This window comes from Halichoerus grypus, chromosome 11 (assembly GCF_964656455.1).
Source record: "Halichoerus grypus chromosome 11, mHalGry1.hap1.1, whole genome shotgun sequence".
NCBI lineage: Eukaryota > Metazoa > Chordata > Mammalia > Carnivora > Phocidae > Halichoerus > Halichoerus grypus.
In genome coordinates, this window is record NC_135722.1 from 7,140,732 (window position 1) to 7,248,932 (window position 108,201).

General features: G+C 48.7%; 4 protein-coding genes and 3 long non-coding RNA genes across 12 annotated transcripts; 2 read left to right on the plus strand and 5 right to left on the minus strand.

The window, feature by feature from the left end:
- Nucleotides 1–19,040: 19,040 nt before the first annotated feature.
- LOC118552662 (solute carrier family 22 member 20-like) lies at nucleotides 19,041–30,989 on the minus strand. Of its 2 annotated transcripts, XM_036119246.2 has the most exons (10): nucleotides 30,588–30,989; nucleotides 29,451–29,554; nucleotides 26,475–26,629; nucleotides 25,818–25,986; nucleotides 24,646–24,769; nucleotides 22,997–23,112; nucleotides 22,483–22,697; nucleotides 20,750–20,858; nucleotides 19,934–20,137; nucleotides 19,041–19,176 (listed from the first exon to the last, which is right to left on the minus strand). In XM_036119246.2, the coding sequence occupies exons 1-10, from the start codon at nucleotides 30,969–30,971 to the stop codon at nucleotides 19,071–19,073; spliced, it is 1,686 nt and encodes a 561-aa protein (XP_035975139.2). In that variant the 5' UTR covers nucleotides 30,972–30,989; the 3' UTR covers nucleotides 19,041–19,070. The 2 variants fall into 2 exon arrangements, with proteins under 2 accessions (XP_035975139.2, XP_077913911.1); XM_078057785.1 differs by lacking the exon at nucleotides 19,934–20,137 and having other exon boundaries at nucleotides 19,049–19,176.
- A 16,049-nt stretch (nucleotides 30,990–47,038) lies between these two features.
- Nucleotides 47,039–60,680, plus strand: LOC118549372 (uncharacterized). Of its 2 annotated transcripts, XR_013442279.1 has the most exons (5): nucleotides 47,039–47,524; nucleotides 59,261–59,490; nucleotides 59,593–59,845; nucleotides 60,198–60,388; nucleotides 60,489–60,680. It is a non-coding gene; the product is annotated as an uncharacterized LOC118549372 (long non-coding RNA). The 2 variants fall into 2 exon arrangements; XR_004924058.2 differs by having other exon boundaries at nucleotides 47,043–47,524; nucleotides 60,198–60,680.
- Nucleotides 60,681–63,128: 2,448 nt separating this feature from the next.
- LOC118549371 (uncharacterized) lies at nucleotides 63,129–69,965 on the minus strand. Its single transcript, XR_013442281.1, has 3 exons — nucleotides 69,869–69,965; nucleotides 64,664–68,487; nucleotides 63,129–63,542 (listed from the first exon to the last, which is right to left on the minus strand). It is a non-coding gene; the product is annotated as an uncharacterized LOC118549371 (long non-coding RNA).
- LOC144379404 (uncharacterized) lies at nucleotides 68,343–73,549 on the plus strand. The gene is made up of 3 exons (XR_013442280.1): nucleotides 68,343–68,453; nucleotides 72,877–73,028; nucleotides 73,442–73,549. It is a non-coding gene; the product is annotated as an uncharacterized LOC144379404 (long non-coding RNA).
- Nucleotides 70,072–70,701, minus strand: LOC144379487 (solute carrier family 22 member 20-like; the record flags this gene model as incomplete). The annotated part of the gene is made up of 1 exon (XM_078059103.1): nucleotides 70,072–70,701. A coding segment is annotated over exon 1 (366 nt), but the record flags the coding sequence as incomplete, so codon positions are not given.
- Nucleotides 71,922–99,141, minus strand: CAPN1 (calpain 1). 4 transcript variants are annotated; one of them, XM_078057786.1, is made up of 22 exons: nucleotides 99,120–99,141; nucleotides 97,307–97,574; nucleotides 97,072–97,141; nucleotides 96,672–96,790; nucleotides 95,067–95,200; nucleotides 94,810–94,978; nucleotides 93,867–93,950; nucleotides 93,436–93,521; nucleotides 93,039–93,113; nucleotides 92,744–92,904; nucleotides 78,544–78,722; nucleotides 77,788–77,799; nucleotides 76,883–77,094; nucleotides 76,747–76,786; nucleotides 76,142–76,207; nucleotides 75,995–76,052; nucleotides 75,158–75,222; nucleotides 74,468–74,536; nucleotides 74,154–74,232; nucleotides 73,488–73,604; nucleotides 73,089–73,147; nucleotides 71,922–72,711 (listed from the first exon to the last, which is right to left on the minus strand). In XM_078057786.1, the coding sequence occupies exons 2-22, from the start codon at nucleotides 97,571–97,573 to the stop codon at nucleotides 72,685–72,687; spliced, it is 2,148 nt and encodes a 715-aa protein (XP_077913912.1). In that variant the 5' UTR covers nucleotide 97,574; nucleotides 99,120–99,141; the 3' UTR covers nucleotides 71,922–72,684. The 4 variants fall into 4 exon arrangements, with proteins under 4 accessions (XP_077913912.1, XP_077913914.1, XP_077913915.1 ...); XM_078057788.1 differs by lacking the exon at nucleotides 99,120–99,141 and adding an exon at nucleotides 98,770–98,877; XM_078057789.1 differs by lacking the exon at nucleotides 99,120–99,141 and adding an exon at nucleotides 98,404–98,559.
- Nucleotides 99,142–106,393: 7,252 nt separating this feature from the next.
- Nucleotides 106,394–108,141, minus strand: SPDYC (speedy/RINGO cell cycle regulator family member C). The gene is made up of 6 exons (XM_036101198.2): nucleotides 108,000–108,141; nucleotides 107,670–107,728; nucleotides 107,320–107,405; nucleotides 107,044–107,215; nucleotides 106,621–106,960; nucleotides 106,394–106,428 (listed from the first exon to the last, which is right to left on the minus strand). Exons 1-6 carry the CDS (start codon nucleotides 108,139–108,141, stop codon nucleotides 106,394–106,396), a joined length of 834 nt encoding a protein of 277 aa, XP_035957091.2.
- Between the last annotated feature and the right edge of the window lie 60 nt (nucleotides 108,142–108,201).

Consider the following 108,201-nt stretch of genomic DNA (forward strand, 5'->3'; position numbering starts at 1 on the left):
CCAAGGCAGATGCTTAACCCACTGAGCCACCCAGGCAACCCGAGGTGACTGTTTTCACCGTGTTCTCCCCTGCCCCCCTTCAAAGAAGAGCTACTTCTCCCCGGCTGGTCTCCTTCAAGACTGGTGAGTGGGTGGGGATGGTGGCCAAGGTGGGGTGCCGTTCCCCGTCCGAGGTGCTTCACCCTGAGATCCAGTCAGAGGGGTGCTGTTGGCTCAGACACTCTAGCTTTCTCGGCCTGAACGGACCGGCAAGTTTAATAAATTCAAATATTCGAAATATTCTTCTGGCTTGTCCTGGGAATAGCATACATTTTCAGGAAGACGAGATGGTGTGTCAGGTGGGTCCGGAAGACGTAGCTATCAAGGATGCACGTTTTTTGTTTTATTTTTTAGAATTAGCTGATTTTTTTTATTACTGAACAAAGCAAATACCCTGAATGTATGTAGATAGCTAGCAAGTGGCCACAAAGCCGGAGTGCATTTTCAGCTGCACTTACGTGGAATTAAAGCTGCGGTTGTTGTACATCATCTGTTTTGCTAAACAGCAGATATTCCATCTGTCCCCGTGGTTACAATGAGCTTACTCTAACATCCTATTTTTTATAATTATCAGGCTGACTCTGGCAATCTGTTCTCTCACGATTTTTTATCTTCTTTTCTTCTGACTAATGTATTTCAATAGTTATATCTCCTTTCCTAAACAGACCAAAAACAGTCTAGAATTTTGAGCCCTTTTCAGATAAAAGATGACATTTAGCTATTTCCACTTCTGTGTGTAAGATTTAAGTCTCCTTTTATGTTCTAATGTCATTTGGTCGCTTTTTTTTTTTTTAAAGATTTTGTTTATTTATTTGAGAGAGAGAGAGAATGAGAGACAGAGAGCATGAGAGGGAGGAGGGTCAGAGGGAGAAGCAGACTCCCCGCCAAGCAGGGAGCCCGATGCGGGACTCGATCCTGGGACTCCAGGATCATGACCTGAGCCGAAGACAGTCGCTTAACCAACTGAGCCACCCAGGCGCCCCACTTGGTCGCTTTTTTAAACATCTCTCTCTCTCTCTCTCTCTCTCTCTCTCTCTCTCTATATATATATATATATATATATATATATATATAAGATTTTTATTTATTTATTTGAGAGAAAGGAGAGCACGCACAAGCAGGGGGAGGGTCAGAGGGAGAAGCAGACTCCCCGCCAAGCAGGGAGCCCGATGAGGGACTCGATCCTGGGACTCCAGAATCATGACCTGAGCCAAAGGCAGTCGCTTAACCAACTGAGCCACCCAGGCGCCCCACTTGGTCGCTTTTTTAAACATCTCTCTCTCTCTCTCTCTCTCTCTCTCTATATATATATATATATATATATATATATTAAGATTTTTATTTATTTATTTGAGAGAAAGGAGAGCACGCACAAGCAGGGGGAGGGGAAGAGGGAGAAGCAGACTCCCCGCTGAGCAGGGATCCAAGCAGGTGATCCCAGGACCCTGAGATCATGATCTGAGCCGAAGGCAGATGCTTAACTGAGCCACCCAGGGCGCCCCTAAACATCAAAAATATATTGAACGGCTTGCTGATAAGTAACAGTATCTTGTTTGGCATATTGAACGAAAAATTATCATTGCAAGTTTGCTGATTGAATTTACCTTCAAACATTGAAAATTTTTGCTTCAAATGGACATTAAGGAGTTTTGTCAATTCTTAGTTTTTACTAATTTACATGAAGTTAGGCAAAAGTTGGGGAAGCGAATAAACTGTCCACATTATGGTAAGCAAAGTTATGACACAGAAACCCTTGTCATATGTCTTCAGAGTTTTCTCTGAAGAGTCACATTTTGCAGCAAGCAAGCATTTACCCCTTTAATGCCTGAACTCCAGCCCCCTTACCCGCCAGTGTCCCTTCTCTTGCCTGTTCTGTCTCCTGCTCACAGATTAACACCTTCCATGGAAAAGGCCTGGCTTTATGTGGATTGAAGCCCCCAGCACGAAATGAAAATGCAGGGCTCCTTGTTCAAAAATGATTAAGGATTTCAAGATGGTGACAGCAGAGCATTAAACCAAATGTGGGACCCTCCTGAGTGTGGGGACAGGTTGCACACCCTGGACGTTGGCTTGAAGCTGGTGTTCAGTCATTCTCAGCTAATGCCAGAGGGTCCCTTTGCCTGAAGCCAGCACTGGGCCAGGACCGTGCGGTTGGCTGCCCTTCTCTTGGTTTGGGCTTCTCAGCTGCTCCGTTTCTGCTCAATGGGTCTATATTATAATCCTTACTAAATCTTTCTGAGACCAGCTGCGGCTCTATGAGAGGTGGAGGGTATGCTAGCGACAGCCCTGGCTGAGGAGCCAGGAGACCCAGTGAGGATTATATGACAACTGACCTTGGGTTGTCCTTGAGTGAGTGCTAAAAAGAGAAATGGCCCTAGGGCCTGGGAGCCAATAACAATGGTAGGATTATTTAAGATATTTTGGGGGGTATTTTCTTTAGGCATCCTCTCTTGCACAGAAGTGCTCTGGAAATTTCTATCTAGTAGTAGTAGGAAATGACCCAGAAAAGTCATATTCTTCATATATTACCTTGTCTATTGAAAGTAGTCAGCAGGGCGACTGGGTGGCTCAGTTGGTTAAGCGACTGCCTTCGGCTCAGGTCATGATCCTGGAGTCCCAGGATCGAGTCCCGCATCGGGCTCCCTGCTCGGCAGGGAGTCTGCTTCTCCCTCTGACCCTCCCCCCTCTCGTGCTCTCTCTCCCATTCTCTCTCTCCAATGAATAAATAAAATCTTTAAAAAAAAAAAAAAAAAAGAAAGTAGTCAGCACCCTGGGGCACCTGGGTGGCTCAGTTGGTTGAGCGTGTCTGACTCAGATCTAGATCTCATGGGTCATTAGATCGAGCCCCGCCATGGGCTCCGTGCTCAGGAGGGAGTCTGCTTGAAGATTCTCTTTCTCTGCCCCTCCCTCCCAATAAATAAATAAATCTTCTTATTTTTAATTTTTTTAATTTTTTAAAAAATATTTTATGTATTTATTTGACAGAGAGAGAGACAGCGAGAGAGGGAACACAAGCAGGGGGAGTGGGAGAGGGAGAAGCAGGCTTCCCGCCGAGCAGGGAGCCTGATGTGGGGCTCGATCCCAGGACCCTGGGATCATGACCTGAGCTGAAGGAAGATGCTTAACCGACTGAGCCACCCAGGCGCCCCTAAATAAATCTTTTTAAAAAAAGTAATCAGCACCCATTAGGAAAGGTGCCTGTTTGCAAATGAAGGAGACTTCATGCTCAGGGCCTCTTCAGCCATTGGACTCCAACACCTGTCACGTACTCAGAGACAGCTGGAGAGGAAGTATCTGGAGCAGCACAATGGTGGAAATGTTCTAGATCTGTGCTGTCCCCTACAGTAGCCGCATATGGTTACTGAGCACTTGAATTGTGGCTAGTGAAACCGAGGAAATGAATTTTAAATTTTACTTAATTTTAATTAGTTTTGGTTTCAATCTCAGTAACCACCTGTGGCCGATAGCAACCACATTGGACAGCACGGACTAAAGCCCCAGTCCGGATGCAGACACCGTAACTCCAAACAACTTTGAATCTTCTAGGGCAGGCAAAGCACGGTGCTGGGAACCAGAGGGAGGGCCGCGGAGCATCCCACCGCTCCTGCTGCCAGACGCTTGTCTTGGCGCGGAGACAGGTTGTGGAACAATAAGAATTAGAGAATCTATGAGTTGAGACCTCAGGCTTATTTCGTCCTTGTCTGATGATGCTGTTAGACTCTGTCTCTTGTAGAAATGACCCTAGAACGGGATGATGTGATGCGTGTCGTCCACTGGGAAGTCAGCCAGGACCGTGGCACTTTTGAAATGGTGGAGTGAGGACCTCCGCAAATCTCCGCCCCCCATAAACAATGTGAACACTTAGAAAAGATACAAAAATCAACTTTTTCAGAACTCTGCAAATGAATCAAAAGTAACCAAAAGGCTTGCAACAGATGCTCAACAGATTAGTCATTAGCAAAACGCCAATCAAAACCACAGCGGGGGGCGCCTGGGTGGCTCAGTCCTTAAGCGTCTGCCTTCGGCTCAGGTCATGATCCCAGGGTCCTGGGATCGAGCCTCACATCGGGCTCCCTGCTCAGTGCAGAGCCTGCTTCTCCCTCTGCCTCCACCTGCTGCTTCCCCTGCTTGTGCTCTCTCTCTCTGTCAAAAGTAAATAAAATCTTAAAAAAAAATCTTGGGGTGCCTGGGTGGCTCAGTTGGTTAAGCGTCTGCCTTCGGCTCAGGTCATGATCCCAGGGTCCTGGGATCGAGCCTCACATCGGGCTCCCTGCTTGGCAGGCAGCCTGCTTCTCCCTCTCCCACTCCTCCTGCTTGTGTTTCCTCTCTCACTGTGTCTCTCTCTGTCAAAGAAATAAATAAAATCTTAAAAAAAAAAACCCACAAAACCCCACAGTGGGATGACACTTTACACCCACTGGGATAACTCTAACCAAAAAAAAAAAAAAAAAAAAGGAAAATAACAAGTATTGGCAAGGATGTGGAGAAATTGGAGCCCTCAGACATTGCCTTGCTGGTGGGAATGTAAAATGGTGCCATCTCTGTGGAAAACAGTCTGGCCATCCCTCAAAAATTACCGTATAACCCAATAATTCCTCGGGTAGATATACAACCCAAAGAATTGAAAACAGGTATTCAAACAACTACTTGTACACCGATATTCATAGCAACACAAGTCACAATAGCCCCACAGTGGAAACAACTCAAATGACCAAGGGTTGATGAATGGATAAACAGGTTGGTAGATCCATCATACCATGGAATATTATTTGGGCGGAAAAAGGAATGAAGCTCTGGTACATGCAATGGAGTGGCTGATCCTTGAAAGCATTACGCTAAGTGAAGGAAACCCGACACAAATGACCACATATTATATGATTTCATTCATATGAAATATCCCAAATAGGCAAATCTGTAGAGGCAGAATTTAGTGTCATTATGGTTTTGACTTGTCCATTAAATTTCTTTCGTTTTAAGTACTTTACACATGTAAGAATTTTATTTGCATAAAAAACAAGATCTTCATAAGGTCTTAAGTAATTCCATAAAGCTAACATTTTTAATTTATAGACATGAAAAACCTAAGTTCTATTGTAAGTGTGAATACTGTCTACTACCCAGTTGGTCCCTCTAATTCAGTCACTGTTTGTGTTAATTCTGAACCCCCTTCTCATTCTTCCCACAAGACTGGACCACAACACTGACAGACATAGAAATGACCCCAGTGGGGTTCTGAGTGTTTTTCCTGTCTTTGCCTGATTGTGTTGTCACAGCCGTCAGGGCCCTTCTAAGGACACCTGGATAGAAATGGTACCCGGAAGGATATATACAAAATGTTGTCAACATATGTAAATAATGAGATCACAGATGATTTCTGTTTTCTTCTCTAGACTTTTCTGCATTGTCTGAGTTTTCCAAAACAATCATTAACTGTTCATTCAATAAATATTTATTGAGGGATTGTTCTATGCAAGGTACCAAGCTTTGTGCTGGGGAGAACTAGACAGCCATGTTCTTTGCCCTAATGGAGTTTACAGTCTGGTGAAAAGGCAGATGTTGAATAAGAGGGACAATGATGATGCTAAAGTGTGCAAGGGGCCATGGTTTCATTCTAAGAGTATGTAGCTTAGTCTGGAGGGACCATGGTGGAGGGGGCTTCCTGGGACCAGGGATGCTTACCTGGGACCTGCAGGGTGAGAAACATTAGCAATGGTAAATGTTGGTGAGGGAGGTGGGTGAGCCACGGATTCATCCCCTTCCCACACTGACACATCTGACCCTCCTGGGGGGTGACAGACAGACTTCCCTAAAATGCAAATCTGTGCTCATCACTTAACTCAAAACTCCACTGAGAAATCATAAGGAACTATTAACAGTACTCTCTTTGGGGGAGAGAAATGGACAGAGAAGATCTTTTTTTTTTTCAGTTTGTGCCTTTCTGTCTATAAACTTTTAAAACATTTTAATGAGAGAGTGGAGTTTGCTTTATAACCTAATCTTTTCACATCAGGTTTTATGCTTGAAATGGTTGTGCCCAATTCTTGTTTTTAATGATGGTTCATTTGAATCCAAGAATCCTTCAATTTCTATCAATGCAAAATTTCATTTGTACAGGTAACTGGTAGCCAATGACAGAAGACTAGTGCTTTTTTTTTCTTGGTGGATCTTCCTTTCTTGCCATTGATCAGAATTCGGATAGTTCTATCACTTCAGATGGTTTTCTTCCATGGTATTCTCTTTTAAATCCAATACTTCTGCATCTTCTGTCATTAGTAACTGTAATGTTGAGATTTCTTAGGATATTAATGGATTTTGAATTTGATCAGACTTCTTCATAGCAATGAGGGTTTGGGGACAAGGAGCCAGCCTGGTTTGCTGGCCCTATTGCTTCATCCTATAACTTTTCCAGGCATTTAAGACATTCTGACTGGGGAAGAGCAGAATTAGCAGGATGTGCAAACCTGACTTGGGGTGAATCCCCTTCATATCACCTCATTAGTCATTTAAACATTTTATTTTTTTATTTTTATTATTTAAAGATTTATTTATTTTGAGAGAGAGAGACAGCTAATGGGGAGAGGGGCAAAGAAAGAGAATCTTGAAGCAGATTCTCATGTGGAGCCCAACTTGGGGCTCCATCTCACAAACCATGAGATCATGACCTGAGCCGAAACCAAGAGTCGAACACTTAACCCACTGAGCCACCCAGGTGTCCTAGTCATTTAAACTTTTTTCTTTTTTTAAGATTTTATTTATTTATTTGACACAGAGAGAGAGAGAGAGAGAGAGAGCACAAGCAAGGGGAGTGGCAGGCAGAGGCAGAGGGAGAAGCAGACTCCCCGCAGAGAGCAGAGAGCCTGACACGGGGTTTGATCCCAGGACCCTGAGATCATGACCTGAGCTGAAGGCAGCTGCTTTAACCGACTGAGCCACCCAGGCACCCCTCATTTAAACTTTTAAAAAACTATTTCTCTTAGAAATCTGATGAACTTCTGATTCTAATTGAAGTTATTCATTATGGTAGGAAAAGCAACGTCTGTAAAAATTAACTCTTTGTAAAACCTCTTTAAGGGGATACTAGACTTCCATAACTTCAGAATATCAAAATTGCAATATGCTTTTTAAAAGTCATCTACATTTCTTGGGCGTCTGGGTGGCTCAGTCGGTTAAGCATCTGACTCTTGATTTCGGCTCAGGTCATGAGATGGAGCCCCGCGTCATCAGGCTGCACACTGGGCATGGATCTCTCTCTCCCTTTCCCTCTGCCCCTCCCTCTGCCTCTCTCTCTCTTTCTCTGTCCCTCTCTAAAATAAATAAATAAATGAACAAATGAATAAATAAATAAAATAAAAGTAATCTACATTTCTTAAAATTTATTTAAAACAAACATCAGGGCAAGCCTCTTGGCTCCCTTCCCTCCTCAGGAGCTTTGTACTATCACTTTGTTATTGCTCAATAAACCTTGCTTTGCTGCCCACCACTCTGTCTGGTCTGCCTCTTCACTCTTCAAAGTGACGTGACCAAGAACCGCGGGCAACAACGGAGAAAAAAATCCTTTTAACATTTATGGGGGCTTATCCGGGATCTCCACCATCTTTAAGGAAAGCTAACCGTGAGTAGTGGGCACCAAGTCTCTCTCTCTCTCGCCCTCTCTCCCTTTTGATTGTTGAAACAATGGGCACCCGTCACCAATGTAAGAGTGATTAGCGTGGCTGCCATTCTTAAGCCTTGGGTGATAGGCTCTCTGGGCTCCTTTCCGACTGATCCCCCAACAGAAGTTGGGAGTGTCAGTTTGGTGAAGACCCAGAACTCCTTTTGGGGCAGATCACTGGATGTGAGGGACCTAGGGAAAACCAAGCAGCAGTTGAGGGGCCTGACCAAGACTACCCTTTGGACATCCGAAAACGCTCTCAAAGGGACCTGGTTCCTTACTTGCCCATCCGGGCATCCAGAGAGAACCCCTCTACTACTTTTTTCTCGGCTGATTCCTCCCCTAGGAGAATGAGTGGGAAAGTCCAGGACGGTCCCCTGGACATTCTCTTGTGAGTGGTTTGGGTGGCCTCCGAGGGACCTCGCTCACAGTTCCCTGTTACTGAGGAACCGTCTCCTGTTTCTGACTTCTCTGATTCTGGGCATCACTGGGACACCCTTTGAACTGGCTACACCACTTATGTGAAGGAATGGCCAAGCAGGGCAAAAGAACTAAGATCTAAGGGATCTCCCAACTTTTTGGTTCCATCGGGGCTTATGCCAGGTGGATTTCCCCTCCCTGGGTGCCCCATCTTGTCCCTCCATGTGGCTATGCCAGACAGAATAGTTCTACTAAAAAAAGTCTAGAGTATCCACTGACTTCTAAGAGAGTCTTAAGGGTGGGGAAACGAGGATTGCTCTCTGGAGGTAGGGCCAAGCCTGGGTAAGCGCGACTCCTTCCCAGCACCTCTCAGAGAGGACAGGGGCTCTGGCTGTCAGTCACGTGAGTAGCTAGGGCCACACATCAGGAAAAGATGAGGAGGAACTGAGGTGGGGAATGCCTTTTCCTCTCTTCCCAAGTCTCCCTGATCAACTTTAAGAAACTGAGGTAAGGGATGCCTTTTCCTCTCTTCTTGTGGATAGGCAATTCCCTGACCAACACCCTACTCCTTTAGAGTCCCTTCCTGGCATTGTAGGCTATAGGAAGAGTATCAGACCCGTAAATTGCTCAATATCGTTTACTCGGATGCCTTCCTGGTTTTAACTGGACGAAGGCAACTCATTTTCTTTTGTTCTGGGTATGGCTACAATACAAGTTGGAGGATGAGACATGGCCACCTAGGGACTTTGCCTTCCTGGTTTTTAACTGGGAAAAAGGTGGCTCATTTTCTTTTGTTCTGATCTCAGCAATGTAGGATTGATCCCAGCCTCCTGGCTGCTCTCTTTCAGGACCCCCCTCCACAACGGGGTGGGGGACAAGGAGGAACAAAGAAACATCACATCCACATCAAAAGTTGATAGGCAAGTGGAGTCTGCAGGGGAATCTCCACTCCTGGCTCCATCCTTCCTAAGGTAAGATTGATAAGGAAAATCTGTGTCCTAAGATAGCTCACTGAGCCAGTGAGAGAGTCCCAGTCCTTGCCCTGGGGCTCTTCCATGTTCTTCTCCCTGCCCTGCTTCGCACACGCGCCAAAAATGCCAAGTATGCGGAAGTAGATGTGTTTAATTGCCCCCTTTGTTTGTGCTCGGGGCTCAGACCTTTGAAGACCACTCTCCTCTGAGCCCGCCGGCATTAAATAAACCTGCAATCCTCCAAGATCTCCGGGTGCTGCTTGGTTCTTCCATCGGGTGATCCAGTCCAGGTTCCGTAACAAGATCAGGTCCCCATACCTGTCCCACCCTATCTTGGAAACCCTGCTGGTGCTCAAGGGCTTTACCCTCTGCAAGAACAGGTAGTGCTCCAAGGGAGACCAAGGGGAGGTGCCTCTACAAGACCTGAGATGAAGGGGGACCTCAAAGTTTTCCAAACTTGGATGTAATGCTTCTGTTAAATCAGACCCTCTCTGAAGCAGAAAAATGTGGGGTTCTGGCCACCACTGAAAGATACGGGGATCAAGAGATGTGTGAGCCCATGGGTGGCTTCAGTTTCCAACTGGAGCCCCAGCTGTACCTCCTCAAGACCCCAATTGGGGATCCTCTCAAGACCCCAATTAGGAGCCTAACGATCCCCTTGGAAATTGGTATCGCCGTCCCTTCCAAGCCTGCATCATAGAGGGATTGAGCAGTCCCTGGGGTTTTCTCCCTCATTCATTTCCCAGGTTAATGGCTATAATTGGAGCCAACTGTGGTTAGTCTACCTCAGGATGGAGACTTTAAGGAATATTCCCAAGCAGCTGCCAAAACTCTGTTTATTTCAAAGAAATTCCCTGTCTTCTCTGGCCTGACGTGGACTGCATATTTCCACTTTGGTGGAAAAAAACATGGCGTCTACTCATCTGTCCGAGCTGATGAGGTTTAGCACCGGAAATGATTCTATCTAGGTTTGCTGAAGGTCAAAAAAGCTCCCATTAAAATGGCGGTTAATCTTGTCTGTCTCAAGGTTTTCACGGGTAATTGTTAAGAAAGTTTTGCTTGGATGATAAATGGGATTACATCTAGGTCTTTTCCAAGTAGGATAAAGTGCTAAAGCATTGATTACCAGACATAGGTTTGTGCTTTTAAAGGATATCTGGGTCTGTTGGTAAAAAAAAAAAAAAGGTTAATCTTGTCTGTCTCAAAGTTTTCATGGGCAATTGTTAAGGAGGTGGCTTTCAAAGCCTCTGGTAAAGGATATCTGGGTCTGTTGATTAAATTAACTGTCAACCCAAACTCAGGAAGAAAATCTAACAATTTTCTTAGATTGAGAGAGGCTCTCATTAAATACACAGCTATCTCTCCTGGTTCTCCCGAGGCTGAGATCATTCTTAAAGACCCAGTCAGCTCCAGATATTCAGAAAAAACTGCAAAAGTTGGCTGCTGGCCCCGAGGGGACCCTAGAATGGCTCTAATGAGCTGCCAGCGGGTCTTTTACAGTTGAGACCAAGAGGAGAGTGAGGAAGAGAAGCTAAAGAGGAAGTCTGAGGCTTTGGTTGTGGCCTTGCATGCTGTTGCCAGGTCAGTCTCCCAAGACTCTGGCACCAAAGGCCATCTCTGTGGCCGCCTAGGACATTAGAAGTGAGAATGCCCCCAGTGACAAAAACCAAGGCCCTGTAATCCTTGTCCCACCTGTGGAGGGGGATTCTGGAAATCTGAACGTCCTCGGGGACCTCAATCTGCAAGGGCTCAGGTGACCAGTGCCCCTGATTGGGACTGATTGGGCCTGGGGTTCCCCTGGTGGCTCCTTGAAAACAGCTCACCATAGGGAACCCAGAGCCTCAGGTAATTTTGGAAATACAAGGAAAACCAGTCAATTTCCTTTTTGATACTGGAGCCACCTTTTCTGTTCTATTCTCCGCCCTGGGCCAGCTGTTCAGCTGCAGTGTTGACAACCCTGAGAACAAGAGTCACTCATGGGGCACCTGGATGGCTCAGTTGGTTGGGTGTCCAGCTCTTGACTTTGGCTCAGTCATGATCTCAGGGTCATGAGATCGAGCCCTGCACTGGGCTCATGCTCAGCAGGGAATCTGCTTGAGATTCTCTCTCTCCCTCTCCCTCTACCCCTCCCCACTGTGAGTGTGTGTGTGTGTGTCACGCACACATACGCACGCTTTCTCATGCTCTCTCTCAAATAAATAAATAAATCCTAAAAAAAAAAAAGCACAGCTGGCTCCACTGACTGAGGCAGCCAGGTGCCCCTGATCAAAATCTTTTTTTTTTTAATTTTATTTTATTATGTTATGTTAGTCACCATACGTTACATCATTAGTTTTTGATGTAGTGTTCCATGATTCATTGTTTGCATATAACGCCCAGTGCTCCATGCAGTACGTGCCTTCCTTAATACCCAACACTAGGCTAACCCATCCCCCCACCCCCTCCCCTCTAGAACCTTCAGTTTGTTTTTCAGAGTCCATAGTCTCTTATGGTTTGCCTCCCCCTCTGATCTCCCCCCCTTCATTTTTCCCTTCCTACTATCGTTTTTTTTTTTAAACATATAATGTATTATTTGTTTCAGAGGTACAGATCTGTGATTCAACAGTCTTACACAATTCACAGCACTCACCATAGCACATACCCTCCCCAATGTCTATCACCCAGCCACCCCATCCCTCCCACCCCCCACCACTCCAGCAACCCTCAGTTTGTTTCCTGAGATTAAGAATTCCTCATATCAGTGAGATCATATGATATTTGTCTTTCTCTGATTGACTTATTTTGTTTAGCATAATACCCTCTAGTTCCATCCACCTCATTGCAAATGGCAAGATTTCGTTGTTTTTTTTTTTTGATGGCTGCATAATATTCCATTGTATATATCATATCATCTGCCAAGAGTGAGAGTTTGACTTCTTCTTTGCTGATTTGGATGCATTTTATTTCTTTTTGTTGTCTGATTGCTGTGGCTAGGACTTCTAGTACTATGTTGAAGAGCAGTGGCAATAGTGGACATCCCTGCCGTGTTCCTGACCTTAGGGGAAAAGCTCTCAGTTTTTCCCCATTGAGAATGATATTCGCTGTGGGTTATTCATAGATGGCTTTTATGATATTGAGTTATGTACCCTTTATCCCTACACTCTGAAGAGTTTTAATCAAGAAAGGATGCTGTACTTTGTCAAATGCTTTTTCTGCATCTATTGAGAGGATAATATGGTTCTTGTTCTTTCTCTTATTAATGTATTGTATCACATTGATTGATTTGCAGATGTTGAACCTTTGTTCACCAAGGTGCAGCGCTCAATTGGACAGGTAATGAAGTTCAAGTTGAGATAAGATGAGGTTTTTTTTTTATTTTTTATTGTTATGTTAATCCCCATACATTACATCATTAGTTTTAGATATAGTGTTGCATGATTCATTGTTTGTGCATAACACCCAGTGCTCCATGCAGAACGTGCCCTCCTCAATACCCATCACCAGGCTAACCCATCCTCCCACCCCCCTCCCCTCTAGAACCCTCAGTTTGTTTTTCAGAGTCCATTGTCTCTCATGGTTCGTCTCCCCCTCCGATTTCCCCCCCTTCATTCTTTCCCTCCTGCTATCTTCTTTTTTTTTTTTTCTTAACATATATTGCATTATTTGTTTCAGAGGTACAGATCTGTGATTCAACAGTCTTGCACAATTCACAGCGCTCACCATAGCACATACCCTCCCCAGTGTCTATCACCCAGCCACCCCATCCCTCCCACCCCACCCCCCACTCCAGCAACCCTCAGTTTGTTTCCTGAGATTAAGAATTCCCCATATCAATGAGGTCATATGATACTTGTCTTTCTCTGATTGACTTATTTCACTCAGCATAACACCCTCCAGTTCCATCCACATCGTTGCAAATGGCAAGATCTCATTCCTTTTGATGGCTGCATAATATTCCATTGTATATATATACCACATCTTCTTTATTCATTCATCTGTCGATGGACATCTTGGCTCTTTCCACAATTTGGCTATTGTGGACATTGCTGCTATAAACATCGGGGTGCACGTACCCCTTCGGATCCTTACATTTGTATCTTTGGGGTAAATACCCAGTAGTGCAATTGCTGGATCGTATGGTAGCTCTATTTTCAACTTTTTGAGGAACCTTCCAACTTTCCTCTTGTGATTGAGTTCTAGTTTCAAAGCATTGTGGTCCAAAAATATGCAGGGAATGATCCCAATCTTTTGGTACCAGTTGAGACCTGATTTGTGACCTAGGATGTGATCTATTCTGGAGAATGTTCCATGGGCACTAGAGAAGAATGTGTATTCTGTTGCTTTGGGATGGAATGTTCTGAATATATCTGTGAAGTCCATTTGGTCCAGTGTGTCATTTAAAGCCTTTATTTCTGGGGTGTCTGGGTGGCTCAGATGGGTAAGCATCTGCCTTTGGCTCAGGTCATGATCCTGTGGTCCTGGGATAGCCCCACGTCTGGCTCCCTGCTCTTCAGGAAGCCTGCTTCTCCCTCTCCTGCTCCCCCTGCTTGTGTTCTCTCTCTGGCTGTCTCTCTCTCTCTGTCAAATAAATAAAATCTTTAAAAAAAAAATAAAGCCTTTATTTCCTTGTTGATCTTCTGCTTAGATGATCTGTCCATTTCAGTGAGGGGGGTGTTAAAGTCCCCTACTATTACTGTATTGTTGTCAATGTGTTTCTTTGATTTTGTTGGTAATTGGCTTATATAATTGGCTGCTCCCATGTTAGGGGCATAGATATTTACAATTGTTAGATCTTCTTGTTGCATAGACCCTTTAAGTATGATATAGTGTCATTCCTCATCTCTTATTATAGTCTTTGGTTTAAAATCTAATTTGTCTGATATAAGGATTGCCACCCCAGCTTTCTTTTGGTGTCCATTAGCATGGTAAATTGTTTTCCACACACTCACTTTCAATCTGGAGGTGTCTTTGGGTCTAAAATGAGTCTCTTGCGGACAACATATCGATGGGTCTTGTTTTTTTTATCCAATCTGATACTCTGTGTCTTTTGATTGGGGCATTTAGCCCATTTACATTCAGGGTAACTATTGAAAGATATTAATTCAGTGCCATTGTATTTCCTGTAAGGTGACTGTTACTGTATATTGTCTCTATTCTTTTCTGGTCTATGTTACTTTTAGGCTCTTTCTTTGCTTAGAGGACCCCTTTCAATATTTCTTGTAGGGCTGGTTTGGTGTTTGAAATTCTTTTAGTTTTTGTTTGTCTGGAAGCTTTTTATCTCTACTTCTATTTTCAATGACAGCCTAGGTGGATATAGCATTCTTGGCTGCATATTTTTCTCATTTAGTGCTCTGAATATATCATGCCAGTCCTTTCTGGCCTGCCACGTCTCTGTGGATAAGACAGTCTGCTGCCAATCTAATGTTTCTACCATTGTAGGTTACAGACCTCTTGTCCCAAGCTGCTCTCAGGATTTTCTCTTTGTCTCTGAGACTTGTAAGTTTTAGTATTAGATGTCGGGGTGTTGACCTATTTTTATTGATTTTGAGGGGGGGGTCTCTGTGCCTCCTGGATTTTGATGCCTGTTTCCTTCCCCAAATTAGGGAAGTTCTCTGCTATAATTTGCTCCAATATACCTTCTGTCCCTCTCTCTCTTTCTTCTTCTGGGATCCTAATTATTCTACTATTGTTTCTTCTTATGGTATCACTTATCTCTTGAATTCTGCCCTCGTGATCCAGTAGTTGTTTATCTCTCTTTTTCTCAGCTTCTTTATTCTCCATCATTTGGTCTTCTATATCATTAATTCTCTCTTCTGCCTCATTTATCTTAGCAGTGAGAGCCTCCATTTTTGATTGCACCTCATTAATAGCCTTTTTGATTTCGACTTGGTTAGATTTTAGTTCTTTTATTTCTCCAGAAAGGGTTTCTCTAGTATCTTCCATGTTTTTTTCAAGCCCAGCTAGTATCTTTATAATTGTCATTCTGAACTCTAGTTCCGACATCTTACTAATGTCCATATTGATTAGGTCCCTGGCAGTCGGTATTGCCTCTTGTTCTTTTTTTTTTTTTTTACAGTACCATATTGTATTTATTTTAAAAATTCTGCATGTAAGTGGACAGGTGTACAAACCCATATTTTAAGGGTCAACTATACTACAAATTTAACACCAAATCTACCCAAGTTCTGGTTTTCTATTACTAACTTGAATACATTGCTAAGAATAAGTATTTCTCTTTGGGTCTTAATATCTTCATCTGTTGCCATTCTGACTTCCTGACTTGGGCTCCTGCTGGCCACTGTCTGAAGTCATGTCTGTGCTGACCCCCTGCTGCTGAGAGGCCTGACAGGCCTAACCCGGCAGCTCCTGGTGCTGTGGGCCCAGATGGATTCCAAACCACCACGGGAGCAGCTGGGGACCATGGATGTCACCACTGGGCTCACCTCCTGCTTCCTGTGTTTCTTCTTGTTATCAGGCTGGGTCCTGTCACATCTGGAGACCTTGATTAAATATTTTTCCCATCTGTCTGCTGTAACAGATTTGCCAATCTTCCTCATCAACTTCAAATGGAGCTCCACCAATTCTTTTGGTACTTCTCCACTGCCGACGTCCAGCGGCGGCGCCTGCAGCTCCCGCTCCAGCTCAGGAAGGTTGAGCAGGTTGAGCAGTGGCCCGTAGCGCTCCAAGAAGGAGCAGACTACAGCGAAGTTGGGGCACAAACCGGGGCAGCCCGGAGGAGCCATCGCGGCCGCCGCTGCTGCCGCCGCTGCCATTTTGAACTGGAGGAACTCTTGTTCTTTTTTTTGAGGTGACTTTTTCTGTCTTGTCATTTTGTCCAGAGGAGAAGAGATGAATGAGAGAACAAAATGCTAACAGGGTAACAACGACCCCAGAAAAATATACAGTAAACAAATCAGAAGAGACCCAAAACTGGGGGGAAAAGAGAGGGAAAGAAAGAAAGAAAGAAAAAAGAATATGATCAAAATGATCAGGCTGGCAAATAGATCAGTGCCACACACTAGATTTTGGGTGTATTTTGGTCTGTTAGAAGAAACTGCCTCCCAAAATTTTAAAGAAAGAAAAACTTATATATGTACAAAAATAAGAGTAAATACGATGAAGGGATGGAATATGACTGTAAAGATGAAAATTATAAAAGATTTTATAAAAGGAGTTGATAAGATAAGAAGTTGGTTGAAAAAAGAAAGAAGAGAAATTAAAAAAAAAAAGAAAGGGAGAGAATGTGATCAGGCAGAAGACTAGAACAAAGCCATACACTAGAGATTTAGGGTATATTTTGGTCTGTTAGAAGAAACTGTATCCCAAAATTTTAAAGAGAGAACAACTTATATATATACAAAAAATTAGGTTAACTACAATGAAGGGATAGAATATGACTCTAAAAATGAAAAAAAAAAAGATTTTAAAAAAGGGATTGATAAGATGTTGGTTGAAAAAGGGCAAAAGAAAAATTCAAAGAAAATAGAAAAAGAAAAAAAAGAAAATTAAAAAAATTAACTTTGAAAGACTAAAGGATCATGGGAAAAAAGCCATGAATTCTATGTGCAGTATTCCCCTAGCACTGGAGTTCTGCGGTTCTCATTGATCCCTAAACTTGGTCTTGTCTGGCTGTTCTCGCTGATCTCCTGGGGGAGGGGCCTGTTGCCGTGGTTCCCAAATGTCTTTGCCGGAGGCAGAATTGCCCCGCCCTTGCTGGTCCGGGCTGAGTAATCCGCTCGGATTTGCTCTCGGGAGCTTTTGTTCCCTGTAAGCTTTCTGTTCGGCTTTGGAGGATGAGAGTGAGAATGGCAGCCTCCCAATCTCCACCCTGGAGGAGCTGAGAACTCGGGGCCCCGCTCCTCAGTGAGCCCCCAGAGAAAAGCAGTCAGTCACTCCCGTCTCCCCGGTCTCCGGCCGCACTCCGCGCTCACCCGGCCTGTGACCGCGCCTTTCTATCTGGCACCCGACCCCGGGTGGAGTCTCCAAACCCAGCAGATCCCTGCCGTGCGCTCCTGCGCTGCTCCTCTCGGGGGAAGAAGGTGAGTGTCCCCGGATCTGCCGCTTGTTGGGTCCCTGCTGGAGCAGCAGTGGCCCGACTGTGCCGTGGATCACGGTTTATGACAACCCCGAGCTGAGAGCCCGTGCCTCGGCTCCGTCTCTGCAGCCGGCTTCCCCACTCCCATACCTGGGAGCTCTGCCGCCCTCAGACACCCCCGGTCTTTCTGTGACCCCGAGGGTCCTGAGACCACACTGTCCCACGAGGGTTCCACCCCCCGCTTAGCCACTGGAGCGATGTCCCTCAGAGGAGCCAACTGCTGCAAGTTCCGATTTTGTGCTCCTCTGCTCTATCACTTGCCAGTAGCCAGATGATGGGAGGTTTCCTCCCCCACGGTCTATCTTCCCAAATATCGCCTCGGATTCACTTCTCCGCACATCCTACCTTCCAGAAAATGGTCGCTTTTCTGTTCAGATAGTTGCTGCTATTCTTTTCTTCGACCTCCTGTTGAGTTCGTAGGTATTCAGAATGGTTTGATCCCTATCCAGCTGAATTCCTGGGACCAGACGAAATTTAGGGCTCCTACTCCTCTGCCATCTTGCTCCTCCCAAAATCTTTTTAAACTTAGATTTTCTGAAGCAGTCATGGTTTATATTGCACTTTGATGTACTACTTTAATTCAATTATGTTCAATGATCTGTTTTCAAAAAAGGGATTTTTATTTCTAAAAACAAACCATAATATAATTATAATTCATAATCATAATTCAAACAAGAATCGGATATTGGTTAATTGCTAATACCTAAAGCTGATAAATAAGCAAACAATAAACAAACAAATAACAAAACATGAATTAGCAATTGAGAAACAACGAAATTTATTGTATTCTATTTTAACATCGTTAGATCAGATGCTAGTAACAAAACATGAACACAGCAATAATTCGATATGTCTTCTATGTTAGAGAAATTTAGGTGTAGAAAAAAATATATACATTTACATGTCCATGCTGAACAGAGAACCTCAGTGATAACAAAGGGACTCTGTGACTTTTCAGAAATTCGGGCTCTTCTCCATACAGTAGCCCTGTGGGGGCTTTCTGGTCATGGTCTCAAGCATATGTCCTTATATATCAAAATGGCCATTACCAAATGTAGGAGCAATATCAGTAACTAGCGAGGGGTGCTATGTCAATTGCACTCGGATCCATATCTTGGACACACCTATCCACCACTTGCCATTGGAAGCTCTGCTCGGTTTTTGGCCTTTTGTAGTCTCAGGCATCCAGCCTGTGATCTGGGCAGGTGGCTGCAGCTGGCCCTGGGCTGCACGTCAGTGCTGGTTGGGTTGTCCACAGGCAGTGCAGGACGTGGCCTTGACCTGTGGCTACTAAGGGCTACATGGTCTGACAAGAGCCACCACAGAGGAGACAAAACCCTTGGGGAGGCAGCCTGGGAGATGTTTTTAGCCATCAAGTCATCATTTTACATTAACTGTAGAAAAAATCTGCTGGGCTTGAAAAATACTTCTATCATAAAAATTTCCAAACACATCCAAAGGTAGGAGGTACAACGAACCCCCTGCTTCAAGCCTGGCACTCACTCTGTGCACTTTTCTAGTATTTTAAAGCAAATTCCCAATGTTTCATTTCATTCCTAAATACTTCAACTTAACATCTTTTTTCTTTTTTAAGAAGGGACATTGGCTTATATAACCTAATGCCACTGCCAACTTCACAAAATCAACAGATCCCTTAATATTTATTTAAAGCTCATTCTTCCTATTCAGATGTCCCTGATTATCCAATACATGTCTTTTCTCAGTTGGTCTATAAGTCGAATGACTCATCTGCCTTATAATATTTCCAGATCACAGCACTATCGTTGCTTTTTCCAGTAGACGGTCAAGTGAGGTGCCACAGCATTTCCTTGGCAAGATCCTTCACATTTCAAAATGTGAGAAAGTTGTGAAGAGAGCAAGGGCCATTCAGAATATAGGTGTGGGTCCAAAGAAATCACACTGTGCATTCTACTTTTGTCTTTTCTGGAAGAAGTGCGACCAGTCCATTCTTGGTGGTATTTTCACTGACGTTTCTTTGCTTGTCATGAGCCATCTTTATTCTGGGCAGGGAGAAGCATAGAATAAGCTCTGAGTGGAAAAGTGAGAGCTTCGTGGATGGAAGGGCTCTTGGGTCTCTGTCACTGCCCTGACAAGGAGGGGCCTGCTGGTCCCAGAAGGAGGATGAAATGGAGAGGCAGAGCTGCCCCCAGGGAGTTGCCCCCAGACCAGACCAGCCCATCTGGAGCAGAGCCCCCCCAACCTGCAGGCACACTCAAGCCCAGCCCAGATCAGCCAAGCCACAGACAAGGAACCCACTTGCAAAGAAGTGTTCAGTGGGTAGATTCAGTGGGTAGAATGACCACCTTCATTCTAAAATAGAAAGCATGGCTGAACTTCATCTGGAGGAACAGACTGACCTCCTTGGTCACCACCATGTGGTTTTGCAGCCATAGGTTAGGTGAGAGGAGGGACTTTAGCCATTCAACAGGTCCCCTCCACATACAAAGTGATGATATATTTAATAAAAGGAGAATTTGGCAGCATTGTATATGGCCTCCTGCATGATTTACCTCCAAATGCTTCATCAGGCTCCTGGACAGTCACCACCGAGTTTAATACACCCGAAGCTGTTATTACATATACAGATGGAGGGGCAGGGGCAGCAGGAGCTGCCCCAGAGTCCTGAAATGGGCCCAGGGGGTGCCCCACCCCTGCCAGGGCAGCAAGAACCCCAGCAGACCCATTCCCACTGGTCCGTCCCTACAGTCTACAAGGACTTTCTGAAATGCTGGAGAGATGGAGCAGGAAGGCTCCTACCTCTTCTCTGTCTCCTGGATGGTGTTCAGCAATGGCTGGTTATTCGTCTCCATCAGGAAGGAGCCTGCTGCAGCCGCCAGGATAGGGACCAGGCCAAATATCACAGGCTGTAGCAGTGGGCTATGATTGCCTAGGATGTAGACCAGGGGGGACAAGAGGGAGCCCAGGCGTGTGCTGAAGATTCCGGCACTCATCCCTATCTGCCTGTGGTGAGAGAGACCATAGGAAGGGTTTGGGACCCTGCATGTGCACTGCCCTAATTCAAGCACCTGCAACAAGTCTAATAGGATTTGGTGAATGAATGAATGAACCAGGAGCTGAGCCTCAGGGCCAGTGCACGAGAGATAAGAAGGCTGTGTGGCAAAGGGCCCGATCTTGGTATGAGTCATGTGGGGGCACATCATGGGGAAGCGAACATTCATCTCAGATGTGGTCCCGCAGGATACTTATTGGGGACCATAACAATGATGGAAAAACTGACAGCTAATACTTACTGAGCACGTGTTTTGTGCTAGGCACTGTTCCAGTACTCGACGTCCTCAACTCATCGATTTCCTACCGCTATCTAAGATATTTACACTTTCCTGAAGCTATAGAAATGAGACCATTTATGGAGTGCCTGTCAAGCTCCAGTCACTATCCAAGAGCAATGTCCTATGATAACCAAAATCACGATAAAATAGTGACACAAACCTGCTCCTTTGAGATGTGACACCACAAAACCATTTCCATATGGAAGCTGGTTTCCTTAGTGGCCCAGCCCTGAGGGACAGAGGCTGCCCTCTTGGTCCCAGAGACTCTGATCCATCTTCTTACCTGACTTCTGTTGGGAAGAGCTCCATGGTGTATAGGTAGAGACAACTAAAACAGCCAGCCAGGCTCCCTTTTCCAAGTAAACAGAGGATCATCTGAAAGGTATTCATGTCTGAGAGAAGGTGGTGGGTGGGGTGTAGACAAAAGGGAATTAATTAAATGTCAATGCAATCACCTGTTCTGACATCTCAATGTGTCAAGCACCTCTCTGCCTCAGGGCCTTTGCACTCGCTGTTCTCGCTCCTCGTCGTGCTCCCCTCCCCACTGTTCACCTACTTCTTTCTTTTTTTTTTTTTAAAGATTTTATTTATTTATTTGACAGAGAGAGACACAGCGAGAGAGGGAACACAAGCAGGGGGAGTGGGAGAGGGAGAAGCAGGCTTCCCGCGGAGCAGGGAGCCCGATGCGGGGCTCGATCCCAGGACCCTGGGATCATGACCTGAGCTGAAGGCAGACGCTTAACGACTGAGCCACCCAGGCGCCCCTTCACCTACTTATTTCTCATTCTTCTTCAGATCTCAACTCAAATGCTACTTTGGCAAACCCTGTTCACTGGATCAAGCCCACTGTATATTTCCTGACTCCCTGGACATCTCCTCTGAGGCACTGATCCCAACAGCAATTGACACGAAGTGATTGGTTACCGTCTGTCTCCCTGAAGGCCTCTAGGCTCCATGAGCCTGGGTCTGCTCTGAGCCCAGGGTAGGCAGGTGCTCAAGAAATAGCTGTGAAATAACTAACAACCAAAGTTGATATTTTCAGATGAGGAAGGGGGAGTTGGGGAGTGAGGGATGCTGAGATTAGCCCTGTCTTGGGGAGTCGGGGAAGTGACTGTCCCATGGACACAGTGTTCTCATCAGTGAAATGATAGATGAGGCAGTCTTCAACACACCTCCCACTTGCAGGATTCTAGATTTCTGTGATTCCTACAACCATCTCAAATTAGTATCCCTTGCTATTAGATCTCAGAAGGCTGAATTTATACCTTTATAAACTTACCTATATGATGATAACTAAAATTTATTCAATGTTTACCATGAGCCGGGCACTGGGATAAGAACTTTTACACATGATCTTTTATTATTTTTTAAAAAATTATTTCAGGGGCACCTGGGTGGCTCAGTCGTTAAGCGCCAGCCTTCGGCTCAGGTCATGGTCCCAGGGTCCTGGGATCGAGCCCCGCATCAGGCTCCCTGCTCAGCGGGAAGCCTGCTTCTCCCTCTCCCACTCCCCCTGATTGTGTTCCCTCTCTCGCTGTGTCTCTCTGTCAAATAAATAAAATCTTTAAAAAAAAATTATTTCAAACATATGGAAAACTATAGAGATTGATATGACAAAAACACCCATGAAGCCATCATGTTGTTTTCTCCAATGTTAACACCTATTAGCTGTGTGACCTTGGACAAGTCACTTCACCTCTCTGTGCTTTATTTATTTATGCTTCAGTTATAAAAGCACTTCATGGAGTCCTCATGACGGTCGGATGAGTTGATACATGCGAAGTGCTAGCACAGTGCTTGGCATGCTGTCAACCCCCAATAACGGCCTCTTAATTATTCTTCCTAAGTAACTGTGAGGGTCAGCAGAGGGTAAGTGGGTCAACTTGTCCATGATCACAGGAGACCACTTGAAAACAAGTTCATCTGGTTCTCTAGTCTGCTCTGAATCATTGAACTGGACCATGTTGTCCATCATATCAGAAGAGAATTTTCACGAGACCCAGAAGAAAACCTCACCTTGAGGAAGAAATGCAGTGCTAAGGATCATGCAACCGGCCACCAGCAGCAGGGAGACGGTGGTGATTCGGCGGCCCAAGTAGGCCATACTCAGGCCTGTCAGCAGCTTCGTGGGGATATCCACCACTGTAAACAGCACTTGTGTCCAGTAGATGTTGAACCCAAATTTCTGCACATCTAAACCCAGCCCATAGAAGGAAAAGCCTGCGGAAAACCTGGAAGAGAGAAAGTGCCAGTAATTTATTTCATACCCTAGAGGTGGCCCATGGTTTGCCTTTCTTTCCAATGGAAGGAGTCTTTCCAACCTTTTGGCCATGGATGCGATGTGATCCTATTCTAAAACTAAATCCTCTCAGGTTCCAGACTTTGCCAGCTTTTCCCATCTTCTCAGATTGCTTAGCCATGATCTGTTGCCTGCATCTCTGTCTCAAGCCAGTGGGGCACCAGGGAATGACAACTCAGGAACAGGTGTCAGGTGAATGACCGGGGGGTCACTCTCTGGGGCCCCACTCACCATCCCAGGGCGATACAGCAAGTCACCCTGCAGAGTCCCGGAGTGCGGAAGAGATCTAGGAAGAATGGGGACTCCTTCACAGCAGCTGTGTCCTCCTGCATGTGGATCCTTACAACCTAGCAGGAAAAGACCAGAGTGGGGATGCCAGAAGAAAGGGCTCTGGCCCTTAGTCCTTCCACTTTCTGATGCCATAGAGTTACTTGATTCCTCCCACATTGGCCAATTACTTCACACACACCTCCAAAAAGAAATAGAGGACTTCAAATTTTGGGTGTGTATTCTCTTTTGGAGCAACTTCTCCTTTTCTTTTAACTAGTTTCTCTTGATGGTCAACAATGACCCTCATTTATTGAGCACTTGTTATTTGCCAGATGGGGGTCTAAGTACTTGATGTGAACTAACTTATTTAATGTAAAGGAGATTCTATTATCCTTTTTACAGATGAGGAAACTGAAGCTCAGAAGGTTAAATAACTTGCCTAAGATCACAGAGCTGTAAGTAGAGAGCTGGGAGTCACCCAGGTGAATGGCCCCGAGTCTGGGATCTTAGCCATTGTTATTTTGTTTCTTCATGTTCATAGTTAGAAAGGTCCCTGCCTCTCCTTTCTCTAGTACCACTCCCAATTCCTACTCTCCAGAAGCAACTGCCTTCTACTCTTCTAGGTGTTTCTTCTCATATTTATCTCCTATTTCCAGATAAAATGTTACAATGCTATGGCTTGATTTTCCAACTTTAGATCGATTTATACTAAGAAAGAATGAGGATTTAACCCTCTTACTCTACCACCTCTGACCTATACTTTCCCTTCTGTAATTCTCCCAATGTAAGTCTCATTCAGAGTTGAACCATGTAGTGTACTCTGATTATATTTCTTTCCATGACATGAGTTTTTTATTTTCCTGGAGTTAATAATTGCCTCTTTTGTGTATTTGCTTGCTTATATTCTTGATTTCTTAAGTACTTGGCACTAATTTATCCCCAAATTCTTTGATAGAACCATAAAACTCCTGTTAATAAGATAAAGTATAACATGGGCGCTTGGGTGGCTCAGTTGGTTAAGCAACTGTCTTCAGCTCAGGTCATGATCCCGGGGTCCTGGGATCGAGTCCCACATTGGGCTTCCTGCTCAGCGGGAAGCCTGCTTCTCCCTCTCCCTCCGCCTGCCACTCCCCCTGCTTGTGCTCTCTCTCATTGTCAAATAAATAAATAAAATCTTTTTAAAAAATGACCTTTAAAAAAAAAATAAAGTATAACAAGCAATCTCTCAGCATCATTTTTTTTTCTTCATGAAAGGCCTCCAGTATATGGCTATTCTTTTGCTTCAGTATAAACTGATTGTTCTCTAGGTTTCTGTACAACTCTTTCCCTTCTTCTTTACCTTTCTCCTATTTTGGATCTTCTATTTCCTGGATACCCTGGTTGACATTCTCGTTTTGGTGGAATGTACCCTGTGGTAGCTTCTGAGAAAGGGTGTGACAGGACACTTCTCCCACAGGTCCTCTGGCTATCTGATGGTGGCAGCTACTACTTCTGGATGTAGAAACTTACCTCTTTGTTCACCCTTGGCAGCCAACTTAAGCCCTCACTGAGAATTACCACCAGGTCAGGAGGAAGGGTTCAGGTAGCGTGTGGGTTCCCTTTGTGCGTACCTCTGGAGTGAGTTTCCTTCCCTGCTCCTTTTTGCCATTTAATCTTGCCACAGCCTGCAGATTTTTCACAGCCTTGTCAGGTTTGTTGTGAGTAATGAGCCAGCAAGCGGATTCTGGCAGGCCCCTAGGAGTGAGAGGGAATGGGGTGAGGGAGGGAATGATCTGGAGGCATGATCAGACAAGGCAGAGCCTCCTGCCCACCCCTGACCCCGATCAGCTGGAGGTGCCAAGGGATCTCCACCCACAGTACCCACACAGGCACTGGGCTCGCTGTCCCAGTCACCATATGTCAAGGGCTGGCCCACCTGAAAACAGGGAGATCCAAGGGAAAATCCAAAAAAGCAAAATGGGAGGAATAAGGAGAGCAACTGTGAATGGGCTGGTGGTTGTTTCCCCCATTTTCCTTTTTGTCAGATCGCAAGATACAGACATAGGCACATGTTTGTTTTTGCAAAACGATCTCCAAGTTGTACACATCTTCTGTTACCCGCATTTCTCATTTTTTTTTTTTTTTTTTAAGATTTTATTTATTTGCGAGAGAGAGAATGAGAGACAGAGAGCATGAGAGGGAGGAGGGTCAGAGGGAGAAGCAGACTCCCTGCCGAGCAGGGAGCCCGATGCGGGACTCGATCCCGGGACTCCAGGATCATGACCTGAGCCGAAGGCAGTCGCTTAACCAACTGAGCCACCCAGGCGCCCCCCGCATTTCTCATTTCATGCTGCACTCTCAAAATCTCTCATGGCACTAGTATGGATCTTCACTGTCATTTTTATGAGAGTTCTTACTTTCATTGTGGCTCTGGATTTGTATGGTAAATCTCATCTCATTGGCTGAGTGGAGTGGCCAGAAATCTTCAAGTCTGACCCCATGAGGTATTTCATGGGAGCCTGGGGCTTCTGAGGGGCCTTGTGTGCAGGACTGAATTTGGTATGGGGTCAAGTGTGCAGCCACTTAGAACCCCAAATGGTGCAGGACTACTCACCAAGGACGATATGGAGAAAAAAATCAAATGAAGACACCTCGTCGTATACCAAGGGTCCTCTCTTCTCTCCTTAAGGAGGTCAGATCTCAGCAGACCCAAGCCAAAGTAAGCTCTGAGGTCAGCAAACACTTCCCAGGAAGACAGACCAGACAAGGCAACTCCGCACAGTACGTCTGGGAGACGACGTACCAGGAGTAGAGAAGAATAATCACGTAGGCGACAGAAACGGTGCCCTGTAGCCAGCGCCACTGGTGGATGAGGTAGGCCAGGCCCGTGAGGACCGCCTGGCCCAGCGAGATCATATACATGGTGTAGATATTGACCAGCATCCGCCTCTGCGTCGGGGTCCACTCCATGGCTGGGGATGACAAGTTCGGCATTGCTGGTAATGAGCTCCACAGGGCCTGGGTCGGCCAGTGACAGGGACCCCAGGCGATGCCCCTGCGGAACTTTCCCCTGACGAACCCAGTTGATGGGTGGGCTCTGACCCTGCTCAGTGCCACCCAGGACACACTGTCCCAAGCAACTTCTGCCATCTCATTTGATCTTCGTAACACCCCTATGCAGGGGCATCTGTGATGATTTCCCCTTCACAGGCAAGGACTATGTCACTGGAATCTGAGCCTGGGGTGCTTAAGCCACCACCTTAAAAATAGTTAACATTTCTTGAGGTCTTCGTGGGTGCCAGGTATCATTCTATAAATATGTATGAGATGAGGAAGGTACTATCTTTATCACCCCGTATTACAGATGGGGAAACTGAGGCCCGGACAGGTTACCTGAAGTGCCCCCCCCCAGGTCGCACAGCGGCTAGTGGGGGAGCCAGGGCTCCGCAGGGATACTCACCGAGGCAGAGGCTGGTGATAATGATGCCGGTCATTGCCACCCCACTGAGGAAGCGGAGCACGCAGTAGGCGGGGAAGCTGGGCGCGAAAGCGGCGCCGGTGCCCATGATGATCATCAGCAGGGTCCCGCTCTGCAGCGCCGTCTTGCGCCCACAGCTGCAACCGGGATAGACAGGGAGGCCAGGCTGAGCCCGGGGTCCGGCTGCAAAGGCGACTAGAGGCCACTCTGCCTCTGCTTTCGCTCCAGTCTGCTCCCCTCCACCTGTCAGCCCCCCACTTCACTGCATCCTTAGACAAGGGCTTGGGAAGCCGCCTTCACAATGTGATTGAGGGTCCTGGGAAGGTATCCCTGACCTCCTCTTGACACCCTCCCAATCGAAGAAAAAGGCCTTGGGAAGGGACTCCCTCCTTGCTCCGGCCCCTCCCCACACGAGTTGCCAAGGCCTAGAATTCCCCTATGGGAGGACGGTCAATTCTTTGCCTCTTGGCTCTGTTCCTTGTTAAAGTACAGCTGTCTCCGGATGGGGCTGTAACTGGCATCTGAGTGTGGCTTCTGGTCCCTGCCCCATGGGGGAGGGAGTGTGAGCAATGGCTCGAATGTTCCAAACGACCCTTGACCCCACTCTCATTCTCTTCTACCTTCTCTTAGACCCCTGTGTGCTAGGCAGGTGCCAAGGGCCGAGGACTCCACCAGGAGCTCACTTGCCCCTCCCCACGGGACTCCCCTACCCGTACCCACAGCCCTGGCCTGGGGCACTGTGCGAGAGCTGTGGTCAGGGAGAAATCAGACAATAAGTAAGATAAGTGGGTAAAATACATAGACCGTCAGAGGCCACAGAACAAACCGGAGCAGAGCAGGGGGACATGGAATGTCAGAGGGGCTGCAGTTGTAAATAAGGTGGCCAGAGAAGGTCCTCTGGGCCAGTGACACAACGAAGCACCACAGACATAGCACTGAGGTGTGCTGGGGCTCCTCCCAAGTCATCTCAGGTCAATAGCGTCATTATCCCCATTTTACAGATGAGAAGACAGAGGCTCAAGCTGAAATGACTTGCCCCACACCCACAGCCGGTGAGAAATCCACATCACTGTACTTCGAGGCTGTGAGAAGTGACCTGAAGAGGTGTCCTGGGCATAATGCCCCTGGTGGGGGCAACAGCCAGTGCAAGGGCAGGAGGAAGAAGGGGGGGTGGGGCTGGGTTCACGGCAGTGGATCTGGGGCCAGCCCAGGCAGGGCCAGCAGGCCATGTGCCCATTAGGCTTCACTGGCTAAGAACTGGAGAGCTGGTGGAAGGTTGAGCAGAGGAGGGCCAGGATCTGTTCTGTATCTAACAAGATCACTCTTCCCATCGATTTGAGAGTAACAGAAGGCAAAGGTCAAGGATAGGAAGAAGCAGGGAGGCTCCCTCAAAGGCTGTTTCAGCCAGCCAGGTGCAAGATGAATGAGTGGTAGCCTAGCGGGTGGCGAGAGGAGGAGGTGGGTCCTGGTCTATGTTGATGACAGAGCCAACAGGGTTTGCTGGTATACTGGAGAGGAGGGGAGAGTGGGGGAGGTAGGGGGGAAGGGAGGGGGAGTCAAGGAGATGTCTCAAAAGGGATCAGGCAAACAGTGGAGAAGAGGTGGCGTTTACACACTCTGGAGGTCATTCCACCCCCTACCAGGGCTCTTTCCAGAGGTGGGTGCCTGGAGGTAGACTGGAGCTCTACCTCGGATGCCCCGTGGCTCTCAGCTATCTGAATACAAGATACTATTTGGCCAGGCTGCAGGCCCCTTGTTACTGGGGGACTGGCATTTAAAGCAAGAGCTCCCTGCCGGCCCCATGGAGATGACTTAGTTCCCTCCTTTCACCTCTGGGTTGGGTGGGGGTGAGGACAGAGTCTGGGGCCCTCCAGATGGCCTCCTTTCCGATGAGCAAGGCCTTTGCGTCACCAGTCCCTCCTGCCCAGAGCTCAAGGCTGGGCGTCCCAGCACAGGGGCCAGAGGCTGAGTGTTCCTGGAGCCCAGCCAGGGGAGACAGGGGCAACTGGGGCCACTGGGTGACTGGGAGAGCCCCTCAATTGTACAGAAATGATCCCAAGAGCTAAGTGAATTTTCTAAGGTTTCATAGAGGGGCAGAGCCCAGCTCTGCTGATGTCCACTTGAAATCCTCTTTCTGCTGCACCGGACGGATGCATCCTACAGGCTGGCAAAAACCAAGAGAGGTAAAAGACTAGAAGACACTGTACCCAGGGTTGGCTTTCTCAGAAATGTGCCTTGGCTTGTTTAGCTTTAACTAGGACTATCTGTCTAGATGTGGCATCGAGCACAGAGCTTCTTCCTCACGGGAACATCATCGTCACTTCCAAGAACAGGGACTAAATGTCCATGCTGGAATCAGTTTTCCGTAGGACCAGTGGTGCTAAGCCTCATTTCATCTGTGAAATGGGAGCAGCTACTCAGGGCTATGGGGAGGATGTGGGAGAGCGCTCGGTAGAATTAGCCGTTCACAGCAATAATGACCATCACAGGGGCTCCTTCTCCCTGGGGAAGCGACCTGTGGGGGCAACCCTGCGGGGAAATCATGGTTGGCAGAAATGAGACCACGGACCCAGCTTCATCGCCATTCACATGATGAAGGCGTTCTGCCACGTGACTCAAAATTCATCCCCAAGCAGAAAGTAATTCGAGATTCATGATTGCAGTTCATTGCGGAACAAAAAAGGGAGGCATCATCATCTCAGCCACATCGGATGCATGACCAGGGACTGTTTCCTAGAAAAGTGGGGTGTCCAGGACCTGGGCAGGGAGGGGCGAGCGCTCTACCCTGGCCCCTCCTTTTGAGGTCTCGGGTGCGGCCCTGGCTGTCTGGCAGGGAGAAGGACATGGGGGGGGGTCTTCTCAAGTGGGGTCCTGAGCCTTTGAAGACAGTGTGGGGATAGCATGAACTCTAGCCTCGTAGGAAGCTTCTGGAGACTTCCTCGGGCCTCCTCCCCTCACCTGTCAGAGAAGATGCCAAAGGCAGTAGCTCCAACCAGCTGTCCCGTCATGTATATGGACTGGGCAATGGACTTCAGTGACTTGTGCTCGCACACCAGGTCCCACTGGAGAAAAAGAGACAGAAGTGTCAGCAGGTGGCTCATGCATCCTCACCATGTGGCTTCCATAGAATATTAAGAGCTGCCTCGTCACCTCTTACACGCTAACACGGTCCCACAGCTTGCCCTTAAGCACATAACGCTGCCATCCTCAGCACTGGCCCTTTTATTTTAAATGGCACGAACCTCTATATCAATGTCAAGCACATTATCCCAGATGTTTTATAAAACACATGGTCCTGAGTCTTAGGAAACCTCTACCCTAAAAGAAAGATGACCAACACGAATCTAGACCCAGTTTACTTGAAATGCTTCATTTTTTCCTGCTTTTTGTTCTCATTTCATTCAGCGGTCTGAGAAATTTGGGGGAAAACAAGAAAACAGGGGCACCTGGGTGGCTCAGTCAGTTAAGCATCTGTCTTCAGCTCAGGTCATGATCCCAGGGTCCTGGGATCGAGCCCTGCATCGGGCTCCCTGCTCAGTGGGGAGTCTCCTTCTCCCTCTCCCTCTACCCTTCCCCCCTGCTTGTGCTCTCTCTCTCTCTCTCAAATAAATAAAATATTTTTTAAAAATTACTTAAAAAAAAAAAGAATGGACATATACTCTGTGGCATATTCGTGCAACGGAATGCTCTGAGGAACTGAGAAAGAACCAACTCCCAAAGCATATATCAACATGGATGACTCTTAAAAATCTATATTGAATGAAAAAAATCCCAACACACTAAAGAACACATACTCTATGATTCCATTCATATGAAATTCAAGCATAAGCGGTACCAAGTGATGGTGACAGAGGTCTGATTGGTGGTTATACTGGCAGTGGGCGGGGGGTAGTAGTGATGCAGAAGATTACAAGGGAACCTTCTGGGGTCCTTAGAAATAACCTGTATTTTGACCTGGTGTTTACATATGTAAAATTTATCCAGCTGCACATTTAAATTTTGAGCATTTAATGGAATAAGTTACGTCTCCGTTAAAATAAAACAAACAAAAAAAATCATCTGAAGACCCAGCGTTCAGCCGTAGCTTTACCTCACCTCAGAAACGATTGAGGAGGCAACAGCCTGGTCATACACCCATCCATCCAGGCAGGCCTCGGTGTCCAAGCTCAAAGACGAGGTGCCATTGTGGTTTAAGATCTGCCAGTGGGGCTCAGAGAACCTCAGGCACGGCTCAGGCTTCTGGTCCTTGTCCAGTGGGATGAAGACTTGCAGCAAGTCCCCATCCCCGACACCACCCGGGACATGGGACCCGTTGGTCCAGTTGGCTGGCCGGCAGTGATGCTTTGGGGTTGTGGCAGTGAAGTTCTGCAGGAAGCTGTGACAGGCGATCAGGATGGCAGGGAACATCATGAGAACAGTTTGAAGGATTTGGAAGTTCCCCATACCACCGATGGTGTGGAGCAACTCGGAGAACCCCATGGTGCTCTTTCCACTATAGCTGTTGACAGAAGCGTATCCATACACTTACGCGCGGGCTGTTTTATAGACTCTCTTGCCTCCTTCTAGTGGGTTCTTGGGAAAGAGTTTCTGGGCATTTGTCCAGAGCCATAGTATCATCACATTTTATTTGCTCTCCGTGAGGAAATAAGGTGTTTCTACATAAGAACATTTCTTTAAGGAATAAACTTCTTGTGACCATTTAAATGGAAGCCTTCCAGACAAGTTCCCTGTGTCTTAATTGCATAAGTCCGTTGTCAATATTTACCAAAGACCTGCAGACTGGTTATCCTTCCCAGGCTCATGAGCATCTTTACAACTGTGCGTGTGGCAACAAAAAGTGATACATTCTCGGGCGCCCAGGAGGCTCACTCGGTTAAGCGTCTGCCTTCGGCTCAGGTCATGATCTCTGGGTCCTGGGATTGAGGCCCCATCGGGCTCCCTGCTCAGTGGGGAGCCTGATTCTCTCTCTCCTGCCTGCCACTCCCCTTGCTTGTGCTCTCTCTCTCTGTCGAATGAATAAATAAATAAAATCTTTAAAAAAAAGTGATAAATTCTCTGAGTCAGCCTTGGTTAAGATGAGAGGGGAAACCATAGGCCAGGGTCACACTCCCACACAAGACAGCGCCAGGCCAAGGTCAAGGCCTGACTAATTTGGCTGGTAAAGACACAACGAGCTACCTTCAGATTTAAGGTTTATTACTTACAAAGACAGTGAGAAGGCGAATAAGCCAAAGGTGTCAGCTCCCTGAGGCTCTTGTCCTATGTACTAAGAAGGACGACCTTGAAACCAAAGGGGTCAGGGGACTGCAAGGTGAGTTGTGGGGTGCCCCGCAGCTGAGAAGCCTGCTCCAGACCGCAGCTGAGTGCTTTTATATCCTGCAGCTCTCTCCTGAGGGAGGCGGTCAGAGGCCTCAGACCACATCAGAACACGGAGGTGACAAGAAAGTCTCATGATGCTTCTGGGTACATAGGTGGGTGAGGGGCAGATGGCCTCATGGTGGCTCCCACAGTCCTCCCACCCTCCGGTGTCCTGGAGGACCACAGCTTCTTGCCCAGAATCAGACAAGCTGTGGTTCAAGCCTCTGCCTGGTGGCCTGTGTGGACATGTTCCGCGTCACCAAGGTGCCATGGCCAACGCATTCCCCCAAAATCCACCCCCAACCTTTTCCTTGCAGCTGAGGCCACCCCATCAGACACCAAAATTAATTGTACTGACAGGGGCTTCAACCAAGTATTTTTTCAGTTTTCAAAATTGTGATTTAAAAATTATGATAAATACACATAAAATTTGCCATCTTAACCATGTTTAAATGCACAGTTCAGTGGTATTAAATACACTCACAATGTTGTGCAAACATCACTACCGTCTACCTCTATAACTCTTCATCTTGTCTAACTGAAACTCTGTCCCCATGAAACACTAACTCCCCATCCCCCACTCCCAAGCCCCTGGCAACCACCCTTCTACTTCCCGTCTCTATGATTTTGACCACTCTAAGCACCTCATATAAATGGAGTAATGCAGATTTGGTTTTTTGTGACTGGCTTATTTCACTTAGCATAATGTCCTTGTGGTTCATCCATGCTGTAGTGTGTTCAGGATTTCCTTCCTTTTAAGGCTGAATAATATTCCATTGTCTGTCTATACCACGTTTATCCATTCATCCATCAATGGACATGTGGTTTGCTTCCACATTTTAGCTCTTGTGAATAGTGTTGCCAATAACCGTGGATGTACAAATATCTCTTGGATGTCCTGCTTTTAGTTCTTTGGGGTATACACCCAGAAGTGGAATTGTTGGATCATTATGTAATTCCATTTTTAATGTTTGGAAGAACTGCCATACCGCTTTCCACGGTGGTCACGCCATTTTACGTTCCCAAAAACGGTGTGAAAATGTTGCGATTTCTCCACATCCTCGCCCACACCTGTTATTTTGTTTTGTTGATAGTAGCCATCGAATGCGTGTCCGGTGGTGTCTCCTTGTAGTTTCCATATGCATTTCCCTAATGATCAGTGATGTTGAGCATCTTTTCATGTGCTTATTTATTGGCCATTTGTCTGTCTTTGGAAAATGTCTATTCAAGTCCTTTGCCTATTTTTGAATCGTGTTGTCTTTGTTGGGGAGTTTTAGGTGTCCTCTCTATATTCTGGATATCCATCCCTCCTCAGATATATGAACTGCAAATATTTTCTCCCATTCTGTGGGCTACCATGGACCAACTCCACTTTCCTCGTCTTAGAAACCCTCAGACTAGGACGCCTGGGTGGCTCAGTTGGTTAAGCGACTGCCTTTGGCTCAGGTCATGATCCTGGAGTCCCTGGATCAAGTCCCGCATCGGGCTCCCTGCTCGGCAGGGAGCCTGCTTCTCCCTCTGACCCTCCCCCCTCTCATGTGCTCTCTCTCTCATTCTGTCTCAAATAAATAAATAAAATCTTGAAGAAAAAAAAAAAAAAAAAGAAACCCTCAGACTAGAGTAGGCACAGCTGCCCCTCTGTGGGCTGTCCAGGCCTACACAGCCCAGCCCCCAGCCAAGACAGCAAACAGGTCGTTGAATAAATAACGCAGCAAGAGAGGCTGGCGGCCACACACCTCACCTTGACCAGCCCGCAGGAAGTGCAGGGCAATGTGATTGCCCATTGCCACTGTGCTGGAGAGTTTAGAGCAACCAGTCTCTGAGAAACATAAAAACCCATCCAACAATAACAAGAGGGAACCAAAGGGACCGAGCCATGTCCAGAAAGTTCATCTTGTTCGGTCCTCTTCAGTGGAGGCTGCTCCCTCTTGGATTCAGTAGTTGTGGGCAGGTGTCTGATTAAGACTCTTCATTAGGGACGCCTGGGTGGCTCAGTTGGTTGAGCATCCGATCTTGATTTCGGCTCAGGTCATGATCTCAGGGTCGTGAGATCGAGCCCTGCATCGGGCTCCATGCTGGGCGTGGAGCCTGCTTAAGTTTCTCACTCCCTCTCCCTCTGCCCCTCCCCCGGCTCCCCACAAAAGACTCTTTATCAGTCAGTGGTCGAATTGAGGGTGGCAGCAAATGGCTGGGTTAAACTGGCCAGATGCCCCATGAACAAGAGCCGAGAGAAAGAGATTAGTGTCCCTTTCTGTGCTCTGACCTCCCAGGGGTAAAGTGTTCCCGTCCTCCCACAGCCCTGCCACCTCCATGCCTGGTCCCTCAACAATCACTTCGCCCTTTTCCAGTCTTCTCCATGTCTTACCCGCACCATTTGCACAGGCTTGTCCCCAGGGTGCTCAGTGGTTTCCTCCTTATGTCCCTTGTACCATCCTAAATCATCTCCCACCGCCCGCCTTGTGGGCCATGCCCGGTCACCTTAGGAGTCTCCACCTCTTGTTCACGATCGCTAGCATCAATATCAACACTATTGATTGCCCAAACCAGGGAGCATAGTGGCTGCAAAAGAAACACCAGGTGAGAGTCCCCCATCCCCACCCCCTTTTTGTGCTCCTTGCAAATGCTAGTAGCCCGGGTGCCCAGGGCTGGGCATGCGAAGGGAAAAGTAGAGGGTGACAGGTTCATTATGTGGTTTGGCCTCTTAGAGCCGGTCTGGGCCTCCTCACCCCTCTCTAACTTCATAATCAAGCACTCAATTAAATCTAGGGAACTCTTTGCGGGGGACCACTGAATTTAGACCTCAGACTGGCAGGGTGTGCTGCACTGGGCGCAGGACCCCGGACAACCCGTTGTCTTTTCCAGGGTCTCTTTTAAAGTCCATCTTTTGGTGGCACCTGCTCCCTGGCAGCCCAGGCCAGATCAGCATGTTGATCCTGCTCAGGTTGCATGTGAGTCATGGAGACGGGGTTATGGACCTGGTGACATCTTCCAGTCCTCCCGCTGCCAGGCATCAGGCTGTCTCCCCCTGGGTCAGTGAAAATGTAACCAGGTGCATTGTGGGGGCTGCTTTCTGGGGCGAGCACCACAGCCCACAGCTCTGCCCAGGGAGCCGAGTTCCTCTTCCAGGTACGGTTGTCAGCAGCAGTGGCCAGGACCCCACCAGCCCTTACCTTAGCTGATCTGCCCTCACCTGACCTTTCCTGATCTTGCCCTGCCCAGGCAATCCTTGATGCTCGGATCCTGGGCACCTTGCAAGCCATCCCTCTGCAGCCACAACTTAGAGATGCCCAGAAGACTGTCGTCCAAGGCTCTTGAAAACCTAGTGCCCTGGCTGGTCAGTGCCTTCGGAGGTAAATGCAGAGAAGTCTGGAAGCTATTTGCCAGTTACAGTAAAGGTGATCATAGGGGACCGAAGGCAAATGGAATCCTGTTTAAACAGTTCACTCTTGTATCATCATCGAGAACATCAAGAATTTGTCTTCACTTAGTTTCTGGCCAGTATTTTTGGTTTTTGGTTGTATCCCATGGACTGTGATCTGTCCTCATGATTATTCTTACTTCTCATGGGAAACTTCCTTGTCAGGGTGTTTGTTAGAGGAAATCGGGTTTGTTCACTTAAACATATGTATTACCTTTGTCTTGCCCAATTCATGGTAACTACTCCACCAACTAGGTGTTCAGAGTGTGGCCATAATTAACCCTAGCAACTGGGTTAAGTTCTGTACATTTTCTTGCTGGTTAGGAAAACTATTTCTAGACCAGTCGTTCTCAACCCCAAATAATGACATCAGCATCCCTGGGAGTGGGCCCGACCTAGCACTGGTATTTTTTAAAAGCACACAAGTGATTCCAGGATTGAGAATTGCGATTTTAAATTTTTTTCAAAAATACAAATTACAGGTGTTTATAACAGATTTGTTTTTAAAACTGTTAAAGAAAGAACTTTCCCCAAATAGAGTCACTTGTGCTAAGCCCCACATCAGCAAACCAAGACTTATTACCTAACCGAATTGCCGTTTTAGCCTCTCCTATGACTGGAATTTTATACCAATTAGTGTAGCAGTTCCTGATCCGCACCAGAGAGGTCATCTGCTAGATAGACCCCTGTCCTTCCCCCCAAAGGAAGGTGATTGTAATAATCCCTTCTTTCATCTGTGACTTCCATGTTGCTGCCTAAAAAAAGCTTTTTGCCTTTTGCCTTAAAAAGCTTTCCATTTTGTACAGCTCCTTGGAGCTCCTTTCTTTTTTTTTTTTTTTTTTTAATTTGACAAAGAGAGACACAGCGAGAGAGGGAACACAAGCAAGGGGAGTGGGAGAGGGAGAAGCAGGCTTCCCGCCGAGCAGGGAGCCTGATGCGGGGCTCGATCCCAGGACCCTGGGATCATGACCTGAGCCAAAGGCAGATGCTTAACGACTGAGCCACCCAGGCGCCCCTTGGAGCTCCTTTCTATTTGCTAGGTGGGATGCTGCCCAAGTCATGAATCATTGAATAAAGCCAATTAGATCGTCAAGTTTAACTTGGCAGTAGTGACAGGATCCAAAGCCAAACTCTTTTTTTTTTTTAAGTGGGCTCCATACGCAACATGGGGCTCGAACACAGGATGCTACCAACTGAGCCATCCCGGCAGCCCCAAAGCCAAACTTCTGACAGCATTTGGGGCCAACGAGAAACATAGGTGTGGTACCCTACAACCTCTTTTTTGAGCTCTCTTCTTGCTGTTTCTGAAGCCACGGGTAAGTTCCTCTTGGTCCTGAGCTCCTGGTCTAATTGGCCTTCTGATACAGGACAGGTCAGCCTGAGCTGGCAGACGAGTCTGTCGGGAGCCCAACTGAGCTGCCAGGTGGTTCTGCCCAGAGCCAAGCCTCTGGCCTTTTAGACTGCAATTCCCAGATTTTTGAGGGGAAAACCCCCAACCCTTAATTCTTTCTGAAGAACCACGTGGGAACTATTAGGGGCAGTCCCCGTCCCCAACTGTTGGGGTCTGCTGCTTCAATTCTTTCCCCAGTCCCAGGTTCCAAGGGAATTGTTGGAGCTGTGCATAGGCCATTTGTTGGGCCAGGACATAGTAACATGTCTCGGTTACTGCTGATCTATTAAGGTGCACATGTTTCTTTGTCTTGTCTTATATAGATAAAGGCTAGTTGCTCATGAGAACTCCCGAAGTCAAAAAAGCCCACCGAAATTGGTGGGCATTTAAAGCATTTATTTACTTATTTATTTTCATTTAAAGCATTTAAAAACTTCTAGAACACTTGCTGCTTAACCCAAAGACTCCATGTTAGGATAAAGCCGGTCACGGAAGAGGTTAGATTGACATGAGGTCACCTACCAACCTCAAGAAAATTTCCGGGCACCAAGGTACACTGTGAAACATCATACAGTTCCCGATGCACAGTGGCACGCCCTTTTTGGGTATTGTTTGGCTCCAAGATACCCAAAGCCTTAGCTGAAAAATAAATAAATAATAATAAAATAAGATCTTTGAATTCCAAAGAGTGGAACATACCGCTTCCTGGCACAGCTGGTGGTTTTATATTTAAGAACTGTGGTCTCTGAAATTGCAGACAGCTACAAACATGGCAAAATCGTACCATCACAGCAATGGCCACAATGGCCAAACTATGGAAAGAGCCCAGATGTCCAGCAACAGGTGCATGGATAAAGCAGTTATGGGATATATATATACAATGGGATATTATTACCAAGCCATCAAAAAGAATGAGATCTTGCCATTTGCAATGACGTGGATGGAACTAGAGGGTGTTATGCTAAGCAAAGTAAGTCAGTCGGAGAAAGACAAATACTGTATAATTTCACTCGTATGTGGAATTTAAGAAAAAACAGATGAACATAGGAGAAGGGAAGGAAAAATAAAATAAGATAAAAACAGAGAGGGAGGCAGGGCGCCTGGGTGGCTCAGTTGGTTAAGCAACTGCCTTCGGCTCAGGTCATGATCCTGGAGTTCCGGGATCAAGTCCCGCATCGGGCTCCCTGCTCGGCAGGGAGTCTGCTTCTCCCTCTGACCCTCCTCCCTCTCATGCTCTCTGTCTCTCATTCTCTCTCAAATAAATAAATAAAATCTTTAAAAAAAAAAAAAACAGAGAGGGAGGCAAACTGTAAGAGACTCTTAACGGTAGAAAACAAACTGAGGGTTGCTGGAAGGAGGGGTTGGTGGGGGGGAATGGGGTAATTGGGGGATGGGCATTAAGGAGGACACTTGACGTGGTGAGCACTGGGTGTTATACGCAACTGATGAATCACTAAATTTTACCCCTGAAACTAATACTACACTATAGGTAAGCTAAATTTAATTTAAATTAAAAAAATTTTAGGGGCACCTGGGTGGCTCAGTTGGTTAAACACCTGCCTTCTGCTCCTGTCATGATCCTGGAGTCCCGGGATCGAGCCCTGCATCGAGCTCCCTGCTCATGGGGGGAATTGGCTTCTCCCTCCCCCTGCTCTTGTGCTCTTGCTCTCTCTCAAATAAATAAATAAAATCTTTAAAAAAAAAAATTTTTAAATAAATAAATAAATAAATAAATAAATAAATAAATAAAACAACCGGAAATTACGATGGTCATTACGGGGAACGTTCCGGTAGGTAAGCTTGTTCATTTAAAAAGTGCACTTGAGGGGCGCCTGGGTGGCTCAGTCGTTAAGCGTCTGCCTTCAGCTCAGGTCATGATCCCAGGGTCCTGGGATCGAGCCCCGCATCGGGCTCCCCGCTCTGCGGGAAGCCTGCTTCTCCCTCTCCCACTCCCCCTGCTTGTGTTCCCTCTCTCGCTGTGTCTCTCTCTGTCAAATAAATAAAATCTTTAAAAAAAAAAAAAGTGCACTTGAAAGTAAGGGTTTTCAAATTAAACAAGTAGAACGGTATACCTATTTTAGTTGGCATGCAAAAACCCCCAAAAGTCTAAGATTTTTTTTTTTTAAAGGCTAAGATTTATGGTAAAAGGCTAATGAAAAATTAAAGATATAAAAGGTACCTAGGACAAAAGACTATAAGGCTGAAGTAAGCCTACTGCTCCCCTCAGTCCTCCTTTGAGCACTCTTCAATCCTGTCTGAATTGCCTTTCCCTTAGGGAGAGACTGTTAAGCAGGTGCCTTTTGAAATAAGACCACTCAAGTCTACAGATGCTCCTCCAGGTATCTGGCCCTCCTAGATCAAAGGCCAATCTGAGAACCAGAGCCACGTTGTCCTTTCCTTTCCAAATCCAAGCCAATGGTTATTGATCTCTGTGAGTGACTCTGGATCTTGTGAAGATAATATCTTTTGCACCCTCCCTGAGGATGCCTCTTGGGCCCACGGGCTTGTCTACTACCGCCAGAAATATTTGCTGTTCGTCCTAGCTGAAACTGACAAAATATTTAAAAGAATTTTTATGTAGCTCTGTGGTTAGAAGTTGGCCAGGTTGGTGGCTGATATTCAGAGCCTAATAAGAACTTTTTTTTTTTTTTGGCCTTCACCCCTGTGCTAAATGTACCCAAAGGAACAGAAAAACTTTGCAACATAGATGGATGTGTCAGTCTTTTGATATCTTTTAGGTGGCAATCCAAGTCCCCGAGGAATTAAGAACAGCTGTCCTTGTTCTACAACTTGAGTCTTTACAGGACCACAGGTGCAGCTCCAGAAACTATTCAAAGCCTGCCACTCTTTTTTACCAATCCCTAAACCTCCCCCATTTATCTCCAAAGGCTTGTCTTTGTGCCTCTGAGATGTAAGTGTGCTACCTGGTCTTCCCCAGGAACTTTTTTCTAGGTCATCTCTTTAAAATACCAATGTCAGGGGCACCTGGCTGGCTCAGTCGGTGGAGCGTGTGACTCTTGATCTTGGGGTCGTGAGTTCAAGCTCCATGCTGGGTGTAGAGCTTACTTAAAAATAAATAAAATTAAAAATTTAAAAATAAAGGAAAATATCAACTTCAGTGAAGTAATTCTTACCAGAAGAAAAACAGAAGAAGGAAAGGTTATTCGAAATTTAAGCAAATAGAAAACAATAACAACTTTAAGTGTCTTCTCTACAAATGCCTGTCTTGTGGTGGAAATCTGAGAGTGGAAGCTTTGAGGCCTTTCAGTGTTTGTCATATGTTCACGTGTGTCTATATGTGTGTGTGTGTGTGTATTGTAGATTTGTGGCGTTTTCTACCTCTAGATCGTATTGCCAAAATTAATTTGTTAAAGAGCTCCCCTTAACTGGCTTAAAGAAAATTAAGTGCTTCTAGAAATTAAATTCCCAGGGGCGCCTGGGTGGCTCAGTTGTTAAGCGTCTGCCTTCGGCTCAGGTCATGGTCCCAGGGTCCTGGGATCGAGCCCCACATCGGGCTCCCCGCTCAGCGGGAAGCCTGCTTCTCTCTCTCCCACTCCCCCTGATTGTGTTCCCTCTCTCGCTGTGTCTCTATCAAATAAATAAATAAAATCTTTAAAAAAAAAAAAAAGAAATTAAATTCCCCGAAATATAATAGAAACTTAATCCAGATGGGGTGCCTGGGTGGTGCGGTTGGTGGGGCATCCGACTCTTGGTTTTGGCTCTAGGCTCAACCAACTCTTGGTTGTGATCTCAGGGTCGTGGGATCCAGACCTGTGTTAGGCTCCAAGCTCAGAGGGGAGTCCACTTGAGATTCTCTCTCTCCCTCTGCCCCCCCCTGCCAGATGCGCACGGGCTCTCTCTCTCTCAAAGAAATAAATCAATATTAAAAAAAAAAAAAGAAACTTAATCCTGATGAATTTCAGGGTCATTGGATATGGGGAAATATTTGGTATTAAAGCTAGTTTAAGTTTGTTGATTTAATTAAGGCAGGCATGTCTTTAGAGTTATCAGCATTGAATATAGTATTTTTATTCCACCTAAGCTTACTAAAGGCCTGGCAATTTCATATTATTGCTTACAAAACTTGTCAGCAGGAAAAATACCTTGAGACAATGGCTGACTGTCTAGAATTTTTTTTTTTTAAGATTTTATTTATTTTTAGAGGGAGAGAGCATGCGCAAGTGCACGAGCTGGGGGGAGGGGCAGAGGGAGAGAAAGAGAGAGAATCTCCAGCCGACTCCACACTGATTATGGAGCCTGGCTCGATCCCACCACCCTGAGATCATGACTGGAGCCAAAACCAAGAGTCGGACACTCAGTTGATTGAACTACCCAGGCACCACTGACTTAGTCTAGAATCTAAATGTATTCATTAAGTGGCCAATTTATAGAATGCTAGAGCAATATTTCACAATCGTTTGCTTCTTTTTCTTTGGTTTGCTTCTTTTTCTTTTAGAGGTTAAAAATTCTAATATGTAAGCTAGTAGAAATAATAAAAATATTCCACATACAAAGAAAGTAAAAGGTGTGTTTTCGGTAAGAGAAGGTATGAGAAATGGAGGCATGTTTTTGTGTTGAGGGAAAAGAAAATAATTTTGTCCCAATCTGAGGCTGGTTGTCTAAAGAGGAAAAACACAGGACAAATATGAATGTAAGAAACAAAGTTGAATAAGTTTTGTGGAAAGGAATCTTGGAAAAGGAATTTTAGTCTGGTCAGGCTAAATGAATTTAAAGGTTAAAAAAAGCTTTAACATCAATAGCATACTTATGTGAAACTAAACCTTAATTTTTTCTTTCATCTGCTGAAAGGACACATTTTCTTGGGTTTTCTTTATTTTTTTTTTAAAGTTTATTTATTTAAGTAATTTCTACACCCAGTGTGGGGCTTGAACTCACAACCCCAAGATCAAGAGTCACATGCTCTTCTGACTGAGCCAGCCAGGCCCACCAGGTTTTCTTTACCTTTGATTTTTTTTTTTAAGGTTTTATTTATTTATTTGAGAGAGAGAGCATGAGCAGGGGGAGGGGCAAAGAGAGAAACAGACTCCCTGCTGAGCACGGAGCCCGATGCAGGGCTTGATCCCAGGACCCTGAGATCCTGACCTGAATCTAAATCAGGAGTTGGACACCTAACCAACTGAGCCACCCAGGCGCCCCAAAACCTTTGATATTTCTGACAAACTTCCCCAAAATCAAATTCTTAAACGAAGTCTTTTTTTCTTTCTTTTTTTTTTTTAAAGTAGGCTCCACGCCCAGCCTGGAGCTCAACATGGGGCTTGCACTCACAACGCTGAGATCAAAACCTGAGCTGAGATCAGGGTCCAGGCGCCCCAGTGAAATCTGTTTGATCTCAACTAACTTGGGGATTTTTCAGAAGTCCTTAGAACGTCTCAAAAGGTTTGTTCTCTCTTTTTATAAAAAGGAGATGTGAAACTAATCAGGCTAATTTGACGTGTTAAATTACATAGGAAGCATTGTCAAGTAAGAAGCTATACTAAGGGGCCCCTGGGTGGCTCAGTCGGTTAAGCAGCCAACTATTGATTTTGGCTCAGGTCACGATCTCAGGGTCATGAGATCGAGCCCCATGCTGGGCTCCCTGCTTGGCGGGGAGTCTGCTTGAGATTCTCTCTCTCCCTCTCCCTCTGCCCCTCCCCCCACTAGCACTCTCCCCCCACCAAATAAATAAATTTTTTTTTAAAGATTTTATTATTTATTTGACATAGAGAGAGAGAGTGCAAAAGAGAGCACAAGCAGGAGGAGCGGCAGGCAGAAGGAGAGGGAGAAGCAGGCTCTCTGCTGAGCAAGGAGCCCAATGCGGGGTTCAATCCCAGGACTCTGGGATCATGACCTGAGCTGAAGGCAGCCGCTTAACTGACTGAGCCACCCAGATGCCCCTCAAATAAATAAATCTTTAAAAATAAAATAAAATAAAATAAAATATTGAGTGTCACAGAAATAACCATACTTTCTTGTCAATTCCATGATAATGAACTCTCATCAGATCTTTAACAATGGGCATTTAAAAATCTTTGTCATTAAGCTGTCATCATCAAGACAGTATGGTACTGGCACAAAAACAGACACATAGATCAATGGAACAGAACAGAGAGCCCAGAAATGGACCCTCAACTCTATGGTCAACTAATCCTCGACAAAGCAGGAAAGAATGTCCAATGGAAAAAAGACAGTCTCTTCACCAAATGGTGTTGGGAAAATTGAACAGCCACATGCAGAAGAATGAAACTGGACCATTTCCTTATACCACACACAAAAATAGACTCAAAATGAATGAAAGACCTAAATGTGAGACAGGAATCCATCAAAATCCTAGAGGAGAACACAGGCAGCAACCTCTTCGACCTCAGCCGCAGCAATGTCTTCCTAGAACCATCATCAAAGGCAAGGGAAGCAAGGGCAAAAATGAACTAATGGGACTTCATCAAGATAAAAAGCTTTTGCACAGCAAAGGAAACAGTCAACAAAACCAAAAGACAACCGACAGAATGGGAGAAGATATTTGCAAATGACATATCAGATAAAGGGGTAGTATCCAAAATCTATAAAGAACTTATCAAACTCAACACCCAAAGAACAAATAATCCAATCAAGAAATGGGCAGAAGACATGAACAGACATTTCTGCAAAGAAGACATCCAAATGGGCAACAGACACAGGAAAAAGTGCTCAACATCGCTCGGCATCAGGGAAATCCAAATCAAAACCTCAATGAGATACCACCTCACACCAGTCAGAATGGCTAAAATTAACAAGTCAGGAAATGACAGATGTTGGTGAGGATACGGAGAAAGGGGAACCCACCTACACTGTTGGGAATGCAAGCTGGTACAGCCACTCTGGAAAACAGTATGGAGGTTCCTCAAAAAGTTGAAAATAGAGCTACCCTACGACCCAACAATTGCACTACTGGGTATTTACCCCTAAAGATACAAATGTAGTGATCCAAAGGGGCACGTGCACCCCAATGTTTATAGCAACAGTGTCCACAATAGCCAAACTATGGAAAGAGCCTAGATGTCCATCAACAGATGAATGCATAAAGAAGATGTGGTATATATATACAATGGAATATTATGCAGCCTTCAAAAAATGAAATCTTGCCATTTGCAATGATGTGGATGGAACTAGAGGGTATTATGCTAAGTGAAATAAATCAATCAGAGAAAGACAATTATCATATGATCTCACTGATATGAGGAATTTGAGAAACAAGACAGAGGATCAGAGGGGAAGGGAGGGAAAAATGAAACAAGATGAAACCGGAGAGGGAGACAAACCATAGGAGACTCTTAATCTCAAGAAACAAACTGAGGGTCACTGGAGTGGTGGGGGGTGGGAGGGATGGGGTGGCTGGGTGATGGACACTGGGGAGGGTATGTGCTATGGTGAGTGCTGTGAATTGTGTAAGACTGATGAATCACAGACCTGTACCCCTGAAACAAATAATACATTATATGTTAATTAAAAAAATAAAATAACTTTAAGGTCATAAAACTCAACTGAGTAAGAATTTCCAGAACTAATGGAAAAACTGGATTCAAGCAGAGCAAGAATTAATAACATGGGACCCAATGAACTGACGAGGATGATTATAATTTTTATGACTTTTTGTTTGAAACATGGCTGCTTCCTTAACATTTTGTTTTTCCAGATTTAAGAAAACTTTGTTCTCTTTTCTCTTACTATGGCTTATAGCGACTTGGTGAGGCATACCTTTGTAAACAAAGATGAAACATTAGTTTTCTCTACCTACCTGATCCCGACAGAAACTCTTGAATTTTCTTTTTATGGCAATGTAATCAGTTATGTGCAGAAGTTCCATAAGAATCTATTCTCCTTGTAACAGGACACAGTTGGAGATACGGGCTACATTACGAAAGCTTTGATTGGAACGCCATATTTTTTTTTTTTTAAAGATTTTATTTATTTATTTATTTGAGAGAGAGAGAGAGAGAGAAACAGCATGAGAGGGGATAGGGTCAGAGGGAGAAGCAGGCTCCCCGCTGAGCCGGGAGCCCGATGTGGGACTCGATCCCAGGACTCCGGGATCATGACCTGAGCCGAAGGCAGTTGCTTAACCAACTGAGGCACCCAGGCGCCCCTGGAATGCCATATTTGAGAGAGATATGCAAGGCTCAGATATGACCAGACGATTTTAAGGAACTGCTTTAACCTTGGCTTGGCTTCCTGACTTCAGACTTTTAAGAGTTCAATCTGAGATTCCTTACAAAAAGTTCCAGCAAATCCATCTGAAAAAGAGCTTATATGGTCAATCACTATTCTTGCTACACTTATGTAAATAATCAGGCCAAGTTTAATGCAAATAAATTAGTTTTACTGTGATTATCTTTGGTAAAAAAAAGGGGGCGATGACCATAGATAGAAAAATTATGTTTGCACCTTTTTATAAATATTAGATTCTGATCCTGTTCATTGTCTTTGAGGTTTGGGGACATACCTGTAAACTGGCCTCAATCCTGAATTCTTCTGGTTTCCTCAAATATCTGACCATGACTCCCCAAACTGTTTCTAATTTTCTCCCACCCTTCTGATTTGGAATCGCTAAGAACAAGAACTGCCCTTGAACTCTTTCAAAGGGACTGTCCCAGGTCCGTAGGGTCCTGTGCAGACCGGGAGACCTCCAAATCAAATTGACCAGGAGGAGAAGCAGCTGACATTGATGTTGAGTGCTTCTACTCAAGATGCTGAGTCAAAATTTCAAACTTTAACTAAACATGAAATCCTTTCTTCTTTTCTTTCATTTCCTCTGGCATTGGCCTGGAAAGATAATACCATCATCTCTATCTCCCAGGCCATTACTAAGGGGATAATCTTTCAGACTGCTGGATTTGTCATCAAAAACTCTGACCTATCCATGATGCCAGACACCCTCTGGTCCATTTTGCTGTTGCTGGTTAACAGGCCAAACTTGGGGGACTCTGTGCTGAGGCTGTATGCAAAGAAAGGGACACAAGGCAGAGGTAATCAGAATAAAACTCCGTGTGGTCTATAGCCCTTTCAATATTTACTGGCCTCATGGATGTTACCTTTCCAGTCCAGAATCAAGCAGGAATTACCAGGAGGCCTTTATGAATCATTTACGCTTCCCTTGGCAGGGCCCTACTTCCCCAGTTGGGGAGTAAATGTAAATGAGGCTATAATCAGGAACGTCTTCTTAACTCTTGAAAATACCGCAGAATTTGCTGCTAAAAAAACAATAGCTGCCCAACAAAAAATCCTTAGATTCTCTGGCCCAAGTTGTTCCTGATAACAGGATAACCCTTTACTATCTTTTAGTTGAGCAAGCTGTGCTGTGGCCACCACCACCTGCTACACCTGGATTAACACTTCTGGGGAAGCTGAAACCCAATTACATAAACTCAATTGTACATAATTACGTACAATTACATAATTACATTGAGCGAGTGGCTTGGCTTAAAAAGGTGACTCCTTCAAAGGGGTCTTTGACTCATTTGATTTCGATTGTTTTGGATCCTGGGGACCATGGCTCCGAAGCGTGGTCCAGACATTGTTTATAATAACCTCAGTAATCTCCCTGGCATGTTGTATTCTCTCAAAAGTTTATTTTTTTTAAGGATTTTCTTTATTTGTCAGAGAGAGAGAGAGAGAGCACGAGCAGGGGGAGAGACAATGGGAGAGGGAGAAGCAGGCTCCCCGTGGAGCAGCGAGCCCAATGCGGGACTCGAGCCCAGGACCCTGGGATCCCAACCCGAGCCCAAGGCAGACACTTAACCGACTGAGCCACCTAGGTGCCCCCAAATTCTGTTTTTTTAATAAAACATGTACAAAATCTTGTTTTTCTACCCAGGTCTTCCGTTTTGTTTTTCTGCCTCCTCCCTCAGAGTTCAGCAGTGATAGGTCACGTTTTTTTTGTTGTTGTTGTTGTTTTAATCCTCATGACTATTTCATCCACTCCAGCAACATGAACTGAATACCTACTGTGAGGTGGACCGTGGTAGATACACACAAAGATGACCTACCTGTCTTCAAGGAGCCACTATGATAGATCAGCATGTAATGAACCCATCACAGCACAGCAGGGAGAATGTGAGGAGGGACTCACGAGAGCCCAGAGGCAGGCAGGGAAGGTCAGGGAATGCTGCTGCCTGGAGGAGGTGACTCCCAAGGTGAATCTTAAAGGACGCCTTTCAAATTTACTGATCTGCTGAGGGCTGTGGGTTGAGAACAACTCAAACAAGAAAGGAAACACACAAAGGATCGCGCTCATGAGCGGTTAAATCGATGGGAGGGACTGAGGATTTAGTGCATCAAGGCTCATGCCTTGGGACAGCTTTTTGGAGGATTCGCATTCAAGCTCTGTTCCAAGCGGTAAGCTGCTGAAAGATGACGTTGGCGAAAGGACATGTTGCAGTGGTTCCTGCCCAAACTGTGATATTTTTACTTTTTCCCCAGATTGCGCTTTTTTCTTGAGCTTTAGGGGTGGAGCCCTGATCTCATGGATTCTCTGGCAATTCCAGGAGGAAGGGATCAGACAGGGAAATGTGCTCAAGACTACTCAGAGAGCCAGGATTTGAATCCCTCATGGATCCAATCTGAATTACACTGAAGGGCAAGGCCAGGGGTGCAGGCACCTGTCCAACATCTGGACTGGAAATGGATCTGAGGTCAGAGGGATACCAGGAATTCGTCTCTCTGTGAGACGTTTGGAGAACCACGCCACATCCTGTTTCTGCAAGGTGGTATTGCCAGGAATGCCGGTGAGGGGTAGAGGTCTCTATCCAGTGCCTGAGTCTGGCTCATCACATATTCACCAACTACTCACTAAGCACGTGCCATGTGCAAATGCCGCATTTGCTAGTTGAGAAGGTAAGTCATACACAACCAGGGGAAGAGAGCTTTAATTGTATATACGGCAAGACAGAGTAAATGCCGAAGGTGTGGAGCAGAATGAGTTCTCAAGGACAAGCTGGGTGGGGCTGTCCCAGGGACAACCAAGGGGCACAAATGTCAGCCACTTTAACCTTGCAAAGACACAATGTTTGGAGGTAGAACAAGAATGAACAGAGGTTTTAAGGGGACAGATTTGGGGATGGGAAAGGAAAACAGTTCCTCCTTTGGTCCCTGGACATGGAGGGTCCCTGGTTCCTCTTGACTTTCTCCATGTTTGTGATGCCAATTGGCTGCTGGTGGCCAGTTTCCTTCCAGCAACCACAGCCCTGGCTTGTGAGCAGCTCTTTGGCCTGGACCCCCAGAGCCACCACGGCCCTTGGCCAACCTCACCCCCATCAGTGTCAGGAAAAGCCCCAGGGGTGTCTGGAGACCAGATGAGGGGCTGCCAGCAAGCACCAGGCTTGTGGCAGCTTAGATGGTTTCTTTGAGGGGAGAAGCTCCCAGCTGCTGGAGAGAAATTTCTTCCCTCTTCTCTTCTGCATCCTTCTTGGAAAGACCTCCTTTGACTCTGTTGAAATGAAAAGGCAAATGGAAAAATAAGACGGAAAGGCAGAAAGGACATGGTGAGAAGCAGGTGGTGTGTGCACAGCATTCAACACATGTCTCTACTAGCCCAAAGCCCCCAAGGGTGGTAGAAGCCACAGTGGCCCTTCCTCTAGTTCTCGTGAGGGCACCCCAGGGAAAGACTGCAAGGTCAAAAAGTTTTCCAATGAGGACCTGAGGCCAGACACGCACCCAAGGTCACCCAGCTGGTGAATGGGGCACCAGGTTCACTGAACTTGCTGGGGCTGGGCCTGGCTCCCCTGCGGACCAGGGGCACCTGCAGAGACCCCAGGGGACTAGGCACTGCCAGGGCCCTTCTCGCTCTGCCCCAGGTAGAGAATCAGCCAGGCTGGAGCAGGGAGGAGAGTCAGGGGCTGGGGGATGGCAGGGAAGTCATCTGAAATAGCTTCCCAAACAGCGTGGGGGCTGCCCCGTGGGGCTTTCTGTCCTTTGAACAGGTGCAGTTTTGCCTTTTTCGCTTGTATCCCTCTATCTTTGAAATAATTTGTGTTCTGGTCTCTTTTATTTTATCCTGGAATTGTGCAGACCAAGAATGGTTTGTTCTACGTAATTATGTTAGTTTTCATTTTTTTCTCGTTGTCATCATTTACACCTCTTGTCCATTTCTCTGGTCTACTTTTCACTGGCTCCGGTTTGAGAATGTTTTCCAATGTTCCAAATGTTTTATCAGAGTTTTCATCCTTACCTTGTAACTCTTATTTCTAACCTTTTAGTCCAACGGTTTAAGTCATTTTTGTGTGTGATTATTTCCTCACATAATCACAAAGAAACATTTCTTTCTTCTCGCTCCACTGTCCTCCATGTCTCTTTTTTCTGCACTTGAAGCCTTGTATAGTCTTTCTGACTCTGTCCTTTGGGTCCATTCAGCTTATTGGCTTTACCTGTTGTGTGCCTGAGGGGTGGGGGCTAAGGGACAGGAGCCTGTCCCGCCTGCCTGTTCCTCCCCAGCTCCCGTCCATGGATTCCCCATCCCTTCCAAAGATGATTCCTAAAAACCCAGAGGCAGACATCCTCCAGATTCAACTGCTACAATGGTTAGGCTTGCTCAACACCATTTTTAAAATTCATCATATGAGCAAAGATGACCAGAGGCAGCATGTTGGGTGACCTGAAATCCATGGTCTTCTTTTTTTAATGTCTGAAATATAATACAATAAGCATTAAAAACGTCCTGGGGTCAGCCATGAACTGGGGTTCACCATGGATGAGAGGGCGACAGGAGGTCCCAGCTGACCAATGGCTTGGGCTTTGGCCTTGGTGGAGCGCCAGACCTCTTGCTGAAAGGCTGAACCCCATCCCCCAACCCTCACCTCTCTAAGCCCCCACTACAAGTGGGAAGAACTCCATGGAAGGTCACCGGTTGGAACCTCGCAACTTTGTCCAGGCCCTGCTGCCTCTCATCTGGGTCCTTCCGCCATCTTGGCAGGCTTTTAGGAGCACCAGCATCTTCCCAGACACTTCCCTAGCTTCTGGGCCTTGAGAGGGTCTCCCCTGTGTCTGGGAAATTACGTAATTGAATTCTTATAATTGCTTTCCTTTGTGCCTCTCCTCCTTTGTTACCAAAGAAAGCCTGCTCAATATAGACAATTTGGAGATAATTTTTATATTAAAAATTTTTTTAAGTTTTATTTATTTAACTAATCTCTATCCAGTAAGGGGCTCGAACTCAGGACCCCAAGATCGAGTCACATGTTCTTCTGACTGAGCCAGCCAGGCATCCCTGGAAATAAGTTTTAAAATGCGAAGTAGCCAGGAAAAAAATTAAATGTCACTCCTAACTATGAGGCAACCACTGTCACCATCTTAACATATTTCTTTCTCTCTTTCAAGTCTGTATTTCTTTTTTTTAGTTTATTTTTATTTATTTATTTAAGTAATCTCCACACCCAATGTGAGGCTTGAACTCATGACCTCAAGATCAAGAGTTGCATGCTCCACCGACCGAGCTGGCCAGGCGCCCCTCGAGTCTCCATTTCTTGACATAATTAGGAAATATCATAATTAATTTTAATATACTATTTAACAGTATAGTATAAACATTACCCATGCCCTTAAAAGTCTTCATCAACATAACTTTTTACTATTGCACAGTAATCATAATTTATTCAAATTGTTGAAGATTTGGAGAGTTTACGTTTTTTTCCAGGCATATTAAGCATGGTGATGAATATCCTTGTAAATAAACTTTGTCCACATTTCAGTTTATTTGCTTAGGGCAGATATGGAAATGTCGTTGCTACTTAGAAGAATATGAAAATTTTTCTATCTCATGATCAGTAATGCCAAAGAAACTTCCAGAAAGTTGCAGGAGTTTCCTCCTTCCTGTCCATACTTCGTCATTGACTACGACTATGTTTTAACTGTTTTCCTTATTGGATATTTAACAATGACCTCTTTTCTGTTTTAACTTACATTTCTTTGATTGTGACTGACGTGAATACCTTTCCTCTGTTTATTTTCTATCAGCATTTCCTCTGTGAATGTTATATTCTTACAGGAAAGGATTTTTTGAGCAGGGTTAGTCAACTCTTCTTTTGCTATGTTGCTCCAACAAACTGGGGCATAAGCCCAACTGGGTCATGGCGGCTGACCTGGCCCCCCGCCAGGCATACAGACCATTCTGCAGAAACATTATCTGGTCTTGTGATTAATGAAGGATGGGAGCAATTTACATACAAATAACTTACTAACAACTGGATTTTCGTCAGCCTGTGAAATAAATATGAGGAAGTTCCCTTTTATCTTTATGTAACCTAGGAACCGGTGGTAGGTGTGTTACCCCTAATCCCTCTTGGTTTGTAGCCATCTTGGAGATGGGTAACGTGAACCTTGGAAAGAGCCATTTTCTTCTCATCTTAATCCTTGACACCCAAGGCCTGGGACTAGCACTCATAATTATATGATGAGATTAGAAATGGAGAAAAATGAAATGGGCTGAGCAGTTCTTGAATTCTTATTGTTCAGATACCGAAAACTCCACTTGACTGACTCATGAGAGAGGCCGTTTCTTGCCTCCTGTTCCCCAACATCACCACTGCCTACCAAACCAAAACAAGTTGAGTCTTTTCTGTCTCATATTTGGTTGGAAGGGAATTGTCAAGAAGAACCCCAGACAGGTTATTGAAGAAGCCCATGGACCAGAACACTCGAGAATCATGCAGGAGCATATTAAATGTGTATCTGATTATAAGCCCCTCAGGGCCTCTAAAAATCTTAACTGCAGGAGATGCTATGGCTGTTGGAACAGGTAATCATTGCTGAAGAATACTCATTCTTCACGGGGGTAATATGGCCCTCAGGGGGCTAAAACTGGTTCTTGGAGTTGGGGAGATGAAAAATCTGAGATATTACAATGGTTTGTGGCCATCCAAAGGGCCACAGTACGTGAACAGATACAATTGTTACTGGCAGAGTGGAGGTGTGATTAGGGAAAAAAATGTATATCTAGAAAGGTCCCCACAGTGTGGGTGGGAGGGGTGATAATGAAAAACGGCTGAGAAACTTCTAAAGCAACTGCTCTAAATTCCCAGGCCCAAGGCTCCATTTAGGCTGAGATTTACTAATGCAAAGGAGACAGAAAGGGTCTTTAAAAATCAGACCACATCAATCCCTTCTTCCAAGTCCTGCAGTGGTTTCTCTATTAACTTAAAAGCCTAAGTTCTCAGAGTGGTCTCGAGGGCTGCCCCTGCCTCTCTCTAGGCTCATCTTTCAGGTTCACACCTGGCCATCAGCTCCTCCCAGCTCCCTGGGACTTCAGGGGGCCTTGCATAAGCTGTTCTCTTTTCCAGGGACACACTTGTCCCCTTCTCAGCCTGGCTAATTCCTTCTCCTTCTTTAAGTCTAGAGGCATCCTCAGTCACTCAGTTAGTCTCTCTTAATTGCACATTTATTTCTGTGTCTTTGTTCTCTCTGTGCCTCTGTTCCTCTGTAACCTCCAGGAGGGCAGAGATCACATCTGTCTTGTTCCCTCTGCACCCCACACTTAGCCCTGTGTCTGACCCATCGTAGGAACTCAATGAATAATAATACATAGGTTAGATTTAATACACAGATTAGATTTCAAAAAGGCTAAATTAAACACCAGGTAAAATCCTTGGCCTCCAGAACTCTGCCACAGCTCCCTGACCACTGTCCACTACGTTTAGCAGCTCACTCATGGCGGGCTCCATCTGGACAAGCTCCTCCTGGTGCCTCCCCAAGAGCAGGTTTTGTTTCCCAAGATGTTAGCCCATTCTATTTGCTAAAAAAGCATCATGACCATTTCCTCAATAGGTCACAGGTTTAAATTTCTTATGCAAAAGTTTATTTGAGATGTAAACTGGCTTTGAGTGTGGCTAGTCTACTTTTGGCATGGTTATACTTGCTATAATCTCAAGGGGGAATCTAGAGGAGTGTGAGGTTGGAGGAGTGGGGAGGTCAGCAGGATTGTCCTTTATCTGTTTATGAGAATGACAACCTGTGTCATCAAAAATATATGGAAAACTTTTCTTCCCTTCTCTTCCTGAACAATTCGATCTTAAAGCCATTACGTGGGGCAGAGCAAGGTAGGTGTCGACATGGAGGGCTGTCCCGGCATGGGGTTTTGGAGCCTAGGTGGGGTGTGGAGGGGTCTGTGAAGGAGAGGAATGAGTTACATGCTGGGGGATGGATCAAATAGGCAAATATGTTAAGGCTGAGGGAAGGCAGATTTCTCATTGTCAGAGAAGGGAGTTAAATATGAAAAGGGAGCAAACTGATATAAACCTGGTGGTGGGTGGTGTTGGAGGTAATGGTGTGACTCATGGTTTTCAGTATGATCTACAGATACAGAAAAAAAGATGTACGGGTCTCTGTACCTATATGTATATTCATATATTCCCTACCTCTGTTCGCTGAGAGGCTTGAGAGCAGAAAAACCCCATAATAATGAGCCCCTCACACCTGGATCTTGGCTTTTTTTTTTTTAAGATTTATTTATTTATTTTAGAGAGAGAGAGAGGTGGGGGTAGAGGGAGAGAGAGAATCTCAAGCAGACTCTCTGCTGAGCCCAGTGGGGGGCCAATCTCACAACCCTGAGACCATGACCTGAGCCAAAATCAAGAGGCAGATGCTTAATCGACCGAGCCACCCAGGCGCGCCAAGGATCTTGGCTTCTAAATACCATTCTCTACTAAAATGAGCTAAGACACTCAGAGAAATGGTTGCTGCCAAGACAGTTATGGGGAAACTCATTTCCTAGGCTATCCAGGAAACAAGGACATGCTTAAAGAATTTTGAAAGAACACAGAAGTCAAAAGGTTCATACTGCCCAAATTTAGGACAAATTGAGCATCAAAATAAACAGGGGATAATACATTGAAAAATAAGGATTGGGGCGCCTGGGTGGCTCAGATGGTTAAGCGTCTGCCTTTGGCTCAGGTCATGATCCCAGGGTCCTGGGATCGAGCCCCGCATCGGGCTCCCTGCTCAGCGGGGGGCCTGCTTCTCCCCCTCCCTCTGCTTCTCCCCCTGCTCATGTTCTCTCTCTCTCTCTGTATCTCTGTGTCTCGAATGAATAAATAAATAAAAATAAATAATCTTTAAAAAAATATAAGGATTTATAAATCTATAATGATACAAATACATACATAATAAATTGAAAGTTTGATCAGGAATGGAATACTTACATAGTTTAAAGTACTTCACCACAAAAGGCTTGTTAATTACAAAGGGGAAAAGAATTAACTTTACAGTGCAGAGGGCCTGGCAGGTACCTCCTTAATTAAGGGATCAAGGGGAACATCACCAATCACAGGACAAACCAAAACCGTGCACCAGCTGCTGGGATACAACGAGCAGAATCAGGCCTCACATTTGTGATAACATTGCCAGAGATGCATGAGCTACAACCTGTAGCATCAGAAAACCCCAAACCAGGGAGAAATCTACAGAATAACTGGTCTCCATCTTCAAACAGTCAAGGTCATTGTTAGCTCACAGCTAGTCCGTGGCAGCTCCGCGTTCATCTTCAAAGACATCTGGAGCCAAGACACTGCCCATCAACCACAGCAAGGATGAAATGGACTAGCCAGTAATTTTTCATGGGCTGTCAAAGTGTGACTCTCCCTCTGGGGACAGCCTCTCCCAGCTTGTCTAATATTGTTTGTTGAAAATTATGGATTTATGGTCTGCAATTGGTTTACCTGGCTCTACAAACCGATTTTAGCTGTGACCAACGGGATACCAAAAAAAAAAACCCCTTGGCAGACGTGTGCCTAGGCTTCCCCGAGATTGAGGTATCTCCCTTTCATGCTGACAGCCTGTGAGAGAGACCAAAGAGAGGGCAGAGAGGACCCCCGGGCAGGGCACCTGGGTGCCCTGGGCCTTCCTGATGATTGCCTGCATTTTCTTCCTCCTAACTGTATTGCATCCTTCATCTCCTGAAAGCCTTATATAAGTGTGCTCTGTGGACTCATCCCTGTCCTTGCTGTTATAAAACCTTGTAACTGTTGGAGTCAAGAGAGTCTGAGAACACCCGAGGATCTAGTCCAGCCTGAACGAAATGCAACATCTAAATGCCACTTGTGATTCTGAACCGGATCCTCTTGCTTTATGGGATGTTGGTGGTGGGGCGGGGGTGGGGGTGGGAAAGACTGGCAGAACTTGAATGAGGCCAGAGGATTAAATGGAAATCATATATCAATATTAGCTTTCTAACTGTGATGGTTCTACCGAGGTTGTGTAACAGAACATCCTTGTTGGAGAGAATTACACGTTAGAATATTTGGCAGAGATGTCTCAACAACTTTCTCTCCCAGGGTTCAGATTTTGAAGTTTAAGATTGCCCCAGACCACACCCAATACACAGACGCGGAGGCAGACGCCCTCACACATACATAATTTAAAAAATAAACGATAAAAGCAATGCAAAATCTGGGACTACTCTGCAACATTGTGCAGCTTCAGAGAGCTCCCTGCATTTTGGATATTGGTTGGTTTCCCAGGGTGTGCAAGCTCTTCCACACTCCCTGGGATGAATGGACTCCTGACAGGACCAGCTAGGTCAGATCCAATCAGCAAATTGTTGTGGGAAAGAATGGCTTGTTCCCAACTATTTTATTTTATTTTAAAGATTTTATTTATTTATTTGACAGAGAAGAGAGCACAGCAGGGGGAGCAGCAGGCAGAGGGAGAAGCAGGTTCCCCGCTGAGTAGGGAGCCTGATGTGGGACTTGATCCCAGGACCCTGGGATCACGAACCTGGGCCGAAGGCAGACACTTAACCGACTGAGCCACCCAGGTGCCCCTCAACAATTTAAAAAATAAAATTAATTTTAGGGGCGCCTGGGTGGCTCAGTCGGTTAAGCATTGGACTTTTGATTTTGGCTCAGGTCATGATCTCAAAGTTGTGGGATCGAGCCCCGTGTCTGGCTCCATGCTGGGTGTGGAGTCTGCTTGAGATTCTCTCTCTCCCTCTCCCCATGCACTCTCTCTCTCTCTCTTTCTCAATAAATTAAATTAAATTAAATTAAATTAAATTAAATTATTTTTAGTAAATGGCCTCCATCATGTAATTGGCTCACATCTGTAACAACATACAGTAGCTTTATAATAAATGTTCCTGCCAGGATCAAACGAAGCTCTGTTACCCAAAACTCGAATTTCATTTGGCATTACTGGGTTTTTCTATAGCTAGGGTAAGCAAAATGTGACTTTAAAAATGCCCAGGCCAGGGGCGCCTGGGTGGCTCAGTCATTAAGTGTCTGCCTTCGGCTCAGGTCATGATCCCAGGGACCAGGGATCGAGCCCCACATCGAGCTCCCTGCTCAGCAGGAAGCCTGCTTCTCCCTCTCCCACCCCCCCTGCTTGTGTTCTTACTCTCGCTGTCTCTCTCTCTGTCAAAAAAATAAATAAAATATTTAAATGAATAAATAAATAAAAATGCCCAGGCCAGAACCATTACAGTAATATTGGGGGGCCACTCCTCCAGTTGTCTCTTCATGTACTTGGGTCCCTCAGGCAACATCTCAGAGCACCTGCAAACAGGCTCTGGATTGGGTTATTGACAAATACTAACCCAGCATCTGGGGTGTCTAGACCTATACCTGTGGCATGAATGGGAATTAAACAGGCAGAGAGCAAAGAGAGGAACATTCCAGACAGAAAGAGCAGCCTTGGTGCTGGCAGGGGCCAGATCCTGGGAGCTTGTGAGATTTCATATTTTATCTTCAACATAAAAGGGTGCCAGGGAAGGGTTACAAGGAGGAGTGATGTGATTCCTTACATGGCAAGCCTTTCACACTAGTTGCTGTATAAAGAATAAAGTGGAAGGGACAGGGGAAGATACGAGGCTTTTAGAGCTGTCCAGACACGGAGGGGGATGGTCACAGGGGTGACAGAGAGGGACAGACTCTAAATATATTTTGGAGGCAGAATTGATAGGACTTGCCAAAGGCAAGTGTCCTGTCCTTGATCTATGTGAGTCCAGCCTTAGTCCATGGCTCAGGTTAGATGTAGGATGCTCATGGGGGATTATTTTAAGGATTTCAAACACAGTCCACCTCACAGGTCTCTGGAGAGATGGTTCCAGCTGTGGAATCAAGCTGGACTCAGAGAAAGCTACAGACTTGGGCCCTGTTCCCTTCCCCGGCCCCATTCCCCACAACCAAGGGTCTTCAGTGGCCCCACTGTTGCTGAGAAATGCAACAAGTCCACCTGACACTTTTAGAAACATCATCAAGGACATCACCTTACTCAGTGACCTCCCTAAGGAGATCCATGAGAGAAATTTCTTCTAGTGCTAATTGTTGAGGAAAGTTTCACTTTCCCCAGAGAACTGGTAGCCCCTTTTCTCTTGGACAATATGACGAAAGTCAGTAACAGGGTCTCCCTTTCTGTTGCCAGGAAGCTCTGGGCCAAATTTGAAGGCCACCATGGCAGCCACACGGGCCTGTCTTTGCTTCAGAATAAGGCACCTCTCTTCCCCACAAGCCGTTATCCCCACTTCTCTGCCAGGCTTGACCTCAGCTCATGTTCCTGTTTTGCCTGGTCTCCAGTTTATTCTTCGTTCTATTTCACCATTCATTGTTGGGTCTGTCCTTGATGAAAGCCAAGCCTCTTAGACAAAGGTGGGTAGGCAAGGCTGGTCTTCCCAACACGGCTCCCACCCACCAGCCATGACATTGGAAGAGCAGTGGGAAGACCCTGAGTTATTTCACCTGCAGCCTGTTTGGCCATCCACCCCCATACCCCCCCACCATGCCCAGAGGCTCCTTACCTCCTCTCCATGGCCTCGATGGTCTCCACCAGGGGCGCGTTGCGGGTCTCAGCCAGGAAGCAGACAGCCAGCCCAGCCAGGATCGAAGTGGCCCCAAAGCCCATGGGGGGCAGGATGGCGCTGAACTCCCCGAGTGTGGTGACCAGGGGCGCAACCAGACCCCCAAAGCGGGCATTGACCGAGGCAAAGCCCATCCCCATCTGCCTAAAAAGTGCGGACTGGTCAGTGGCCATGGCCCAGGCTGCCTAGAGGACTGGGAGTGCCAGGCCCTGGGTGTCAGGGGGCAGACAGAAAGGAGAAGGGGTCCTGCTTCAGCAAGCTCAGCAGGTGTCATCCTGGAGGTCCAGGGCCTCCCAGGTTGGGGCAGGTGCTGCTCTGCGTCCCCCCATGCACCCACCTGATCTCTGTGGGGTACAGCTCTCCGGTGAACAGGTACACACAGATGAAGGAGCTGGCCAAGCAGCCTTTGCCTAGTGCTGCCTGGGCCGTGCGCAGGGTCTGCATATCTGCAGAGGGGTAGGCAGAGCTGGGGGTTAGGGGGACCTCAGAGCCCCAGGGGGGACCAGGGAGGCAGAGGGGTGTGGTGGGAGCAGAGGTGCTCAGGAAGGGATGGGATCTGGGGAAGAGGAAGAGGCTGAGGCTCAGAGCCCAAAAAGGGAGGGGGTAGGCAGAGCACTGGGTGGAGGGGCTTGGGATTCCCACGACCTCATGTTCCCACTTAGGCCCCAGAACACCCCGCACTGCACTTCTCTCACTTCTGCCTCCTTTTCCCGTTCCCGAGGCAGGACAAACTTTGGAGTCAGGCCTGGGTGCAAATCCCCACTCGGTCACTGTCACTTAACCTCTCTGAGCCTCCCTGTCCTCAACTGTAAAATGAGGAAAACACCAGCACCTGCTTTGCAGGGTGCTCATAAGGTTCCGTGACGCCATGAGTGCAAAGGGCTCAGTGCTCACTCCGTGTTTGCTGTTACCATCATTGCTACTGGTTATGAATAGTAAAACCCCAATGCACATGCCCAACATCGAAGCAATGGTCAAGGAAATTATGGTACGTCCTCTGACTGCACACTGGATCCAGGAGGGGAGATTTATAAAACACCCACATCTGGGCTCTACCCCCTCTCCGTTATATTAAAGCCTCTTGGGGATAGCCTCAAGTTTGGGTATTTCTTTAAAGGTCCCTAGGAGATTCCAACGTGCAGCAAGAGTTGTGAGACACCAATCTGGATGAATTATTACATAGTAATACAAAATTAGGGTCATGGAACATTTGTATGAACATGAACAAGCATATTGGGGTGCCTGGTGGCACAGGCCATTAAGCATCCAACTCTTGGTCCCAACTCAAGTCTTGATCTCAGGGTCATGAATTCAAGTCCCATGTTGGACTCCATGCTAGGCCTGGAGCCTACTTAAAAAATAATAATAAATAGGGGATCCTGGGTAGCTCAGTTGGTTGAGCGTCTAACTTCAGCTCAGGTCATGATCGCAGGGTCCTGGGGTCGACCCCACTCAGCAGGGAGTCTCTTTCTCCCTCCCTCTCTGCCCCTCCCCTGCTATGCATTCCCATTCTCTCTCACTCAAGTGAATGAATAAAATCTTTAAAAATAATAACAATAAAAATAAATAAATAACATGAAAAAGCATATTTATGTTATAACATATAGTGAAATAGGATATATCTTATATGTATAAATAAGATAACACATATATACATATATAATCCCATTTTTATATATATGTACATATATAATATTATCTCAATTATGTCAAATACAAAATCTACAAAAAGGAAAAAAGACTGGAAGAAAATATGTCAAAATACCAATAGAAATAATCTATCCATTTTACAGGAAGGCGATAAAGCACCAAGAAATCAGACAAGCTGCCCAAGGCCATGTGCCCTCGGCTTCACACAAGCTCCAGGACTCTGAAACTCAACCCCGGCTTCTTGCTGGAATCACTGGACTGTTCTTTAGATACCTACAGTTGGGTCCCATTCCTTGACACTGCTGGCATTGGCCTGGAGCCCCTGGGCATTGGGAATTTCAAAGGTCATCCACCTGATCTCCCTGACAAGATGGTAAGTGCTTTGGGGGCAAAGGCTCACGTCTTTGCCAATTCTCCACCATGGCGCTGAGTGTGTAGTAAAAACTCTGCTAATGGACAGTCACTTCCTCTCCAGATCCAGAAGAACATCCCTCAGCCTATTCCCTTGCTGTAGTCATTGCCCACCAGACCCCAGACCCCAGAGGCTCCTGGGCGGTCATGGCAGAAGCACATGGCTCACCTTCCGGCACAAACATGTTCACGATCACCATGAGCCCAGCCAGGATGAGGAAGGAGGCCACGGTGGCCCGGCGGCCCACGTATATCATGGTGGTGGTGGCCACCAGCATGGCCGGGATGTCTATGACTCCGAACAGGACCTGCACCAGGTATACACTGAGTCCAAACTTCTGCAGGTCCATGGCCAGCCCGTAGTAAGCCATGGAGTTGGAGAACCTGGAAGAGGCAGTAGAATGGTCCTGCTATGGCCCAGGGTTCACTGTTCTGGACCCAGGGAACAGTACACAGGATGAATGACACAGGACGCCATTGTCAGGGCGTTAAATCCCCTGAATTTAACCCACCCCCCTTTCCCCTTCACCAAATCCAAGTCTCTGACTTGAGTCTTAGAGCCCAGGCTCCTCCCTCCATGTCCTTGCTTAACCACCTGCTCCCTGAGTCAAGTCCGTGGGCTCTGGAGTGTGAGTGTTTTCCTGTTTTCCCCTATCTGCACTGCTCCAGCCCCTCCACCTCCACCTTCAGTGGCTGGTCTGAGCTTCACAACTAAGAGCTAGAAGGAGAAAACGAGAGGCTTCCAACCAGGCAAAGACCCCATTGGACCCTCACAGCGTCTCTCAATGTTTACTGAGAAATCTACACCTACAGATGTCTGCTTCTGCCAAGGGGGGTTTACGGTCAATCTGACGGCAAAGGTCTGGAGTTCCCACACCGGGGCGGGTGGGGTCTCCAGAGAAATTTAAAATGTCTCTGAGGCAGTGTCTCAAAGAGATATTTGTACATCCGTGTTCATAGCAGCGTTATTCACAAGAGCAGAAAGATGGAAGCAACCCCAAGCTGCGACCGATGGATGGATGGATGGATAAAGAGCATGTGGTGGTTGCAGGTAATTACTCAGCCTTCAGAAGGAAGAAGTATGATGTTGAACTTTCTTTTATGTGTCATTTACCCACGTAACAATAAAAGCATGGGACTGGCCCTCATGAACCCCAGCAGGTTGGACTGGTTTTGTTTCCCTGCGAGACCATATGCTGACATAGGCTCTGAAACATCTTGGGGAGGGGAAGTGGAAAAATGGAATTTGGCAGGGGGCTCTCTCCAAGTAAGACCCCAGCCTCTGCCCCCTTAGCACTTACTGAGAAACGCCTACCATCCCTCCCACCTACCCCCAGCTATGTGAGTCAGGGGAGATGGAGAAAAAGAGAAGACACTTCTAGAAAGGTGATACAGTAATTCTTATTGACCCTAGACAGGTCTGGATTCATGTAACACTGTAAAGATATTTACAGATATGGGTAAGTTATTAGAAGCAAGTAGCAGATACGTATGGTATTAACCCATTTTTGTAAGAATACATGTGTGTGTCTTGTGTGTACAAAGGTCTGGAAGGATACAGACTCATGCTTGGCAGGGCTTGCTGCTGGGGGGTGGGGGGGAGCAGAGTGGGAGAAGGAGCGTTCGCTTTCCTCTCATCCAGTGATAACAGGTACGCATCTTGAGTTTACCAAGAGTTTACTATCGGCTTCACATACATGAATGCTTCTAATCTTCACAACCGCCCTATGTGGTAGGTACTATTATACCAATGTTACAGATGGGGAAACTGAGGCACACAGAGGTTAAGTAACTCACCCAAGACCATGGAGACAGAGCTGTGGCAGATAAGTGGCAGAGCTGGGATTCAAATCCAAGCAGTCGGGTTCCAGAGTCCTGCCTTTTATTTCGTCTTGTTTTTTTTTTATTTTTAATTTTTTATTTATTTTTAAAGATTTTATTTATCTATTTGACAGAAAGAGAGAGAGACAGCGAGAGAGGGAACACAAGCAGGGGGAGTGTGAGAGGGAGAAGCAGGTTTCCTGCCGAGCAGAGAGCCCAACGTGGGGCTCAATCCCAGGACGCTGGGATCATGACCTGAGCCGAAGGCAGACGCTTAAGGACTGAGCCACGCAGGCGCCCCTTGTCTTGTTTTTTTAAATTAAACTACAGTTGAGTCCTGCCTCGCAACCAATACAATATCCTGCCTATATGTTTCTGGGTTGTTTGGAAAAACATTTTTTTTTTTTTTCCCAATGAGTATGCAGTGCTTTTGTAATTTAGGGAAAAAAAAAATAACAAACCAGTAGAGAAAAAGAAATCCAAGTTCACGGAAGGCATTTACAACAGAAGCTTGTGAAAGTCCACCAGTTCCTCACCCTTCCTCTTCCTCCCAGATCTCCCCACCTGCCGGCAGAAACTCCATCTGGGTGACCCAGTCACTAGCTGCCTGAATTACTTCCTTTGAACAGAAATGGGCTTGAGCTTATTTTTTCCAGAAGGATCCAAGAGGGGACTTTCAACCCTGGAATTTTTTTTTTTTTTTTTTAAAGATTTTATTTATTTATTTGAGACAGAGAGAATGAGAGAGAGAGAGAGAGAGCACATGAGATGGGGGAGGGTCAGAGGGAGAAGCAGGCTCCCTGCCGAGCAGGGAGCCCGATGCGGGACTCGATCCAGGGACTCCAGGATCATGACCTGAGCCGAAGGCAGTCGCTTAACCAACTGAGCCACCCAGGCGCCCTCAACCCTGGAATTTTTGATTCATGATGTTTCTTCCCAGTGGGAAGAGGACAGCGAAGTAGGGGTGGGCCAGCAGGGGTAGAGCATCACCTCCCTGACTTGGGTTCTGAGGAGCTCTCTGGCTGCCCAGGGCAGAAGCCCTCTAAAGGTCCAGGGTGGTGGACAATCCCACATTTCCAGGGCTCAGGGAACACAGCTCTGAACTTAAATCAGAGAACAGACTCTACCCAAGCACTTACCCTGGCCAGGTGGGGGGTTACATGTCTAAACATTTAGTTCTCAAAAGGACCTTAGGGGTAGATATATAAGCCGGAAATTGGGGCACCAGGAGGCTGGCTGACTTGCTCGAGGTCACCCAGGTAGTCTGGTCTTCCACCACAGCCTGGCCAATAACCACGAAACAAAAGGGCTGGGTCTCCTCCAGAGAACAGATCACTCATTGCCTGTGTTCCCTACTTCACAAATACCAACCCTTACTATTTACATATCTAGGACATCCTGTCAAGCGCAATTAAAATGGCCCCCTACCCCCTTTCTAAATCAGTTCCTTACCTTAGGATTTGCCCGCTGCCAGTCTGTGCTAATGGGAATGGATTGCCCTTGTGGTTTTAGCCATTTTACACTTCATGTTTATCTATGTGAGCTGCTATGAATCCCTTCCTGGTCCCCCGGCAAACGCCACAACCATTTTTGTAAAATCCACGTGGATGCCGTCTCCTGCATGAAGTCCTCGGCAGCCCCAATCAGGAGAACTGCTATAGGGACACTTGTCATACCTCATAGACATTATCGTTTCCTTGTCTGTCCCTTTCTGACCCACAAGTGTTTCTCCAGAGTGGGACACTTCCCAGAATCTCCTGGAGAGCCCCAAGGGCCTATCAGGATGGGACAAGGTACATCTTGGAAAAGCTGCGTGGGTGATTCCAATGGGCGCCCCCCCCACCAAGGTGAGACCCACTGTCCAGATGTGGGGTCCCTAGGTCGGCACAGATGTCTCAACTATGACCACATCTCAGCGCCAAGCAGAGGGCCAGAGGACCCTAGACAAAGAGTAGGGAACAAAATTGAATTCACAAGGCTCACCTGCTCAATGCATTTGAGAACAGAGTTTGGAAGTGGGGATAAAAGGTGCGTCCCTGCCTCAGGTCAAAGACTTGGGCGCAAGCATATCACCTACCAGACCACCATGAGACAGCACGTGACCTTTCGGATAGCCGGGGTTCGGAAGAGGTCCAAGATGGAGTTGGAGGTGTGCACATTTGCAATCTCACTCTGGATGTAGGCGCTCACCACCTGGACAAGGGAAGTTTGATCAGCAGAAGGGAAGGATCTGGGACCCTATTTTCCTGCGAGGAGTCCCTTTATCTGTGGAGAGGAAGGTCAAAGTTGAGGTCCCCAGCAAGGTGGCTGGTTCTAGTCTTTGCATGCTGGGACTCATGGCTCTCAACAGATTGTTTCCAGAGCTTCGGGATGAAGCAGAGGCTCCAATGTGAGTCCCAAGGCTCCTGAGCTCCCTGCTGATTAGGCTGAAATTGACACCTGTGGTTCTCGAGGGACCCTCACGCCTCACCCCTGGTAGAGACTCTGAGATAGGCTTGGGCAGTGGTTAAGGGCAGGGGTTCTGAGTGGTTCTGCTACTTCCCACTGTGTGTTCTTAGGCAAATGACCTGGCCCATTCAAACTTCAGTTTCCTCAACCACAAAAGTACCATTTTTTTTTAAGGATTTTTTTTTAAGATTTTATTTATTCATTTGACAGAGAGAAACACAGCCAGAGAGGGAACACAAGCAGTGGGAGTGGGAGAGGGAGAAGCAGGCCTCTGGCGGAGCAGGGAGCCCGATGCCGGGCTCGATCCCAGGACCCTGGGATCATGACCTGAGCCGAAGGCAGATGCTTAACGACTGAGCCACCCAGGCGCCCCCAAAAGTAACACATTAAATGAGATTATGTACATAAAGCCCTTAGCAGAGTGCCAACACGGGGCTCGAGAAACCATACTTATTTATAATGAATGGTAACTATCTTACAAATGGTAATTATCTTATGCTGGTATTTATCGTTAAGGGTACTTTTATTATTGGTTCTTTGATAATTTCATTTTATGACTTCTACTTTAATATTTTCACTTTATTTTCTTATTTTATTTAAATTTCGGCGAGGTGTCAATGTGGATGGGGTTATTTCCCCATGGCATAGATGGGTGGACTGATGAACAAAGCCGTTAAGTTATCGCTCTCAGATCACACAGCCATTCACCTTTTCGCCTCACCGGAACTCTTCCCTCTCTATTTATTCCCAGCCTCCTCCCCTGGGTGGTGGGTGACTCCTGGCAAGCTACTGAGTCCCAGCACATCTTGAGGCCACCAGCCAGACTAAAAACGGTCCCTCCCCTTTCTCCCACCCATGCCGCCTACCTCTGTGGTCAGCCTCTCCCCTTCCTCCGTTCTCCCATTCATAACGGCCACCTTCCGCAGGTTCTCCACAGCTAGGTGCGACTTGCCATGGAGGAGGAGCCACCGGGATGACTCTGGCAGCCACCTGGGACCGAAAGGAGGATGAAGGATGGCAGGGGTGAGTAGAGCTCCTTCCATTCTCCAAACCCAAGTACACTTTCCTTCCCTTTCCTGCTGCCTGCAGACTCGGGAAGACCGGGGGACATGCCAGCTTCCCTTTCCCAAAGCACAGCAGGCAGCGAACTGCTAAAGGGCACTTAGAAACGTTCACAGATCCAGTTTTGAATCTGGTTCTGACGCTGCTGTGTGGCTTGAATAACATGGGCCCTCCCTGGGCTGTGCCTCAGTTCCCCTCCTGTTGTGAGTTGCAAAGGAACTGATGAGGCAAAACCACTCGAACGTTCTGGAGCCCTACACTAATGTGAGGGATTTTATGGGAGCTTCCCAACAGCCATGGGCAGTACCCGTGAGCCCATGGTCCCCGCAAGCATCGACCCTCTTTCGAGTCCCCACCACGTCCAGCAAGTGCCAGTCACTGCATAGCCCCAGACTGTCACAGGTGGGGCTCAGTCACACGGGTGCACCCCCCACCCCCCTCTCTGTCGGGACGTACCAAGAATAGAGGAAGAAGATGAGGAAAGGAACAGAGATAGCAAACTGCAACCACCGCCAGGGGCGGATCAGGTATGCCACTCCGGCCAGGATGAGCTGACCCAGGGTGAAGGAGTACCCCAGCAAGACCCCCGCCATGGTCCGGCCCCGGGTGGGCATCCACTCCACGACTGCAGAGAGAATCAGGACAGGATCAGTAGGACTCACAGCCCCCATGGTTGTCTAATCCACCTGTGCCTTTCATGGCGACTCTGTGGCCACTTGAAATTTTTCCAGAGATTTCCTGAGCCACAGGTGCACCAAAGAACTAAATATAACCAATAAAACCACAAGAACGTTAGAAAAAAATCATGGCAACTTTTTTTTTTTCAATCTTAGAGTCAGGAAAGTCTTTTCTAAGAATGCCACAAAACTCAGAAGCAATAAAAGGGAAGAACAACAATCTTGACTTTATAAAAATTAGAGTGCATATAAGAACGAACACCCTGACTGGCTTTAACAACAATAAAAAAAGCAAACACCGTAAGTCAAGTCATAATGTCAGCGAAAACAGTCAAACAAAAAATTTGCAACTCAAATTATAGAGAAAGGGTGAATTTCCCTAATATTGGAAGGATTCTTTCATATCTATAGGAAAATGACCAAAAGGCAAAAAAAAAAAAAAAAAAAAGAAAAGAAAAGAAAAAGAAAAAACCCACAAAAAAACAGGCAAAACATGTAAATGGTTGGTAGGAAAGGAAATACAATGGCTCTTAATTACAAGGCTTTTTTTGTAAATAGCAAAACTTGGAAACAACCTAGCTGTCCATGCTTGGGGGACTGATTAACAAATCATGCACACTCGGGGCGCCTGGGTGGCTCAGATGGTTGAGCGCCTGCCTTCGGCTCAGGTCATGATCTCTGGGTCCTGGGATCGAGTCCCACATCGGGCTCCCTGCTCGGCGGGGAGTCTGCTTCTCCCTCTCCCTCTGCCTCTCCCCCTGCTCATGCCCTCTCTCTGTATCTGTCTGTCTCAAATGAATAAATAAAAAAATCTTAAAAACAAAAAACCAAATCATGCACAGGCTTAAAAGGTAACTGTAGCCATTAACGAGGACACTTCTTTCCCATGAGCAGCCAGCTCGTGTGTCCAGTCCATCAGCAAATCCTGCTGCTTCTACCAGCAGAACCCAGTCGAGCCCTTCCTGCCTCTTCCTGCTACCCCCGGCCCGAACCAGTCTGCGGCTGGCTGGTGACCGCAGGAGCCGCAGAACCGGCCTCCACAGGGACCCTGGCAAATGCTAAGTCAGATCAGGTCAGGCCTCTCCTCAGCTTGGGATCCTCCAGTAGCTCCTGTCTTGCTCAGAGTCAAAGCCAAAGTCTGTAAGCGGTCACAGGGCCTAAGGATCTGCACCCCCAACTCATCTGTCACCACTCCCCTCCCCGCTTCCCACCCTGTGCTCTGCTCCAGCCACAAGAACCCCCTCCTCAGGACGCCCGGGTAGCTCAGTCGGTTAAGCGTCAGCCTTCAGCTCAGGTCATGATCCCAGGGTCCTGGGATCGAGTCCTGCATCGGGCTCCCTGCTCAGTGGGGAGCCTGCTTCTCCCTCTGCCTGCCTCTCTCCTGATTGTGCGCTCTCCCCCGCTCCCTGGTCAAATAAATAAATAAAATCTTAAAAAAAAAAAAATGAACCCCTTCCTCTTGAGCCCACTAGAAATACACACCCCATCAGGGCCTTTGCCTGGAATGTTCTTCCCCCAGATAGCCGCGGGGCGCACTCCCTCCCTCCAGCAAGCTCTGCTCGGTGAGGACTTCCCCTGGCCACTCCGCACCCCCCACTCCCTGCTTGCTTATCCCCTTTCTGGACTTTAGTTTCCTCTGCAGCATTTATCCCCGTCCAACATACTACATGATCCGCTATTCATGTGGCTGTCTTTCCTCCCCCACAAGAGCACAGGCTCCATGGGAGCAGAGATCTGCTTTGTGCATTACTCCATCTCTGGTGCTTAGAGCCGCATCTGGTACATAGTAGTAGTTCTAGTAGTAGGTGTGTGCAGGGGTGTTTGTAGGTAGGAATGTATGTGTGTATGTAGGGGTGTGAGTGTCATAGAGGTAACTCTAGCACGAGATGGCCCGTGCACGTCTGTTCCTGCCTTCCGATCCCATGAGCTGTGGCTGGACGCCCAGCCTGGAGGCTGAGGTGAGTGGGCTGGGATTTGCCGGGATCGTGCATGAGATCAACAAGCTTCAGTGTCCTGATTCAGGGAGGGGGATGTCAGGTGTGCCAGCCTGGTACATTCTGGCTCGCTAGCCCTAAGATGTCCTCCCCATCCCTGAAAAGAAAGACCCATTCCGTCTTTGGCAGCAGTCTCTGGATCCCTCAGACCCTCCCTGAGCCTGGTAGTGTCCCAGGTGCAAACTAAGCCATCAGCACAAGCAGGTGGCAGGCCTGTGTGCACCGTGAGCTTTCCACTGCCTACCAGTGCTCCATGCTGGAGCTTCCAGCCGCTGCCTGAAACCAGCCTCCAGTGAGGACTGACCCTGTCACTTTGGGAGTGGGGGACATTCCCACCTGGCTTCCAAGGGGCCAGGTCTCCACCATGGTGCTAAGGAGTCACCACCTTTGCAGCCCGGGTGAGCCCTGCTCCTTTTTGGAGCCACATAATCTTAGGACTACCTGCAGCCTCGGGGACCACTGTGTCTCAGCTCCCTTCTGTGTCCCCACACTGAGCCCACACTGGGCGTGGCATACAGTAGGTGTTTACTAAATGGTTATTGTGGACCATCGCGCACAGGAAATAACCCAACCCTCTCAGCATACAGATGGGCACATCCCAACCCAGGGTCCACGGCTCATTGCCGGCAGGGCCATGGCTGAGAGCCCAGGTCGCCCAAGAACCCTGGGGTGGGGGCTCTGAGTGGAAGTCACTGGACGAGGATCCCAGCACCACACAACAGGTAGGACACCCACTAATAGGGCGCCATCCCCACTTCCGCGAGCCCTCCTCCCCTCCAGGCCCCTCCTTGGCTGGACTCACCCAGGGAGAGGGAGTTGAGGATGATGCCGGAGAAGGTCATGCCCATCAGGAACCGGAAGACGCAGTAGGCACCGAAGGAGCCGAAGTAGGCTGTGGCCGCCCCCGAAACCGCCAACTGCAGGTACGACCAGACCAGAGGGCCCTTGCGGCCCAGCCTGAGCCGGGCGCCGGGCACAGGGTTAGCTTCCGGAGACAGTGGCTGCATCCCTTGTGGGGGTCGCCGAGGGAGGGCGAGAGGAAGCTGCCCCCCAGGCCAGCCCCCATAACGTCCGCTGGGACCCAGGCAGTGGCAGCCGAGGTTGGTCAGGGAGGGAAAACCGGACCCGAAGAGACGTCTTTTCTCTTTTGTTCCTTCACTCGAGTATTTCTGGCCCCCCAACCCAGCTCCCAATCTTCGGGGCTTGTGGTCAGAGGGTCCCCTGAGTGACCTTCCGGCTGGACGGAGGCCTCACACCAGGACTCACAGGCCAGTGGGAGCAGGACCCCAACATCAAGTCTTCATATGAACTGGTCATGCTGGGGAGGTTAGTGTGGGGCGGGGGCTTGCCACACCATAAAGGGGTCGAAGGTCAGGGGTCAGGGTAGCAGGGTTAACCCAGCCTGGCCTTGGCACTGCCCCATTTGTGAGGGTCCGGGGCCAGAGCCCTAGCGTGGCTGGGAGGGCAGCAGGCCAGGAAGGGGGCCACACGCTGCCCATCCCGGGATCCACTCATTTGTTCACTCATTCATTCTCTGACACAAACATGCCTCGACCACCTCTAGGAAACCGTCCTGCACTGGGGGCTGGTGGCAAACTCGACGCCACGGATAAGAGACAAGCTCGTCCACGGGAAGGCCAGGCTGTGTGGTGACACAGTATGACCAGGGTCATGACAGAGCTGCCCATGAGGGGTCTGAGGCATGCAGCACGGGGTTGGGGGGCAGTCCACACTCCAGGGTGCTGGAGAGCCCCCCAGAACTGGCAGGGAGGGGAGGAGGAGGGCAGGGAGAAGGGGAGGACGAGCTGGAAGGCAGGGGAAATAGGACAGGAGGTGTGGAGCCGACTCCATTGGAGCCTAGCGCCATGTTGGGTTTCCCAGGGTCTCTCTAGAAGGGCTGCCGGCTCTCCTCAGGGGCCGTTCTGCTTAGTTCTGGTCGCCCATATGGTAGAATTCAGCAGGGACGGTAGGGAGGACCAGAAAGCTCTTTCTAAAGGAACATGCAGAGGCCTCGAAAGGAAGTAAAAGCCAGGTCCAGAAGCACACGTGGGGTGCACCAGCATTTGTAAGATAAAAGTGGGACAGAGCATATGTCCCTGTTGGCTTGGATGACATAAAATCATAAAATCTCTGGTAAGAGACACAGAAACCAGGCTGCCCTCTAGAAATCCCCGGACAGTGGGGCAGGAGTGGGAAAGGGAAGCTTCCCTGCAGACTCTCCCACACCTTCTGGAATGGTGAACCCTGCGAATGAATTATCTCTATACAAATCAACGTCAATAAAGTAAGATAAATGAAGAGGCTCAGGTGGCTGGGACCCTCCTCCCCCAAGGCTCACCTGTCCGCGAGGCTGCCGAACACGGCGGCGCCCACCAGCACCCCGGCCATGTAGATGGACTGAGCTAGGTCGCGGAGGGGGCGGGCCTCACACACCAGATCCCACTGCAGGGGGGAGAGAGGCACGCTCCAGCCTCGGCCTCGGGCAGCACCCCCCCCAGCACCACCCCGGCCCCCCACCCCCACCCCGCTGACCTCCATCACGATGGTGGACGGGAAAACGCTGCGGTCATAGACCCAGCCGTCCTTGCAGCCCTCCGTGGCCGCTCCGTGGCCAGACGTGTTGGGGCTCAGGAGGGCCCACTGAGGCTCCGTGAAGCGCCGGCATGGCTCGGGGGCCCCGAGCTGGTCCAGGGGTACGGTGGCCCTCAGCCAGCCCCCCGAGCGGTTGGTGGCGGCCACGGTGTGGTTGACGGGGCCCCGGCAGTGGTGGCCGGGCACGGCGGCCGTGAAGTTCTGCAGGAAGTTGTGACAGGCCAGCAGGGCACAGGGCAGCAGCAGCAGGGCCGTGCAGACGAGCTGGAAGCGGCCCACGCCACCCAGGCTGTCCAGCAGGTCCGTGAAGGCCATGGCCACGGGCCCAACCCATGGCCCAGCCTGCCACGCCTTATGTGAAGGACCGGGCCCCGGGAGGTGGAGAAATAGGCCCCGGGGTCAGGACCGCAGACACCCTGCGTCCGGCAGGTCGGAGGGGTCCGGTTACACCTCACAGGAGGCCTCGCGCGTCCCCCTGCCTACAGGGCTCCCCCTCCCTCCAGGGCCTTGCTCCTCATTTCGCTCCACCTCCCCTCCCAGTTAGAAAACCAGGGTTCCCAGAGCGCCGCCTCGCAGCGCACCGCCCAGTTCTGCAAGCCCAGCTGCCCAAGCCCTGCCTGCACCAGCAGGACCCCCCCAGTCACGGCGACACCATCACCACCTTCCCCTCTATTCGGGAGGCCATCGTGAGGCATCTTCGAGAGCCCGATCCAGCCTCAGCACAGGGCACCCAGTCCCTGTGCCCCAACCAAGAAGTCAGAGGCTGCACAGGGAAACTGGGGTGGGGTGGGGTGGGGTTGAGTCCCTTAAAGATGCTCAAGCAGGGCAGCCAAGGGGAAGCCCAGGTCTCCCTGCCTCCGTCCCAGGCACTCAGCCTCAGCGGGGGTGGGGGGATGGGGGGGTGTCTGTGAGAGGGTGGGGCCGCCAGATCATCCAGACCATTATTCCAACCTGCTCATCAAACAAAAGCCCAATACAGAGAACTACGAGGGTGGGGCCCATCCATGCCCCTGCCTCCCAGCCCTCCACCGGGCCCCCTTACACCCCAGCCCAGACTCCCAGGAAGTGATGGGCACTCTCCTTAGTAACAGGACACCAAGGCCCAGGACCTGGTCTAGGACGCCTGAGGGCAAAATGCAGGCTCGGGACAGGGGGTCCAGGCCCTGCGCCAGCCTGTGGCGGGCCGAGTATGGGAAGTCTGCCACCTGGGGCTCTCTCTTCAGCCCCTACCCCCAACCTTGGCTCCCTCAGCCTCTGCCCTGCAGACGCTGCCCTGGTTTGTGGCTCACCCATCCCCCTCCTCTTCCCATTGTTCTAGCTCTTCTACCCTCACCTCAACCCCCTCTTATCTCTGGGAAGAAAAGCCAGGACCCCAGGGGGCTGGAGCAGCTTACATAAGCTGCAGGTGTCTAGGTGAAGGAGGCTCTTGTGTTCTGGGAGCTTCCTGGGGGGTCAGGTTTGTGCTCAGTAGGAGTTCGGGTTTCAGCCGGCGCCTCCCCGGGTCAGAGTGTACATGGAGGGCAGGGGTCAGTCCTCTGGGGCTGTGAGGGGGGCATATAGGACCAGCGGGGTCAATGGGTCCTCAGCAGTATGATCTTGTCCCTGCAGCTGGGGCCCCATCCTCCCCAACTTCCTAGATACCCAGGACTCCAGCAGGGGTGAGTCCCCAGGGCATCAGGGAAGGAGCCAGAGGGCAGGGCAGGGGTGGTGTGAGGCCCCCGGCTGTCCCTGCAGGTCAAGGCTTGCTGATGCCTTCCTGAGCCCCAGCTTTGGGCAGAAATACACTCCAGAGACAGGTGTGGGGCCTTTTCCTTTATTGTTGGGGGTTTCTCGGCATGGAAACGTGAGACCCCACCCCCACCCCACACCCAGGTGCCTCTGGCACCCCCGTTACTGGTACACCAGTCCCTGAAGAGTCCCCTTTAAAATCACCAATATAAAAAAGGAGGGAGCGAGGGAGGGAGCACCTGACTACCCCTCAGTCCAGGCGACTCCTGGTTGGCAGGTGGGGCAGGGCTGGGGGTGGGGGTGGCGGGCAGGCCATGGAGGCGAGGGGCACTGGTTTCTGCACAGGAAGGAACGGGCCTTCCCAGCCTCAGGAGGAGGCCTCCACTGGGGGGGGGCCTGCACATCTGGATTGCAGAGTGTGCAGAGTTAGTGGTTATGTTCTATAGTCCGCAGGTGGGGCCAGGTGGCTAGGCTAGGTGGGTGGTCTCTGGAGCAAGGGGACAGGACACATGGGGAGATGCCAGGAGGCCTGGGGCTGTCAGCTCCCCCGGGAGCCCCATCCTGAGGCAGGAACAGCGAAAGCTGCCTTCCTCGTTTGACGACGGGAGGGGCGGGGGAGTCCATCCGAGCCCAGGGAGGGCGAAGGCAGGGAAGGCCACACAGCTCTCCGCAGAGCAGATGAACGGTGGCAGCTGGGAGGTGAGGGGACAGGAGGACGAGGCCGCCTCCTGGTCCGAGGAAGGCACTTGCAGCTGGGTGGCCTGCTGCGGCACGGCGGGAAGGCATGGCTGGGCGGATGCGGGGAGGAACGCAGCGGGGCCCTGAGCCCCTGCCTCACGCAAACATGGTCAGCTGTAACCACTGCGGAAGGGGGCAGAGAGACGGCTCAGCCGGGGACGGCGGAAGCGCGACGTCCAGCCTCCCAGCCCGGAAGCCACCGTCGCTTCACCCACTGAGGGCAGGTGGGAGGGAACCCTCTGGGGGAAGGAGGGCACCTTCTTACCTCCTATAACCCTGGGAGACCAGGGTGCTGGCTCTCACAGAGACCTCCGGGGGAGCCTGGCCCTCCCTTCCTGCTCCCCTCCCAGGACCCAGACGACCCCACCCCATCCTTCCAGGACTCAGGAGGCCTGGCCTTTGGGGCTGGGTCTGAGGCCACAGGCTCCCGCCGCTGGCAGGTGAGAAAGCTCCGTCACCCCTAAACACCCTCCCCTGCCACAGCCAAGGCAAGTTCCCACCTTAAACAGGTCAAAGGTCACGACGCCATCCAGATCTGTGTCCAGAGTTTTGAAAAACCCTACATTCCAAAGAAGATGTTTTGGCACTGAGAATTCAGTGGGACACTCACGCAGGGCCAGGACCCACCTTGCCCCCTGCCCTTCCCCCCCCCATCCCCACAGCACCCCAAGCCCTCATCTGTCGCTGCCGGGGAAACAGCTCTTCCTGCTGCCTGAGCCCACCCCTGCTGCCAGGTCCCCACTCCCCCAGACTCCTGGCACTCAGCCTTCAGGGTCCCAAGTGCAGAGACTTTCACCGTTCTGCACACGCCATGACACGTGTGTCCTATGTCTCCCTGTCGTTCCCCCCCCAGCTGACGGGAGACAGAACTAGCGGCAGGAGCCAGATGGGACACTCACGGAACATGGTCTCCAGCCGCACCAGGCAGCACACAAAGTTGTCGAAGTCCACGGCCAGGTCTGGCTCGGAGTAGCGGGTGATAATGAGCTCATACAGCTTCTTGTTGAGCTTGAAGCCTGGCCCAGGAGAGTGGGTTAGGGCCAGGGAGGGGGACTGGGGGGTGTGCAGGGTGAGCCCTGCAGCTCCGAGGCCTCAAGACCTCCTGAGTAGGGCCCAGTGCTGGGAGGGGCTGGGCAAGCAGGGTCCGATGGCCCCAGGGAATCAGCTGGCTGGGGAGGGCCCAGGGGCCCAGTCTTATTTGTGCGGAAAGCCCTGGTCTCATCCTGACATGCACCTCTCTCACTGGAGGCTCTGAATCCCAGCTCCACCTGTGCCTGGCTGTGTGGCCGCAGGCTACTGGCTTTCCCTCTCTGAGCCCTACTTTCCTCTGTGTACAGCGGAGATAGTAAGAGACCCTTTCCCACTTAGGCTGCAGTGAGGGCAAGAGGAAACGCTGATAAAGCACTTAGTTCAGTCATCACGGGAAGAAGTCAGAAGACGGCTGTTACTGCCATACCCCATCACCGTCACCACCCCAAGGACAAGGGCAGGGTGGTGGCCTGCCGCCCTGGGTCGTTGGCAGGAAATCAGCCTGGGGCCATCAGCCTCTGGCCCTCCGGCCTTACCTGCAGACTCGATGGCCATCCGCATCTCGTAGGCACTCATGCTGCCCGACTTGTCCAAGTCAAACTTCCGGAAGATGGACTGGAGTGGGGAGCAGAGGGTGAGGGCCAGGCCGAGGGGGGGCACCCAGCCCTTCCGGTCCCCCCCACCCCCCGGGTGGGGGCTTGCTGAGGGTGCAGGGGAAAGACCTGAAAGTTGGGCCAGGGGCTGGGATCTGGAGAGGCGGACCCAGGGCGGAGGGACCATGCAGCTGGCCCCTCCTGGGACTGCAACCGCAGCGGAGGGAGGGCGCCGACAGGGACCACGGACCACCTACCAGGTAATTCCGGATGCGGTTCCACAGGATGTTGAACTCCACCAGGCCCAGCTTCCCGTTGCCGTCCCGCTGGGGCGCTACTGTTAAGAAGCTTAAACCAGGAACGCTGTGGTGGCTCAGTTGGTTAAGCGTCTGCTTTCGGCTCGGGTCAGGATCCCAGAGTCCCGGGATTGAGTCCCGCATCCGGCTCCCTGCTCGGCGGGGAGTCTGCTTTTCCCTCTGACCCTCACCCCGCTTCTGCTCGCTCTCTCTCTCTCGCTCGCTCAAATAAATAAATAAAATCTTAAAAATAAATAAATAAAAAATAAAAAAAGAAGCTTAAACCAGGCACAGGGTGAGGAGCAACCAGGCAGAAACGGAGACTGACCTCGAGATGAGGAGAAAGGGGAAGGGGCAGGAGCCTGCACAGCCAGGTGGGTTGGGCTCGGAGGGGTGCAAAAAGCACCAGCCTTAAGGTCACTCAGGGACCTAGGCCCTGCTCTAACTCCCACTCAACACAGAGCCCGTGCCTCAGTTTCCCCCTCCCAATCAATGGGAAGTTGCCCAGGAAAAGAACTGTCCATCCACACTAGACAGAGTTTTGTCCCTTTCTCTGCACTGCTCCCGGGAGAGGTCACAGGGCGTCCTTCCCCCACCACGTCCCCCCCCCACCAAACCAAAGCAGCCTCAGGAAACACAAGCAAAGGATACATCCATGAGGTTCACCATGCTGCGGCACGACTCTAGGCTGAAGCCCTTGGTGCGCAGGTCCTTGTCTGCAAGAAAATCAGTTCTGACCCCCCAACCAGCGAGCTTCCGGGGCCTGCCCTGTGCTGGGGGCCCAGGCACCAGGGAAGCATGATTCCCGGCACATGGTGTGTAAAGTCTAGCACAGTGGGTGTGTCAGATCAGTTTTACTGTGAGCACAGTTTAAAGTAGTTAAGCAATCAAGCTGGTGTCCCAGCAACCGTGTCCCTGCCATGGAACAGCCATGAATGAAAGGAAGTCAGTGCCAAACAGAAGTGGGACAAATGCAGTAGAAACGTGAGGCCAAGGCTGCCACGGAAGGACTGGGGTTTGCTGCAGGCCCCAAAGGGGAGCAAGAGGAGAGGGCTCTGGGCTGAGGGGAGCAGCGTGGAAGGAGGTCAGGGGTGGGGCAAAGGGAAGGTTGGGGGGTGGCTGCTCTTGGCTGTGCACACTGGGGAGTGAAGCCAGCCATGTTCTGCTCGAAGCCACTCGGCCCGGCCCTGGGGTGTATCTTCTGGAGGAAGGGGGGCCTGCTCCTTCGTATTACGGTGCTTGCCTGCAGCTCAGCTTCTAACCACATCAGGTCCCAGAACTTGGGCATAAGAGAACAGGGACCGGCAAGATGATGGAAGCAGTCTGAGAGGAAAGTGGGGGTGAGCAGGGCTCAGCAGGGGGTGAGTAGGGCTTCACCTACCCACAAAGACCAAGGGCTTGGGTTTGGCTCAATGTGGGAGCAGAAGCCTAGATTCTGGGGTTTGGAGGAAGTGAGGACACAGGGTGGAGAGCTGCTGGGACGCTCACGTTTGCTGATGATCCTGTTGAGGATGGTCTGAAGCTCCTTGACACTGATCTCCAGGTCCTGGGGGCAAGAGGGAGGATGGCACCCGCCCTGGGGAAAGGCAGTCCCCTGGTGCCCCAGAGCCCCTCGCTCCAGCACACCCAGCCTACCTCCCCTGCCAGCTGCCTGAAGAGAGCCTTGAAGTTCTCGTCAATCTCCTCTTCTGAGAGCACTTGCTGGATGGAGAGAAGGGGGAGAGCAGGTCAGGGGTGCTCCAGCCGGGCCCCTGCATGAGCAGCAGCTGGGGCGAGGCTGGGACCACTCATCACCATGCGCCTGCCTGAGCCTCACTCTTCTCACCTGGAAAGTGGGAATCTAGACCCCACTCTCCTCCTGCCCAGGGCTCTGTGGCCTGAGGAGGGTGCAGTTCAGCTCCATGATGGGGGTGAGCCTTGGGCAAGTTCCTTAACCTCCCTGAACTTGAGTTTCTCGCTGAAGGGGGAGATGGTGACAGCACCCTGACAGGGTTGTTGTGGAGGAAACGGGGTGACCAAGTAAAGAGCTCAGCATAGACGCAGCAGAGACAAGACCTCAGGGACCTTGCACCACTATCATCTCAAAGTCCTTTGCAAACTATCAAGTGCTGGGCAGATGAGGGATTAGGATTCCTTGTATGGCTCCTCCCAGGAGCCAGGACACCCAGGTCCCCATGATACATCCAGGGTGAGGCAGAGGAAGAAGGCACGGGGGGGTTGGGGAGGGGCAGGGCACGCACCTCATCAGGGAGATTGGCTTGGATCTGGTCGTCCAGCTCCCTGCAGAGGTGGGGAGAGAGGGGGGCCAGTCAGGGGGGGTACAGCGGGACCCGTGGCAGGTGGGGAGCAGTCACTGGCGAGGGGCCTTCTACTCACTGGGTCCCGGCGCTCTTCTCTGAGAAGAAGCGCAGCACGAAGTCCCCCTCCTTGTTGGGCTCGAAGGTGGAGGGCACCACCACGTACTCCCCGGGCGGCAGGCGGAAGCGGGTGCTGACCTCGCGCAGGTTGATGAACTGCTCCGAGCGTGCCCGCGACGAGTTAGCCAGGAAGAAGTCCCGCTTCAGGTGCACTGCCGGCTGGCCCACCAGCTGGTGGGAGGCAAGGGGGGAGCGGGGGCTGCAGCTGGCCGCTCGCCCCTCGCCCCCCGCCCCCAGGAGCTGCCCACCGACCCCGACCCTGACAAATCATTCTGTCTCAGTTGCCTCGGGTCAAGTGAAGGCGACAACCCTGCCTTCCGCACGGGGCGGAGGTGAGGGGACACTCTGGAGGTGGATGGAGATACTAGGACACCACTGAAATAACATTCCCATGATTATTCCCCAAGTCACACAGCGCAGGGTACTTGCCACGGGGCCCCTCATTTAAAGCTCACGACAGCCCTGTGAGATGGCGCTTTCGTGCCCTAAATTTAACAGACACCGACACGGAGGCTTAGGCAGCTTGCTCAAGGGTGCGGAACATTCAGCCAGCCCCAGGCAGCCCCAGCCAGGGTTACTCAGTGGAAACAGCAAGACGGGAAGAGCCTCAGGTGTGCATCTGAGGGGAGGAGAACTCTGAGGGCCAAGGTTCAAATCCAGCTCCCTCACTTATTACTTGCCCTGGTCCCTAGGACAGCCCCCTGCCCCGGGTGGGGGGAGGAGGACGGTTAGTGAGCAATAAAATGAGGTGACTTCTTAACTCTCTACGTGCGGGCTTGCTGCCATCTTGCTCCCCTCTGGGCACCGTCGGGCCCTCTGTGTTCAGGGGTATGTAAATCCAGGTGATTCCGGTGTCACACCTACCTCCGGAGGGACCTGCCAGAGAGATGGAGGAGTTAGAGATGTGTGCTTGGCCCAGAAGAGGGGGGGTGCAGCATGTGCTGGGCAGAGGCCCTGAGTTCTTAAGAATGATGGGATGAAGAGACCAGGAGGGAGGACTCGGGGCCACTGGTGACCCAGACCTGTCTTCACACCAGAGAGGGACCTCAGGACCTCAAGACAGGGGGCCCAGGCAGGGTCCTCTTCATCCTCAGAACACCCTGGGCCTTGGCTCTGAATCAGAGCACCCAGGACAGCCCCCAGGGTGGCCACCTGCAATGTCCCAAAGTCCAGAGACATCAGAGGTCTACACCAGTCTGCAGCCAGGAGCTCTGGGCCTGGGCCAAGACTGTGGCCATTCTTAGCCCCCACCAGGAAGGTCCAGAAGTTTCTGTCTTGAACATAGGGAGTGAAGCAGGGCCCTCCTAGGCCAGCCTCTGCTTACATACTTCTAAGACAGGGAGCTCACTACTCCTCCAGGACAGCGCACTTGCCTACTTCTTTCTGAAGCTGAGCCCAAGTCTGTCCCCTAGAAGCTACCTCCCAGTTGTCAACTAAGCCAGATCCCTCTGCCAAAGAACGGCCTCAGCAGGTGCCTCCAAGGGACAGTGTCCTTGGTTGCCTCGGGGCTACGGCGGCAGTGTCCTCCGGCGCCCCCTGCTGGGGATCGCCTACAGTGCACCGGGAGGCCGGCTTTCCCCGCCGGTTCTGAGATCCCCCGGCTCACGGCTCACGGCTCACCTCGTAGACCGCGAAGCCAATGGTCTCCATGTCGCGGCCAAAGCGGCGCTCGCGCCGGCGGTGCTTCTGCATGAGGGCTAGCACGACGCTGCAGCCTGACTCACGAGCCCCGTAGTCGTCGTCCACATCATCTGTCTCCTCCAGCCGGATCTTGAACTGGGGATTGACCCAGAAGGTGGCTGTAGCAGACGGGTGGTCGGCAGGAATCAGAGGAGAAACGGCGCAGAGTGGCCCCTCCCCCCTCTCCAGGCTTCCCCTCCCCCATGTGTCTGTTCATTCATTCATCCAACAAATATTGCTAAGTGTCCACCGTGTGCCACGTGACAGCCGTGCACTGGGGACACACACGGTCCCTACCCTCATGAGCTCACATTCCAGGAGGGGAGGCAAAGTAGGAGCAAGTCAGTGTAATTAACGGAACAGTTACAAAAAAAAAGCAAGCTGCAGCTGGTCAGGGTGGGCATCTTTGAGGAGGTGACATTTAAGAGAGATGGGAAGGAGAAGCCCTGGGAAGACCCTGGGCAGCAGGAGAGAACCAAGAGCCCCACACATGAGGGGACAGCCAGGGTCTGATGCAGCATCTAGCTCCAGTGAGCACTGGGGATCCAGAAAGGGGAAAAAGGGGTGGGAGCAGGGTGGGTGGTAAGGAGTGTGGTTTTAATTGAAGTGCAAAAGGACCTACCCCCCCCCCCAACAGGCTTGCAGCAGGAGGGGCATGAATGGATTCGGATTTGCTAAGGTAGCTAAAACTGCTGTGTGGACAATGACTTAGGAAAGAAAAAGAGAAAGCAGGGTCTGATGGGAGGCCTCAGAGCTGCCAAGGGTGACAAAGACATTTCTGGGAGTTTGGTGATTCAGCTGCTCACAACCCCCTCAAACAACCAGGTGCTGGATAAAATACGCGAAACTTTTTTAGAGAAACGAATAAGCCACAGCATTCCCGTCCTCCCCCCACACAAGGTGACACTAACCAAAATGATAGATTCTCTCAAGTACTAGCCAGGATGTGGAGAAATCAGAACCTCAGATATTACTGGTGGGAAAGTAAAATGGGGCAGCCACTTTGGAAAATAGCCTGGCAGTTCCTCACATGGTTAAACACTGAATTATCATATGACCCTGCAGTTCTACTCCTAGCTATATACCCAAGATAAGCAAAAACATATGGCCACACAAAAACTTGTATGTGAATATTCTTAGTAACGTTATTTATAATATCCAAATGGTAGAAATAACCCAATTGTCCATCAACCGAGGGATAGATAAAAAAAAAAATGTGATGTAACCAAACAATGGAATATTATTCAGCAACAGAAAGGAATGGAGTACTGCTAGGTTCTCTAACATGGATAAGTATACGACCAGGCAAATCCACAGAGACAGATAGCAGGTTGGCAGTTATGTGGGAATGAGGAGGAAGACGGACTCAGGAGTGACAGCCACAGGGTGTGTGGTTTCTTTTGGGGGTAATAAGAATGTTCTAAAATTGATGTGGTGAGAGATGCACAATATATGAAAAGCCACACTGAATTTTGTACTTTAAGTAGGTGAATTGTACTGTATGTGAATTACAATTCAATAAAGCCCTTTTTAAAAAATGGACATTTAGGTGGGGGGCCCGGGTGGCTCAGTCGGTTGAGTGTCTGACTTCAGTTTGGGTCATGGTCTCAGGGTCCTGGGATCAAGCCCCGCATGGGGCTCCCCACTCAGCGGGGAGTCTGCTTGTCCTTCTCCCCCTGCTCATTCTTTCTCTCTCAAATAAATAAATAAAATCTTAAAAAAAAAAAAAAGACACTAGGAGCCTGCAAGGTAAATAATGCCAAAGGACTTCTATTGATTCCTGGAGACCCTGAGCCCTGGGTACTGGGATGGGAGATAAAATCTAATAGGAGATCCTTGTGATAAAACTGGGACCCCTATGAGGAATGCCAACAGTGTTAAGTATGAAAGAAAAATAAACCTCATTGGGAAGAGGGGGAAAAAAAAATCTTCCGGAGAATTTATAGCCACAAGCCTTCAAGTAAGCTTGCAGTTTCTTTCTCTCTCTTTTTTTTAATTTATTTGTCAGAGAGAGAGAGAGAGCGCGCACAAGCAGGGGGAGTGGCAGGCAGAGAGAGAAGCAGGCTCCCCACTGAACAAGGGCCCCGACGTGGGGCTCGATCACAGAACCCTGGGATCATGACCTGAGCTGAAGGCAGTTGCCTAACCGACTGAGCCACCCAGGCGCCCCAAGCTTACAGTTTCAATTCATGCTGCCTGTAAGGTCAAGGAAACCTTAAGGAGAGAATTTATTTTTGAAAGAGTCCTGGGTTGGCAGCATCCAGGTGACTGACAGAAACACTGGAGGAACCTAACTTCACCCAAGGACTCAAAGAACTCCCACCGATGAACTTGTAGGCCATATGGGTCAAAAATCTCACAAGGAAAGAAGGCATGAGGGGTGAAAACCAGCAGCCAGAGTGGACAAAAACCAACCCACCAAGTCTTCAAATATTGAAATAATCACAGAATATAAAAGACTATTCTTATTATATTTAAAGAAATAAATGAAAAGCTTGAATACATGAGGAAGAATGAACAGATTTGAAAAAGAGCCATTAGAACTTCTAGACATAAATTTTTAACAAAATTAAGTACTTGTTAGAAGGATTAACCAACAGATTTGATGCAGCAAAAAAGACCATTAGTGAATTGAGAATGGATCTGAAGGAACTATCCAGAATGCAACCCAGGGAAATTAGATGGAAAACTGAAGCGATGTTAAGAGACACAGACAATTGAGTGAGGAGTTCCAGCTTACATTATATTGGAATTCTAAAAGGAGAAAATGAAGAGTATAAGAAGGAGCTGCTATTCTAGACAATCATGACTAAAAATTTTCTAGAATTGTCTAAATACATCAATTTTCAGACAGAGAAAGCCCAATGAATCCAAAGCGGAATGAAAAGAAATCCACACCTCAATATATCACGGTGAAATGACAGAATATCAAAGATAAACAATCTTAAAACAGAAAAGACAGGGTGCCTGGGTGGCTCAGTCAGTTAAGCGTCTGCCTTCAGCTCAGGTCTTGATCCCAGGGTCCTGGGATCGAGTCCCGCATCAGGCTCCTGAGCCTGCTTCTCCCTCTGCCTCTGCCTCTCTGTGTCTCTCATGAATAAATAAATAAAATCTTTAGAAAACAAAAACAAAAACAAACAGAAAAGACAAAGCATCGCAGGAGGCATGGGAGACAGAGTCCTGACTCACAGAGCAACAACAGATTCAGAATAAAGAGTAACTTTCAACGAAAGAGTAACCCCTTCAATGGGCTGAAAGTAATGCAGTCTAGAATTTTCTGTCCAGAGAATTGTCAAGAATGAGCACACTATAAAGGCATTTTACAGAGATAGTGTGAAAGTTTATAGAAGGAGAGGGAGAAGGAGGAGGAGGTGAAGGAGAAAAAGAAATATAAAAGTATGTGTTTCAGGGAGATGGAAATTGATCTCAGATGAAAGCTGTGAAAATGGTGAGCAAAAATACCATTACATGGATAATCCAGTGAATCTGGGCTATATCAAATAGTGATAATGATGAGGGGGAGTGGCAGGCAGAGAGAGAAGCAGGCTCCCTGCTGATAATTAAATATCATATTTAATGGATATTTAATTGACAGCAGGAAGGAAGGTGTTTAGAATTACAATACTAACTAAAAACAGCATAGTAAACAAAGGGGGGGGGCTGATCCAAGTTAAGTAGTCTAAGGTCTTTGCATTGATCAACTAACTTCAGAATGTATGAATTAAAGCACTTATATCTTCCAAGCTCACAGACTGAAAAGCTAGTAGAGAAAAAGGTTAAAGAACTCAATGCAAAATAAGGGGTAACAGAAGGGACAAGCGGAAAATGTGCAGTAAGTCTGCTGAGATAAATACAAAGTTATTAGTAATCACTGCAAATGTAAATGGATTAAACTTTCTAATCAAAGGGCAAAATTTTTCAAATGGATTAAAAAGCCAGCTATAGTCTGTTTACAAGAGATAACTAAAACATTGAGTTATAGAAAGATTAGACATCAAAGAGTATAACGAGGGGCCCTTGGGTGGCTCAGTCGGTGAAGCATCTGCCTTCGGCTCAGGTCATGATCTCAGGGTCCTGGGATGGAGCCCCACGTCAGGCTCCCTGCTCAGCAGAGTCTGCTTTCCCTCTCCCTTTGCCCCTCCCCCTGCTCGTGTGTGCTCTCTCTCTCTCAAATAAATAAAATCTTAAAAAAAAAAGAGAGAGTATAACGAAACATACCACTAAATTACTAACCAAAAGAAAACTGGAGTTGCTATAGTGACATCGACTGAAATAGACTTAAAAGTAAAAGAATTATTACCATAGAAGGTAGCCATTAAACAACAACAACAAAAATAACAAAACAGGTTCAATTCACTAGCAACTTATAACAATTCTAAGCTTGATGCACCTAATATCATAATGCAAAACATGCAAAGAAATATAATTGATAGATATAAAGGGAGAAACTGGCAAAACCATCAGGAGGGTGTGTGATTTTATCCTCCCTCTTCCAGTAACTGACAGATTAAGCAGACGAAATATTAAGTTTGATATGGTGGTCAATTATAAAACATTCCCCCTAACATTCAGAATTGTGTAATGGTCAAGAGAACAGACTGCAGGGCTGCAAACCTGGATTCAAATCCCAGCTCCGTCACTTATTAGATTAGTGACTCACCTTCCTTAACTGTAAAACAGGTATAATAATAGTACCTACCTCATAGTACCTACCTACCCTATCTAAATATTTAAAATATTTAGAGGAGTGCTTGGCATACAATACAAAATTGAGAAGTGTTAACCAGTCTTTGCGAGAATGTGGGAACACTGAGGAAAATTCACCACATGCTGGGCTGTAGAACCAGCTTCTGTTTATTTCAAAGCTATGATCTCATATAGATTGTGTTTTCTGACTACAAGGAAATTAAGTTAGAAATCAACAATAAAACAATAATTAGCAGGTTATAACTGGGAGGTTTGGTTATAGACTCAATCTTGTAATTGTTACAGGTATATTCAGATTTTCTATTTTTCTTAAGTCAATGTTGGTAGCTTGTTTCTTTCTAGGAGTTTGTCCATTTCATCTAGGTTAGCTGATTTGTTGGCACACAACTATTCACAGTATTTCCTTATAATCCATTTGTTTCTGTTGGGTTGGTAGTGTAGTGATGTTCTCTCTTTAAGTCCTGATTTTAGTAATCTGAGTCTTCTTTTTTCTTGTTTAGTTTGGCTAAAGATTTACCAATTTTGCTGAGCTTTTCAAAGGACTGACTATTGGTCTCATTGATTTTTCTCTATTGTGTCTCTATTCCCTATTTCATTTCTTTGGCCTTTCATCTTTATTATTTCCTTTCTTCTGCTTGCTTTGGGTTTAATTTGCACTTTTACTACATTCATAAGGTAGAAGATCAGGTTATTGATCTCAGATCTTTCTTTTCTAATATAGGCACAAAGTGTTTTAATTACTATTCTACATGATTTCTCATTTACATTATCATTTCTTTTTGATAAATTAACTCATTCTACATGACACTACCTTGATACCAAAGCCAGATAAAGACATCACAAAAAAATCACAGGACATCACTTACAAATATCAAAGTAAAAATCCTCAACAAAATACCAGCAAATCAAATTCAACAGTATTTTAAAAGGATTAGACCCCATGAAATAGGATTTATCTCAAGAATGAAGGATAGTTCAACATAAGAAAATCAATGTTAATACACTACACATTAATAGAACAAAGGGGAAAAACTTACATGATCATCTTAATTGATGCAGAAAAGGCATTTCACGAAGTCCAACACACATTCATGATAAAAACATTCAGAACACTAAGAATAGGGACACCTGGGTGGTTCAGTCATTAAGTGTCTGCCTTTGGCTCAGGTCATGATCCTGGGGTCCTGGGATCAAGCCCCGCTTCAGGCTCCTTGTCCCCCTCTCCCACTCCCCCTGCTGTGTTCCCTCTCTTGCTGTTTCTCTGTCAAATAAATAAAATCTTTAAAAACAAAAAACAAACACTAAGAATAAAATGGAATGTCCTCAATATGATAAAGAGTGTTTATGGGAAAAGCCAGTTAATATCATACTCAGTAGTGGAGACTGAAGCTTTCACCCTAAGATCAGGAACAAGATACCTGCTTACACCCCTGCTATATAACCATGGTATGGGAAGTTCTAGCTAGAGCAATTAGTCAAGGGGAAAAAAAGGTATTCAAATTGGAAAGGAAGAAGAAAACTATATTTGCAAATAACATGATCCTGTATATAAAGATGAAGAATCCACAAAAAAGTTACTAGAACTAATATCAAAGTCAGCAAAGCTACAGGTTATAAGCTCAAGACACAAAAATCAGTTGTGTTTCCATACACCAGCAATGAACAACTGAAAGGGGAAATTAGGAAAACAATTCCTTTACAACAGTATCCAAAAGAATAAAATATCTAGATATAAATTTAACAAAGGAGTTGAAAGACTTGAACACTGAAAATGGCAAAACATTGCTGAAAGAAATTAAAGACATGAAAAAATAAAAAGATACTCCAAGTTCATGGATCAGAAAACTTAATATTATTAAAATGTCAACACTACCAGACGTGATCTGCAGATTCAATGCGATCTTTATCAAAATTCCAACATCCTTTTTCAAAGAGGCGGAAAAGCATTATCCTCAGACTCATATGGAATTATAAGGGGCCCAGAAATCAAAATGATTATGAAAAAAACGTAGAAGTTATAAGACTCGCGCTTCCGGATTTCAAAACTTACTACAAAGCTACAGTAATTACAACAGCGTGGTACAGGCATAAGAACAGATATATAGGGGCGCGTGGGCAGCTCAGTCGGATAAGCATCCAACTCTTGATTTCAGCTCAGGTCATGACCTCAAGGTTGTGAGATCGAGCCCTGCACTGGGCTCTGCACTCAGCATGGAATCTGCTCAGGATTCTCTCTCCCTCTCCCCCTCCGTTGCATTCTCTAAATGAATGAATGAATAAATAAATAAATAAATAAAATCTTAAAAAAAAAAGGGGGATATATAAACTAAAAGAACTGGGTCCAAAAATAAACCCATACACATCGATGGCCAATTGATTTTTGACATGGGTGCCAAGACAATTCAATGGGGGAAAGAATAGTTTTTTCAACAGATCATGCTGAAACAACTGATTTCCACACGCAAAAGAATTAGGTTGGGCACCTATCTCATACCATATATGGTGCTATGGTGATCAGTGATCTTTTATATTACTATTGTGCTTGTTTGGGGGCACCACAAATTGCACCCACATAAGACAGCAAACTTAGATAAATGCTGTGTGTTCTGTTCCACCCACTGGCTGTTCCCCCATCTTTCTCCCTCTTCTGGGGACTCCCTATTCCTGGAGACACAACAATATTGAAACGAAACCAATGAATAATCCTACAACGGCCTCTGAGTGTTCAAATGAAAGAGTCCCACGTCTCTCACTTTAAATCAAAAGCTAGAAATGATTAAGCTTAATGAGGAAGGCGTGTCAAAAGCCAAGAGGGGCAGAAGGCTAGGCCTGCTGCATCAGACAGCCAAGTTGTGAATGCCAAAGAGAAGTTCTTTAAGATAACTAAAAGTGTTATTCCAGGGGCGCCTGGCTGTCCCTCCCCCTTGCTTGTGCACTTTCTCTCTCCCAAATAAATAAATAAAATCTTAAAAAACAATAAAACAAAAGCACTATTCCAGTGAACACACACAGTAAGAAAGTGAGATAGCCTTATCACTGATAAGAAGTTTTAGTGGTCTGGACAGATCAAACCAGCCCCAACATTCCCTAACCAAAGACCTACTCCAGAGCAAGGTCCTAATTCTGTCCAATTCCATGAAGACTGAATGAGGTGAGGAAGCTGCAGAAGAAAAGTTTGAAGGTAGCAGAGGTGGGTTCATAAAGTTTAAGGAAAGAAGCCAACTCCATACCATGAAGGTGCCAGGGGAAGCAGGAAGTGCTCATGTAGGAGATGCAGCAAGTTCCCAGAAGATTGAGCTGAGATCATTAATGCAGGCGACTACACTAAACAACAGAGTTTCAATGTAGAAAAAGCAGCCTTCTATTGGAAGAAGATGCCACCCAGGACTTTCATAGCTAGAGAGGAAAAGTCAATGCCTGGTCTCAAGGCTTCAAAGGGTAGGCTGACTCTCTCATTAGGGGCTAATACAGTTAGTAACTTTAAGTTGAAGGCAGTGCTCGTTTACTATTCCAGAAATCCTAGGGCTCTTTGGAATTATGCCAAACCTACTCTGCCTGTGCTCTCTAAATTTTTAAATTTTTTTACATAATCTCTACATTCAACCTGGGGCTCAAACTCATGATGCCAAGGGAGATCAAGAGTCGCATGCTCCTCCCACTTAACCAGCCAGGTGCCCCTCCCTGTGCTCTTTAAATGGAATAACAAAGCCTGTGTGACAGCACATCTGTTTACAACATGGTTTACTGAACATTTTAAGACCCCTGTTGAGACCTACTGCTCAGAGGATTTCTTTCAAATTATGCCTGTTCTTTGACAATGCACCTGGTCACCCAAGAACTCTGATGGAGACATACAATGAGATTAATGTTGTTTTCACGCCTGCTAACCTAGCACCCATTCTGCAGTCGCTGGATCAAGGAGTAATTTCAACTTTCACGTCTTACTACTTAAGAAATATATTTTTGTAAGGAAGATAGTGATTCCTCTGATGGAGCTTGGCAAAGTTAATTGAAAACCTTCTAGAGGGGCGCCTGGGTGGCTCAGTCAGTTAAGCGTCTGCCTTCGGCTCCAGTCGTGATCCCGAGGTCCTGGGATCGAGCCCCAAGTCGGGCTCCATGTTCAGCAGGGAGTCTGCTTCTCCCCCTGCCCCTCCCCCCAACTTGTGCTCTCTCTCTCTCTCTCTCAAATAAATAAAATTTTTTAATAAAAGAAAAAGAAAAGAAAACTTAGAAAGGATTCGCCATTCTAGATGCCATTAAGAACACTTGTGATTTAGGGGCGCCTGGGTGGCTCAGTCGGTTAGGCGTCTGCCTTTGGCTCAGGCCATGAACCCAGCATGATGGGATCGAGCCCCACATCGGGCTCCGTGCTCAGCGGGGAGCCTGCTTCTCCCTCTCCCTCTGCCTGCCTGTCTGCCTACTTGTGATATCTCTCTCTCTGTGTCAAATAAATAAATAGAATCTTTAAAAAAAAAAAAAGAACACTTGTGATTTAGGGGAAGAGGTCAAAATACCAACATGAACAGGAGTTTGGAAGAAGTTGATTGTAACCCTCATGGATGACTTTGAGGGGTCCTAGGCTTCCGTGGGGGAAGCGGCTGCAGATGTGGCAGAAACAGCAAGAGAACTGAATTTGAAGAGGGGCCTACAGATGACACTGAATTGCTGCAATCTCATGATAAAACTTTAATGGATGAGGAGCTGCTTCTTACGGCTTCACAAAGAAAAGTGGTTTCTTGAGAGGGAATCTACTCCTGGGGAAGATGCTGTGAAGACTGTTGGAATGACAACAGGGGATTTAAGATATTACATAAACTGGGCACCTGGGTGGCTCAGTCGTTAAGCGTCTACCTTCGGCTCAGGTCATGATCCCAGAGTCCTGGGATCGAGCCCCGCATGGGGCTCCCTGCTCCGTGGGAGGCCTGCTTCTCCCTCTCCCACTCCCCCTGCTTGTGTTCCCTCTCTCGCTATGTCTCTGTCAAACAAGTAAATAAAATCTTTAAAAAAAAAAAAAAGATTACAACTTGCTGAAAGCTGAAATGGCAGTATTTTTAGCGATAAAGTATCTTTAAATCAAGGTATGTACATTTTTTAGACATAATGCTACTGCACACTTACTAAAATACAATATCATGTGAACGTAAGTTTATATGCACCAGGAAACCAAAATATTCATCTGACTTGCTTTATTGTGGGATTTGCTTTACGGTGGTAGTCTGGAAATGAGCCCGCAGTACCTACCTCTGAGGTATACCTCTACAAAAATTAACGCAAAATGGATCAACGACCTAAATATAAGAGCTAATGCTATAACACGCTCAGAAGAAAACAAAAGGATAAGTCTTCATGGTCTTGGATTTGACAATGGATTCTTAGATATGACACCAAAAGCATGAGCAACCAAAGAAAAAAAATGAAAAATTGGGCATCATCACAATTAAAAACTTCCGTGCTTCAAAGGACACTATCAAGAAAATGAAGACAACCCACAGGATGGGAGAAGTTATATGCAAATCATCAATCTCATAAAATCATATCCAGAATGTATAAAGAACACTTATGACCCAACAATTAAAAGACAACCCAATCTAAAAATGGGCAAACTTGGGGCACCTGAGTGGCTCCAGTCGGTTAAGCATCTGCCTTTGGCTCAGGTCATGACCCCAGGGTCCTGGGATTGAGCCTCGTGTTGGGCTCCCTGCTCAGCGGGGAGCCAGCTTCTCCCTCTCCCTCTGCTGCTCCCCCTGCTTTTGCACGCTCTCTTTCTCTCTGTCAAATAAATAAATAGAATCTTTAAATAAATAAAAATGGTCAAACTTACTTGCATAGAAACTCTGAAAAATATATATAAGTGGCCAATGAATACATGAAAAGACACTTTTATCAACCTCATTCGTCATTAGGGAAATGCAAATTGTCAATGAGATGCCATTTTATACCCACCAGGACAGCTATAATAAAAAACCTGGGCAACAACAAGTGTTGACAAGCATGGGGAGAAATTGGAACTCAGACACCACTGGCGGGAATGTACCACGGATGAGTGCTGGCACCTTGAAAAACAGGTTAAACATGGAATTACCATGCAACCCAACAATTTCGCTCCTACTAACAGACCCAAGAGAACATCTACTCACACAAATACAGGTATATGAATGTTCATAGCAGTATTACTCGTAATAGCCAAAACCCAGAAACAATCTAAATGTCCATCAACGGATGAATGAGTAAGCCAAATGTGGTATTATCCACACCATGGAGTATTATTCAGCCGTAAAAATGAAATCAAGTACCAATACATGTTACAACATGGACAGACTTTGAAAATCTTACAATAAGGGAAAGAAGTGATGCACCAAAGGCCACGTATTGTATGATCCCGTTTATACTAATGCCCAGAAGAGGGAAATCTATAGAGACAAAATGTAGATTAGCGGTTGCCAGGGGCTTAGGGGGAGAGAGGGGGAGAGGGAGTGACTCCTTACAGATATGAGGTTTCTTTGGGGACTAGTGAAAAGGCTCTGGCATTAGATGGTGGTAGTGACCACCCAACATTACAGGTATACTAAAAACCACTAACTGTACACATTATAGTATGTGAATCACATCACAAGTCTTCAAATCATTATGTATCAAAATTGTGTCACTGAAAGATGCACCTGGAGGGAAAATTATCACCTTAGTATTTACATAGAAAAACCAGCCCAGGGGTGTCTGGGTGGCTCAGTTGGTGAAGCATCTCCTTCAGCTCAGGTCAGGATCTCAGGGTTCTGAGATCGAGCCCTGCTCAGTGGGAGCCTGCTTCTCCCTCTCCTCCCAGCTTGTGCTCTCTCTAGCCATCTCTGTCGTTATCTCTGTCACTATCTCTCTCTCTCTCAAATAAATAAAATCCTTAAAAAATATTAATTGTAGTTTAAAAAGTTTGCTGGAGGGTGCCTGGGCGGCTCCGTCAGTTAAGTGTCTGATTCTTGCTATCAGCTCAGGTCATGATCTCAGGGTCATGAGATCGAGCCTTGTGTCTGGCTCCACCCTGCGCGTGGAGCCTGCTTAAGATTCTCTCTCCTCCTCTGCCCCTTTTCCCCACCTCTACTCCCTCACCCCATGCTCTCTCTCAAAAAAAAAAAGTTTGCTGGATACAAAATAAATTTAAAAGGTCACCTGCATGTTACTGTATCAGCAACTATTATTTGGGAGATACAATTTTAAAAGAGATTCCATTTATAATAGCAACAAATGATACAGTATCTAGTAATTAACCTCAAAGATATATAAGTCCTTTAGGTGAAAATTATAAAATTTTCTTGAAAGACACTAAGAAGACCAAAATAAATAGATATGCCACATTCTTAGACAAGAAGACTCAAAACTATAAAGGTATCAGTTCTCCCCAAATCGATCTATAGTTTCAGGACAATTCCAAATTAAAGTCTCAAAATGATTCTTTGTAGGACTTAGTAGCTGATTCTAAAATTCATACAGGAAAACAAAGGGCAAGAATAGCTAAGAGACTCTTGAGGCGTTCACCCTGCCCCCAAAGCAGGCCTTCTTATAAATCTCTAGCAATGAAATTGATGTGCTATCAGCAGAGGGAAAGACCAAGGGATGGAATGGTGAGCCCAGAAGGAGACCCACACATATATGGGAACTACAGGACAGAGCTGTCACCACAGGGCAGCGAGGAGAGGACAGATTTTTCAATAAATGATGCAGGAAACAGTTGTTATCTATTTGAGCAAAACCTGAAACTGGATCCCCATGAGGGGGAAGAATGCTTCAAAACAGGGCTGTGAGCCATGCTGGGAACACGGAGGACGTAGGACATGAGAACAGAGCAGTGGGGGAGTCTGGCAAAGCCAAAGATGTGGGTGGCCTTCAAAAGAAGAGGACCAGTCGCACGGTGAGGATGGAAGCTGGACCACAGTGGGTTAAAAAAACTGAACTGGAGGGGCGCCTGGGTGGCTCAGTCATTAAGCGTCTGCCTTCGGCTCAGGTCATGATCCCAGGGAGTCCCCAGCCAGGGCACAGAGGGAAGGGGCATGTGCAGGGTTCATGGGGATCGGGAGCTGGGGCGCAAGCTCTGAGAGGGGCTAGACGGGGGAGGATCCCAGGGTCCTGGGATCGAGCCCCGCATCGGGCTCCCTGCTCCGCGGGAAGCCTGTTTCTCCCTCTCCCTCTCCCCCTGCTTGTGATCCTGCTCTCACTGTGTCTCTCTCTGTCAAATAAATAAATAAAATCTTTAAAAAAAAAAAAAAAAAACTGAACTGGAAGCAGGAAACAAAACAGGGAGTGTGGTAAGCTAAAACATTTTGCTTTGAAGGGGAGCACAGCAATGAGTGGGGAAGTGGGGTCACAAGAGAGTTGCTCTAAGATGGGATTCTCCACAATGACACAGGACCCAGAGGTGATCGATGATGGAGCCAACGGCTTTCAGACACGTGGGAGAATGGGAGCCAGAGGAGGGGCAGGGCTGGTCCCTGTGAGCGCGGACAGTTCTGTCACTGTCACAGTCGAGAAAGCAGTGACGACGGGCACAGGCCGAGACAGGCGGGGCGAATACAAGAGGTGCCCTGCGTGAAGACAGCTACCTCTCAAGGAAGTGCAAGGCCGGGTCGACAGATGGGAGTAAGCAAGGAGGCAGGCTTGAGGGAGTGGGAACGTTCCTAATGGTTCCTAATCGGCAGGGGAAATGCTGGGGACCACGCAAGGTGGTCCTCTGAGGGGTACGGCTGTGAATTCAGAGGGCAAATGCTGCCCCCGTTGTGTGATTTTCTCTCCAGCCCCACTCAGTGGTCCTGGAGCTGATGGAGAGGGTTCAGTTGGGATTCTGGGGGTGCTGGGGGCGGGGGTGGGGAAGAGGGAGCCAGGAGCCAGAATGTCTGCAGGGACAAGATTACAATGCTGACTCGAACTAGTGAGAAGAGAAGACACAATGAGAGATGAAGGATAGAGCAACAGTGGGCTTAACAGGCCAGATGATTAGACGAGGCTGAGGGCTGCAGAATGAGGGAGCCCAAAGCGTCAAGGCAGAGGTCAGCCTGCAATGTCTGGTCCGGCTCCGCTGGGCCTTCAGGAGGGGTGGCTGAACTAAGGCGGAAGAAAAGGTCGCTGCCAGTGAGGATGGGGAGGAATCAAGAGCCCAGGCTATGGCCCAAGTCACCCGCATGGATTCAGAAGCTCAGGGAAAGGTGACAGAGGCCCAGGCAGAAAGACAGTGAGCCAGGAGGGAAGATTCCAGAATGAGGAGTAAAGACTAGTCAATCAACCTTCTACTCCTCAAAGCAAATCCCAGAGATCAGTACAACCATGCTAGTTCACAAATGAGAAAAACTGAGGCTCAGGGAGGAGACGCGCAGGGGGCGAAGCCCGAGAGCCAGGAGGCAGCCGGGCCCAGAAGCCACCCCTGGGCGCCCTGCGGGCCGTGAGGTCAGGTCACCTGGGTAGTTCCGGCAGCCGCCTGCGGTGCTCCCCCGCCGCCAGGTGCCCTCATAGAGTGTGGTGTTCCATTTGCGGACTGACCGGCTCTTGAGCGCGTCGGGCGTCAGGTTGCAGATCTCCAGGCGGGTGAACTCACGCATGAAGTCTCGGAAGGACATCCTGGGGTCCCGGAACAGAGGTGAGCCACAGTCCCAGCCAGGGCACAGAGGGAAGGGGCATGTGCAGGGTTCATGGGGATCGGGAGCTGGGGCGCAAGCTCCGAGAGGGGCTAGACGGGGGAGGAGGCTGCTCACCAGAACTCTCCATCCTCCATCCTGACCTGGAGCTGCTCCCGATCGTAAGGGTCCACGTTGTTCCACTCCGAGGAGCTGGGGGGGTGGGGGGGGAGAGAAGGGCACTGCCAGACGCTGGCAGAAACTGACCAGCCAGCCTCAGTCCCTGGAGCCCGTCCTCCCTGAGCCCAGGTCAGAAGGCCTCCGCGTGGTCAAGCCCGAGGTCCCAGTTCCAGGGGCTGTCATACGAGGGCCAGCTCCGAGGATGCCCGGCCTGAGCTGTATCAGGACAGTCCCCTAGACCCAGTAACGTAGAGATGGGCCCACCCTGCTCAGTCCTGAGCAGAGCCCCGTCAGAGATCCCAGAGCACTGACCAGCCTCCCCCAGCCTCCCCGGCCAGCGTCCGCTGCCCCTCACCCGTCACTCCAGGCTCCCGTCCACTCCACCTCGCCCCAGGGATTCCGCATCCGGATCAGGCTCACCCTCTGGCCCTGGTAGTTCACCTGTTCCCCAGAGCTCCCATGAGTGCCTGCTTCTGGCACGCACTTCAAACATCCCTTCCTGCCCCTCCCCCCTCATGGACCCTGCTCAGCACCCAGCACCGCACCAGGGGAAATACAGCCCTTTCTCTAGGAATTTACCACAGAGGGAGGCAGCTATGCACACAAACTACAGACAATCAGAGTAAGATAGACATCTCAGGATTAGTGGCCGCAAGACACAAGTAAGATGCCCGAAGAGGTCAAAGAGCCAGCCCCTCCCACGGCTCTGGTCACAGGCCAGACAGGCAAAGGCAAGCAAGGAGGCAGGAACCACCCTCCAGGGAAGGCCCCCATGTGGGCTGGTACCTGCTTGGCTCCTGTCACAGAGTAGGCGTGGCCCTTCACCAGCTTCTTGAAGGTGACGGCCTCCATGTCCAGAACGCTGGAGATCTGCACAGAGACGCACGTGCCATGGTGAGGGGCCAGGTTCCAGGGACCATGGGCATCCCCATCCCCAGTCAGGAGTGAGCCCCATCATAGGTCCCAGACATTCCCATGCATATACGACAGCTATTGGGAGTGGCAGGCAGGGACCCTGATTCCGCCTAATGCCCCCACATACGTTGCCCCTAGAAGGGGGGGGTCGTTCCACCAACGCCACCACTGGCAGGGGGGCCTGGGCAGCCCACTGACACTGCTTTGGCCAGAGCTGGCCAGACCCCGTGCAAACACACAAGTGCACACACGGACAGTGGTACATAGGTCCCCCAGAGCCCCAGGGCCCTCGCGTGGAGGGATGCAGTGAAGTGGAGAAGGGGGTGAGGACAGGCTGGAGTCAGCTAGGACTGGGGAAGAAGGTGGAGGGTGGGGATGGGGTTAGAGCTGAGGATGCAGTGATGGAGGGGGAGGAGCCTGAGATCAAGGGTAAGTGGTGAGAACAGAAAAGCAGCAAAGTGGCGGGGGCGGGGGGGGGTGAAGGAGGCTGGGCCAGCAGGAGCTGAGGCTAGGGAAGAGCTGAAGTTGGAGGCTGGGGAGCTGGACAGCGGATGGGCAGAGCATCTGATGACAGGACCGGGCAGCAGAAGGGCGGGAAAACAAGCTGAGGTCTGAAGTCTGGGGAACAGGAATGACACCAGCCATGAAGGAGGCAGATGGGACTGAAGTGACGGATGAGGCTGGGTGAGAATCCAGAGATGGGGTGAGGTGATGGGTCTGGAGCCAAGCCTGGGGCCAGGATGAGGCCAGGCTGGACTAGAAAAGAAGACAGGTTACAGGTGGGGGCGGAAAGGTCAAGGCCGGGTGCACTCACGTCAATGGAGCAGCCCAGGAGGGACCCCCGTTCCAGGGCCTTGAGGATGATTTGGTAGAGGTCGCTGGGTGGCTTGCGCAGCTCATACCACTCGGTGACCCCGCCTGTGAAGTCCTCGAAGCCCTCTGAAGTGCTGCCCCCAGAGAGGGCCTCGTAGCTGCCATTCACCCTGCAGGCAGCCCCAGGTCAGCACTCTGGCAGCAAGCCAAGACCCCAGGCCCCAGGGTCGCCTGCAGTGGCCCGTGGCCCCGACTCACTTGGCATAGGCCTTCTCGAGCAGGGCACTCCAGAACTCATTGCCTTGGGCAGAGTGCACAAACACCAGCTTTCCGTCCTTCATGGGCAGCAGGTCATCCACGACCACGTCCACCCATTCCCCAAACTGCCAGAGCTGGAGGGGACGAGAGCACAGTGAGCACCTGCTGTGGGATCTGCCCGGCCCGAGCTCAAGCCTCAGCTCTGCCATTTGCTAGATGCCTGATCACGGACCTCTAGATCCAGGAGCCTGAGCGAGGTCTCCTCTCGGAGCCTCAGTTTCCCTAGCCATAAAAGGGAACAGCAGGACCTTCCTCAAGGGAAAACTAACGATGATCACGAAGATAAAGCTTTTAGGACAGCATTATTGGTATTTCTAGAACAGACCAAGGTGCTTCCTCAAGTAGGGTGAGGTTGGAAAGCCCTGGGGGCTTGGCTCTCGTGGAACCAGACCCCTACCCCTCCCCTCTGCATTCTAGCTCATTCTAGGTCGGGATGTGTGTCTTGAGGGGGGATGTGGGGGGATACATTTGTAAATAAAGTGTGGATCAAAAATGTGGCATCTAGACCACAAGATGGGTGTGGTTCTCACACGCATGGGTTTGCTTCACAGATGGCGAGAGAAACAGGTTTCCTAGGGCCAGAGGCGTCAGGAGCCTGGGGCCAGAAGTGACCAAGTGCAATCGAGGTGGGAAGGAGTGCAGAACATCGGGGCAAGGGGAGGAGGTGGGCCCAAGTAGTGAGGTGGGGGGGAGGGGGACATGTGGAATGGGCCAATCAAGAGGCCAGGGAGGAGCGGATTAGAGGAGTGAGGGAAGGGGGCAGGGGAAGGGGCAGCAAGGCCACGCCCCTGCAAACCGGTGCGGACAGGTGCAGCACTTGGCACGGCCGGTCCGCTCGGCCCCGCCCACCGGCCCAGGGCAGGATGGAATAGGGAAAGGGACTCCCTGAGCAGGCGGAAGGAGAGAGCACCCAGGAGTCCTCGGGGCAGGGCTGGGGGCCACTAGGGCCAGAGGGTCTCACCCAGGATTGCTGGGGGTGTGTCTCTCCCAACATCAGCTCACTGAGAATTCCTTAGTGTGACTTGAGAAATGGGCCCTTGCGTGCAAAAAGGGAAGAGCAGGTTTAAAAAGTTTTAATCCTTTCTTTTCTGCAGGTCACCAAAGTGCAGGAGGAGCTGGGGGTGCGTGGGTGGGGAGACTTGCGCCATGGGTGGGGATGGCCACCGGTGCTGCTCTGTTTTCCCCAGTGGAACACTATTTATTTTTCAGACGGGAAACTGAGACCCCGTGGAGGAAAAGGACTTGTCCCACAGGAAATAATAGAGATCTTTCTATTCCTCCAAGCACTTTTTCCCTGATCTGCACAACCACACAGGAAAACTGCCAGCCAAAATACCTGCCTGCCCAGCCGTTTCACACATGACAGATCTGAGATGGCATCAAGAGGTCAAATTCTTTCTAGAGGAAGGACTGATCCCTGCAGGGCGTGGACTTAAGCCACCCTAACTTCAGACTGCTGTAGGTCACTGGTCCTCACCTCCTCCAGTGCCTGCTACCCCTCTTTTCCCCCATGCCCTGGTCCTAGGTGGATTCGGGGCTCCTCACCTGGAAATGGAAGATGCCGGCATAGCCATTCTGGAAGCTTTGGCCGTGTGGAACCACTCGATGCAGAAGCGTGTCATTGAGGGTGAGGGAGGCAATGGCGGCCAGGAGCCAACAGTCCCCTGGGATGGGAGGGACCCACATCAGGACTGCTCTGCAAATCTGCTCCCAGAGATGCGCAAGTGCCCACGCCGGGGAGAACCTGGGATTCCCTGGGCACCATGTCCCTCAGCTTAGAGAAAAGACCTAGGAATCTAGGCAAACCAGCCCAGCACTGATAGCTAGAGCCTGCCTGAGCTTGCAGGAGGGAGGGAGGGCTTAGGGCAGAGCAGGAAAGAACAGGCCTGGGGAACTACTCTGGAAAAAACACACAGAACCGCCCCCCCCCCCCACAAGAGCCTACCCAGTGCTCCCTGGCAGATGTCTGTGCGGGTAGCTCCATCCACAATGAACTGGGGGTTTGAGAGCAGCTCCTGCAAGAGACCCAGAGTCCTGTCTCTGGGCCAGCCCTCCTAGAAACTGGAAGCCAGCCACCCCAGACCCCACTCCCCACCAGCGACCTCGAGTCCTGTTCCCACTCCTCACCCAGGATAGGGGTAAACTGACTCCCATCCGGGGGGGGGGGGGTTCCCTCTCACCGTGGGACGCTTCCACTTGATGCCATAGGTTTTGGAGGAGTTGGGGCCCAGGTCCTTGTAGCCTAGGCTCTGGGGCACCGGGGGGAAAGCCTCATCACGGAAGAGGGTCCCACTCTGCAGGCAATGAGCCCGCAGCTGCTCATAGTCCTGGCCCATGTACTTGATGGCGTTTTCATGGCGGCCAAGGCCCAGCTCCTTGGCCCGCTGCTTCTGCACCTGAGCAGACACTCCCGTGCAGTACACTGGGATGATGATCTCCTCAGCCATCCTGCAGGACAGACCAGCCGCTCAGAACCCAGGCCTTCCCAGGGCTGGAACTGGGGCTCCTGCCTGCCGCTCAGCACCCTTCCTTTCCAAACCTGGGGTTTCCCCACCTCACTGCTCCCCTCACAGAACTCAAGACTCTCCGCCACCTCCCTATACCCGCAGAAGCCAGGAGGGGGGCTGCTCTGCCCCTAGGTGTGCGGCCCACCACCTCCCCACCCCTACATAATGCTCTCCCTTCCCACACTCCCATTGTCCTGGGCCTGCAGTCCTGTGCTCAGCCGGCCAGGCAGGTGGGGCAGGGCAGAGCCTAGAGACAACACAGTAACCCCGTCCCCAAACAGCCGAGCTCCTAGGCACCGGCCCCCCTTTCCCCGGCTTGGAGGCCGAGAACTCCAGGCAGCCAGGGTCCCCCTCCCCAGACCCCTGACACGGGCTGAATGATCCAGGGCTGCCGGGCCTCAGTCCCCTCCCCTCCGGCCTTCCCCCAGCCCAGCCCCAGGAGACTGGTGAGCGCAGGCTGGGCCGGCTGCCTGGGCTGCGCGGCTTGCCGAGCCCCCGCCCCTGTCCGGGCACTCCGAAGGCTCGGGGCAGGGGCAGGGGCAGCCCCTCAGCCCGGGAGCAGTGGCCAGGGCTCGGCGAATCCTGGCCGGGCCACCCAGCTCCTTACCCGGGGGAGCAGTGTTCGGGGGATCGCTGCAGTCCCGGCGGCTGCCTTCCCGGGTGGCGGCTCAGGGCAGGGCCCAACCAGGAAGAGCGCTCCTCCCCGCCCTCCTCCCGCGGCCCCTCCGCCCTCCTCTCCTCCTCCCTCCCTCTCCCGCTCCGGCTCCTACCCCGCTTCCTCTCCGCTCTCCCTTATCTCGGCGGCACCTTCTCCCACTATCTCTCTCACGGTGTCTCCCCGCCCCTCCCTCCGCGGCCAACTCAGCGAGAGGACAAATTGGTGAAAGGCAGAGTGGTGGCCCGGGAGGGGCCGCTGCGGCCCAGACGGAAGGGCACCGCGGGGGCGGGGGCGGGGAGCGCGGGGGAGGGCCGGGCCGGGGGTATTTTTAACCCGGGACAGCTGCTCCCCGTGCCGGGCCCGCCGGCCCCACCCCACGCGGTGCCCCCGGAGGGCATTCCCGGCCGCTCGGCCCTCCTCGCCGCCCGCCGCCCCCCACCCCGCCCCTGCGCGCCCCCCAGCGCGGGGCCGAGATTACCTCAGGCTGCGGCAGCCGCTCGGAGGGGGGGCCGGGCTGGCGGCGGGCGCACCCCTGTCGGACACCCGGGCACACAGCAGCCGGGGCCCCGCCGCAGCCCCGCTCCGCGCCGCCCCCCGCCCGCGGCTCGGGGCGCCTCCTCCCCGCCCCCAGGCCCCGGCTCGCTGCGTGACCTTGGGCGAGTCCCTGCCCCTCCCGGCCTCGGTTTCCCGGGTGTGTGCGCCGAGAATGGGACGGAGACGAGCGACGGCGGGAACCCATCTTTCTCTTGCGCTCTGGGGTTTCTTGAACCCGGAACCTGCGAGAGGTGGGCCTCCCTGCCCGCGCCCCCAAACCCTGGGCCCACCCACCTGGGAGCGCCCTTGTGCCGCCTGACCCAGGAGGGGGCGGCAGAGGCTGCAGGACCGACGGATCCTGCCTCCAGCCTCCCGAGCTGCGCTGGGAGAAGTCGGAGCGCCCAGAAGCCCAAGGGTGGAGGACTGCGGCGTTCCCCCAGCTCGGGGCTTTTCACTGACCCCGGGGGCCCGGGCCCAGCAGCTGCTGCGGGTCGCCTAGGATGTACACACGAGCATTTTGTTGGGGAAACAGTGCATAGCTTTCCTAGGATTTTAGGACCCACTACCCCAAGAAGGGTGGGAGCCCCTGATTTAACCTGACCTCATTCACAGTCTCACTTTACAGATGAGGAAAACTGAGGCTGAAGGATGTGACTTGCCGAGCCCCCTCACCAGGGGCTGGAACCGGCGCCTGGGCTCTTTGCTCTTCACCATTCAGCATTTATGTGTGGAATCTTGACTACACCCTTCTGCCAAAGCCTCTGCACAGCAGAGACCCATGACTAAGACACAGCAGTCCCTGCTGGGGAAGCGGGCTCTCCTGGTCCCTTGGTTTTGGTGATTAGGAAGTTGAGTCCTAATGGACAAGTAGAAGTTAACTAGGCAATGAATCGCTGGAGAGGGTGCCCCGGCAGAAAACAACCAGCTTGTGCAAAGGTCCAGAGGCTGGGAGAACATGTTCCCTGTACCTAGATCACCAGGAATAAGGGCCTGGAAGAAGAAAGAGGCTCCGGAAAGGTATGTGGCTCAACCTACGTGTCCCACAGTTCCCAGAATCACCTTCACAAACCTATCACTCCTACCCAGTGCTTTTGATTGTTCAGCAAATGCGCACTGACCACCTCCTGTATGTGCAGAGCACTGTGCTCGCGGGAGCATAAGATGGTGAAGACCCATGGCCTCACCCCCTCTGAAGGAGGTGTGCATCGCTTTAATTATGACACCCATAATTAATTGGGAAGAATTGGTGCTAAGCCCTATCTAGTCCAGGGGTTAGAGTAGGCATAAATCAGACACAGGGTGGTATGAGGGGGTAGGGGAGATGCCAGGTCGGGGAACTGCGTTGGCACAGCGGAGGAACTGAAATATGCATAGTGTTACTTGAGCAGAGAGAGAGAGTTATGGCAGGACTAGGTGACCCATGGGAGTTTCCATTTTATTCTACTTGGGGTACAAGGCTGCTCAGATTTGTACAAATGAAGGAGGCTGCAAGGGAGTGGGTTGGAGGGGCAAGAGAGAAAGCAGGGGATGCAGATAAAAGACCAGGGAGAGTGGTGGCTCAAACAAGGGAAGTGGTAGGTGGGAGAGAGAAGTAGATTGATCTGATAACTATCTAGGATACATCATATCAACATCTGAGACTGGGTTAGACACCTAAATATAAACCCTAAAACTATAAAACTTTCAGAAGAAAGCACAGGACAGATCTTAATGATCTTGGGTTTGGCAAAGACTTCTTAAACATGACACACACACAAAAACACAAGCAATAAAAGAAAAAATTAAATTGAACTTCCATCAAAATAAAACACTTTTGTTCTTTGAAAGGCATGGAAATGAAAAGACAAGCCACAGACTAGGAGGAAATTAGCAAAAATTTTATCTGACGAGGGATGTGTATTTAGAATATATGAAGAATTTTAACAACTTAAAAAATAATCCAGTAAAAATGGGTGAAAGATTTGAATGGACACCTCACCCAAGAAGATATATAAATGGCAAATAAGACATGAAAAAATGCTCAACACATTCATCATCCACTGGGAAAACGCAAATTAAAACAACCCAAAGGACCATCACTACACATTTACTAAAATAGCTAAAATGAAAAAGACTGTCCGTGTTGGCAAGGATGAGGAGGGCTGAAACTCTCAAATGCTGCTGGTGGGAATTCAGAATGCCATCACTACTTTGGAAAACAGTTTGACAGTTTCTTAAAAATATGTTTCTTAAACATATATTTAGCAATAAATAAAAGTGACCTATCAAGCTACAGAAAGGTGGTGGAATCCCAAATACCTATTGTTCAGTAGAATATGCCAGAAAAAAAGCTATATAGTTATGATTCCAACTATACAACATTCTGTAAAAGGCAAAACTAGAGATAGTAAAAAAAAGATCAGTGGTTGCCAGGGGTTTGCAGGAGGAGGGGAGGGATGAATAGATGGAACACAAGGACATTTCTAGGGCAGTGAAATTTGTGTATGATATTATAATGGTAGATACATGACATTATACATTTGTCAAACCCATAGAATATACAACATTAAGAGTAAATCCTAATGTAAACTATGGACTCTAGTTAATAATACTAATGTATCCATATTGGCTCATCAACTACAACAAATATACCACACTCTTGCAAGATACTAATACTAGGAGAAACAATGTGACAAAGAGGGGGTATATGCGAATTCTCTGTATTTTCTCAGTCATTTTTCTGTAAATCTAAAGCTGCTCTAAAAAAAATAGTCTATCTTGGGGTGCCTGGGTGGCTCAGTCGGTTAAGTGACTACCTCTGGCTTGGTCCATGATCCCAGGGACCTGGGATCGAGCCCCATGTAGGACTCCCTGCTCAGTGGGGAAGTCTGCTTCTCCCCCTCCCCCTGCTCATGCTCTCTCTCTTGCTCACTGTTTCTGTTTCAAATGAATAAATAAAATCTTTAAAAAAAAATAGTCTATCTTAAAAAAAGAAAAAAACACATACCTACCATATTAAACATAAACCTATCATATAGGACCCATTATTCCACTCCTAAGCATTTACCCAAGAGAAATAAAAGTATATATCCATACAAAGACTTGTGTTCATAGCTTTTTTTTTTGGTCGTCAAATGATCCTTTCTTGAAATCTCCTTTGTAGCTGGGCATTCCACTGCACCACTGCTGACGTCTTTTATGGTGCCATGAGGAAGGCGGCCATCAACCCCGCAGCCCACAGACTGGCAATCCCCATGATCTCTTTAATGGTTCCCGAGCACTCTAGTTAAAGATCGGTGGGGTATCTGTCCAGCAGTGTTGACAATCTTACCAAAAGTGATGTTTCCACTGTGCTTAATGTTTTTCTGCTGTCTCTTAGTGGTTCCTTGAGGGTTTTGATGATCAGGGCAGTGGCAGAAGGTACCACCCCAACCAATGAACAAAGGAATATCATAGCCTGATGAGTTATATGTATCTCCCTAAATTAAATAAAATTTTATGCCCCCCAAAAAAGAAGGTACCACCCCGATCTGGTTCTGTCTGTTCACTGTCATCCTCAGTCCCTTGTAATCACCAGTTGCTTTTGGCAATGTCATCTCCAATCTTCTGGGGAGACAGACCCCAGGGGCCAATCGTGGGGGCCAGGGCCGATGTGGCACTGACCTCCCCGCCCCTGCATCTCAGGTATATGATTTTGATTTCCTTGGGGTCAAACTTAGGCAGCAGGGTGGAGATGGCTAGTGCCGGGTGAAGCCAGATTTGGGACTAGCAAAGAAGTTGCACCAGGGCCTCCTCAGAGCAGAGAGCTGAAAGCTATTCATAGCAATTTTAGTCATAGCAGCCCAAACTAGAACCAATCAAATCTTCATCCGTGCATTGTGGATGGATAATTAAACAGTGGTATACATATACAATAGAATACTACCCAGCAATAAAAAGGAACAATAGATGAATCTCAGAATTATAACAAATGTAAGAAGCCAGACAGGAATACATATTATATAATTCCACTTATATGAAAAGTCTAGGAAAAGGATGCCAATTTAGTGATAGAAAGCAGATCAGTGGTTACCTAGGGGTGAGGGTGGGGGGGGGCTGGCAGGTGGGAAAGGGTGGGAGGGAAGGATTACCAAGGGGCTTGAAGAAACTTTTGGGGGATGGACATGTTCATTCTCTTGATTATGGTAATGGTTTCATGGGTGTATACATGTCAAAACAAAATGTGTATTTTAAATGTGTGTGGTTTATTGTATGTCAACTAGACCTCAATAAACCTGTTAAAAACACTAATAGGATTTGGAGCGCCTGGCTGGCTCAGTCAGTAGAGCATGTGACTCTTGATCTTGCGGTTGTAAGTTCAAGCCCTGTGTGGGGTATAGAGATTATTTAAAAAATCAGTCTTTAAAAAAGCCCAACAACACGAACAGGGCTTAATTAGAGTTAGAGATGGCTCTTGGAACACAGTAGGGAATCAAAGGCAACTCTAAACCCTTGATCTGGCTTGACCACCTGAGTGGATTAAGGAGGCAGAGGGGACTCACCAAGCCGGGGGGACAGTGCAAGACCTTTGGGAACACTTCCTCCAAGCAGAGGGGCCCAAGGAGGGAACATAGAGGTACAAATTTGGGAGTCACTGGCCATTGGTGCCACATGAAAGATGCAGAGATCAGGGGACAGGCACTTTACTCTGGATACAAAGATACTTTATAAAGACGTCAGTTCAACTTAAAGCAATCTATAGATGTATCACAGTTAATATTCTAACTGATCAGGGGAGGCTAGAAAAGCTGATTTAAGGTCCATATGGAAAGTTAAACAAGCAAGAGTAGCCAGGAAACTTCTGAAAACAAAGGGAAATCAGTGGAGACTAACTCTACCAGATATTAAAACATAATAAATCCATAATTAGATGTAATAATTAAAGAGGGGTACTGACATATAGATCATTGGAAGTTAGAAAAATCTAGAAGTGGGGGCACCTAGGTGGCTCAGTCAGTTAAGCGACCATCTCTTGATCTCAACTCAGGTCTTGACCTTAGAGTCGTGAGTTCAAGCCCCACATTGGGCCCCATGCTGGGAGTGGAGCCTATGTAAAAAAAAAGAAGAAAAAGGAAAAAGAAAAATCTAGAAGTAGATCCAAATGCACATAGGAATTTAGTATTTAATATAGCATTTCAAATCTGTTGAGAAAAGATGAGTTTTTAAATAAAAGGCATTAGGAAAACAGGAAGGAATTTTGCATATGATAAATTCCAGATGAACTCAAGATTTGAATGTAAAAAATGAAAATAAGAATGTAGCCAAGAGCTAAGGGAGAAGACTCTTTAGTCATCTCAGTGTGGAAAAGGTCTTTTTAACTATGACACAAAACCCAGAAGCCACAAAAAAAGCTTATTTTCCTACATTAAAAAATCTGCCCAGCAAAGTCAGCAAGAAACTGAAGAAAATACAATCGACATCTTGAAGGGCTATTTTTCTCGCAAACCCTTATATGTCAATCAGAAACCAAAAATGGGAGAAACAGACAAATAGGGTTGTTCACAGAAAAGAAGAGAAACGGCTCTTAATTGTATGAACTTGAACTCACTCAAAAGAAGAAAACATGCAAATTAGAACTTCACCAAGGGACCATTTTCCACTTAGCAGTTTGGCAAAGATAAAAAATCTGGTATGTCACTGATAGATGATTGTTCTGGAAAACAGCCTTCATACATACTGCTGGAGCTGGGGCTCAGTATGGGCATGGCCTCTAGAGAGGGACATTTGGCAAAAATTGTAAAAATGACTATTCGGACGTGGCCCTGCGGCAATTCTTCTAGGAATTCCTACTACAGATATCTTTTCACATTTGAATAATGATGTCCTTACAAAGTCTTGGTGACTCTCTGTAGGACTGTTTGGAATAGAAGAACTCTGGAAGCAACTTAGATGTCAATGGATAAGGAACAAGCTACATTTTGGTACATCCGCGAAGAGGAATACTATACAGCTGTCAAAACGAATGTATGGATAAGGAACCATCTTCAAACCTGGGGTGCCCACAACCCCTTCCTCAGGTTTGATCATTTAGTAGAAGACTCGCAGAACTTGGGAAAGTGCTTTACTTATGAGTTTTATTTTAAAAGATACAACACTGAAGGAGCCAAATAAAAGCTGTGCCTAGGGCAAGGGAGGGCGGGGAGGGATGCAGAGCTTCTGTGCCTTCTCTAGGCAGCCCACCCTCCCAGCACCTGTGTCCCCCAATCCAGAACTGCTCCAATTTCCAGACCCCCTCTCCTCCCTGGAGGAGGTGGGGAAGCTGAAAGTTCCCACTCTTGATTGGTCTTTCTGGGGTAAGTAGGGGCTCCACCCTGAGTCACTTCATTAGCATGAACTCAGGTGTGGCTCAAAGGGGCTCATTGTGAATAACCAAATTCACTCCTGTGACTCAGAACATCGTAAGGGTTTTAGTAACTCTGTGCAGGGAACGGGGACAAAGACCAAATCCATACTTTTTTTTTTTTTTAATCACACCGCATTTGGCTGTGTATGCTTATATTCTTTCTCTGGAAGGGCATAAGCTATTAGTTTTATTGCTTCCAGGGAAGGGAACTGGGGGTAGGAGGTGACCCTTGGTTCAAAATTTAAAACATACATGTGAATATATTACCTCTTTGAAAAACAAATTAAAAGTACTTTGTAGCCCTTGTCTTGGCTTCTAATGCCCGCAATCTCCCGGCTTTCTCCCTTCCATGCTTCCTGGGAGCCACTCAGAGAGCGTGCAGGGGAATGGTGCGCAGATCCGCTTGTCGGACACCCCCACCCCCGTGGACTTCACCAGCTTCGGTTCCAGCCACTTCCCAAACACACCCTCCCCTCCAGACTTTCCCCAGCCAGCCATTCCCTCTACTGGTAACACCCAGGGCTTGCATCTGAGCTCCGTTCTTGAGAAAGTTCTAAACACATCTAGGATTAATGCACTCAAACCTCACAACAGGGGTGCCTGAGTGGCTCAGTTGGTTAAGCATCTGCCTTCAGCTGAGGTCATGATCCCAGGGTCCTGGGATTGAGTTCCACTTCGGGCTCCTTGCTCTACGGGGAATCTGGTTCTCCCTCTCCCTCTGCTGCTCCCCCTGCTCGTGCTCTCTTTGAATAAAATCTTTAAAAAAAAAAAATACCTCTTCTCATTCAACCTCATCGACACTGTGTAGATTTCATCATTCATAGGTGAAGTCATAGAGGGGAAACTGAGGCTCGGGATGACTGGTCATCATTGGAAAGGGGAATTGTTATTACAGAGCCTGTGCTCATGAGTCTCTATCACTGGTACCTAACTTGGCAGACTCCCCTCTCCTGGCATTCCCTCCCTAACCCTACCCTGGGTCAAGGAGCCAGGCCAGGGCCTAAGCACAGTCGGTGTCCTATAGACCCGAGTTTATTAGAGGGGCCAGGGTCAGAGTGGGTACATTTGGGAGGAGGTGACAGGGGGCCTGGGCAGCTCTGCCAGCCTGATGGCAATAAGACAGAAGTCCGGGGGGGGGGGGCGGCGCGCAGCCAGTGGGGCTTGGGTCAGCAGGCGAGCAGGTGGGCTACTCTTCACCCTGCAAGTGTCAGTGCCCAGGGCATGGTGGAGGCTTCGGGAGGACTGGAGAGAAAGGACAAAGAGAGGCTCAGGGAGGAAACTTACCAAGTGCACACAGCTAGGAGGTGGCAGAGCTGGGACAGGTGCCCAGGCCTGCTGGACCCCAGGTCCTGTGCCCCTCCTTCTCGTTCTGTCAGGCCCCACACCTGCCTCCTAGCCTCCCAAGCCCAGCCCCAGCTGCTGCCTTCAACTCACTGTGGAGACTGTAGGTGCCTGGCTCCAGTTGCAGTTGGGGGGGCGGAATGATAAGGAAGCCCCCCACCAACGGGTCTTCAGCCACTGAGAGACAAGCTTGGAGGGGAGGGCAATGCCACTCAGGGGTTGGGGAAGGGCACTTGGTTAAGACAGGCAAGGGGCGGGGCTGGTGGTGGCAGTGGCTGTGGGAAGGGGGCCAGCCACAGAGGGAACAGTGAGGTGGCGAGAGGCTGGGGGGCCCGGGGAGGGGGACCTGGGCCTTTGGACCCCTCTGAGCCCCACCATGCTGGGGGCGCCGCTCTCGAGTCCAGGCCCAGTGAGACCGCTCCTTGGCCATGACCTGGCGTGAGTAGAGTGCATGGTAAATGGGGGCGGGAGGTCCAGCCTTGTGCCCCCCACCCCAGGATGATGGTGGGGCCTCACCTCCTCACAGCACTCACGGCTCACCATGGCCCGGAAGCCCATCCGGGCCCACAGATTATCCCTTCGATGCAGGAAGTCTGACACCCGGAGATGCCAATCTTTTCCCAGGGCCCACAGAAAAATCACACATTTGGGGTCCTCTACATCCTCCTCCATGTCATTGGCGAGAAACCTGGCCACGGAGGCGGGGGGCAGAGAGCAGAGGCCATAAGCATCTGGCCTGCCCCATTCCACAACTCCCAGCTAGCGTCTCTACCACCTGCCCTGGCCACTCACAGAGCCAGAAACAAGTTGCTGTGGGTGTACTCGCTGAGCTTCAGGTTGGCACGCCGGAAGTAGACGAGCACCATGGCCAGAAGATACTGCAGACACAGAGAAGGGGAGCGTTACAGGGAGGCATGGGGGAGAGGCGATTGCACCAGGCCCACTCGCTCCCAAGGAAGCAGGGGTGTGAGTCAGAAAACCCAGAGGAATTGGCTGGGGTGGGGCGGGGGGTGGGGGTGCAAAGATTTAAAAGGGAGGTGCTCCCTCCACCAGACCGGGAGGCCCAGTGAAATAGCCTTCAAGCCCCGCGAATTCAAACTGCCCCAAGTGACTCCCGGCCTCTACTCCCCGTGTCACCTCACCTTATCCGAAATCTGGAAACAGGGATCTTTGGAAAGGAATTCCTGGAGGAAACTGTGCTCTGCGGTATAGAGAAGAGAGATGATGGACTGGGGTTACCACCAGCCCCCACAAGACAAGAGTGGCATCAGAGTTCCAAAGCCCAAGCCTCCGCTGATCCCACATTCTGCCAAGACCCCTCCCTTCCCTTTGCCAAACTGGGGTCACCTGAGAAGGGAAAGGACAGAGATTTCAGAGGCGTGCATGGATGGGCAGGTGAGATCCCACCTCTCCCGTCGATTTCACGCAGGGGACCCACAGCCGCTTCCATGCCAGCCCCCAAGTGAACTCACCCAGCAGGCTGAGAAAGGCCTGGAGCTCCTGGTGCCGGCGCTGATGGACAGACCCACTCCCCCCACCTTGACGGCTCCAGCCCCCCAGCTTCACCTGGGTGGCAACCACGGGGACAGTGGCCAAGTCTTGAGTGTCACTCATCTCACAGGGGGTGGGGGCAGGACGGCCTGTAGAGAAAGCAGCCTCAGGATTTAGCACCTA

Bases quoted from the DNA above. Each gene is read 5' to 3' on its own strand.
- LOC118552662 (XM_036119246.2), bottom strand. From the start codon at position 30,971: ATGGGGTTCTCCGAGTTGCTCCACACCATCGGTGGTATGGGGAACTTC. The intron at 29,555-30,587 runs GTGAGGTAAAGC...CTTTTTCTCCAG, and splicing joins CCTCCTCAATCGTTTCTGAG to TGGGACCTGGTGTGCGAGCA. The intron at 22,698-22,996 runs GTGAGTGGGGCC...TCTCTCTTCCAG, and splicing joins TGCTGTATCGCCCTGGGATG to GTTTTCCGCAGGCTTTTCCT.
- CAPN1 (XM_078057786.1), bottom strand. From the start codon at position 97,573: ATGGCTGAGGAGATCATCATCCCAGTGTACTGCACGGGAGTGTCTGCT. The intron at 94,979-95,066 runs GTGAGTCGGGGC...GGCTGCCTGCAG, and splicing joins CTCGAGAAGGCCTATGCCAA to GGTGAATGGCAGCTACGAGG. The intron at 76,053-76,141 runs GTAGGCTGGGTG...TCTTGCCCCCAG, and splicing joins TCAGGCAGCTGGCAGGGGAG to GACCTGGAGATCAGTGTCAA.
- SPDYC (XM_036101198.2), bottom strand. From the start codon at position 108,141: ATGAGTGACACTCAAGACTTGGCCACTGTCCCCGTGGTTGCCACCCAG. The intron at 106,961-107,043 runs GTGAGGCCCCAC...TACTCACGCCAG, and splicing joins GCCGTGAGTGCTGTGAGGAG to GTCATGGCCAAGGAGCGGTC. The intron at 106,429-106,620 runs GTGAGTTGAAGG...CTTTCTCTCCAG, and splicing joins AGGCACCTACAGTCTCCACA to TCCTCCCGAAGCCTCCACCA.